The sequence below is a fragment of the Lepidochelys kempii genome, chromosome 2, assembly GCF_965140285.1.
Source record: "Lepidochelys kempii isolate rLepKem1 chromosome 2, rLepKem1.hap1, whole genome shotgun sequence".
Taxonomy (NCBI): domain Eukaryota; kingdom Metazoa; phylum Chordata; order Testudines; family Cheloniidae; genus Lepidochelys; species Lepidochelys kempii.
The window spans coordinates 234540116-234673402 of record NC_136381.1 but is presented as its reverse complement, the minus strand read 5'-3'; the positions used below and the strand labels follow the sequence as shown (position 1 = coordinate 234673402).

The following is a 133287-nucleotide window of genomic DNA, read 5'->3' as shown; positions in this document are numbered from 1 at the left end:
CTTCTGGGGAGGCGTGGAGCCAGGTAGGGAACCTGCCCCCCCAGTGCCAACGGGGGTCCTGGGCCGGGTGCTGCCCCCCCCCCAGCACCAGAAGGGGTCCCAAGCTGCCCCTCCCCAGCACCTGTGGTGCCCCTGGGCTGTCCCCCTGCCAAGATTTAGTCAGGGGTATAATACAAGTCATAGACAGGTCACAGGCTGTGAATTTTTGTTTACTGCCCATGACCTGTCCATGACTTTTACTAAAAATACCTGTGACTAAAATATGAGGCATCCCATTTCTGTAAGTCCTCCATGTGGGGAGTTCGCTTGCAGAATTGGGCCTGTCATATGTAACTGCAATTTTGGTTTGTCCCAGGTGCCTGAGGAAAGGGGCACAAATATACACACTTTGCTGGATGTATCTGACTCTGGCATGGAGCTCCACTGCTCTCTCAGAAATCCATGGTATCCATATGCAAGACCTCCTTAGGACCTCCATGTCATCTTCAGCTAGAAACCTTCCCTTGCCACCCATAGAACTCAGCTCTATTTGGATTCCAGACCCTGGAACAGTGTCAAGATAACGCGATCACCTGATAATTGGCTGTATGATGACAGGTAACAATGGTCTGGTATAAAAATGATACATGGCCACATTGACTCATTGAATGCCACTGCTGGAAGTGGCTTCAGCCGGCTGTTGAAATCATTTTTATGCATCTTTGTCCTGGGTTTTAGCTGGGATGAGAAGTAAAAGTGCTGAAACATCATGACAAAGGGCCTGGCAGAAATCCCAACAAAGCCTATTCTCACCAGATTACCAATTCTAGCTCTGTAGCATCAGGAGCTTTAGGCAGTTCAGAAACAAACAGAAACTGACCCACCAAATGTTTTGAGGTTAACTTGTGCAATAGGTCGGTTTGGCTTAGCCAAAGACATCCATTCAAGTGAAGGAGGTACTCTGTTTTGTTTTGGTTTTGCTCTGTCTTTATTTAAGAAAAAGATTAGTGAAAAAAATAGATGACTAGTGGCTTAATAGCCCTTTTTGCTAATCATAAACAGCACAAACCAATCTCAGCCTAACCACCATTTTAAAAAAAGACATTGGGCCAGATTGTCAGATCTGTGCATTAACGTGAGTAGTGCTGCCCTGCACCAGGATCTGAGGCCAGAGTTTGTCCCATTGTGATAAAACACTACCACACACATTACTCAATGTAGGTCAGATAAACAACGCTGACGATAGGTAATGAGTTTCCAAAATGTCTGTGCAACTCCTTTCGTACACTGTATAAGTCTGTTCCTTGTACGCTATTGTAGTGAGCCGTTTTGAAAGGCCTCCTACCACCAAAACACAACCCCTGAACAACGTGTTTGAATGAACAATCCCTCAGCAGCAGTGGTGGAAGCCATAGCTTCCTGTAAGTTATTTTAATGGCTTTATCACCCTGAACTGAGCCATGGCCATCTGTTCCAGTCTCTAATTACAAATGCAGAAAGAGCTAATTCACAATTGCACCATAAACAAGTAAAATATAAATGATTTAGGAGCTGGTATATGTCATGTTTCACACACCAGTCAGAGGAAAATTGTTCTCCCATTGATAGACTGATTTCCATGATTATAGAACCTCTCTTTTCTGGCTGGCAGGAATTCCTCAGAAGCAGGGCTCCACATAGCGGGCTCTACTGCTTAGGGGTGCACAGAGGTTTGAGGGGCCTGGGGCAAAATCTGAACCTGAGGCCTCCGGCTCTTACAAAAAAATTACCACTGAGGGGAGGCCGCTGAGTGAGCCTACCCCACACTCACTCCAGAGGGGCAGCTCTTGTCCCATGCTAGTGGGCCTGGTTCCCTGCTCTGGACATTGGGTTCTGGCGCATGGGATCACTGTGCCTCTCAGGTTTGGTCCAGATGCACCTGCAGGCCAAATCTGAGTGACACTGCAGACCCGTACGCCAGGTAGCAATGCCACTCAATTTGGGGGCTTTCACAAATAGGAGGCCTGGGGCCAACTGCCCCTTTTGTGCCGCCCCGGGCAGTCCTACCACTGCTGCTCTTTGTTTCTATATGTATAACTAGTTAATTGCTAATCACATATACTGCCATATGACTGATGTAATATTCCCTTTCTCTGTACAATGGGTCCAAGAGATGGAGGATGGCATTTTTGTGGAGCATTTCCAGGCAGGCAGGACAAAAATCCTGCTGTTCTCAAACCCTCCAAACCTCTGGGCCTCCTCCCACAATAAAAAAAAAAAAAGCCCCATCCCACTAAAACAGGCACATGCATCTTGCTGCTGATTTATTATCCGTGTTCAAAGCTATCCATTAATGTTACTCTGGTATTTGGTTTGCACTGGTATGTTCTGATTTGGGAGGTGGGTAGAAAGTTGAGAGGGGCATTTATTGCTCAAGCCCACAGTGACATTTGAAAGGGTAATTTTAAATCACTTGGTACTGGCAATACTTGATCAAACAGCAGTTATAATGTTTTAGTAATGATTTCCGCTTCTGATTTGCATTTGATATTTTAATAGCTGTGAGTGCATTAAGATTTATATGAATATTTAATCTAATTGTTTGTCCTTACTATCCATGGGGGATTCCCTTATTAAAAAGCTGATACAGCTGAAGAGGTTAAGCTACAAGAGTAAAAAGTAACACTTAAGGGCTTGATTCAGCATTCCAAATTCCTTACAGCCTCAGTCCTCTCACCACCAGCACTGGAGACAAGAATCCTCCTCTGGGTCTGCAGTAGTGACAGATCTTCTGGGTCTGCCCCCTTAGACTGGGCCATGGGGGAGCCCCCATGTTGCTGGAGTCTGTACCCCAGCATCCTGCAGATTCCCCACACATACTCAAAAAATCCTTTTTTCCTCTCTTGCACAGCAGTCACACTATGAAGCTCTCGTGTGGACTTGGGCAGGATTTTGCATATTGAATTTAATGGGGGTTTTGCCTGAGTAAGAATTCAGGCGTTTTGAATAGGATACTTGGTAAGTTAGATAGTTGGATAGTAACTATTAAAGCTGGGGAAATAATGAATGATTCCTAATGAATCATTTATTTATTTAATTTCTCTTTTTCTGTTTACAAATTGTCCACAGGCAAATCTGGTTTTTGTTGGTTCCTGGAGTAGTGGTTTCAGCTTTCACTATAATTCTTGGTGCTTAGGTCACTCACAAGCAATTTCTTGAGAGTATCAGCATTCTATATTCAAAATGTCAGCTGTTTTAACTGGGCAGCAAGGTCGCGTGGTTTCTGTTCCATGACTGGATGAATGTTACCGTTAGACTCAGGTTTTGGGTGCAAATTCTTATGATTACAAATTTGAAATTTGCCTTCCACAAATATTCTCTAATATCCATGATGAGTCTGTGAACATTCCTGCCTGTAAAGTTCATACAAACAAATAGAAAAGTAAATGCAACCAAAGAGAATTCATGTTAAGGTTCTAATAAATATTTGTAGATTTTTTTTGTTACATTTCCTCAGATCTAGTTACCATTATGAAAACCAGATGGACTATAAACACCTCAGAATGTTTGGTTCCCTGATGCCATAAAGGACAGGGCACTTCCCCACTCAAATACCATACATTGATAGTGTGTGGTACTTTAAGGGCTTGATTTTTCAAAGCTCACCCTTGCTCATCATGAGCTGTGATTGCAGTCTATGCTGCTGTACAGGGGAATAAGGGGAGATGAAGTCCCCTTCTGGGGTCACACAGGACTGACTTGGAGCTTGAGGCTGGGCACAGTGTAGGGAAAAGTAGGGGTTGCATGCCTGATACCCCACAATCAAGTAGGCAGGGTGGAGTCCAGGAGAAGTGAGGCAAAGACAGAGCCATGGCTCTGAGCACTCCATCACCCTACCCCAGACAAAAGAACTGGCTAATATGATGGGGGGAGTATGCTGCATCTAATACAGCAGACTCCTCACCCTCATCCCAGGTAATCTGGAGCTCCAGAAGTGTGTTTCTGAGTTACAGTTCCTTTCCAGACACAGTCCTGGGGAAGTGCAGGGCTGTGCGTAAACTTTCAATCCAGCTCCATGCAAGCACTCCCTCTAAACACTGTGGGGTTAGTTATACATGTAGGGACTCCTCATATGAAGGGTTGCAGGGTCAAGTCATATGTGTAGGTTTCACTTTTGAAGCCTTTTCAAAGAAGAGTTTGCATATCAGCATTGGTTTCATAAATGTTTGCTGTATAAAGGAAGGGCAGAAAGTGTTTGCAGGATCAGGGCTTAAAACAGTGGCATGCCATTAGCACAGAACTTATTCTTCAAAGCCATACAGTTATTAATAGAACAGCTGCTGGAGAGAAAAATAACAACATATATTGCTACGTTGTTCATTATGGCACATCAGAAAAAGAGTTGTTACGTCTGGACTGCAAAAAAAGACCCACAGCAACGAGTCTCAGAGCCTAGGTCACCTGACTTAAGCTTGTACTATGGAGCTAAAAATAACAATATAGACATTTGGGCTCCGGTGGGAGCCCAGCTCTGAGCCCACCCACGTCACCAGTTTCAGAGCCCAGGCTCCAGCCCAAGTCCAAACATCTACACTGCTATTTTTAGCCCCATAGCACAAGCCCCATGAGCCTGAGTCAAGTGACCTGGGCTCTGAGGCTTGCTGCCATAGTTGGTTTTTTGTTTCTTTTTTGCAGTATAGATGTATCAATAGTGTAAAACAAAGGCATGGTCCAGCCTACCCAGTGTTAAGTTACTAACTGTGGCATGTAACCTATCACTTAAATCAGCCTCTGTACCAGATGACTGGTGGATAGCTAATGTGATGCGGATTTTGTAAAAAGACTCCAGAGGCGATCCTGGGAATTACAGGCTGGTAAGTCTAACTTCAGTACCAGGTAAAATAGTTGAAACTATACTAAAGAACAAAATTATCACACACATATATGAACAAGATTTGTTGGGGAAGAGTGAACACGGCTTTTGTAAAGGGAAATCATACCTCACCAATCTATTAGAATGCTTTAAGGGGAGGTCAACAAACATGCGGACAAGGGTGATTCAGTGGATATAGTGTACTTGGACTTTCAGAAAGCCTTTGACAAGGTTCCTTAACAGAGGCTCTCAAGAAAAGTAGGCAGTCATGCGCTAAGAGGGACAGCCCTCTCATGGATCAGTAAGTGGGTAAAAGATAGGAAACAAAGGTTAGGAATAAATTATCAGTTTTCATAATAGAGAGAGGTAAATAGCAAGATCCCCAAGGATATGTATGGGGACCTGTGCTGTTCAACATATTAATAAATGATCTGGAATAAGGGGTAAACAGTGAGGTGGGAAAGTTTGCAGATGATACAAAACTACTCAAGATAGTTAAGTACAAAGCAGACTGCAAAGAATTACAAAAGTACCTCACAAAATTGGGTGACTAAGCAACAAAACAGCAGACACAATTCAATGTTGATAAAAGCAAAGTAATGCACATTGGAAAACATAATTCCAATTATACATAAAAAATTATGGGGTGTAAATTAGTTGTTACCACTCAAGAAAGAGATCTTGGAATCATTGTGGATAGTTCTTGGAAAACACCTGCTCAATGTGCACCAGCAGTCAAGAAAAAAAAAAGCTAAAAGAATATTAGGAACCGTTAGGAAAGAGATAGATAATAAAACAGAAAATATCATAATGCCACTATTTAAATCCATGGTATGCCCACACCTTGAATACTGTGTGCAGTTCTGGTTGCCCCTTTCAAAAACAATATATTAGAATTGGAAAAAGTACAGAGAAGAGCAACAAAAATGATGAGGGGTATGGAAGAGTTTCCATAAGAGGAGGGATTAAAAAGACTGGGACTGTTCGGTTTGGAAAAGAGACGACTGAGAGGAGATATGATAGAGGTCTATAAAATCATGAATGGTTAATAAGGAAGTGTTATTTATCCCTTTACATAACACATGAACTAGGGGTCACCCAATGAAATTAGTAGGCAGCAGGTTTAAAACAAACATAAGGAAGTACTTATTCACACAGCGTACAGTCAACTTGTGGAATTCATTGCCAGGGGATGTTGTGAAGGCCAAAAATATAACTGGGTTCAAAAATGAATTAGATAAGTTCATGAAGGATAGGTCTATCAATGGCTATTGGCCAAGGTGGTCAGTGACGCATCCCCATGCTCTGAGTGTCCCTAAGCCTCTGACTGCCAGAAGCTGGGACTGGATGACAGGGGATGAATCACTCGATAATTGCCCTGTTCTGTTCATTTCCTCTGAAGTATCTGGTATCAGCCACTGTTGGAAGACAGGCTACTAGACTAGATGGACCATTGGTTTGACCTAGTATGGCCATTCTTATGTTCTTCGGTAAGTTCTTCGGTAAGTTCAATAACATTGTCGTACCAGACATCAGAATAGACACAGACAGAGTCTGCTCACAACTTGGGAACAGTAAAAGTTCTAAACTGATAATAAACTGCCCCAGATTTGTGATGTTTAATGTATGTAACAAAAGCAGCAAGCTTCGAGCATTCTCTGAGCAAATCACTGCAATTTTATGACTTTGAAATTTGGCTCTGAAGGGATCAGCTTCACCAACAAAGCAGCTATTACTGGAAATTTCTCCTCACAATATTTCAGCTTTGACTAGGCTGCATTTAGTGTTATTTGTACTTTAGCTGCGCACAGGGCTGAGAATTGCTACCTCATATTCAATTTGTGGTCAGGTTTGAAGTAGCCACACAACTATTGCCATGCTAATGTATCAAGTTTAGCAGACAGATAATACTTGAAACAAAATCGGGGACAGATCAGCCTCTGGAAAAGGCAACAAAGGCACTAAGGGCCAGATTTTTACAGATATTTAGGTCCTTAAAGAGGCACATAGATGCTTAGTGGCTCTGTTAGCTGTGAGGAGGCATCAGGACGTAGGCAGCTTTGCACATGCCTACTGGTGGTAACTTAGAGTATGTGTTCACTGCAACAAAAAACCCCTGACAGTGAGTCTCAGATCCCGGGTCAACTGACTAGGGCTCATGGTAGTGGGCTAAAATAGCAGTGTAGGCATTTCCACTCAGCCCAGAGCCTGGGCTCTAAGACTCACCGTCCTTGCCAGGTTTCAGGTGACAGCCCAAACAGGAACGTCTACACTGCTAATTTTAGTCCCATAGCACAAGCCCCACAAGCCCACAGCTCTGAGATTCGCTGCTGGATTTCCGCCCCCCGCAGTGTAGATGTACCCTCAGGGTATGTTTACTTTACACTAAAACACCCAGAGCTGGCCCATGTCACCTGACTCAGCCTTGCAGGGCTTGGGCTGTGGGGCTGTAAAACTGCAGTATAGGCATTCGGGCTCATGCTGGAACTCAAGCTCTGGGACCCTCCCATCCCTTGTGGTCCAAGGCTTTGGGCTCCAGGCCGAACCTGACTGTCTACACTGCAATTTTATATCTCCTCAGCTCAAGCCCTGTGAACCCAAGTCAGCTGACAATGGCCAGCCATGGTGTTTGATTGCAGTGTGAACATACGGCAGAATCCAGGGCAGTCTATGGTGAATGAGATGTTACCATTATGTGTTGAAACCTAATCTCTGGCAATGTAACAGTGCAAGTAGGATGCAAGTAGGATGTCTGAGAAGATCCAGAAATCCACAGCTGTTCTTTGAACACTTATAAAAACACCACTACCATCCCAGCTAACTGATTTAAAAGCAAATAACTGATGAAATGCTTCTAAGCCAATTTATTTGGGCTCTCAGCAACTAGCACTAACAATGGACCAATATGTTCCCCACTCCAAATTCTGCACTTACGGAAGGGTTTATTTTTCAGTATTCTTATATTTTGGAGATGTGCATACCTGACCCACTTAGCTGATTGCAGGCTCCAGCACTGAGTAGTGTGGTTTTAATGTTACCAACAAAACCCATGGGACATCTGCTCACAGAAGAAAAAAAGTCCATAACCAAGGGGAAGCTTTACAGATTTGCAAATATAGCAATAATAAAGTAAAAGTAAACATCGTCATTAAAGCCTAAAACTTATATTTGGGGTTATGCTCAGCTACAGTTATTAAAGTTGACTTGTCATATTTTAAAAAAAATCCTCTGCTGCTTATGTTTAATAAAGGTGAAGGTGAAATAAAGAAGCCCAGCATATTTGGGCAATGAAGAAAGTATAGCAAAGAGGGGGTAGAGTGCAGAAGGGCAACGGTAGAGAGGGAGCACATTGTTTTAATTAACACACGTCTAAACACAACAGCATCTAGTGTAGATAAAGACATTTAAAAACAAGTTAACTGGTCATGGCAAAATATGTTTGCTGATTGTGGTTAATCCTAAAGTCCTTAGGGCAAACCATGGCTAGCTGATGTGTTTAAATGTTTGTGTCTACACTGCACTACATGTCTTTGTCCACATTATGTGCTAATTGACACTTCAAATGTGTTAGTTAGAAATCTGTGACTTAAACCCATTGTAGAAGCCTTCACCTTTTCCCAGAGTGGAGAAACCCCTTGAGACACAGCCTCAAAAAGCTTACAGTATTATTTGGCCTTGTCTATGCTTTTTACTGGCAAAGACATACTGGTGAGTACTGCCTTGTGTCCACACACGTATTGTTTTATTTTGATATATTTCTTCTCTTCAATCAATGTGTGTGTGGACACAAGGCAGTACACTTTAGGATTAACTACAGCTCAGACACAGTTAAATCAGTTTACTGCCAGTGTGGACATGTTCCCCTTCCAGTTGAACTAAACCAGTTCAGCTGGTCCTCCCACTCCTATCCCACACTGCATCTGTCACTTCAGACGTGACTGGCCTTTTAATTTTCTGCACTTTACTGTTCGAGGGTCATCTGGACCAGAAGCATCCCGCTCTCTTCTAATCTCAACCATACAGTCATCCTAGTAATCTCAGTTATAGACAAGATTGCAGCAGTCTCCTGGAATTCCTCCATGCTGACAGTGCTGGCAGAAGGCAGTTTTCAAATGGCATGGGCAAAAGGACATAAAATGAATTCAGGCATTCTGTGGGGTGAGGACATGGAAGTTTGATCCTTATTCCCACAATTCCTCCAGGCTCTAGGTGGTATCCAATAATCAGCCATGAAAACTGCCCAGAATGCCATGAGCCTAGAAGCAGCACTAGGCACTCTGGGATACGTAGCCACAGTGCAGCTTGCTTCAGTTGATACAGCACTGGGCTGTGTGGACACAACATGGCTTCAACTGGGAAGCAGTTTAAACCGATGCAACCATAGGAGTGTGAACACACAACGCTGGTACAGTGCTCTCAGTTTAATAACTATATTAGTGCAACTTTTGCAAGTAACCAAGATGTGGGATTGCTATGTATTTATCTATGGATACTGATGTATAATTATTTTATGAATATTGTATGTGACCAGGTCAGTGAGGTAAATCTGATCTAAATTAATGGGGGGTTGTGGGAAAAACAAACAGAAAAGCAACACAATAGATCTAGATAAGGACACTCCAGCACACAGTTGAAAGGCAATGGGACAAACTGTTAGCTTCAAGGATCCTGTCTCCAAGAAACATACAAGCTTGGGTTTGCTAAAGGTAAGAGCCTGGAGATCAAAAGTACACTAAAGAGTTAAAAAGAGCTTCTCAGAGCGAGCGTGGGGCTCACCTGTGAGAAGCTCTCTAGGGAGACAGACTGACAGAGAGAGTGAGAGACTCTGCCAGGGGAGACTAAATAAATTGGGCCTTCACAGATCCAGGGAATGGTAAACGTTAGGGAAAAGCTACATACCTGTACAGTCTGTTTTATTGTTTTTAAAATACGTTCTCTCTGTAATGTTTTTGTTCTAAATAAATAATACATTGCTTTAAGGAGGCTATTGGGTCACTTATTACCAGGGTCTTTGCCTAGAATTGCAGGGGCTGCACCTAAGTCAGACCTGCTTAAGTAACCACAGGTGATCACAGGGGACTGCAGCCCAGGGCTTGGTCTGAGAGTGGGAGAATCACATGGTTCCACCCAGAAAGAGAAAGGACAGCCTGAGACCTGAGGCCTAGAAAAGGGTGCACATCAAAAGACCAGGAGGGGTTAAAAGTGCAGGTCACCTGGTAACAGTTTCGCCATCTGTACAATGGGGATGATGATCCTGACCTCCTTCGTAAAGTACTTCGAGATCTAAAGATGAAAAGCATTATATAAAAGTATGTCGTTATTAATATTATTATTAATAATAATAATTAGTGGTAGTAGTAGTACCCGAGGCCCTGGAGACAACATGCAACAAAAGAACAAAATAAACAATAGGAGGGAAAGTGAGCGAGTGGACAAGTGAGGCAGTAAGATTATCTAGTGACATAGTCCAGCTATGTGCAAAACTTAATGGTTATCACTTTTATTTTTTAAATCCTTCCTTGAAAACTGTTGTCTTGGAACGGTGGTTTTCAGCACCCTGTCCCTTTTCCATTCCCTCTGACGTTTTGGTTTGCTCAGGTTTGTCATATTGCTTGTGTCAGTGACACTTACTTCATGCTGCATTAGGTGAAATGCATGGGGGAGCTGCGTGGCATTTCATGCCAAGATATCTCAGCACCTGGCAGTGAGGGATTAACAATGATTTTTTTAAAAAATGAAAAATATTGAATCTTTTTACTAGTTCAATCGAGTTGTCAAAAAACATTACATCAGGTCTCACTGCCCACATTTTCAGGGGCAATTCTAACGGGTACATACACTATGTCTGAGACTGCCTTTTTGCCACTACCCATGGCTAGAAACCAGTGACATTTCACCTTCAGCAGCGGCTGTCACTTTGGTCTGGTTCCCTACTCTTTTGTGACAGCTGTTACTGAATGTGAAATGCCTGTTACCTGTTTCTAATCCATTGCTTGCAGGGCCTTATGTCATCTCCAGTGCTGCAGCTGTGGAATTTGCCACAGAATCCCCCTTCTTGCAGCACAACTGTGCTCCAGTATCAAATCTTTCAATAAAGAAACTGTTTCCAGTCCTCGTGATTATGAAGATACCCTTGAAATCATAAGCCAATTAAAAGGAGTGCAGTGTTTTTTCACAAACTGCAGACAGCCTGAAAAATAGCTCTGAAGCTGTGAACTGACCCCCCACCTCCCAGGGGTGTAGAATTTGCGGGGAGGGATAGCTCAGTGGTTTGAGCATTAGCCTGCTAAACCCAGGGTTGTGAGCTCAATCCTTGAGGGGGCCATTTAGGGATCTGGGGCAAAAATTGGGGATTGGTCCTGCTATGAGCAGAGGGTTGGACTAGATGAGGTCCTGTCCAACCCTGATATTCTATGATCGAGCTGCCCATTAACCTCCATGGGCTGTTAAGGATGAAAGGTGACCATTTTAAATGTCAGCTCTGTTTCCTATTACCAGCTCTGTTTCTCTGCTGAACATTTTATCAGAAACATTCAGCCAATGTTTTACCCCCACTATCCCCAAACTGCCTCCCACAGGTGTCAAAATCCCCAACTGTCCCCTACCCAGCTGCCAGACTTCATGACCCTGCTAGAAACTTCTACAATGCAGATAGCATGGTCAATAAAGAAAAATCAGTGGCATATTGAAAAATAAAAATATGTCTCAACGTAAGATAACTTGTACTGATAGCAAAAGAAATAACACAGGGCCTACTGTATTGACTGTGAATATTCACATTTAAATAAAATCCTTCCTTCTTTACATTTAAATGAGGTTGCCACCAAATTTCCACTCCACTGCAGCAAAATGCTGCAGAATGTAGGAACTTGTCATAGATTCAAGAACCTGCTTGCAACAGACTTCATTATGGGACCTAGCCCTTAGTTGGTGAGAAAAGACATTTAGGGTCTGCACACGGGGAGAACACACACACCCCTTGTCTACTTGAGGGAATTATAAAAAAGAGACCATCGGAACAGCCTTTACATTCTGCCTTCTTTCTCAGAGGGCTTGGCTCCATTAGAAACTATTATCATGTCTGAACACAGTTGTGAAGAGTCAAGTTAGCAGATATAATGCTGAATGTGATTTGTCCTGGTCTATGCTGTCCAGTCAGGATGGTGTCAGCCAACTCAATTCATTGCAATGGTGTCAAACACAATAACATGTTCTATAGAGCAGCTCTTCTCAAACTGGGTCGCAACCCCATTTTAATGGGATCTCCAAGGCTGGCTTAGACTCGCTGGGGCCCAGGGCTGAAGCCCAAGCCCAAGCTCTACTGCATGTGGCCAAAACTGAAGCCCTGGATGGCAGGGCTCAGGTTACAGGCCCCCTGCCTGGAGCTGAAGCCCTTTGCCTCTCCCCCCCAAGCAGCGGGACTTGGGCGGGCTCAGGCTTCTGTTCCCCCTCCTAGGAATAATTTTAATAGAATAATTTTTGCTGTCAGAAGGGGGTCGCGGTGCAATGAAGTTTGAGAACCCCTGTTCTAGAGAGACAAACCCTTATTCAGAAATGTACTAACAGTGAGTATGAATGAACAGGGACTTCGAGAGATCAAAGATCCTCTATGGGGACCATTTATTCCCCCTAATTTTTTTCTTTTATTTGTCAAGGTAAAGATTTATCTACCCATCCTAGAAAGTTCATACCCAGCGCTACTAGAAGTACCCATCTAAGGCATGGGTATGCTGAGATGGGCAAGTTAAGTAACACTGAGGTTATACCAGTAGGTCAAATCAGGATCTAAGGGGCAATCCTAGGAAAATTAATGGTCCAATAACACATGGTACGACTTGAAAGACCTTCAAGTCTGAGAGAGTTCACGTCACCATTCAAACACCACACACTCCTTACTCAGGCAGGGCATAATCTTCCTGCAGAAAAATCTGTGATAGGAGGGATCAAAGTATGCTGGGAAATCCATTTGGTTCATCTCCCTAAGTTGCCTCCTTATTCACCCCACAAGACGAGGGAGTTCTGGGCACACAGCTTGTAGATGCCACAGAGCCCAAAGGGAGAAACTACTTCAATTTTTCTTGGTTATAGGCAATTGTGCATAAAACAGACCCTTTGCAGTGCTTCCTGATCACCTCCCCCCGCAACTAGGAGCACAGCTACTGTGTGAGACATGCATCCCTTGGCTCTCTTCCCTTGCAGCTGCTCCCTAACCTCCATCCAAGGGGTGTAGAAAGTGGAACAGAGGGAGCTGATAATGCCTGGAGTATTTGTATTGTAACCCTTCTGCCCATCCGAGCTAGCAGCAACAAGGGCCAGGTTCAGTATCTAGGGGTTCCATTCCAATAATACAATGCAAAACTGGCTCAAGCCCCCACCCAGTGACCTGGGACAACTATATACCACCCTGCTGGGCGCCTCTAAGAGGCAATACTTCCCCTCTCGCAAGCAGGGAGTCTGAGTGTAGCAAAAGCCTTTTAATAACAGAGAGAAACAATGTGGCATTATGTTGGGGAAACACCACCAAAAGGATTCATACCACAACCCATGAGCAAAACCCATCCCAAGCAAATTGGGCCATGTCCTTTCCCTTTGGTTCTTGAGTCCAGCAACCCAAAAGTCACACAAAGTTCCAAAAATCCAACAACCCAAAGTCTCTGTCCCTGGTCAGTGCAGCCCCAGAGTTCGAAAATTTATCTGCAGTGTTTTACCTCCCAACTTGGGTGGAAATGGGAGGGTTAAGGGGCACCTTATGTGGTCCAAAGCCGATTGCTCCAGCTCTCAATGGGGCTCCGCTCCACTCTACCAGCCGTCCCACAAATTGCTCTGCTCTACCAGCCCCCACGCATGAGCTGCTCCAGCCATCCCACAAACTGCACTGCAATATATCTTCAGGCTCCCCCACTACCTAACACAGCACTCAGTGATTTCCAGCTCTTTTGTGAGTTCAGCTTGTAATAGGGGAGCCTCAGTGCTGGTGCACCATTGGCCTAAAGTGAATTCAGCTCAGCAGCCTGTAAATAAACTCCTAATGGAATCAAAATTAGCTCTGACATTCTACAGTGGAGGAAGAAGGAGGTGCAATTAGCATATAAGGCCCTCACCAAAGGTCCATACCACCACCACCACATAGTAATACCTATCCCCAACCACTCTCAATTCACTGTGTTTTAGAACCCATGTCCCTTGCCTAGCGAGTGCTACTTAGTTGATGGCAAGTCCCTCCATCATAACAAAAGGCCAAGTACAGTTCCATGGTCCTTGATTCACATAATCAGGATAAAAACAATTAATTCTTCCTGCCACAATAACAGAGAAACTGGGGATCCCACAGCAGCCAAAGTAACCATTTGGGCAGCTATGGGCTCATGCTAGGCGGGGTGGGTGTGCCTATGCCAATGAGATCAGCCCCTGAAGTTCTTTTCCACAACTTGCCACAACTCACCACCGGATGTCAGGGTGGAGCTCATCCTGACTCAGCTTACATCATCAATAAAAACAGCAAGAAGAGATGAAATCCTGGAAGTGTCAAGAGCTAGAGTCACAAATCAGAAAAATAAAAACGGTGCAAGTGTGTTTGTATGGTACATGGAATGCCTGCTGTACTGACTGAGTGGAGAACTGTGATTAGATGAATTCACTCATGTTGAAACATATGCTACTGTCTGAGAGAGACTCAGAAAGATCTCTTCGGGGTAGAGGGAACAGGGACTAGAGCAATAAAAGGAAAAGAACATAAAATTAACTGGAATATCTTAAGCCTGAGACTTCTTTAGGTGTATCAATAACCAGCAATATAAAGAGATGCAAGTGAATACACAACTTGGGAGAGTGCCATATTGTCACACTTCAGTCATTGCCATAGTATGTTATTACTCCTATGATTAGAGCAGAGGTGGGCAAACTATGGCCTGCGGGCCAGATCTGGCCCCTCAGGGCTTTGGATCTGGCCCGCGGGATTGCCCCCCGTGGTGCCACAGGCCCCGCACCGCTCTCAGAAGCAGCTGGCACCATGTCCCTGGGGCCCCGGGAGGAGGGTGGGCAGAGGGCTCTGTGCATTGCCCTTGCCTCCAGGCACCGCCTCCGCCCCCAGCTCCCATTGGCCGGGAACGGGGAACCGTGGCCAATGGGAGCTCTGGGGGAGGTACCTGGAGGTGTGGCAAGGGCAGCGCGTAGAGCCCTGTGCCCCCCCGCCCCCAGGGGCAGCGCAGGGACGTGGTGCCAGCTGCTTCCCAGAGCAGCGTAGAGTGGGGCCAGGGCAGGCAGGCAGGCAGGAAGCCTGCCCTGGCCCCATGCATGCCGCTGCCACCCTGGAGCCCGAACCCCTCCTGCACCCCGCCCGCCAACTCCCTGCCTGAACCCTTGCACCTCTCCTGCACCCCAACTCCCTGCCCTGAGCCCCCTGCTGCACTCTGCACCTCTCCTGCACCCCAACCCCCTTCCCTGAGCCCCCTCATAAACCCCGCACCCCTCCTCTGCCCCAATCCCTTGCCCTGAGCCCGTTCCTGCACACCACACCCTGCACTCCCTCCCTCCCGCACCCCAACTCCCTGCCCCAGCCCTGCATACAATTTTCCTACCCAGATGTGGCCCTCAGCCCAAAAAGTTTGCCCACCCCTGAATTAGAGACTACTTGAAAAGTGTTAACTCTATCATTTGTATAGCAGCTGTTCCCTGGTCACACAAAGATAAAACACACATCAGTTATCCTGAATGTTTCTCCAGATCTGGGTGAAAGATATCAGTGGGCCCATGTGGGCCTGTTTGCACTGCTGCTGGGAGTAAATTGTACATTCTCTGCACCTGCTCTAGGGAAAAACCAGAGGATTCAATTGCCATATTACCTTTCAAAAGACATCACATTCATCACCAAAAGCCAGCCTATCCAAAGTGCAAATGTTCCGCATCCAGTGATGAGGAGCTACCAAGACTGCATTTCCCATGCCAATGCATTATTACAATGTTAACTAATCCAGAGCTGGCTCTGAGCCACAATCCCACAGCTGAAAAACCTTGAACTACCCACAGAGAACACCATTGACTTTAATGGGCCTTTCCACTAGCATAAGAACTTGTAAGCATGGAGCAACATTTCACAATTTACAGTCAAACAGCACCACTGCAACCCATACGAACATGTGCAGCCATGGACTTCAGTGTACTACTTTGACTACTCGAATCAGTTAGAGTTGTGGAATCACATCCCAGCTCCTATCAGTACAGTCTAATTTCTCACCATATGTGGCTGTATTCCATATTGAACATATATTTTCCACATCTAAATCTAAAACAAAATTCCTTACAGTAAAAATGAATAGAAGATTTGTGTGTGTGTGACTTTGTGTTGTGTCCCAGAATGACACTTCTTTCTCATGGTCCCAATCCCGATTTATTTCCACTTTGCTACAAACAAAGTAAAATGTTTATTCGGATGAAAATCAGGGCTGGAGACAGATTTTTGTTAATTACTTGAGTTGTTAAAATCATCCTTCTCAACAGAAATTTTTCAAGAGGCCAAAACGGGCCCTTTAATTTAGGAAAGGAGGTTAATATCTCCTATTAAATTTACTGACATTTTGATTGGCCAGGATATTTGTTGACTTGCAAATGTTTGACTGGTGTCACAGAGGGACATGGCTTTAGCAAAAGCTTTGTCTTCTATTTCAATAGTGGCCCAGCCATTAGCCATGGCTAAGGATAAGATTTTGTCATGGATATTTTTAGTAAAAGTTAGGGACAGGTCACAAGCAATAAAGAAAAATTAATGGAAGCTTGTGACCTGTCACTGAATTTTACTAAAGATATCCGTGACAAAATGGGGAGCCCAGCTGTGGGGTCCCCCCACACTGCCTGCAGAGGTTGGGCAGCTGTAGGGGCCACTCCGAGCTCTGGGGACCCCACCACCAGTGGGGGCTTGGACCTCCAGGGTACCCCAGCTTGGAGCTCCCGGGTCCCCTGCCCCCTGCAGTGGATGGGAGCTGTGGGGGCCCCAGCCACCTATGGTGGCTTCGTGTCCACTGGGAGCTGTGGGGGGCCCCTGGTGCCCGTGGTGGCCAGGAGCTGCAGTCCCACTGCCCGTGGTGGCGGGGAACTCCAGGGGTTCCCCAGCAAGCACAGCCATGGGGAGCTGTGGGGTCCCCCTTCTGCAGCAGGGGGACCCTGCAGCTCCCAACCAACAGGGCTGAATGCACGGAGGTCGTTGGAAGTCATGTATTCCATGACTTCCGTGAAAAAATCATAGCGTTAGCCATGGCCTCTTCTTCACTCTGCACAAGCTGAAGGAGGAGTTCTATAGCTTGTGTGTCTCTGACACCCCCAAGATACTAAGTACCGTGGACTACTCTCCACCTTCTGAATTTTGGATTATTTTTTCCATTCATATCTCATTTCTATTCCACATACTATCTATGGACTCTATATATGAAGGCTACATCACTGAACCTGCATTTGTGAATTGTACGGATTCCAGCAGCCAAGGCAGTCGATGACTGACTGGCTTGACGACCTAGGTGGAAGAATGCCTACATAGTCAAGAGAAAGCAATGATTTATTTTTTCAAATATCCAGAGAGTTATATTTAATTAAACACTGTAAAGGAAAAGCTCAATGTAAAATTCACCTTGAATGCTTCTATGGAACTTCATGTACCCTGTTGATGTTGAGTCAACTTTGAACTTGCACGTGATTTGTTGTCAATTTTTGCTAGCCAAGGGCATTTCTTCCTGGTGATTTATAGTTTTCAAGCAACAGAATTCAGTTCATATAAAACTAAACGCACGACAGAAAATCTGCCTCCAAAACAACTGCACACAAATGACATTTTTGATAGAAATCTTGTCAAAGTCTGCAGTGTACAAAATTGTTTGTTTTGCTGAGGGTTTACTTGTCAAATAGTGTCTACTTGTCAAATGTGTTTGCTACGTGTCTAGAAAAGTATTTTTCATTTTTTACTTCAAATGACTTGCATTTTGTTTCTGTTTACAACCAAAGAAGAGAAAACGTTACCAAACAGCCCACCAGGAAATCACACCACATGTCTGTAGAGTTGGGGCAGAGGGTGCGGGAGGAATGGTAGTGTCTCGTTTCATCAGTAGTCATGAATGCAAATACAACCTCTCATCATATCTCTCCAAATCATGCATTCAGCATGCTGATGACCCTGGTTATTGATGGAAGCACTTTGTTGACAATCAGCCAAGCCTCCCACAGACACGCTCCCGCCGACATAGCTTTTGTCAGTGAAACTTATGTCAGCAAATTTTTGCCGACAAAACTGCTGGTGTAGACAAAGACTAAGACAATTCCTAGTACTCTGCTTATTTTAACAAAAAATATATTATAAATTGGTTTAACCATGTCTAATTATTTCATTGGCTTTGTATTCTCCTCACCTCGTATACTCCCATTAACATCAATGGAAGATGAGAGAGCCAAAGAAAAAGTTCTTAAATACTTTAAACACATTTACTGGGAGAAATGATAATGCACAGTCAAGTATTATGCTCACCAATATTGACAGTCCGGATTTCTACTTTTTATTCTATAATAAAGCTTCAAATAAAATAAATAAAATGTCTAAGATGTCAAATTCGGATACCTAAAATGAGATGCTTAAATTCACATTCTGGATCACAAACAAGGATTTAGAGTAGACACCTAAAATGGATATTTAGAAACCGAATTGCCTCTTTAGACAACTTAATGTGGGAATAGGTGCTTTAATTTCAGCATCAAAGTTTGAAAGTTTGGCCCACAAATCTTTATGTTTCATACAAATTTATTAATGAAATCTCTTTAAAAATATTTTCTTTTTGAAAGAGATCTGACATTAGAATTAAATATGTTGGTAATGGTCTGCCTCTGCACTTCCTTGCTTCATTAAGCAGCCTGGCTGGTACATTAGATCTAAAATATACACTTGAGGAGGAAGCAGAAGCCCAGTTATTCCTTGAGGAGAATCGTCAACTAATTTAACTTCATTCCAAGCTCTGCCGTATTCTCCACGAACTAAACTACAGCCAATGCCAATTCTGTCTGCTATAACCTATGAAAGAAAACAAAAAGGAGTTAATGAAAGTCATTACTAGTTTCTGAAAGGTATCACAATACATTTAGTTTGTGAAATGCACCACTGGGCCACGGAAATGCTTAAACAAGAGAACAGCTGAAAGGTGTAGAGCCTTCCTAAAGGAGATTTGGTAATGGAGATTTTTCTGGATTCCCTGCAGGGTTCTGCAAACAGTAAGTTTTCACTGTAGGTCCTGGAGGGAAACTGCGTTTTTAAAATGTGATTTCCACCATATTCTAGTGGAGGAGCAGTGATATACAGTTATTATAAGTCTTTTCAAGAACTAACTCATTTTGTGTTATATAAGTCACTCCTCCAGGCATCAAACTGAACAGGGCACATGTGGTCCCAAGACAGAGTCTTTTCAACAAATTTAGAAAATATTGGAGGAGTTGTTTTTGAATTACAGCAGCCTAAGATAATTTACCAATACAAATAAAGATATATATGTTTGCTCTGCATATGTATACAACATGGAACATATGATGATGTTTGATACAAAGGTTTAACCAGCATGGGTTTGTGATTGCAACATCATTCATAAGCTTATCTCTCAACATTCAGACTGGCCAGTGTATGATACAAACCATTGCAATGTGTGACAGATGACTGAAATGTGGAACACCTGAGTTTTGTTGCACGTTACACTATAATGACATATTGTAATTAGGCTTGGAGGATTAAATTTTCATTGGTAATTGTCGGCAAACATCAATATCACCACACACACACACAAACGAATGAAAAAGTATTTCCACTGATAATAATCTAAATATGTGGATAGGAAAAGAAAGAAAAATGCTGCTTGAGAACTTATCAGAGTCGCACCTTAATGGGTATAAAACACATTGTTATGCCAGCATAAGTGGAGCAGGAGTAGGGCTGCCATTTAGGTAGGCCATTGGGAGCAGTCCCCCTCCTCCCCCGTGCTTCATACCACAAGTTAATGTTAAGAATGTCTACTTTAAGTAATTATTATCGGACAACCCCCCATCCAAAATTCATACAGCTCTGAATATTTAAACTGATAAAAATTGAAAAAAAATATTCAAAATTAACATTCATATTATTTGTCGAAATTATAAATAAAAATTGAATTCTGCCAAGCCTAATTATAATTTTTTTAAGTATAAAAATTCTTCCAAAGGATGTTTCCTCGTTGTGTGAATGAAATAAATCAGTTTTGTAATTTGTTCCAGATGGCAGTGGGATTCTCATGACCTGCGCGTCTTGAACCTGGGTCGGCAGTCAAGCTGCTCTGGGCCCCTGCTCCTCTCTGACCCTTTCCTCCAACGAGCACAGAGAGGGAGCCTGGCTACCCCAGAGCCTTAGTTTTTGCAGGAGAGGAAGAGGGAGGCTGCGCCACATCATTTTCCATATGGAGCAGGGAGGAAGACGGATTAGAGCCTACCAGCCTGTGAAGAGACCAGCAACTCATTGTCTGCTTCACTTCCTCCTCCCTCAATCCTGTGAAAAACACAGCAGCTCAGCCTGCTTTAGTTTATTCTACCTCATTCCTCCATTTTCCTCCTCAAAAATATTGCTTCTGGGTTCCCTTCCTGGGACACTTGCTCTGCAACTTGGAGGGAAGTGGAGAAAGAGAGAAAGGACCAGGGAGCCCAGTGCTACCGGAGGAGACTCTCTTTCTCCTTTCTGAACCCTCGCTAGCCAGCTGTTGCTCTGATCTTGTGGCCTGCCACATATGTATGTGGTGCAGCAGAAGGGAGGCAGAAGCTGCTCTACTGTGGGACGCACATATAATGTAGTATACCCGGCAGGTTGCTCATGAATTATCCCATCAAACAAGTGCTAGTACAGTCTTTACAACATGCCATTATTTAGTTCGTTTAGGCTACATATTTTTAAAAGAGCCAAAATATAAACAAAAGTACTCATTTAGAGGTGTTCTCAACCCGGGGGACATTTTATCCTTCCCATATTGTTGAATGAGAGAGGTCCTGGTTATATGGGAGAGGGAGTCCCGTGTGGAAGAGGTTGAGAACTAGTTTCAAAGTATTTAAAAAATTGTACTGGGACTATTTTTCATATCCCTCATTAAGTAAAGCCAGGCTCTCTTGGGACCATAAATGCACATACAGACTGCACAGGGAAAAGAAAAATATAAAAAATAAAATGTAGAACCCTTTAAAATCACATTATTATGTATGAAAAACCTACTTTGGGTAATTTTTGAAGTCCAAAATATCAAGTATTTCAGGTCCCAAAGCACACATTATAGGATCCACTGAAAAGCCGGGAAATTCCTTTTTGCAATAGGATAAAGTTCCCATTTCTAACTATGCAGGAAGGAGTAAAATTTGGGGGGCACACACAGGTGGTGTATATCCTGAATGCCACAGAGCCCAATTCTGTGGATATATCTACACTGCAGCTAGGAGTGTGCTCCTAGCTTCGGTAAACAGATGCACACTAGCTGTGCTTGAGCTAGCATGCTAAAAAATAGCAGTGTGGACGTTGTAGAATAGGTCGCAGCACAGGTTAGCCACCCGAGTTCGGACCCAGGGGGTCAGGTGGGCTTGTACTTGGGTGGCTAGTCCGTGCCACTACCTCTTCCGCAATGTCTACAGTGCTATTTTCAGCACACTAGCTCGCTTCAAGCTAGTGCATATCTGTCTCCTGGACTGGGAGGCACGCTCCCAGTTGCAGTGTAGACATACCCATTATGTGGCTAGGCGGTGGAGGTTTCTTAGGGGGGCTGTTTGATTCCACGAGCCATTCCCTCAGTGGGAGGGTGGTAGTAATAACAGAAGGAGCCAATGGCAGGGGATGTTGAGGCTACTCCAGCCCATTGTTCCCCCAAGGAACTGTGCAACTCACAAGCTATTCACTGCTATCAGAATTTGAGCCTAAACTTTTCTACACTGTAAGATACAACATCAATTATTAAATATAAATGATACTGCTATTTAATGACAGAGTACTTTCCACAGGACAATTTATCTGCTCAATTAGATATTTTATTACAGTTAATGTAGGAAATATTTATGTGCACACTCACTTAGCTCATAATGGAAAAATGAGTATTTGCCCAACAGCACATGACATTGTAAAGTGTTCTGTGACTGTATAAGGTGGGCTGGGCAAACTTTTCAGCCCGAGGACCATGTCGGGGATGCGAAACGGTATGGCGGGCCGGGTAGCAAAGGCTGTGCCTCCACAAACAGCCTGGCCCCCGCCCCCTATGCACCCCCTCCCACTTCCCACCCCCTGACTGCCTCCCTCAAAACCCCAAACCCATCCACCCCCCCCACTCCTTGTCACCTGACTGCCCCCTCCTGGGACCTCCGTCCTTAACTGCCCCCCCAGGATTCCAACCCCATCCAACCCCCCCTGCTCCCTGTCTCCTGACTGCCCCCCCAAATCTCTGCCCCATCCAACCGTTCCCTGTCCCCTGACTGCCCCCTGAGACCTCTTGCCCCTTATCCAACCCCGCCTCCTTCATGCTGGCGGCAGGACAGGCTTATTGGAAAGCCTGGGAGGTGGGCGGGTGCAAGCCACACTGCCTGCGCGGCGGCGTAGCTGCAAGGGAGGGGGAACAGCGGGGGAGGGGCCGGGGGCTAGCCTCCCCGGCCCAGAGCTCAGGGGTCAGGCAGGACGGTCTTGCGGGCCGGATGTGGCCCGCGGGCCATAGTTTGCCCACCTCTGGTGTAAGGAAAGACCCTATGTCCTATCATAATGTATTACACATGAGCACCATTTAGAAGCTATTGTTGCAACAATTTTACATTTGCAGCATGAAAAATAATGAGCACTGCATAATTTAGTGCTTTACAGTTTACAGAAAAGGGAACGTATTTTGACTCACAATCAAACATTTTGGCTTTTTGCCTTATATCAAGGATTCTGCTGACATCACTTAAGACAAGTTCAACGATGCTTATAATGACAAGGATGTTTACAGAAAGAAGCTATAATGGCTTTCATTCAAAAGGAAATCAAATATTTGCCAAATGAAAAATGACTTAAATATATACACAAATAAACATCAATATAACTCAACAAGGTTCTAATATACTGTAGTTTGTGCTATCCCTTTAACAAAAATAAAGAATTATAATTCCATCAGTTTTTTTAGATCAGTTAAGTGGTAAAGTAAATGCTAATATACCTTGAAAAGCAAAGCCCTGTGGTAGAAAGTCCCTTTCTTGATTTTCCCAATAGGTACAACATTGCATTTCAGTTCAAATTCAATTTCACTTATATGAAGTTCCCAGCTGAATTCATGTAATTTGTCTCTTTCAATTGGGCCACCCATCTTATCTGCAACAAACCTGTTTTAAGGTACACCAAAATCAATTAAATCTGTCATTTCTATCATACTTATCATGCTGAATGGTATAATGACAAAGCTGCGTAAATACAAACAATACCTGTATGACATATAAAAGTGTATTACTTTTGTTATCTATGCTTTAGTTTTATTGTTCAGTTTCTGGTACTAGAAGTCACCATTAAATAAATTAAAATGATATGCAGATCATTGGAGGTGAGCAACATAATGCCAATTATCAAGAGAGAACCAGCAAAAATGACATAAAATTAATGATAAAGTAATTCAGAAGCTAGGATTCATCTTTGAAGTTAGTAGAATCATTTGCGCTATTTACTATAATTCTCAGCCCTACCATTTGTTTTAAGTAACCAATATCAAAGGCATTAGAATATCAAATGAGAAAAATAAGGTCACAGCTAAAGACCATTGATTTATGAAAGCAATCCAATTAAATTTAAAGTTATGCATGTGTTTATTTGCTTTCTTGAACCAAGGCAAACATTTGTAATTGTATTGATTTGTATTTTATAATTTATGTATAAAAATGAATGGCCAAACCAAGGAAACCCAAGGTCAAAAATGCCTATGCAATTACTGTGATAGTGCACTACTATCAGACAACTGCACATACCAAAGCATTAAGCCCTGATTCAGCAAGTCCACCCCTGTTCATCAAAGCACTTAGGTACACGTTTTACTTTAGGCATGTCCTTAAGTCCTATTAACTTCAATGGTACATTGAAGACACAGCAGAGGTGAGTTTTAAGGAAGAATTTAAAGGTAGCGGATAGGATAAGATAGTGGCTTTATAATTTTTTATGGAATACTTCTTCCATGCACAGAGGGTACATAGGAGAAATCTGCTAAAAAAATCTGCAATTTCATTGGTTGCTCATTCAAATGTGATATAAACAAAAATACAATAAGCTGTGGACTAAAACATTTTACACATAGAAACAGAGAAATTTTCAAATGGAGAAAATTGAATCTTTTTTTGAGTTTCCAAGCACAAAATTAAAACAATAAGTTATATTAACAACAGAAAAACACTTCCCTTCTCTTACCTTTGCCTCCTTCATATCCAGTTATTTCAAAAATAACTGAACAGATTTTAATAAAATTTTCCACAACCATTCATTTCTGGTATGAAACCAATCATGAGAAATTTCAGGCAGAAGGTATTTTTCTAAACTTACAGGCACCCGAGAATAAAAGTTCAGAATGGAATTCTCTCTATCATAGCCACAGAAAGATTACTCTGATATCATAATGATGCATCTTGCTTTAAAGTGACTCCATGCAACCAAAGTTTTGCTAAGTGCCAGACAGTGGCTGGAGGGTGTTTATGAGCAGGTACCTTCTGTGAACACAAGATCTGGAAATTTCTTGCACCAGCTTTTCAAAGGGAAAAAGTGAGGACAAGGATGAGAAAACCAGTTACTCATCTTCGCATAACTGATGTTCTTTGAGATGTGTTGTATATGTCCATTGCACGGTAGATGTGAGTGCATCTGGTGCACTAGTGCCAGAAAGTCTTCCCTAGCAGTACACATACGGGAGGGGGGCACCCCTCGGTGAGCTCCTCATGCTCCAAAGAGAGGGTATAAGGAGTGGAGCTGCCCCACTGGAAGCTGATGGGAGACTCTGATGTGTTGGGAAAGGAGGGTGGGTCACATAATGGCCATGTGCAACACATCTCAAAGAAATTCATTTACAAGAAAGTGAGTAACTATTTTTTCTTCTTGTTCTGTGTCCATTACACTGTAGGTGACTTCCAAGCTGTCATCCCAGGCGATGGGGCTCAGAGCCTCATTGGTAGGACTGCTTTGTCTCCATTTGCATCTTTCTTTGATATAGCAGACAGTCCATAACGTCTGGTGAATGTATGAATGGAAGACCACGCTGCTGTCCTGCAGGTGTCCATAATGGGGCCATGTGCCACAAATACTGCTGAGATTGAACATGCTCTAGTCAAGTGTGCTGTGAGTTTGTCAGGAGGCATTATCCCTTTGGCAGCAGATCACCAGCTGCATAACAATGTGTTATCTTTCAAGAGTCTCTGAGTTGTGATTGGTTGTCCTCTCATATGCTCTGCATAAGAAACAAAGAGCTGTGAAGAAATTTGAAAGGGCTTTGAAAATACTCAGTGAAAACTGAAGGTGGGGAGCCCTCTCTCATCCTTGTGAATAGGTGGCTTTGGGAAGAAAACTGGCAGGAAGATAGACTGATTCAAGCGAAAATCAGATACCATCTTTAAGAGACACTTAGGGTGTGGTCTAAGCTGAACCTTGTCCTTGTAGAAAACTGTATGGCAGATCAGTGACCAATGCATTCTGTCCTCTCCTCCTCCTTCCGAAGGTGATGGTCACTAAGAAGGCTACTTTCGCTGATTGGTGTAGAAGCAAGCACAATGCTAAAAGCTCAAAAGGAGGGTCAAAAGTGAACACACCAGATTCAAATCCCAAGAAAGTTTTGGGACTCTGATAGGTGGAAACAATTTATCTCGACCTTCCAAGAATCTGGTCGTCACAGGATGAGTGAAAACAGTCTTACCCTTTATGCAAGGGTGAAATGCTGAGATTGCAGATGCACTCTAATGGAGCTATGGGATGGACTCCTTAAGGTGCAAAAAGTAGTCCAGAATTGTTTGAATTTTAGTTTGAGCTGGGAACACATTGTGGGGGGCTGTTCAGATGGCGAAATGCTTCCAACTGGTCTGGTAAGTAGCTTTTGTGGGAAGGTTTTCTACTATTAAAGAGAACATTCTGGATCCCTTTTGCATTTAACCATTGAACCGTGCTGTGAGGTGCAGCACTAGATGAGGTCTTCTGTTATCAGTAACAGCAAAAGTTTTTGAGGCGGCAATTTGTGGAGGTCTGATTACCAAATCTGTCTCGATTGCACAGGTTGGAGCTATAAGGATCATTCTGCCATGATCTTGCTTGAGCTTGATAAAGACCCTGGGAATCAAGGGTACTGGTGGTATGCATAGAGCAGGTCCATGTCCCTTGGAAAATGCCTGATATTGATCTGGAACTGTGACCTGCCCTGGAACTGAATCAGGGACACTTCCTGTACTGCCAAGTTGTGAACAGATACACTAATGGGAAGCCTCCTATGCAGAACATCCGAGCTAAAATGTTTGTGTTGAGATACCATTTGTGGTTGAAGCATCTGCTCAGATGAGATGCCCGGAGAGTGACCAAGCTCCGAATGAACCAATTTCACAATGTGACAGCCTACTGACAAAGGATGCCTGACCTGGCGCCCCCTACTTGTTCACATAAAACATCACTGTCCTGTTGTCGCTGAGTATCTGGATAGTCTTGCCCTGAATGTGAGGCAAGAACCATTAACACAAAGAGAATATTATGCACATATCGAGTATGTTTATGTGTAAGCTGGCCTCGTGGGCAGTCCAGAGCCTGTAGGTCACCCAGATGTGCTTCCCACCCCATGGCTGAGGCAAGTAAGGATACATGTGGATGTCTCTTTCATGGAGGCAGGCCACCACTACTGCCATGGACTTGTTAAAACCCTCTGTGACAATGAGGGTTTGAATGGCAGGATGGTGAATTGATAATTTCCTACCATGAACCTCAGAAATTTCCTGTGGCCAGGATGGATCACCACATGGAATTAGGCATCCTGTAAGTTAAGGACAGCATTGCTGTTAGCTCAGCACAGCCCCACCTTGTCCCAAAACAATGGAACAAGAGCATAAAAGGAGATACTTTTACAATAACGTTAGCCATGTAAGTCAACTCTTTGGAACCTCAGTCTCCCTCCTCCATCCATTAAGAGAGTCTTATATCCATTTACTGGAAAACTGGATCTAAGGGGGTGATAATCATAGCTAGGGACACCATCCAGAATATTATCTTCTTGATGTATTTGGTCAGCTTCCAAAAGTCTAGGATGGGTCTGAGATCCCCTTTGGCTTTGGGTATTAGAATATAATAAGAATAATCCCCACTGCCCTGATGCAGATGGCTCTGTGAGACAGAGGCTCCTCCTCTATGGCTCTCAAAGACCATAGGGTTTGCACTTGTTGTCTTAGTACAGACTTGGGAGAGGGTTCCCAGAAGAGGGACCAGGTACGGGCATGGGAGGAAAGGACAGAAAGGCAATGCAGGGTATATCCCAATTTCACCATGCTTAGCACCCATTTGTCTGAGGTGATGGACTCCTAGGCATATGAGAAATGGGATAACCTTTCCCAGAAAGGAGAGAAAGAGCAAGTGAGAACCAGGTCGAGTAATATGCTGTCCTTGACATATGTGTCAAATTGGCTGCTCTGAGGCCTGGGGATGTGTAGATGAAGAGACCAAGGAAGGAGAAGCCATCAGCTTTCTCCTCTGCAACCTTTGCTCCTCTTGGATTTGTCAACCTGATGGAAGGGGTAATACTGCTGTCTAGGCTGGCATTGAGGACGATAGTTTGTCCTCTTCATCACTGGAGTACAGAGGCCCATGGGCTTCAGAACCACTCTTGCATCATTCAGAGTATACAAAGCCTCATGTGTTTTAGACTAAAACAAGCATGACCCTCAAAGGGGAGGTCTTCAATTGTCTGTTGCCCCTCCAGAGACATCCCTGAGCACTGCAATCAGGAAGAATCATACATAGGATATATCTACATTGAAATTAAACACCCAAGTCAGCTGACTCTGACTTGCGGGGCTTGGGCTATAGGGCTCTAAAATTGCAGTGTAGATGTTTGGGCTCAGGCTGGAGCCTGGTTTATACATAGCTGAATAAACAGAGATGAATACGTGTCTTGTCAAACTTTGCAAGCATCTGGAGAATCATTTCTCAGACCACTGTATATCACAACATTAAAAGGGAGGGGTCACTTGCAAGACTAAGGAGGGTCTGGTACCAAGATAGCTAGCCTCAGAAACCAGCCATGGACCTGGTAAAATACTAAAGGGTAAGCTGGGAAGAAGACAAAAGCAAGCAGACTGTTCAGAGGTGAGGATTCAACCTAGTGTGGCCGTGATTACAGCCTGGACTTGTTAATATCAGTCAAACACAACACTGCAATCAATATAACTATTGAGCCACACGTTGATATTGATATCCTGTAACATGCAATGCAATGTGATGTACTGGTATTAATAATAATAGTATCTTCAAACATCATCATGTTTATTATGGCAGTGCCCAAGGACCGATCAAGAATAGGGCCCCACTGTGCTAAGCTATGTACACACACAGAGTAGCAGACAGTCTCGTCCCCAAAAGGTTTACAATATAAATAAATAAGGACTTATCTTCATTTACAGCTCTACTATGCTGACGGGAAAGCTTCTTCCGTCAGTGTAATTAATTCACGTACCCAAGAGGCAATAGCTATGAAGCTCTCCCGTCACCATAGCACTGTCTACACCGGGGATTAGGTTGTATAGCTACGTCACTCAGGAGTGTGGATTTTTCACACCCTTAAGCGATGTAGTTATACTGATATAGGTCTGTAGAGTAGACCTGGCCTAAGACACACACAGGTTGAGGGAAGGGGTCTAACACACAAGCAGAGTGGATTATGTGATGGTGGCAAATGTCAGTGTAGATGAGCGGCTACCTCACAGCACCCTCTGGGGGTCTCAGGGCAGCCCTGCATGCAACCCTTCATCTCAATTTCCTTTTATGGATCACCCAAAAAACTCTACACAGGGTTTTTCCAGTCCATTCACAACAGCCATCTTTAGGGTCAGATTTCTTAACTTAAAGTTCAAAACTAAACACAAAAGTCTTCTCTCCAGCCTTCAGCTGGGTACAGCCCAAATTCCCCATGTCTGGTCAGAGTCCTTACTGCCTGAGGGTATATCTACACTTAATCGGCTACAGAATCACAGCCGCAGTGCTGCAGCTGTGCTGCTATAGCGTTTCTGTGTAATCCAACTCCCCAAGAGGCAGCAGCTGAGATGATGGAAGAATTCTTCTATTGACCTAGTGCTGTCTACACAATGGGGTTGGGATGGTTTAACTACATTGCTCATGGGTGTGGATTTTTCATATCCCTGAGAGACATAGTTGGGTCAACCTAACCTTTTAGTGTGGACCAGGCCTAAGTGTAGACATACCCAGGCCACATGGTGGGGGAGGGCAAGCACCACCTGGGTTCCAGTTTCCCCAGACTGTGGGGGCGGGGGGGCTCCCCTGCACCATTTTGGGTTGTGGGGGCTCTACAGAGGGGTAAGGTCCTGGCGGGACCTCATTTTGACATTTTCAAAATGAAAAATTCCATTTCTTTGGCTTGATACAACATTATATCCATAAATTTAAGCTAATTATAGTAAAAAAAGTTTTAAATAAAAAAGAGCAAAATCTAAAAGAAACACCTTGACATCGCGGACCCTAAACATTTCGATTGACCCCAACTGAATTTTTTTTTCACATCGCAGGTTCACAAAAAAAGTATTTGACATTTTGACTTTTTGTCCCAGTTTGGGACGGGAAAACTTTTCAAATGCTCAAACATTTTCCTGGAGTGGAAAAAGTGTTTCCCACTCAACTCTACTTATTTGTATTTTGTTTCAGACACAGTACACTACTCACTGTGCAAGTGCCACAACCTGTTCCTTGGTAGTAGTTAATGGTAGGATTGTTTTGGAAGCATCCATAATGTAATCCAGTAAAATGCAGTCAAATGGTGGCAGCCATGGTACCTTTTCAAGAATTACTTCCTGCTGGATTTTAGACATTGTTTGCAACTCTTCTTCATCTTTTGGTTTTTCTTCTTCTTTTTTTCCTTTCCCTTTTCTTAAATAGAAAATAATGGATGTTTATTTAGAATGATGTAATCTCTCAGAGCCAAATTCCAGCTGCATGGCTCTGTGTAGGGACACAGCAGGAAACCCAATTTTGGGGGAGGAGCCTGGAAAGTTTTCTCTTCTGATTCTGAACGCCTCCAAATCCACAAAGAGGCTATTTCACAGGACCTGTGAACACTAGTTGTGGAAGATGTTCTGAGGAGGGGCTTAGGTACCAAGTAACATTGTCTGCATGTCTGTGCTCACATAACCCTTGACCAGACAGCTACAATGACACCAAGCATACCTCTCCCTATAAGGACTGTTTGTACTACTGGATCTGCAGTGGTAAGCACTACCAATCTGAATATAGGCACATAATAATAAGAGGTTTCTATAACCAGGGCCAGCCTTACATAGAGGCGAACTGGGCGAAAGCTCAGGGCTCCGTTATAAATGGTGCGCCTCCAGAAGCAGGAGTGCCCCGCCCCCTACTGGTGTCTGCAGCCCCGCGGCTCTGCCCCCTGCCTTGGAGCTGCCCCTGGCCAACTGCTCCTGGGAGCTTCCTGTTTGGTGTACGGGGGCGGGGGATGCTGCCCCCCCTCGGCCCATGTATCCCATTTCCACAGAGCAAGGTGTGTGTGTGTGTGTGTGTGTGAGGACAGGGCTCACTGACAGAGGGACAGAGCTGCTTTCCTTCAGGCTGCTGAGTGTCACTTTCTTAAAGGGGCAGTGCGCAGTCACTCACACACTCCCCCAGCTCACATACGCTCTCTCTTTCACACTCACCCCCCCAGTACATACTTTTGTTGTTGTTATTACTTGCTGGTACTTCCTGCAATGCATATATGTTCTCTGTAATTTTATTATTTCAAAGTGCTATTATTTTAGTTTTTTGACTGGTCTGTGCATTTCATAATTTTATTTCTCTCTTATGCTTACATTTAATTCTTTAAGTAGTGAGTTCTAAAATGCCTAACCTGTCCTGGCTGGAATAATTATCATTATTACTTGTATTATCATATTGTGCTTTGTCATTCATTATTTAAAGTGGTACGATCAAACAATAGTATCCTTCTAGAACAGGAGTGGGCAAACTTTTTGGCCCAAAGGCCACATCGGGGTACGAAACTGTATAGAGGGCCGAGTAGGGAAGGCTGTGCCCCCAAACAGTCTGCACCCCTACCCCCTATCCGCCCCCTCCCACTTCCCGCCCCGTTGACTGCCTCCCTCAGAACCCCTGACCCATCCAACCCTACCTTCTCCTTGACGCCTGACCATCCCCTCCCAGGACCCCCCCAAACCACCCCCGCCATCCCACCCCCTATCCAACCTTCCCTGCTGCCTGTCCCCTGACTGCCCCCCATCCCCTATCCACCCCCCACCCCCTGACAGGCCCCCTGGGACTCCCATGCCATATCCAACCCCCCCATTCCCCTGACCGCTCCCTGGGACTCCCTACCCAACCCCCCACCACCACAACGCATGCCGCTGCTGCCCCCTTACCATGCTGCTCAGAGCAGCAGGAGCTTGCAGCCCCTCTGCCCATGCGACGGCGTGGCTGCAGGAGAGGGGGAACAGTGGGGGAGGGGCCAGGGGTCAGCCTCCCTGGCCAGGAGCTCAGGAGCTGGCAGGATGGTCCTGTGGGCCGGATATGACCCGCGGGCGGTAGTTTGCCCACCTCTGTTCTAGAATGTAACTTTAGCTTGTATTAACCTTAGCAGTGCCAGTTTAAAAAACATTAGCTAAATACATAACTTTAGACACTGGGCAGATGAAGGCTGCTTATTTTCAGACTGTATTTTTAGTTATAGATGTAAAATAACTTAAAATTTGCATGAAAATAAATGCAGTTCCAACTATGATACCAATAGGAATGATTGAGTCAAATATTAGTGAGTCACATACAAGATTATGATTGGTAAACATAAATGCCAAAATAATTAGAAAAATAAATTCCCTTTCTTAATAAAAGAGGGAAAAAACCCTTAATCACATATGTTAAAATTATGTTTTTAGTGAAAAACAATTGACTAAAATAGAGTAGATAATGGCAGTAACACAGATTTTAAGCAGATTTTATTTATCTTTATGTTTCGCTAATAAAGATAGTGTACAAAGTATCAAATGTGTTTCTGATATCTGTGTTAAAGCTCTAGAACTGATACCTCAAGGTTTGGGATTGGGAATATCTTGCTGTATTATCTCCTGATTGTTCTAAATTTACATATAAACTTTAAAAGTGGCTTTAATTGGAGTTTGTATATATTTTTTCTTTCTTTATATAACAATTAGATACAGTGCTCCTGTCAGCTAATTCCTAAGTTATTATCTGCAAAAACCTTAGAGTTTTCAGGTGCCTAAGTAGTCCCTGGAATCATGGTTAAATTTTCCTTCCCCGGCCCCCCTTAAATCTGAAATGGCACCCTGGGTGAGCCAGGAGGGCCATGGGCTCTGGCAAGATGCAGCCCCCATGTGACAGCATGAAGCCTGCCTTGAGCCACATGTTGAGCATCAGGCACCACGAGCCACAACAGCAGCGCAGAAAGGTGGCAATACACCATATACCATGCCACCTTTACTTCTGCGCTGATTTAGGTGGTGGCATTGCCTTCAGAGCTGGGTGCCCAGCCAGCACCCGCCAGTATCAGGCTGACCTGCCAGTGCTTAATTAGTGCCAGGGCTGAGCTCAAGCCTCTGGCATCTCTTTCAATACAAATTAAACACTGGCGGAGGCAGCAGGATACAGAGGTGATGGGGGGGGGGAGCCCATGGGGGCCAGGAGTGATGGGGCAGGGGACACCAAAATACAAGTTCGCCCAGGGTGCCATTTTTCCTAAGGCCGGTCCTGTCTTTAACATACATGTAAACCCATTTTTGAAGCATTTTTGTAATTAAACAGAATTTGGTTCCATACAATGTTGGTAGTTTACAAACAAAACAACTCCTATGAGTCCTGTAAAGTTTTTCACTGTGACTTCAAACAAACAAACAGGGACTCAACAAAATGGTTGAGCAGGTAATACAAAACAAGCTGCTACAAACCTCAACTACTAGATGACATGTCCTATTAAGATTTCATAAGAAGTCTATGTATTTATTGATTATTCATTGCACATTCTGCATTCTTCCCTGGAGCTTATGATTTGAGAAATGCATATGATCATGAATGGCAATCACAAGAGTCTAGCAAAAATGTAAACTAAACATTAGGTTAGACCAGATAAACTTGTGAAATTTATATACTTTTTTATGTGGTAACTATAAAAATCTATATATTACTGGATATGTCATCCAAACATATTTCCAAAAGTGTCACAAACATAAATTTAATACCTTTACAGGCAGTTTGAGCACTTTTAGACAAAACGGTACATCAGAAGCCTGCTAAATCATCAAGAGGACAATAAAATAACCTGACGTGTCAGCTGTACAAAATTCCAGATTACAAAATTCCAAACTTTACACATATAGTTTTAAAAGGCACTACTAGATATTGTAGAAGAGACAGTTACTCACCTTGCAGTAACTGAGGTTCTTCGAGATGTGTGTCCTTGTGGGTCTCCACTCCAGGTGACAGTGCGTCCCAGCAGTGCCTGGTCGGGACGCATGTGCTCAGCTGCTGTCTTGCAGTCTCATTAGAGTTTGCTTGAGCACGTGTGTCCCACACCCCCCTCAGTTCCTTCTCTACAGTGGAGATGTCAGAATAGTACTCCAAAGTAGAGGGGAGGAGGGCGGGGAGTGGAGCACCCACAGGGACACACATCTCGAAGAACCTCAGTTACTGCAAGGTGAGTAACCTTCTCTTCTTCTTCGAGTGCTGTCCCTGTGGGTGCTCCGCTCCAGGTGAATGTGAAGCAGTACCCACTATGGCTGCTGAGACTTCGGAGTTGCGTCAGTGACGACAGTAAACAGTACAGCGTGGCCTACTATGGTGTCTGCCGTGGTATCCTGTGTGATAGCATAATGTTTGTAAATGTGTGGTCGGATGTCCATGTGGCCACCTTGCAGATATCAGTAATAGGTACGTTATGGAGGAAGGCAACGGATGTTGACATCGCCCTAGTAGAATGAGTTCTGACGCCCTCGGGTGGTTGGGCATTCTGAGTTCGGTAACAGGATTTAATGCAGTCAGAGATCCACTTGGAAAGTCGTTGCTTAGAGATAGCCACACCCTTCGATCTCTCTGTAGTGTAGACAAATAGCCGAGGGGATTTACGAAATGGTTTAGTTCTGTCTAGATAAAAAGTGATTGCCCGGTCTGATGTCAAGGGTATGTAGAGCTGCTTCGTGCGGAGTCTTATGAGGTTTGGGATAGAATGCAGGTAAGTTAAGGTGGAAGGTGGACATCACCTTAGAGAGAAATTTAGGGTGGAGTCGCAAGGTAACGCCCACGCAGAGGTTCTCTGGTCTTGTCCACAATTGTAGGGAGGCTAATATGTTCGCTGGAGGACTTAGCATCATGCAGAAGCTGTGTCTGCTGGGTTTGTAGTTGGAGTTGAGCCAATCCTGAAGACATCTCATGTGCAGCCTGGTGTACTTGACCACCAAGGTGGTGGCTGCCGTGTGGCCAAGGACCTGTGGGCAAATTCTTGCCTGTAACCTGGGACGAAAGGATAGCATGCGTATGAGAAGTGTAATAGCGAGGAATCTGTTGTGTGGGAGTGAGGCTCTGATTTGAATTGAGTCCAGGTGAGCTCTGATGAACTCAATTCACTGTGTGGGTGTCAGGGTGGATTTTTGAAAGTTTATTTACAGACCTAAGCTGTGGAAGAGGGAGATGGCGAAACGGGTAGCTCATAATGTCTCGTTAGGGTCTTGGAGAATATTCTCGGTGCTGTGGAAAGTCCGAAATGGAGTACCCTATATTGAAAATGGTCGTGTCTGAGTGTGAATCGCAGGAAATGTCTGTGTGCTGGATGAATGGATATGTGAAAATAGGCATCCTGTAGGTTGAGGACTGTGAACCAGTCCTCTTGATCCACCGCAGGTATTATTGTGCCCAGTGTGACCATCTTAAATTTCTGTACACGTATAAATTTGTTCAGTTAGCGTAGATCTAGCATAGGTCTCCATCCCCCGCTCTTCTTTTGGGTCAGAAAGTAGTGGAAATAGAACCCTTTTCCTTGATGTTATCTTGGCACAGATTCCTGTGAGATGTAGAAGATGAGCCACTTCTACGCGAAGTAGGTGCTCGTGAGAGGGGTCCCTGAAGAGGGACAGGGAAGGGTAGGAGGGTAGGATATAAAAGGGATGGAGTAACCTGACTGAATTATTTCCAGGACTCAACGATCCTGTGTGATCTGCTGCCAGGCATGGTGGAAAACCTGCAGGCGGTGGCCAAACAGGCATTGGAGTCAAAGGGTGGTCGCGCAGACCCTCAACCAACACTTCAAAATTGTTTTTTGTTTCCCGATGGGTGGGAGGTAGCTGGTTGTGCCTGGTTTTGTCTGCGTCTAGGAGGTCTAGTGCGATTCCTGGTTATATTGTATGGTCTGGGCTGGGGCTGGTGATATTGTTGTGTGTGTGGCCTCTGATAAGGTTGATACCATTGTCTCCTGGGAAGGGACACGTAGATGCCCAGGGTGTGCAGGGTTGCTCTAGAGTCTTTCATAGTGTGAAGAACTTCATCATTTTTTTTTAAAAAAAGTTTATCTTTATCAAAGGTGAGGTCCTCCACTTTGGTTTGCAGGTCTTTGGGGATACCGTATGCAGACATCCAGGAAGATCTGCATATAAACACTGCAGTTGCGGTAGTGTGGGCTGCTGTGTCTGCCATGTCCAGAGATGCTTTGTAGGGCCATCCTGGAGACCAATTAGCCCTCAACAAGGACTGACTTAAAGTCTGCTCTCCTGTCCTCCAGGATATGGGAGGTAAAAACAAAGAGCTTATTGTAATTGTCAAAGTCGTAGCTTGCAAGTAGGGCAGAATAGTTTGCAATTCTGAATTGCAAAGTGGAAGAGGTATAAATCTTGCGGCCCAAGAGGTCAAGGTGTTTGAGGTCCTTGTCTTGTGGGGTGGGCTGGTATTGCGGCTGTTTCGTCCCGTGTGTCACCGCATCCACTACAAGAGAATTTGGTTGTGGATGGGAAAATAAGAAGTCTATGTCCTTAACAGGAACATAATATTTACGTTCAGCCTTTTTGCAAGTTGGTGGGATAGAGGCTGGGGTGTGCCAAAGGGTGTCAGCTAGTTCTAGGAGTGCTTCATTTACGGGGAGCACAATCTTTGAGGGCACAGAGGGTTAGAGGATTTTGAGGAGTCTGTGTTGTGTCTCCTGGACCTCCTCTAAAGGGATGTCCAGGTTGAGTGCCACCTTCTTGAAAAGTTCCTGGAATTGCTTAAAGTCATCCATATTCTGTGGAGGTGGAGGCATGAGGGCTCTGTCTGGAGCTGATGGAGAGTTAGGAGTCGGTGAATCTGGGTATGGTTCATAGTCCACCTCTTCAGGGAGGGGGTTCAGGCGCTCTAGAAGAAGGTGGAGCTGGAGATAGGGGGCAGAACATGCTTGTGGACTGGTGGAAGAATCATGAGGATGAGTGGCAGCAGGAACCGGCCAAGGGTACCACTGAGGCCAAGGCATGGGATAAGAGAAGTGAAGTCCTGCCCACGGGGGAGCAAAGTAGGGAAACTGAGGCTGGTGCTTGTGAGCCGTGACCTGAAGTGTAAATGGTTCCGGTAGAGGAGGAGAGGCAGGTGGGGAGAACTCTGCCTGCTGCTGCACATCGGGCTCACTGTCAGTGAAGGTAGCCAGGTCAGGTGGGGTGAGCGGCTGGTCAAAGAGTGAGCACTGTGTGTCAGGGAGTGGGGAATCAGGCTTGGGGCCACTGAGATGTCGTCCTGATTTAAGAATTGCTGCTGCTCCCTGGGCTGTGACCCTGCTAAGCGTGATATGTGCTCAGAAGCCTGTATTGACTTCTGTTTTGCTTTCGCCGGTGCCACAGGCTGTTTTTAGGCACCCTGTGGGAGGTCCGCTCCTGCTGCTGGAGTGGTAGGCAGGCTTGGTGCCGACATTCTTGTCGGCACAGGAGCAGAACGCGCTGTCGGCACCAGGTCTATTTTCAGTGCTGTGGGGACCGATGCCATGGAGACCTTCCCGCTATGGGAAGTCGGGTCCCTGCCTCTGTGTTCTGTGGGAGCCATAGCTGAGGTGCTGGGATGGTTGGAGGCACCTGCCTTCGGCGCTATCAGCACTGAGGGTAAGGATCTTGCAGGAGATCCTTTACCGTTTTGAGAGTCTCTGGACAGAGACAGTTGGGCTTCCTTCCTCTTCGCTTGAGAGGGTGAAGCCGTGCTCCCAATCGGTTCCGACCTGGCAGGGGAGCATGAGGGAAAGGGTTTGCTATTGCCCGTCTCCATAGGTGGCTGTAGGGATTTCTCCATCAGGAGCATTTTCAGTTGCAGATCCCTGTCACAAAGAGCCCTGGTTTTCAGGCTGGTACAATGAACACACTTGGCAGGGATGTGTCTCTCGCCGAGGCACTTCACACAGCGAAGTTCCTTGACAGGAGGCACATTTCTTAAATCCTGAAGACCCTGACATTATTCCACTAGGAATGCCAGGGGAGAGTGTCTCAACGGGAGAGGAACTGGAGGAAAAAGAAGGTTTTTTTTTTTTAAACTAGGTAACTATTCTAAAGGAAGGGAAATAACTGGGATGTTTCTAACTAACTGTTTCTATGTCTTTGTACTTGTTTCCTTCAGTGACAGGAAGTGAAGAGAAGAGGTTCAGCACTGCCCTGAGTCCTGTCTTCAGCTGAGGACAGTTGAGAAGGAACTGAGGGGGGTGTGGGACACGCATGCTCAGGAAGACTCTAATGAGATCGCGAGACAGCAGCTGAGCACGTGCGTCCCGACCAGGCATTGCTACTGAAGATCTCCGATCAACGGTGCTGGGACGCATCGTCATCTGGAGTGGAGCACCCACAGGGACAGCACTTGAAGAACAACACTTTCTTTACTTACAAAAATACAAAAGACCCCACATCTTGTAACCATCAAGCCTTTCTTCAAAGAGTTTGAGACCTGAGAGATGCATAACTTGAATTTCCATCTCAAAGGCAAGTTTCTCATAATTCAACTTAATGAGAAGCAAACAACTCTGAAATCCAGCCAAACATATTAATTTTCCCTATCTCTAATAACTCCAGCGAGTGAGCAATTCTGGCTTACTTTTTAAATTCCCAATATCCCAGGGACTTTTGTAGAAAAAACAGAAACAATGAAAAAACCACCAGACAATATGGACTCAGGACAGACCCTAATTATTTTATACTTTTAGAATTATTAATGAAGTTGTGAAAATTAACACATTTCTGCATTCTTGGGATAGAATGCACTGTACAGTATAATCAGCCATGTACCAGTAGCCTTATTCAAGGACTCCTCTCTCCAGAAAGGTTTGAATACTTTTCTTTTGCCTTATTAAGGATTATGGTATTACCTGGTAGCCCTCCTCATAAATATTAAGGCCAGAAGGGACCATTCTGATAACTTAGTCTGACCTTTTGTACAGCACAGACCATACATTTTCACTCAGTAGTTCCTGCATCAAGCCCATAACTTCTGGGTGAGCTAGAACACATCTTTTAGAAACACAATCATTCAAGTGCTGGAAAATTCACCACCTCTCTAATTAAGCTGTCTCAATGGTTAATTACCCCCACTGTTAAAAATGTCTGCCTTATTTTTAGTCTGGTTTTGTCTAGCTTCAGCTCCCGGCCCTTGGATCTTGTTATATCTTTGTCTACTAGATAAAGAGCTATATACTAATAGACTTTTTTTCTTCATGGAGGTACAGTCACCTTTGAGCCCTACTTTGGGTTCTGCACCAAGCAGAGCTCAGCCAGACCTGAGAATCAAGTCCTTAGCTTTCAACAGTTAATACTTACTATCTATCAATAGCTTGCATTTTAACTCTAAATTAAAATAAAAATACTCCATCCAAATTATAATACCTTGAGCCTTTCTCTCTAGTGCTGCTTTTGCTGAGAGAAGAAGGAGATCGTCCAGAAGATTCTTGTTTTTCCTCCACAGGAGATACCACTGCACTACTGAAATTACAAAGTAGTTTCCCAAATCCTTTTTACTTCCTTACAGTAAATTTCAATTTACACACACACAAAGCAGCACATAGGCAACATTAAGAATCACCATTTCTAGCAATAAAATTCTTACATGGAGTGTAGGGGTGCCATGATTTGTGGATGATCCCCAAGAAAAAACTGGAAATATTCCTCCACAACCTCTACTCCTTTCCAATGTCTTCTCATTCCATGTATCCCCCACCAAAATCTATTTCTCTCTGTTCCCACAATCCATGCAGTGCTGCAGGAAGTCATCTGTACAAAGGTGCCTCAGCTATTCTGAACCCCTGCACATAAATAGAAAAGGCACCTCCCACATATCCATAAGGCACCTCAACTTTAGCAGGCAAGCAGGATGCAGGTGCATCTTCCTAGTCTCTGGGAAGTAGGGAACTTCAGCTGACAAATTGAAGCTCCTAATCCCTGAGTTGGGACTATGGTTCCTCTCTCTCCTTCCTCACAGCAAAGAGGAACCAGAAGGGATATCTCTGTTCCTAGTCGGTGTTGTAGAAACCTCTACCTTTCCTAGAAACCAGGGAGGGGAGGCAGCAAAGTTATTTTTCTCTCCCACTCCATTCAAAGTCAGAGTGGGGAGTCAGAGTGGGGAAGTCAGTAGGCAGTTGCTACTCCTGGCTGACACAGAGTCTGTGCTACACTTTTAGAATCCCTCCCCACACCAGCCTTGCAACTCCACGGGGAATTGACTGGGCCCCAACCCCAGCAGGGATGGGATTTATGTAAAAGATAAAGAAAAGGAGACAGAGAATTTCCTTCTCTGCCACAGATGTCTTGTGTGTCCTTTGGCAAGTCACTTAGACTTCTAAGACACTTGAGTGTTTTTTAAAAATTGTGTCCCAATTTTTAAAGTCCCATTTTCAAAAGTAATTCAGGAACAACTGAAAGTCAGTGGGTCTTGAATCCTAAGTACTGAAGTCACTTTTGAAAATTTTACTCTTAGTCTCTCTGTACCTCAATCCCCTATCTGGCATAATAGCACTTCCCTACTTACCAGGGTATTGTGAGGATAAATACATTAAAGATTATAAGATGTTTGGATACAATGGTATTGGGGGACAGATAAGTATGATAGATTAGATAGACAGATATGCAGTGTTGTAGCCAGGTTGATCCCAGGATATTAGCTAGACAAGGTGAGTGAGATGATATCTTTTATTGGACCACCTTCTGTTGGTGAGAGAGACAAGCTTTCAAGATTACACCAAGCTCTTTTTCAGGTATATGCAAGACCTGAAGAAGAGCTCTGATTAATCTGAAAGTGCCTCTCTCACAAACAGAAGTTGGCCCAATAAAAGACATTATCTCACTTACCTTGTCTCTCAGCTAGACAGACAGATAGGTAGATATTTCTGTAATTATGAGGTGAAAAAGAAATTGGAAACAAAAACTTAAAATTACATTTAATCATTTTTATTCTCTTAGGAAACTGTCCCTCACCCATTTCAATTGAAATTATATTTTTTAATAGACAAAGTGTCTTAAAACATTCCTATATATTTAGAGATTGTTTCCATTCCATTAAAAATAGTTTTGTTTAAAAGTCAGTCAGTATGTAAGCCTTGTCTGAATTTAGATGCTTGTGTGATGGATATTGCAACCACATGCTGTATCTTTGGGGAAGCAGATTGTATTAGGTTTATGAATGGTTTGTGTGTCAGTGTGGGCCAGGGATTGTATGCAACTCTGTGGGGTGGGGAGGGTTGCCTCCAGGAACAAAGAACAGTGTGTGGGGGGTGAGGTAATTCAGGTGAATCACTCAGGTTGTAAACACCTCCAGAGAGGTACCATCCCCTGGAGAGGCTTGCATCTACTGGTTCAAACTGGGATTTCCAGAGATCAACAGACAAAGGGCTTTTGATATAAAAAAGCTGGGTTTAAACTGATTCAGAGTCTTCTTTCTGATCCAGCAAATGGACAGCAGGCCCCAACCCTTGCAGAACCATTGAAAAGACTTTGGCTTACTAGGGCCCTATAAGACTGATGGGTGATTCCTTGCACATTTAGAGGGTTTTAATCTGTTTATTGTTTTCATTACATTTTCTCTGTAAGGCTTTTACCTTAAGAATAAATGTGCTTTCCTAGAAAGAGTTTTGTGGTAACTTGTAACTGCTAAAAATACACAGTTCACAGCCCTCAGAGAAAAATCAAAGCACAAGTGCTGCTGGCCATTCGGTGGACTGGCTTGCTGGGGATATCACAGTGTAAGGCAGAGTGCAGTGCAAACTTAAAACACCCAGTCAGAGGCGAGTGGGATAGGCGATGGGTGAAAACCTGAGACCTGACTGGGCACTGTCACGGATGGAGGGATACAGGTGCAGTTACCCTGAAACTGTGACTGTTTGCTCAATCACAGTGCAATGACTGTTAATTAAACCAAAGGTCATACCTTGCTCTTTCTTTACTACTTTTTCTAATAGAAGAAGAAGAAGATGTGGTTCTTCCATCATATCGATCTTGTGATTTGTCCTCTGCACTGAAGGAACTGAAATGATACAAGATATTTTTATTCTGTTAGAACAGGCCAAGAGAGTTGTGCCACCTTCAAAGCACAGCAAGTATATTTTATGAGAAATAAAATATTACAGGTTGAACCTCTCTAGTCCAGCGACATCTGTGGTCCAGCATGATTTTATTTTATGCTTTTTATGCTTTATCTACTTATTTCCTTATGTCAATACAGTAAAATTGTGTAACAACACTAACAACATAACACTTTGTTATGAAGCAAGCCAGAAAGCCTTGGCTAGGCGGTGTTAAAATCGCTGTTCTGTTTATTTGCCTTGGCGAGATAAAAATAAGAAGAGACCCACTTGCTACAATATTGACCTCCTGTGGTTCGGCAAATTCTCTGGTTCGGCACCGGTCAGGTCCCGAGGGTGCCAGACTAGAGAGGTTCAACCTGTAATTAGTGATCTTGATTAATTACTAAATAGTGAAAAATCCTGTGACCCACATAAAGAAAACTGGACAGTATATTGCCTTCAGGATGCTACCAGGGCACGGGGTTGTGACAAGAATGGCAAATAAAGAATATTTGAAAGAATTAGGGACCTGCAAAGAGCACTGAGGTTTAGGTTGTAACAGGTGATCTCAGAGATCTTTATATCATGTACAAGTTAAAAAGGGAAACATGATAACAGAGATCAACTTGATGACAGCAGAAAGGAGGGTTTGGGATTTACAAAATATTTACAGCGCCTTCTCTAATCTGGGAGACTGTATAGATTAAATGATTTCCAGAGTACCAATTTCCTGCGTTCAAAGGTAACAGGGTTTGTTAGGTGGTCTTAAATTTAAGTAGGAAAGAGGTAGACATCAGTTCTTGATAGTACTGCACCACAAATGTAGAAAGCCACTAAAGAGTATGAAGCTTGGCTGTTTCTTGTTTTTGGGAATATACTGCTTTAAATCTCATGAATTTGGTTGGGGAAGAAGTTCAGCAAATTCATGGGACTCATTGCAATTCTGAGACAGGTACTAAGCTTTGAGAGCCCGGTAATCAATGCAGATGGCATGCTCTCCTAAATCCTTGGGAGCCCCTCCATCGAGAGTTGGAGCTAAATTGAAAATTTTTCCTGGCTCACTTTTCTAAATGTAACCAACTCAACTGAACAGTTCTGTGCCGTTTAAAGAAAAATATATCAAAACTCGGAGTTTATAAAATGTAAAACCTTTGGCTCCTGAAAAAGGAATCACAATGTTAAGGTTAACCTAGAAAGATCTCACTCACAATAGAAGGTCAAAGTTGCAGTACTATTGGGCTATGAGAATGCAGAGGGGGAAAAGGCAAGTTATTTTAATGAAATGTAATCTTTCCAAAGCAAATCTGACTCACGCATCTGGTAGTTTAGCATTAACTAAAATTATAGCACGATGATCATTAAGTTCTTGTAAATTCAGTTCCTCCAAAGACAAAAGTTTCACTCCAGGCTTTACCTACAGGAAAATTAGAATAACAGAAAAGAAATTTTATTCTATTAAAGGTGAATAAAAAAGCTTATTTTGAAAAAGTAAGGTTAAAAAGAATCATTTAAGATTCCGAATCTTTAACAGAATGTAGCTGAGAACTTAAAATTACAAACACTTTTAAAAATAAAATACATAAAAATCAATTGCTTCTTCACTTACCTGCCATTGAAAAGCTGCTTTACAAATAATTTCATTTGAAATTGTTGTTACTACTAGTATATAATCCAAAACGAGTTCAGAATAAAGACAGGTTCATACAATCCAGGGTGGGATTTTTAAAAGCACCCAAGTGATTTAGGAGCACAAACCCCACTGACTTTCAATAGGACTTGTGCTCGTAACATACTTGGATATTTTTGAGGATTCCACCCACAATTAAGAGAGCAACAGATGACAAAGTATGGAGTGGCCATTCTAGAAAGGCCATTTTATGGGAAAGAGGGCTGTAACGAAGCACATTTTGGTCTCTGTTATATTCACATCATGTTTGTTCCTCTTGTGAAAAAACAACATAGTTATTTAGATGGCAGATTAATATATTATACTAGTAGCTAAAAGCCTGTGTTTGGATATGGCAGTTGGGTCAAGTAATACACTATTTGTGCAGTTTCCCCCACAATCAGTGAATTGTTCCATGCAAATTAACTGTAGAGTAAGGGAGGTGACTGGTTGAGTTACCTCTGATATCTCAATGGTCGAGGACTCTTGGCATGGCATAGATACATGCCTTACTGTGGCTGAATATTTCACAGGTATAATTAGTAAAGTAAAAATGGCTGTGAACGTCAAAACTGTATAGTAGCAGACCATGAATCACAGGGATGACAGAACCTGGTGATATTTTGAACAAGAAGAGCTCTTAACCGTGCTTGTTGCTGTTTCCATTGCTTCACACTGACTCAGCAGACACTAGGCTTCAGAGAGAAGGACATTTTATTATACAGATTGTAGAGATAAAGAGCAGGAGAGGAGCCAAGTATCTCAGGAGGAATCTGAAAAAGGAGACCGTGGTTGCAAAACACTTATGGTCAGTGGGAAGATTCCAGATATGGGGACAGCAGGAGAAAAGATGTGGATTCATTTGCCAGGGAAGCTGATCAAAAGAGTGACAAAGTGCACCAAGCTGGCACAGCATAGGACAGGAGAAGGGAGCAAGGTGATTCAAGGGACCAGATCCTGGTCCCTGCTATGACTCTTTTGTATTGTGGTGGCATAATGGGGCCATAAACCCAATACTTTGTCTGAAGGAGTGAAAAGTCAGGCCCTGCATAGACTTTTAAATAATACTTAAAGTAATTTACCTGACCATAATCATAGAACCCATCAGTAATTATGTTACTGGATGATAAGTACCCCATCTGGCTGTATTTTTGGGAAAGGTTGTTATCAAGTAGCTTGTCCAGAGCTCCTTCACTGAAGTTATTTTTGCGCCCTGTTGACAAGTTAATTTCTTCCAGGATGTCTAAAGCACTGTTCAACAAAATAGAAAAAATTATTCAATTAATGTGACTAATCCATCATTAAGTACTAATTAATTAATTACTACAAAGTGCAGAGATAGTACTCTGCACTGCTATTCCGGAGACACGTTTATTTTCAATCCTAGCCTCCCGTCCCTTGGGCCAGCAGGAGGCTGTGAATGGGGTGCAGCATTCTGTCTCTGTAGGAAAAAAGATCCTTCATATTACTCAGAAGCAAAAGCCATTCCTCTAGCCAGTTAAGTATGAGCATTAAGATGAAGGGGTGTTCTAGTTAGTTCTCAGTCAGAAAGATGTTGACTGTGTCAGAGATCTTGAAGATAAGGGGAGTGTAAAAGTAGAGAAAACAGAAGAATAATCTGACCTCATATAAGAACCTGGTGAGTTAACTATGTATTATGTATATTTTATAGTACAAAATAACCAAATGTACAATTCCACAGAAGAGTTACGGTTCTTCCATAAGCCTCGCAGGCTAACACAGCTAACTCAGGTGCTGATGTATAGAGATTGTAGAGTCCATGTAGAGGAAGAAAAGAGTAATTATCTTGCACGGCATTAATTTTTGTGATGTTTCAGCACAACTATGTTGACTTAGTCCTTGTCTACACTAAGAAATTAGGTCGAATTTATAGAAGTTGGTTTTGTAGAAAGCATTTTTATACAGTCGATTGTGCGTGTCCCCACACAAATGCTCCGAGTGCATGTAGTCGGCGGAGTGTGTCCACAGTACTGAGGCAACCGTCGACTTCCGGAGTGTTGCACTGTGGGTCGCTACCCCACAGTTCCCGCAGTCTCCGCCGCCCATTTGAATTCTGGGTAGAAATCCCAGTGCCTGATGGGGCTAAAACATTGTCGCGGGTGGTTCTGGGTACATTTCGTCAGGCCCCCCTTCCCTCCCTGCCTCGTGAAAGCAAGGGCAGACAATCGTTTTGCGCCTTTTTTCTTGAGTTACCTGTGCAGACTCCATACCACGGCAAGCATGGAGCCTGCACAGCTAACCGTCACCATATATCTCCTGGGCACCATATATCTCCTGGGTGCTGGCAGACGCGGTACTGCATTGCTACACAGCAGCAGTTTATTGCCTTTTGGCAGCAGACAGTGCAGTATGACTGGTAGCCATTGTCGACGTAGTCCAGGGTGCTCTTTTAACCGACCTCGATGAGGTCGGGGCGCCTGGGCGAACATGGGAGTGACTCACCCAGGTCACTTCCCTTTTAAGTTTCATCTCATGGCGATTCAGTCCTACCAGCAGTGCACTTTTAATCTGCTGCCAGCAGAAGACAATGGCCAGCAGTAATACTGCACCGTCTTCTGCCGAGCACCCAGGAGATGACGATAGCTAGTGATCATACTGCACAGTCTGCTGCCAGCAAGATGTATAAAGATAGACAAAGTGGATCAAAACAAGAAATAGAACAGATTTGTTTTGTGTTCATTTTGTCCTCCCTCCCTCTGTGAAATCAACAGCCTGCTAAATCCAGTTTTGAGTTCTATCCTTGAGGTTTTGAGTTCTATCCTTGAGGGGGCCATTCTGTTTCTCACACAGCCATCCCCTTTGTTGATTTTAATTCCCTGTAAGCCAACCCTGTAAGCCATGTTGTCAGTCGCCCCTCCCTCCGCCAGAGCAACGGCAAACAATCGTTTCGCGCCCTTTTCTCATGATTGCCCGAGCAGGAGTAGATGCCAGAGCACAGCAAGCATGGAGCCCGTTCAGCTCACCGCAGGAGTCATGACCATTGTAAACACCTCGCGCATTATCATGCAGTGTATGCAGAACCAGCACCTGAAAAACCAGGCAAGGAGGCAACGGCAGCGCAGTGATGAGGACTTGAACACACTTTTCTCTAAAACCGCATTCCCCCGCAATTTGGAGATCATGGTGTTAATGGGGCAGGCTCATGCTGTGGAACGCCAATTCTGGGCCCGGGAAACAAGCACAGAGTGGTGGGACCACATAGTGTTGCAAGTCTGGGATGATTCCCAGTGGCTCCGAAGCTTTCACATGCCTAAGGTCACTTTCATGGAACTTTGTGACTTGCTTTCCCCTGCCCTGAAGCGCAAGAATACCAAGATGAGAGCCGCCCTTACAGCTCACAAGCGAGTGGCAATAGCCCTGTGGAAGCTTGCAACGCCAGACAGCTACCAGTCAGTCGGTAATCAGTTTGGAGTGGGCAAATCTACTCTGGGGGTTGCTGTGATGCAAGTAGCCAACACAATCATTGAGCTGCTGCTATCAAAGGTAGTGACTCTGGGAAATATACAGGTCATACATGGCTTTGCTGCAATGGGATTCCCTAACTGTGGTGGGGCTATAGACGGAACCCATATCCCTATCTTGGCACCGGAGCACCAAGGCAGCCAGTACATAAACCGCAAGGGGTAATTTTCAATGGTGCTGCAAGCACTGGTGGATCATAAGGGACTTTTCACCAATATCAACGTGGGATGGCCGGGAAAGGTTCATGACGCTCGCGTCTTCAGGAACTCTGGTCTGTTTAAATGGCTGCAGGAAGGGATTTACTTCCCTGACCAGAAAATAACTGTTGGGGATGTTGAAATGCCTATAGTTATCCTTGGGGACCCAGCCTACCCCTTAATGCCCTGGCTCATGAAGCCGTACACAGGCAGCCTGGACAGTAGTCAGGAGCTGTTCAACTATAGGCTGAGCAAGTGCAGAATGGTGGAAGCGTGTGCATTTGGACGTTTAAAGGGTCACTGGCGCAGTTTACTGAATCGCTCAGCGAAACCAATATTCCCATTGTTATTGCTGCTTGTTGTGTGCTCCACAATCTCTGTGAGAGTAAGGGGGGACGTTTATGGTGGGGTGGGAGGTTGATGTAAATCGCCTGGCTGCTGAATACACGCAGCCAGACACCAGGGCAGTTAGAAGAGCACAGCAGGAAGCGGTGCACATCAGAGAAGCTTTGAATACCAGTTTCATGACTGGCCAGGGTACTGTGTGACACTTCTGTTTGTTTCTCCTTGATGAAAACCCACCCCCTTGGTTGACTCTAATTCCCTGTAAGCCACCCACCCTCCCGCCTTCGATCACAGTTTGCTTGCAAAGGAAGTAAAGTCACTATCATTTAAAAAACATGTATTCTTTATTAATTGATTATAAAAATAGGGAGATAACTCACAAGGTAGCCCAGGTGAGGTGTGGGAGGAGGGTAGGAGGGAAGGAAAAGGCCACTTTAAAACTTGTTGAATGCCAGCTTTCTGTTGCTTGGGCTGTCCACTGGGGTGGAGTGGTTGGGTGCCTGGAGCCTCCCACCCCTGCGTTCTTGGGCATCTGGGTGAGGAGGCTATGGAACTTGGGGAGGACGGAGGGTGGTTAAGCAGGGGCTGCAGCAGCAGTCTGTGATCCTGCTTCTGTTCATGAACCTCCACCAGACGCTGAAGCATGTCCGTTTGATCCCGCAGTAGCCCCAGCATTTCCTCATGCCTCCTCTGATCTTCCTGCCGCCACCTCTCCTCACGTTCATCGGTCACCGTCCTGTACTCTGCTATTGTGTCCCTCCACACAGCTCTGTCAGTGCCGGACGATGGCATGTGCTCAGAGAACATTTCATTGCGCGTGCGTTTTTTTGGCTGCCTTATCTGAGATAGCCTTTGGGACAGAGGAGGGAGGCTTGAAACATTTGCAGCTGCTGGAGAAAAAAAAGGGAGTGAAGTATTTAAAAAGATACATTTTACAGAACAATGGCTATACTCTTTCACGGTGAACAACACTATTCACGTTACAAAGCACATGTGATTTTGGTACAAGGTTGCATTTTGCATCTTATACTGAGTGCCTGCGGCTCTGGTGCTAGAGATCACACACACAGGACTGGGCAACAGAATTCGGCTTGCAGGCGGCCATGGTAAGCCATAGTCTTTCGGCTTCTATAACCTTCATAACAGCAGCCCCCTCCTTTCCCATACAAGGAAAGCCCGTTGAGTTCACCATGTAGTGCTGCAGTTTTCCTGTTAACGTGCAGCAGCAGAAACCAAACTAACCCCCCACCCCCATCCAATTCTCTGGGATGATCGCTTTTCCTCTCCCCCCACCGCCTGGCTGGTATCAGGGAAGATCCCTGCTAGCCAAACGCGAACAGCTCAGCGCCAATGGCCCACCCACCGCATGGCTAACTGCAGGGAGGATTTCTTTTCAGCCACAGGCAAACAGCCCAGTAGGAACGGGCACCTCTGAATGTCCCCTTAATCAAATTCCCCTATTTCAACCAGGTTACCATGAACGATATCACTCTCCTGAGGATAACACATAGAGATAAAGAAAGGATGTTGCTTGAATGCCAGAAAACACCGAGACCAGACGCTGCCAGGCTTTGTCATGCAGTGATACCAGATTACTTGCTACTAGCATGGCGTGGTAAAGTGTCCTACCATGGAGGACGGAATAAGGCTGCTCTCCCCAGAAACCTTCTGCAAAGGCTTTTAGAGTACCTCCAGGAGAGCTTCACGGAGATGTCCCTGGAGGATTTCCGCTCCATCCCCAGACACGTTAACAGACTTTTCCAGTAGCAGTACTGGCCACGAATGCATCCCAAGATCTCAGGGCTACTTAATCATTAAAAAACGCTTGCTTTTATAACATGTATTATATTTAAAAAGGTACACTCACCAGAGGTCCCTTCTCTGGCTTTGTTGGGTTGGGAGGGTATTTCAGTCAGGGTGATAAAAAGATCCTGGCTGTCGGGGAGAACGGTGTGCTGTGTGCTCTGCCCAAGCTCGTCTTCCTCCTCCTCATCTGCAAAATCCTCACCCATGGCGGAGAGTACCCCATCATCAGAGTCCACGGACAGGGGTGGGGTAGTGGTGGCGCCCCCCCCTAGCATTGTATGCAGCTCAGCATAGAAGCGGTATGTCTGGGGCTCTGTCCCGGAACATCCTTTTGATTCTTTGGTTTTCTGGTATGCTTGTCTGAGCTCCTTAAGTTTCACACGGCACTGTGTTGCATCTCTGATGTAGCCTCTGTCCCTCATGGCCTCTGAGATTTTTTGAAATGTTTTGGCATTTCATCTTTTGGAACATAGTTCTGATAGCACGGATTCCTCTCCCCATACAGCGATCAGATCCAGTACCTCCCGTTCGGTCCATGCTGGAGCTCTTTTTTGATTCTGGGACTGCATGGTCACCTGTGCTGATGAGCTCGCATGGCCAAACAGGAAATGAGATTCAAAAGTTCCCGGGGCTTTTCCTATACACCTGGCCAGTGCATCCAAGTTCAGAGTGCTGTCCAGAGCGGTCACAATGGTACACTGTGGGAGAGCTCTCGGAAGCCAATACCTTTGAATTGCATCCACACTAACCCTAATTCGAAACGGCGATGTCAATTTCAGCGCTAATCCCCAGCGCTACAGAAATCGGTTTTAAGAGCCCTTTATGACGAAAAATGGCTTCGTTGTGTCGACGGGTGCAGGGTTAATTCAGATTTAACGCTGCTAAATCCAACATAAACTCGTAGTGTAGACCAGGCCTCAGTACCTGGAAGCAAAATTCAGCCTTTGTGTGTAACCCTTCTGCCAGGCCAAGTTGATAGCAGCAAGGGCCGGGTTCAATACACAGGGGTTCCCTCTCATTAAAGCAAATGCAAAACTGGCTCGAGCCCCCACCCAGTGACCTGGGAAAATCTTACACACCCCCTGGGCGCCTCAAGGAGGCAATACTTCCCCTCTCGCAAGCACAGAGTCTTGGTGTAGTAGAGAATCTTTAATAACATGAGGCAAACAACATCAGCATTAAATTGGGGAAACACCACAACTAGTGTTCATTAACCAAACCATGAACACTGACCCACCCCAGAAAATTTGGGCCACATCCTTTCCCTCAGGCTCTTGAGTCCCAGAACCCAAACGTCTCTTGAGTCCAGCAATCCACAAACCGCCCAAAGTCCAAAAAAAGTCCAGCCCCGGAGTTCAAAAGTTCACCTGCAGAGTGTTACTCCCCAATCTGGCTAAAATGTGCCTGGGTGTGGGGGAAAGAGGTAAGGGGCACCTTACGTGTCCTGAAGCTGACTGCCCCACAGGGCTCTGCTCCGCTCCACCACGACCGGCTCCGCTCTGCACAGCTCACCGTCTCACGACCGGCTCCGCTCAGCTCGCCGTCTCACGAACACACCGCTGTCTCACGACCGGCTCCAGACAGCTCGCCGTCTCACGAACACACCGCTGTCTCACGACCGGCTCCGCTCAGCTCGCCGTCTCACGAACACACCGCTGTCTCACGACCGGCTCCGCTCAGCTCGCCGTCTCACGAACACACTGCTGTCTCACGACCGGCTCCGCTCAGCTCGCCGTCTCACGAACACACTGCTGTCTCACGACCGGCTCCACTGCACACTAGAACTTCCGGCTCCCCCCCTACTTGACACAGTGCTCAGTGATTTCAGCTCTCAGTGATTTCAGCTCATAGTAGTGGGAGCCTTAGTGCTGGTGCACTATAAGGCTGAAGTGAATTCAGCACAATACCTGTAACAAAACTCTTAATAGACCCAAAATTAGCTCTGACATTCCACAGTGGAGAGAGACAGAGGTGCAATTGGTGCTTCAGGCCCTCACAAAAGGGGCCTACACCACCAGGCACTAATACCTGTCTCAAGTCTCTCTCAATTCACAGAGTTTTGGAACCCATGTCCCTTGCCTAGTGAGTGCTACTCAGTTGATGGTGAGTCCTCCATCATAACAAAAAGGCCAAGTACAGTTCCAAGCACAGTTCCCATAATCAGGGTACTAACAATTTATTCTTCCCGCCCCAATAACAGAGACACTGGGGATCCCACAGCAGCCAAAGTGACGATTTGGGCAGTTATGGCCTCATTCTAGGCGGGGTGGTTGTGCCTATGCAAATGAGATCAGCCCCTGAAGTTCTTTTCCACAACTTGCCACACCTCACCACCAGATGTCAGGGTGGAGCCCACCCTGTCTCTGCTTACATCTGTAATCTGTGCAAATCCATTCTTTACAGATGACTTGTGACCACTAAAATGAGATGGAAAATGGTCAGCGTGCTGATGGGGAAAGCCTTGTGCTGAATCTCACCAATTGTGCAATAAAGGATTTTTGAAATTTTATGGTGTGTGAAAGAGGAGTTTCTCTGTTTCTACCACAGAGTCTGCTATGTTTTATCAGCAGATTTGACCTAAGCAGCATACTACCTGACCAATCCAGGCTGGTTTTGCACAGTGTCTGGTACAAGTGACAACCACTGAAGAAATTGCAAGTGTCTTTGCAGAGAAAAATCAAACATATTCAGACTGAACTGCCTGCTTTCTGGGTGCAGGATGATATCTAGTAGGTACAAACGTCTCAGGTTAAATTTAGGCCTGTGATGCTCACTGAGGTACTAGAAGTACTGGGAATTCTTCAAGCCACAACCTGTGCTTCAGACCTATGTCCTTCCTGCCTGCTGAACACCAGGGAAGAACTGGATACATTGTTGATTGAGATGATCAATGCCTCCCTTAGGAAAGGCAGGTTGCTGGCTTTTATATGGAAAGCTGTTGTCAACCATTACTTGTTAATGGCACTTGAGCTGACAAGCTGTCCAACTACTGTCCAGTAATCTTCCATTTTTTGTAAAAATTATCATGAAGGTCACAGAAAGACAGCTCTCTGAGTAATTAGACACTTCATATTGCCCTGGCCTTTACCAATCTGTGCACAGACTTTCAATATTGTTGACCATGAGTTGTTGTTCCCTCGCCTGTTGTTCACTCACCTAGCAGGAGTAAACACAGCTGCTCTTCAGTAGCTTCATTCCCACGTATCAGGGAGGTTCAAGGTGTTAACTGTGGGAAATTGTTTTTCTGCCCCATTGATTTTCTGATGGGGAATTCTTGCCCCACTTTCCTCTTCAATGTGGATATATTAGGAGATTTAAGGAGGTTTGCCTACAGTATTGTATACTGATGACACTCAGTTTAATGTGCCTGATCCAAAGCCTATTTGGTCAATGGAAGTATTTTCATTGACTTCAATGGGCTTTGGATAAGGCCTTATATGTCTATTTCATCTGACCCAGTCAGTACTATCAACTTCCTTACCACGCATTTGGCTGAGAATGGGACAAAGATGAGGGCTAACTGGCTGATGCTCAGTCCAAGTAAGACAGAAGCAATTCTGCTGGTAATACGGGACATGTAGTAGGAAGATATAACAAAAACAATATCTGCCCTTCATTCATTGCCAGAATTTGAAGTCTGGGATTACTGCAGCTGCTATTAGAAGAATATATACCTGAAGTGATCAGAACAGTATTTTTCATCTATGTCCATCAGGCAATTGAAGCCATTTAAATGCAACCTTATTGCTGTGATCTGTACCATTGTCCCTTTGAGATTAAATTTACCCTGGTACACTCTATGTGGGGTTACACCTTAAATCAACCTGGAACTGCAGCTCACGCAGAATGTTGTATCTCATTGGTTAGGTGGAGTTTCTCATCAGAAGCACATTACAGTAGTGTTCCATGTGAGAGGCAATGGCTGCCTGTTGGTTTCTGGGTGGAGTTTTAGGGTTTGGTTTTCATCATTTGGTTTGTAGTTGGGGTGGGTATTTTTCCCTTCCTAGGTCTGGGGAGACTGTTACATTTATTTTGTTGGTATTTGCTTGATTGTATTTTATGTATGACAAAGGCACTCAGAACCCTGGATAGGCACTTTTTTTGTACACATCTCAATATATAAAAATCCTGTTGACCCCAATGGGATTGCACTTCCTCACATCTAGGCTAAATTTGGCCCATAGTGTTAATCTCAATTGTATATGGCCTTTACATGGTGGCCCCTAAATTTTGTTGCTATAAGTTCACCTTTAACGTTAAACATAGTTTTGTTAAGTTCCATCATAGTAACAATACTGAGAATGCTTCCGTAAATTCAGGCAGGCAGGCCCCATTTCAAGCTATTTTCTTCTAGTATAGTTGACATGTAGAATCTATAACTTTCCTTCTGAAATAAATGTCACATCGTGAAACTAATTTAATTTTAAGAAATGCACAATTAACTTTGGTATAAAATCAAAAATATACAAACAACAGCTTTGTTAGCATCTTCATCCAAACCATGCCCGCTAAGCCCTGATACTACTTCTACTCACCCTAGCTTGCAAAGTTCAACTGCTGTTAGTTCATCGCTTGCACAAACCATAACAGCCCAACAGGCATTTCTTCTGACTTCATCATTCTTAGAATGTAGCAGTTTAACGAGTGGTTCAAGTCCACCTGCATTTCTTAACTAAAAACAAATATAAAAACATTACTCATGTAGAGTTACATTCAACCCACTGAGGAAGGTCTGTGCAAACCCCTCTGAAACTCTCAAGTCCTGAAGAGAAGCTATGCAGGTGGATGGAACGGACTGGCAGAATGTCCACATACAAGCTTTCTGCATCTATTGCACACTCCAAATAGAAAAAGAAGCTTAAGGGTGGGCTGGAAAAATACACATACCCATTCTATTGGCGGTGTCTTTGTCAACTATTAGATTACATTCTAAAAATTGTACAGAATGTACATCCCAAGGTTGCCATGGAGAGTTGTAAAACATTCTCAGAGTTCTGATGCATCCTGGCAACTAATTTACATCACAATATATATGAATTTGTGTTGCCTTGTACGTATGCCATAGTCTCATTAACACCCTTTCTCCTGGGGTGCTCCAGTACTTTTTCCAAATACTCATGGAAATATCTGTCATTCCAATTTTCAGGGGTAAATATGTTCTCAGTATGTAGATACGGATAAATGGATAAGCCCATGCCCCATATTTCCTGACCTGACCAGCTGTCTTGACCCTTGAGAAGGTTTTCTATTTATGGGGTGTGTATGTGCAAGAAGAGTCAAAACACAGCCATTGATAAATAAGTAGACACAGGTTCACTTACTGGGTTCCATTGACCAAAGGATTAATGATCTTCTCCATGAATTATGTTTACAAGAGTCATGTCCAACTCTCCTAATAGAGGGTTAATCACTGTGCCACAAGGGCCTGAAGGCGGATAGTAAAAGAACAATAAGGGAAGCTTCTGAGCTTCAAAAAGGTCCTTTTGCGGGGATAAATTAATTTTAAATGTTTCTGAAGTTTCATAGGGCGTGAAAGCTCACTGAAATAATTGGAGCTTCACCAGAGATGAACTTGGCCCATTCCGTTTATATATATCTACAGCAATGAAATGAAGATTACAGAGGGTCCTCTATATTTCAGTTTTTCCGAGTGCTCATGCCAAACTGAACTAAGTTTATCTAACTATTATTTAACTAAGTGGATGTATTGTTTCTTGACTTTAGCAAAGCTTTTGACACGGTCTCCCACAGTATTGTTGTCAGCAAGTTAAAGAAGTACGGGCTGGATGAATGCACTATAAGGTGGGTAGAAAGTTGGCTAGATTGTTGGGCTCAACGGGTAGTGATCAATGGCTCCATGTCTAGTTGGCAGCCGGTGTCAAGTGGAGTGCCCCAGGGGTCGGTCCTGGGGCCGGTTTTGTTCAATATCTTCATAAATGATCTGGAGGATGGTGTGGATTGCACTCTCAGCAAATTTGCGGATGATACTAAACTAGGAGGAGTGGTAGATACGCTGGAGGGCAGGGATAGGATACAGAGGGACCTAGACAAATTGGAGGATTGGGCCAAAAGAAATCTGATGAGGTTCAATAAGGATAAGTGCAGGGTCCTGCACTTAGGACGGAAGAACCCAATGCACAGCTACAGACTAGGGACCGAATGGCTAGGCAGCAGTTCTGTGGAAAAGGACCTACGGGTTACAGTGGACGAGAAGCTGGATATGAGTCAGCAGTGTGCCCTTGTTGCCAAGAAGGCCAATGGCATTTTGGGATGTATAAGTAGGGGCATAGCGAGCAGATCGAGGGACGTGATCGTCCCCCTCTATTCAACATTGGTGAGGCCTCATCTGGAGTACTGTGTCCAGTTTTGGGCCCCACACTACAAGAAGGATGTGGATAAATTGGAAAGAGTCCAGCGAAGGGCAACAAAAATGATTAGGGGTCTGGAACACATGACTTATGAGGAGAGGCTGAGGGAACTGGGATTGTTTAGTCTGCAGAAGAGAAGAATGAGGGGGGATTTGATAGCTGCTTTCAACTACCTGAGAGGTGGTTCCAGAGAGGATGGTTCTAGACTATTCTCAGTGGTAGAAGAGGACAGGACAAGGAGTAATGGTCTCAAGTTGCAGTGGGGGAGGTTTAGGTTGGATATTAGGAAAAACTTTTTCACTAGGAGGGTGGTGAAACAGTGGAATGCGTTGCCTAGGGAGGTGGTGGAATCTCCTGCCTTAGAAGTTTTTAAGGTCAGGCTTGACAAAGCCCTGACTGGGATGATTTAATTGGGGATTGGTCCTGCTTTTGAGCAGGGGGTTGGACTAGATGACCTCCTGGGGTCCCTTCCAACCCTGATATTCTATGATTCTATGATTGTATCTGAATGAGAATTTATCTATTAAGGAGACACAAGTTGATTTACTCTATATAAAATAAAGGATTTTTTTCAGACACACATATTAAATTGTATTGGTCCCAGAGTCAGCAAAACACAAACATCAGTTTTATTTTAAAAAAGTAAATATAATAAATATCCACAGAGCAGATACAAGGTAACGTAAGACTTACCTCAGTTCTTGCATCAGCGTCACAACCAAGGGCAGCCACAGTGAGTGCTGCTTTGCTTTGTACCAGGCTGTTGGTAGACTGTAGTGGTTCTACAATTGCATTCATAACACCACGACTCTGGATGCTGAAACGTAATGGCTCTTGCGTGGCCATATTTGTTAGTACTGTAGCTGCATTAGCAACAGTCCCATCTCTCTTAGCACTCAGGACGTTTATTAATGGCTCGATTCCTTCAGCTTCAGCAACAGCACTAGTTAAATTGGGGTGGGGGAAAATCTCTATTACTTTAAAGCCAAATATATATTTTTTAAACTTAAGGTATTTACAAACCAAATCAATATTTTAGCTCAAAAAGTACGTGAATAAAATGTTAGAAAACACAACAGTGATTGTTTGTACAACTCTGAATTACAGTATATAAATGCACCTAACCTGAAAAATACTCTGATACCAGTAATACATTTCATTCATTGGGTGGAGTTGAGGAAGGCACAGCATGAACAGATGACAAAGAGCCAGACACTCCTGAGTTCTCATGACAGCTCAGACATGGATTCCTTCTGAGGCCTAGAGCAAAAGACTTATGGCCTGATTTTTAAAGATGCTGAACATCTGCAACTCCATTTCCAGTCAAGAAGATCTGCAGATGCTCAGCACCTCTGAAAAATCAAGTCCTTAACACTCTAGCTCTGTAAAATGTGGACTATAGTGCATAAAGCGATAACTGATATATTTTTTCTGGTAGACTTCCCTGGATGGCATTAAGCCAACACAGCAGCCCTCTTCCATCCCCTCTCAGTGCTCATTGTATGTTGGGGGCAGGTGGGAAACATGGTCAAAACAGGCTGAGCTCCAGAAATCTCTGGCAGGTGAAGGGACCCTTGGGAGGCCATTGCAGCGGAGACATACTTTAAAATGTAGCAGCTCAAAACTACATTGTGAGCCAACTCAATCATCATCTGCCCCAGGGGTGGGGGAACTGAGAGGGAATGGAAGAGGGCTGCTGTGCTGGCTTTATGCCACCCAGGGAATCCCTGATACTGAGACATCTTAGGGTGTAGCACACAGAAAAAGTGATAACCACTGAACCATGGAACAGGTGAACATGGTTGATCCATGTGCAGATTGAGAGCACCTGATTGTGCTCTCTCTTACACCAATTTTACACTAATGTAACCCTGTGGATGTCAATGGCATTGCTCCTGATTGATACTAGCATAAATGAGATCAGAATCAGGCACTAAGAGGGTAAAAGCAGCAGAAGAATCATCCAGACTTGAAAAATTTGTTGTTAATCATAAGTCTGCAATGGAAAGAAGGTTGGAAATACTAGAAAAACAGGTGAACACTCAGAATATTGACTTGTAGGATTCCTAAATAACTTTGAGCCTGAAGCCCAAGTTGTAAAAGAACTATCTAATCTTCTAGGAAGCCATGTCTAACAAAAGGACCTATGCGCTAACCATAAAATAAGGACAATATAGGGAATGCCATCATTATCATTTCCCTGTCTAACATCTGGGAGAAAAAAAATCCTGAAAGCAGCAGCTGACTTTACCTATAAAGGTTCTAAAATCCTGATTTTTCCTGATCCAAGCCCTCAAAAGAGAAGTTGGATTGGATGGGACGGAAATGCTGTGATTCCCAGCAAAGCTCTGAGTTGCTCATGTTGAAAATGTGTACATTTTCTGGGCTGCCAACTCACCATAGCGCCTTTTGGGAAAAATGTGTCTACTTCCCTAAGTGTCCTAGACAAAAAAAAAGAGGATTGATAGGACTATATCTTACTTCCTTCAAATACGTTTGGATGGTTATTCTTTCTATAGCTTCAGGTTTATTCCCCTTGTTCCCTGGGATCCCCACCCCCAGCTAAACTGTGGATGGATTTCTAATTTCTCCTGTCCTAATGTGCATTCTCCTTTTTTCTTATTGTTAATATCAATGTTACTGGTTCTTGCAGTAGTACACAGTAGTAGAAATCACTGTAAGACTTGAATTCTTTTTCTTATAAGTTTGTATATGCTGTTTGATCAAATGACTTCAGGCATATGCCCAATTTACTATTTTTTCTTAGTAATTTTACATTGGGATGATCTGTTTGTTAAACAAAAGTTGGCAATGCTGTTAACACAGGAAATATGCAGATGGCAATCTGAATTTTCCTTGTGCTTTCTTATTTTTAGATCTTTACTGCAGTACATATTCTTTCAAAACTGTCAACTCCCTATTACAGGATCTTATCTACATTGCTACTGCAACAGAAAAGTTTACAGGTTTCAGAGTAGCAGCCGTGTTAGTCTGTATTCGCAAAAAGAAAAGGAGTACTTGTGGCACCTTAGAGACTAACAAATTTATTTGAGCATAAGTTTTCGTGCATCCAATGAAGTGAGCTGTAGCTCACGAAGCTTATGCTCAGATAAATTTGTTAGTCTCTAAAGTGCCACAAGTACTCCTTTATTTTTTGAGAAAAGTTTACAGTTTTTTATTAGCTTCGGTAACTTGCTGTCAACATATTAATAACAGAAATCTGGATGTGCTACTCTCCTTTTAACCATAACAAGAATCCGGTGAATGGATCTTGTCAAAAATCCATACCAATCTCTCAGGTAGCTCTCCTAAATGTAAAAAAAAATAAAAAGACAGATTTACTTGAAAATTCTCAGCAATTCCTTCTGTACTCAAAGAGTAAGTGCTATAAATTTGGACAAGATACCGCTGTATTCTGCATACATAATGAAAAGGTTTGCTATTAGTTCAAAACTTAAACCAAACTTAACAATAAAACCATAGGCTACACTTCCATAATGAGAACAGGTTTTCCAAGATGCATGGAGGGAAGAAACACAATGCTTTGTGTGGATCAGATGAAAATCTGATTCGTACTATTGGCATCCTGATGGTGCAAAAGAAAGGATATGTCTACACAGTATTTTGGAGTACGTGAGAGCAAGCCTCCTATCCCGGCTTGACAGACTCAGGCTAGCAAGGCTCACACTTGTGCTCTAAAAATAGTTCTGTAGATAGAGCTTTGAAGTTGTGGCTTGGGCTGGAGCTCAGGCTCCAAAGCCTATAGAGTTGGGTGGGGCGGATCAAGTGATGATCACTTGTACCTAAATTACCATTAATTTTTATTTGATTAAAATGAAACCAAATCTGTAATCAGTTCTTTATCTGTTAGGACAAGGGTGTTATCTAACAAATTAGTTCATTATTTAATTATTTGTATTACCACAGGACCTGGGAGCCCTACTCATGGACCAGGACCCCATTATGCTGGGTGCTGTAGAAATACAGAACAAAAAGACAGTCCACGACCCAAACAGCTTACAATCTAGACTCAAGGACTTTTTGCCTGGATTTCTCAATAGCCTGTTTCTTCTGTTATCTCTTCGGATATGTCTGAACAGCATTTTGGAGTGAGCGGGAGCAAGCCTCACACCTGGGTCAACAAATTTGGGCTAGCAGGGCTCGCACTAGTGCTCTAAAAATAGCTATATAGACAGTACTTTGAAGTTGCGATTCGACCTGGAGCTGTGAGGAAGAATCATTTAAGAACACCTTTCTAAGCCCTGGTCTACACTATGGGGTTAGGTCGAATTTAGCCACATTACGTCGATTTTAAAATGAATGCGTCTACACAACCAACCCCGTTCCGTCGACCTAAAGGGCTCTTCAAATCGACTTCTGTACTCCTCCCCGGCAAGGGGAGTAGTGCTAAAAATCGACCTTGCTGGGACAAATTTGGGGTAGTGCAGACGCAATTCGACGCAATTCGGTATTGGCTTCCGGGAGCTATCCCAGAGTGCTCCAACGTGACCGCTCTGGACAGCACTTTGAACACCAATGCACTACCCAGGTACACAGTAAAAGCCTTCTATGATCAGCCGCATGGCATACTAGGCGGGGACCCTACCACTACCCCACCACTGTCTGCAGACACCTGCAAGGGGGGAATCTCACACAACAGGGAGGAGGATTTTGCAGATGAGGAAGAGGAGGAGGAGAAGAATGCGCAGCAGGCAAGTGGTGAATCTGTTCTCCCCGGCAGCCAGGACCTTTTCACCACCCTGGAGCCAATACCCTCCCAAGGTGGGATCCCCGACCCTGAAGCCGGAGGATCTCTGGTGAATGCACATTTGTAATGACAGAACAGGGTTTAAAAGCAATAGTGTTTAATGTTTGATTTTCCCTGAAGAATTGGGATGCATTCATGGCCAGGTACAGCTACTGGAAAAGTCTGTTAATGTGTCTGGGGATGAAGCAGGAATCCTCCAGGGACATCTCCATGAAGCTCTCCTGGAGGTACTCTGAAAGCCTTTGCAGAAGGTTTCTGGGGAGGGTTGTCTTATTTCGTCCTCCATGCTAGGACACTTTACCATGCCAAGCCAGTAGCAAGTAGTCTGGAATTATTGCAGCACAAAGCATGGCAGCGAATGGTCCTGGGTTTTGGTCACATTCAAGCAACATTCGGTCTTTATCTTTCTGTGTCAGGAGAGTGATATCATTCATGGTCACCTGGTTGAAATAGGGGAATTTTTGTAAGGGAACAGTAAAAGGACCCCGTTCATGCTGGGTTGTTTGCACTTGGCTAAAAGGGATCATCCCAGACAATAGCCACGTGGCGGGGGGAGAGGTGAAGGGATCATCCCAGAGAATAGCCATGCGGTGGGGTAGGGGGAGGTGTGTGCTGCACATCCACCCGAAAACCGCAGCCCCTGTGGTGAAACCCAACTGGCATTGCTTGCTATGGGAAAGAATGGCGCTGCAGTTTGAAACCATTCCCACATGTTATGAAGGCGGAAGAAGCCAACCCCGCGTACCAAAAGGCTTACCATGGCTGCCTGGAAACTGAATTCTGTTGCCCAGCAGTGTGTGATGTGTCACCACCCTGGCAGGCGCTCGATATAAAAGGCAAAATGCGACCTTGTACCTAAAGCACATGTGCTGTGTGCTGTGAATTGCATGATTCACTGTGAAAGAGTCTGTTCTCAGAAATGTATCCTCTTAAATTTTACTCTCCCTTTTTATCTCCCCCCAGGTGCAGATGTTTCTATGCTCCCCCTATCATCTCCATCCCTGAGGTTATTGCAGATTAGAAGGCGAAAAAAACGCACTTGCCATGACATGTTTTCTGAGCTCACGCAGTACTCCCGCACTGATAGGGCACAGCTTAATGCATGGAGGCATTCAGTGGCAGAGGCCAGGAAAGCATTAAGTGAGTGCAAAGAGAAGAGGCAGGAGGCGATGCTGAGGCTAATGGGGGAGCAAACGGACATGATGAAGCATCTGTTGGAGCTGCAGGAAAGCCAACAAGAGCACAGACCCCTACTGCATCTGTTGTATAACTGCCTGCCCTCCTCCCCACGTTCCATATCCTCCTCACCCAGATGCCCAAGAACACAGGGGGAGGCTCCGGGCACCCAGAAACTCCACTCCACAGGATGGCCCAAGCAACAAAAGGATGTCATTCAAATGGTTTTGATTTGTAGAATGGCTACAATAAGCAATGTGGCCTTGTCTTTCCCTTCTCCTGCACCCCACCCCAACTGATAACTTGTCAGTTATCTCACTTCTTTTTTTAATTAATAAAGAAAAAATGCATGGTTTCAAAACAATAGTTACTTTATTTCCTTTGCCAGCTGTGATCGAAGGTGGGAGGGTGGCTGGCTTACAGGGAATTAAAATCAACAAAGAGGGCGGGTTTGCAGCAAGGAGAAACACACACAGCTGTCACACCATAGCCTGGCCAGTCATGAAACTGGTTTTCAAAGCCTCTCTGATGCGCAGCACACCTAGCTGTGCTCTTCTAATGTTTGGCTGCTCAAAATCGGCCGCTAGGAGATTTACCTAAACCTCCCACCCCTCCATAAACATCTCCCCCTTACTCTCAGAGATATTATGGAGCACACAGCAAGCAGCAATAACAATGGGATTGTTGGTTGTGCTGAGGTCTAATCTAGTCAGCAAACAGCACCAGCGAGCTTTTAAACATCCAAAGGCACATTCTACCACCATTCTGCACTTGCTCAGCCTATAGTTGAACAGCTCCTGACTACTGTCCAGGGTTCCTATCTGTGTACGGCTTCATGAGCCATGGGAGCAAGGAGTAGGCTGGGTCCCCAAGGATAACTATTGGCATTTCAACTTCCCCAACAGTAATTTTCTGGTCTGGGAAGTAAGTTCCTTCCTGCAGCTGTTCAAACAGACCAGAGTTTCTGAAGATGCACGGGTCATGCACCGTTCCCGGCCATCCCACGCTGATGTTGGTGAAACGTCCCTTGTGATCCACCAGTGCTTGCATCACCATTGAGACGTACCCCATGCGGTTTACGTACTGGTTGGCAAAGTGGTCCGGTGCCAAGATAGGGATATGTGTTCCGTCTATCGCCCCACCACAGTTAGGGAACCCCATTGCAGCAAAGCCATCCAGTATGATCTGCACATTTCCCAGAGTCACTACCCTTGATAGCAGAATGTCACATGCATCTGACTAAGTGGGTATTAACCCACGAAAGCTCATGCTCCAATATGTCTGTTAGTCTATAAGGTGCCACAGGACTCTCTGCTGCTTTTACAGATCCAGACTAACAAGGCTACCCCTCTGATACTTGATGAGTAATTGCATTGGCTACTTGGATCACAGCAGTCCCCACAGTAGACTTGCCCATTCCAAATTGATTCCTGAGTGACCGGTAGCAGTCAGGCGTTGCAAGCTTCCACAGGGCTATCACCACTCACTTCTCAACTGCCAGGGCAGCTCTCATCTTGGTATTCCTGTGCTTCATGGAGGGGGAAAGCAACTCACAAAGTTCAAGGAAAGTGGCCTTACGCATGCGAAAGTTTTGCAGCCATTGTGAATCATCCCTACCTGCAACACTATGCAGTCCCACCAGCCTGTGCTTGTTTGCCGGGCCCAGAATCGGCATTCCACTGTATCAACCAGCCCCACTACTGCCATGATGTCCCAATTGCCACAGTCCATGCTTTCAGGAATGTCTGTGTCCATGTCCTCATCACAATCGTCCTCGTGCTGGCATCTCTTCACCCGGTTCTGTACATACTCCAGGATAATGTGTGAGGTGTTTACAATGCTCACCACAGCAGCGGTGAGCTGAGCCGGCTCCATGCTTGCCGTGGTATGGTGTCTGCATGGGTAACCCAGGAAAAAAGGCGTGAAACGATTGTCTTCCGTTGCTTTCACGGAGGGAGGAAGGGAGTGAGAGGCGAATAACGCCATGTACCCAAAACCACCCTTGACAATGTTTTTGCCCCATCAGGTATTGGGAGCTTAACCCAGACTTCCAATGGGCAGCAGAGACTGCAGGAACTGTGGGATAGCTACCCAGAGTGCACTGCTCTGTAAGTCGATGCTAGCCACAGTATTGAGGCCACAAACTAGAACAATATAAAATTAACATGGCAAGCACGAAATGAAAAACTGGCTAAATGACAGATTAAAAACTGGCTAAATTACAGGTCTCATAATGTAATTGTAAATGGGGAACTGTCATCAAGTGGGTGTGTTTTCAGTGGGATCCTGCAGGGACTGGTTCTTGGCCTTATGCTATTTAACATTTTTATCAATGACCTGGAAGAAAACATAAAATCATCACTGATAACATTTTCACATGACATAAAAATCGGGGGAGTGGTAAATAATGAAGAGGACAAGTCACTGATTTAGAGCGATCAGGATCGCTTGGTAAAAAGGACACAAGCAAACAATATGTATTTTAATACAGTTAAATGTAAATGTATAAATCTAGAAACAAAGAACGTAGGCCACACTTACAGAATGGGGGACTCTATCCTGGGAAGCAGTGACTCCGAAGAAGATGTAGGGGTTGTGGTGGATAGTCAGCTGAACATGAGCTCCCAATGCTATACTGTGGCTAAAGAACTAATGAAATTCTGGGATGCATAAACAGGGACTCTTGAGTAGGAGTAGAATGGTTATTTTACCTCTGCATTTGGCATTGGTGCGATTGCTGCTGGAATATTGTGTCCAGTTCTGGTGCCCACAATCAAGAAGGATGTTGATAAATTGGAGAGGGTTCAGAGAAAAGCCACAAGAATGGTTAAAGGATTAGAAAACATGCCCTATAGTGACAGGCTCAATGAGCTCAATCTATTTAGCTTAACAAAGAGAAGTTAAGGGGTGACTTGAATAGTCTACAAGTATCTACCTGGGGAACAAATATTTAATAATGGGCTTTTCAATCTTGCAGAGAAAAGTATAGCACGGTCCAATGGCTGGAGGCTGAAGCTAAAGAAATTTAACCTGGAAATAAGTTGTAAATTTTTGACCGTGAGAATCAGCAAGGGTTGTGGTGGATTCTTCATCAATGACAATTTTTAAATCAAAATTGGATGTTTTCCTAAAAGATATGCTCTAGGAATTATATCAGGGAAGTTCTATGGTCTGTGTTATTCATGAGGTCAGACTAGATTATCATAATGGTCCCTTCTGGTCTTAGAATCTATGAATCACCACGGGCTAGGAAAGGCACGAAATACAGAGCTATGAATCCTTTACACTTATTTTGAGAATAAGTGAATTAAGTGAATGCACAGGAGTTCTCCAAGCTTGAGGCTGGACAGTTCCTGGTGAGTATGTGTGAAAGGAAGGGTCCAAGGAGATGTTCTCCTTTCCTTGCCCTGAAGGGAAGGGTCAGGGACAATTGCAGCCCCAAGCATGACTGAGCAACTGCAATGCAACACATATCTCCCCAAACAGGACAGCAAGGAGGTGGCCTCATAGCCCTGCCTCCTGTGTCCAGGCCACCTTGCAGAGAAGGCCCAGAACAATGGGGCAAGTAGGTAGCACTGTTCAAAAGTATGGGTGGAGACTGTGCTTGCCCCTTGTGCACTGTAAGCTTGGAGACAAATTGTGTCTCACAAAATCTGTCCCTGAACTACATCTAGGGGGCGAAGCTCCACATCACTGGTTACACAGGGCACTCATGAGATAAATTATAAAATAATTTTATTTTGTGCCACTTCCACCACTACCCTACATCTATTCTATTCTTTTCATAGGTTCTTATGCTGCACTCCATCAAGAGTGGCATTTCACTCAATTACAGCTCAGAAAAATCAAATACTATCTTCTCACACAGGGACACTGAACTCCTTATGGACTTCATTTTCAAAATGTTTGCAATTTGTGTGCAAAATTACCGTGATTGTGTGTGAGATGCTTAGCTGGCCATTTATGCATGCATATACCTAATTTTCGTGCATAATTGCCTAATTTTATGCATAATTTATGTGCATCTTATTACACAAACACATTTTTTAAAATTAGGCCTATATATGTCAAATCATATAACTTCATTTCCACACTAGGCATTTCAGATCCAGCTCAATTACATAATTTCTGACTCTAAAACAACTTTAAAGCCCAAGAAAACAGCAGCAATGCAGAACTCTGAAACCCTCACAAAGGATATTCTTTTTTCCTCCTTTTTAATGTTGTGCTTTGTTGAATCTTTATTTGTCTTGTCATATAATCAGAATAATGAATCACAGGAATATACATGCAATACATGTCTCTTATGGTTATCAAAATCTTCACCTTTGCTTTGACCTATAATAATTTCCAAAAGCAACTTATTGCTTAATATTAATTAGTTTACCATGTACAGTATCACTTAAATAGCTCTCATTGTTTTCAGTTATGTACAAGAGAGATTAATGCTGATTTATTTATTATGCGTGTACCGTGCTCCCTGATTGGGGCCACTATATGCTACCACAATGGAAATAATAAATAATAAGTTTACAATTTTGATATCAGTAAACAAGAAATATTCATTCACTGGTTCAGGCCCAAAAACTCTGTTCCTGTTTTTGTTAGTGACAGGTACCTGGTTAAAAAGACAATAAACCTAGCAGTCCTGAGGCAACCAGGTCTTAAGCTCCCTTGGTTGGCAGGGACTGGAACAGCTGACCCATTTAGAAGCCCATTGATGCATTCTAATATCTGTCATTAAATTTACCTGAAATAGTTACAAAGAGCTCAATTATAACACCATAGTATACTGAAATTCAAATCCATATTACATGAGGAAATGGTAGTGAATCCCCTATTTAGACTGCCTCACTCTTTACATAATAAAAGATTTTGCAATCTTTTTTTGGAGGAGCTCTAACACCTCCATTATTTGCAGAAGGGCTTTGAATGCAGCAGAGAGAAAGCCCTTTGGTTAGAAAACGGCCTTTTTCTTTGTCCCTTGAAATTCCATTTATGTTTAGCTTGCCTGTGTTGCTCAGGAAAATTATAGTAGCATGAACATTCGAAGCAAAAGCAACAAACTCTGAAATCGGAATGTCTGGGAGCTGCCAGAGCAGCTGCAGCATTGCAGGTCAGGAGAAAAGAGGACAAAGCCACAACCGGCTCCCCACAACCAGTTCCTGGACCCAGCATCTGGGTGGCCCATCTCCTCCTTTGGGGGCACCAAATAAGATAGGAGCTTCCCCAGATCCGTGGCAAGGAAACAGAGTTATGCCAGGCCAGTCTTCCGGACATCCAGCACCTGGCCTTAGCAGCCCATCCTCCCTTCTGGGATCACAGCCTTATCCTTCCAACAGTTAATGTAACTCAAATGGTAGTAGTCTGTGTTGCTACACAGAAGGTTCAAAACCTGCTGTTGTCATGTGACGGAGGGACTGTTACAGAATTTGTTTTTCCCTTTAAAATAACTAAGAAATTACATATAAAATACTATGGTTAAAGAACATTATTAAATTGGCAGTCAAGCACTCAGTAATTAGGAAATGCCAGAATTAAGGCTGCCTGTGCAACCTTAGTTCTAAGCCCTTGAGCACATGCATTATGATGAAACCTTTAATTACATGATCACATACTCTTTTTTCCTGCAGGACCCCTGCAACACTCAGTGCACATGATGGATTCACAAGAGGGCTGAATTAAGATTGCATGGACAACTGTAAATCTGCCATATCCTAATTGTCACTGTTTGGCTCTGCAACCTAAATAAAGTTCTTTTAATACATTTTTTTCAATGTATAAATACCTATGTAAGAAATATACAAGAGCATCAAAAAATCTGCCTCATCAGATTATTTACTAACATTTAAACGTAATATTCAGAAAGCCCTGGCATCTTTAATTCATTAAAAAAATTCACCACAATGAGAAATTGTATCTCAATGTATATTACTGAATACCCTATCAATGGCATGCAGTAAGAAGAGGGTAGATATACCCTGCACTGCTATATGAAAAACAAATTTGACTCCCAACTCTAATAGTCTCCAACCTAGAAAGAGACAGCTTCTTGTCATTCAGTGGGAACTCAATGTGGTCAGTTAAGGATTGCTGTCTATCAGCTCTGAAGGTAGTCCCAGTCCTCTGCAGCTAACAAGGACAGTGATCACATTGCAAGGGCTTGAGGGAAAGAGGGTGTTATGGTCCAACAGATACTGCCACCTTCCATTAGATAGGGTCTGTACGTAATCATTATCCTTCCAATTTAAAGTCACTCTCTTTCCTGTTTGGAATCATTTTTGACATGTATAACTACTACACAAATGCCTCCTCCAGATTAGGTACTCAGGGGGTCTTTATCTCAAGGTGGTATGGCATCAAAAATGATAGAACATTTAGAAAACCTGACCTATGATGAAAGGTTAAAAAACTAGGTATGTTCATTCTTGAGAAAAGAAGACTGAGGGGAGACCTATTAACAGTCTTCAAATGTGTTAAAAGTTGTTATAAAGAGGATGGTGATCAATCATTCTCCATGTCCACTGAAAGTAGGACAAGAAGTAATGTGCCTGCAGCAATGGAGATTTAGGTTATATTTTAGGAAAAACTTTCTAACTATAAGGGTAGTTAAGCACTGGAATAGACTTCCAAGAGATGTTGTGGAATCCCCATCATTGGAGGGTTTAAGAACAGGTTGGACAAACACCTGTCAGGGATGGTCTAAATTTATTTGGTCATGCCTCTGCACAGGCGGCTGGACTTGAGGACTTCTTGAGGTCCATTCCAGCCCTACATTTCTATGATTCTATGGTTTCTGTGGGATGGAGGGAGATGAACAAATTTTCTGTGGCATAGAAGAGTTCTCTGTCACCAATGTGTCCCTAAATTGTTTCAGAGCTGAATTGTCATCAAAAGATTAGCAACACCAAGTCAAAAACAGAAAAGTCACCAACAAAGGGTAACTCCTCTGTACCATCAAAGAATGTTGCAGCAAGCAGTGCTGGTTAGCAAAGCACCTACAGTAACCCTATCTAAGAGGAAGGATTCCTCCATATAGCCAGGCATTTGTGTGTCAAGTGAAAAAAAAAAACAAAAAACAGCATTTGGCTGAGGTAATACCTCTTATATTGCACAAGGGAAGGCAATTTGAACTTATAGCTATGGGGTCTTTGTGTCTGTCACTGGGCATTATCTTAAGGCTGCAGATGATTACCCATTTCTGAAAGCTATTATGGCATTAGATTTCAATTGAGTATTTTTTAGAGTGATGCATTTTCCAGTTTTGAATGGAAGTTACTGCTTCAGTTCTACTTTATTAGTGCAATTTTACAGATTTTATTGGTCAAAACCAAATCAATTTTAGTCACATTCCGTCACAATGTGGTTATACACAGACTGAACTGCTTTGAGTAGAGACTATTCTTTCTTTCCTCTCTGCAAAGCACCTAAGAGAACAATAAACCCAAACTAAAACAATAAGATGTTCAGGGCAAGGACTAACTGTGTGTGTTTTGTACAGTGCCTAGCAGAATAGAGTCTTTGGGTGAAAGTGTAAAAATAATAATAATATTTAACAGCTAAACCAAACAAAAATCTGTCTCCTTTTAAAGCTAATAGTACCACAAGAAATAATTCACTCTGATTTTCACTAGGGGTCAGTATTAAGACATATTACCTTCATACAATACAGCTAGTAAAATTCTGCTGTAGATTCCTCTTTCAGGAGTACAAACTTCAGTTATAAGAGAGACATTTAAACTAGAAAAAATGATAAAATCTGTAATATTATAAATTATCACACACCACTGTTTTAAAATTTAGCACTCAGAAGAGATCTTGCAATTTGTATGCATACTCAATAATAGATCAAGTATTTTTGTACATTGATACTTCTATGTTAATTCTAAAAGATTATTTTGTATGGTAATAATTCTTTCATGTTAATCTAACTTGTGTGAGTCAGACCCAATCTATGACTTGAGAGAGACAAGGGCTTTGTTTAAACTTTCCCTTCTCTCATAGCTTCCATCATCAGGCACTCCCTAGCACACTTTTAACAGAACACCAAATAAAATGCAACATATTAAAAATTAAAATATCTGTACAATATAGTTTTATGCTTTTACCATTTAATGGGGATGCGGGGCAGGGCGCTAGCTGGGCTACTGATGAAGACATACATTCCAAATGTAAACAAACAGGTTACTTAACGTTTCTTCCCTTGACAGCTACGCATTTTTAAGCACTCGTCTGTATCTTCACTGGATATTGAAAGCACTTCTCTAAAAACAGTGGTTGGGTTCTCAGCACAGGAAAGGTCCATTTTGTTATTATTTATAAAGCATTGTCCAGATACAATGGACCAGTAGTTGAGCTGGGTCAGCAGACAAATGAATTTCAACAGAGGCTTGATCCAATGCCCACTGAAATTAATGGTGGAACTCCCCTTGACTTCAGAGGACACTGGATCACACTCTAGATGAGCCTTTTCGACAAGCAGCAAGTTCCTGACCTGGACCTTACAGCCTAAGGTCCAGATCCTGCAAACACTTATACATGTAAGTAAAAAGGTGCTTAGATACTACAGTTATAGAGACCATACAGTTACCTAGATGGATAGAATTTTACCAAAATGAGTAGCCCTCCTGAGTTCAATTAAAAATTAAAATGCAAATGAAAAAATTTAAACCCTCTAGTCTGTAACCTTGCTCTTCTTGGGATGATGTTCTGTGATCCCCAGAATCCTGATGTATTATTTAGAAGATCCCTGGCAAGTCAGTAGTGGTCACCTGGATTTGTGTTCTATCACACAAGAAATCATGTATGTACTACAACTCTCTTCAGCCCTTGATGCACCCTCAATAACCTGTTTTTCTCCCTCCTCCCTCAAATAAATCTTTAGCTGAAAACCCTGTATTTTGCACTTACAACAATCAAAAATATATATTTTAGATGATAATAATATCCTCATTTTTATGGATAGTGTGAATGATTTAACACAGCTGTTAAATCTTAAATCTATTTAAGAGCTTATTTCTTCCTTGATAACTCTAGTAGATGCCTAAAATTCAAATGTAACCAGCATTACTAAGACAACTATAAAATGATATACATACTGAAACAACACTCAAGATAGGAGAGAGAGTCAGATCAGTTTATGCCTTACCAGCTTGCATATTTAACATGTTTAAGCCCACATTACCTCAGAGTGTATCTAACTAGTTTCATTTTACTTTTAATAATTGTCTACAGTATGACTAGGTTATCCTATAAAAATGAAAGGCAATAAGATAGAGATCTATTTTAAAAGGTTAATATAGGAATAGAGCCATATAAAATGCAGGTTCTAAAATGAGTTGTCCAGCATGGAATAATTTCTTTTTGTGTCCAATAGATGGCAGTGATGTTATAAATTAATAGTAAAACTTTGCTGAAATATAAGGCCTAAAAAAACCCTGTGAACTAAGAGCTAGTTCTACTAGCACTAGTATATTTTGAGATTTTTGCATAATTTATATTATTGAGGTGTTATGGATTTCATGGAGCTGGCACACTATAGACAAATTTCATAGGCTCTTTTGTGCAATTTGTTTGACAATGGCATTTTGGTGTTCAAGTGACTGTATGGAACTTCAGAGTTATGCAAACCAGTATTGCATATTGTAACAGGGTGCTTGGAGGGCCAGGGGGCCTACTGGTTGGAGCACCTGACTTCTGGCCCCTTGCTTCCCTAGCAGAGGTGCCTCAGTCCTTAAGAAGGTGTGGTAGGGGGACCCAGGCCCTCCCTCTCCACTGGGTCCCAGTCCAGGACCCTGTGTGACTAAATGCCAGCAGGACTCTCCCAACACAAAGTCTAATCTACTGCTCTGGGCTACTTCCTACCTCTGTCCCTTCAGTTCAAGAGTGGCCCCATAGTCTGAACAGTCTATAGTGGCTCAACTCTTGTGGACCTCTTCCGGCTTCCTGCCATAGTCTCAGGTCCATTGCCCAGCCTGGACGTAAGATTAAAGGGGCCTAATCCCAAAATGTCTTTATAGTTCAATCACACAGTTCTCTCATGGCTTGGAGTTCCTTCAGGGGTGCCACTCAGGGAGGGCTCCCCCTAAAGGAGCACCTGCCCTCCCCGGAGTTTCATACCACATTACAATTTAACAAACGGGCGATGCTGGGGGTGGATCTTGCAGGCAGGGCCGGCTCCAGACACCAGCAAACCAAGCAAGTGCCTGGGAAAGCAAATGTAAAGGGGCAGCAGGACGTCGGGCTCTGCAGCGGCAATCTGCCCTGGCGGCGGCAGGAATTCGGCGGCTGCTCCGTCTCAGCATGTTTAGCGCTCTGCGGCGATTCGGCGGCAGAGACGCGACTCTTCTTCAGTCGCTGGCGGCAATTCGGCGGTTGCACCATCACTATGCCTCCATGTTTGGTGGGTAAGATTCCGCCTCCCCATTCAGTGGCAAGTTGTTGGGTTTTTCTTTGCTGCTTGGGGCGGCAAAAACGCTGGAGCTGGCCCTGTTTGCAGGGGCTATAGCCACCCCAAAATTTGCTTTAGCTCTCCCATAGCCACCCATCCCAGAGCTGGGTGCCCAGCCAGCTGCTCTCCAGCAGCCCTGCTCCAGCCACCACTGCAGTATCCTCTTTTTTGGGAAGCTGATCCATGGCTGGAGGGTGCTTGAGGAGCTCACCTGATGTTAGAGGTGGCCATGCCCGAGTGGGTCTCTGCTGAGCTGGGGTGGGGTGACAGGGAGCTTGTCTGGGCTGGTGCTTCTGGCTCAGGAGTGGGAGCTGCAGAGTGTTCAGGCTCCTGAATGCTCAGCTTAAAGAGACAGCGCGCTGACACACTCAGGCACACACACAGTCTCCCAAACACACCCCTACCCCACATGCTCTCTCTCACACACTCCCCCAACACACACTCTTGCGCACACACAGACACACACACTGCCCCCAACACTCACCCTCTCACACAGTCTCCCTCAATACACACACACACTCTCTCTCAGACTCCCCAACAGACACACATTTACACACAGTCTCCCTTACACACTCCCCCCCCCCCCCACACAATCTCTCTCTCTCTCTCACACAGTTGTATTATTATTGTTGTTGTTACTTCTTGGTACTTCCTGTCAAAATGTGCAATGCACATATATATATTCTCTAATTTTATTCTTTCAAAGTTCATTAATTATTACAGTACTGTTATTTTTAGTTTTTTGACTGCTCTGTGCCTTTCATAATTTTATTTCTCTTTTATGCTTAAATTTAATTCTTTGAGTAGTGAGGTCTAAAATGCCTAGCCAGTCCTGGCTGGAGTAATTATCATTATTACTTTTATTACCAGATTATGCTTTGTCATTTATTATTTAAAGTGATACAATCAAATAATAGTATCCTTCTAGAATGTAAATTTAGCTTGTACTCACCTTAGCAGTGGAAATTTAAAAAAAATTAGCTAACATATAACTTTAGACACCAGGCAGATGAAGATCACTTATTTTCAAACTGTATTTTAATTATAGCTGTAAAATAACTTAAAATTCGTATGAAAATAAATGTGGTTACAAGTCTGATACTAATGGTAATAATGGTGTCAAACATTAGTGAGTCACGTACACAGAATCATACAATCATAGGACTGGAAGCGACCTCATCTAGTCCAGTTCCCTGCACTCATGGCAGGATTAAGTATTATCACATGATTGTAACTGGTAAACATAAATTCCAAAATAATTAGAAGAATGAATTCCCATTCTTAATAAAAGAGAAAAAAACTTAATCACGTATGTTAGAATTAAGTAATACATTTTTAGTGGAGTGAAAAACAATTGACTAAAATAGAGTAGATAATGGCAGTAACAGAGAAAGCAAGCAGATTTTAAGCCGATTTTATTTATTTTTAAATAAGTTATTGTACAAAGATAGTGTACAAAGTATCAAACCTATGTTTCAGATATCTATGTTAAGGTTCCAAAACTGATACCTCAAAGCTTGGGATTGGGAATATCTTGCTGTAATATCACTTGATTGTTCTAAATTTACATATAAACTTAAAATATGGCTTTAATTGGTGTTTCTATATATTTTTCCTTTCTTTATTTAGGAATTAGATACAGTGCTCCCGTGTCAGCTAATTTCTAAGTTATCTGCAAAAAAACCTAGTGTTTTCAGTGCCTAAGTAGCCTCTGGAATCATGATTAATGTTGCACCCTACCATCAATATCTGACATGGCGCCTCTGTGTTTCTTGGTCTCCTTAGCAGTCTCCTTTAGTCAGAGTTGCTGTGCGTCTTCCCCCATGGCTGCCCCAGCTGCCAGGCTTCTAGTAATGCTCCCCTGTAGGGAGGCAGCTAGCTTCTGCCTCTTTGCCAGTCAGCCCTGAACCGAGCCAGGTTCTTGCCTTTTCTTCCTCCAAGCCTAGCACTGGCTGCAGTTATAACAGGACAGGGCTAGCTAGTCTCTTAGGTTTTCTTTAACCCTTTTCGTTCTGGTGTCATGTTTCTTGGCTTTACCAAGTATATCTCCCCTTATTAGGTACTTCCGGTACTTCCAAGAACAGCGTGGACCTGCCCAATGTTCCTTCTAATTTTTGACAGGTCGTGTGCGCAAAAAAATTTCTTCTGTGCAAATTTTTGAAGCAGAGTTCAAATTTGTGAGCCGTGAGGCAAATGCGCCTAAGCGAGTAAAATGCTTATACATTTAAAAAGTTTTAATTTGCAATTTGAGATAAAAATAGTTTTACACCGTGTTATTTTATAAATGTCATTTTTAAATACTTAGAAAAAAGGAAATTTAACTATTCTTCATGAAGCAAAAGTTAGTTTTAAGCATTATGCTTTATGATCTTTTTTATAGACAATCACGAGCATATATCAAGCATATTAATCATGATCTTTATCAGTCCAGAATTTCTGCCCGTTGTGTCCACTTTCACCTATCATTCTATACACATGTCCGAAAAGATTTTGATAAACATATAATAAAGACAATTTAATAAGTATGCCATTATGTCATTTTATATGGGTTTTCAGATAGAGACGTCATAAGTAAAAAAAGAAAAACAAGCGTTTGTGTTTTAAATTCAAAATGTTCCTAAAAATATCAATAAATGATTATCAACCAAGAATAAGGTCTGTAATTACAAATGTATTTTAATTTCCTTATTGGTCGAAATGTCAAAGACTGCTGAACTAACCTTACTGGTTTTCCCTGTGATCTTTTTCATTTGCCCATTCAATACAAACTCTATCCAGATCTATCAGTCCTCCATCCAGTTGATAACTCTTAATACACACCAGCATGTCAAAATTATCTACTTTACTTGTAAACAATCCCATAGTTTGCTTTTTAGAGTGTTCATTAAGCTAAAGCCATGCTCACAGTCTGCACTTGATGCTAGGAATGTTCCTCCAATATCCATCAACTTTGCAAGATTCTGAAATTGTTTGTTCTGGTGAGCAAATGTCACCATATCCGGGAAACTTAAAACCAATTGGCTTTTGAGTCTTTCGGCTACTGCAAACTTGAAGTCATTGTACTGACTGACTATAACAATCTCTTCAGCAAGAAAGTCTTTGTATTTTGAACATAGGGATTTGACAGATGACGCTTTAAGAAATCCAACTTCCAAACATAGTTCCACATTCTTCCTGTTGAAAATTCTCCCGAAGCTCTGGCATCTTGACAATATACACAAACCACTCCATTGTCCTCATCATACTTGAATATTTCACAAAGTTTAACAAGCTTTACACTATCTGACTTCAGTGTAACCGTCTCTATAGCCTCATCCTACCATCCAGATTTAAATGAAGTCGCTGTTCTTTTACGCTTTAGACCTCTAGACAGTGACATTTTGGGATTGATTTTTTACCACATTGGTTTATTTAAAATTAATACTTTTATTATATGGCTACTATTTCAATGCGCTTAACAGCATGACTCGACAAAAGGGCAAACAGGAGATCATTCAGATCAGGATACTGGAAGTTTGTGCATAGCTCTGATCACATCCAGGCATCTGCGGCAAAAAAACACGGGAAAATGGAGATGTGTGGGTCCCGACAGTCCAGATGTGATCAACTTTCCACGTTTGAAATGCTGGTGGGGAGGGGTACGATTCATTGCCCTCCTTTCCCTTTCCCCCCTTGCCAGCTAGTAGAATCTGGCTGTGTTGATAGATGGCAGGTGAACAATGTCAAAAGTCGCCCATAAATGATATTTCGGCCTGGCTCCAATGTAGTATTTCATTTTTTGTGCACGCAGTGTTTCGCCGTGTCCACAGGGTTTAGGATCTGTGTGCATGCGCACACGCGCACAGCTTAGAGAGAACACACCTGCCCCTGCTGGTGTGACCCCCACCTCCGCCAGTGTGACCTTGGATGTATGGTGCGGGAGAAGTCATGCTGGATGGGGGAAGAGGACACCCTTTTTAAGGAGATCTGTAAGAGGGACTGCAGTCCATTAGGGACTTTGTATGCTCACCCATTGTTTGAGCCACTTGAATGTGGGGATAAGATTTTACATCACCATGCACACATTATAACAGAATGGTGCCTTGGGTCAACTCTGGGTTTGGGACCACCGAGCTCCGCAGCAGGGTCTGAGCACACCCTGAGTCCACAAGCCCCACCACATCTACCAATATCTTATGGGTCTGGTCAACATTGCAGGGTTTCCTTGTCAAGCTCAGGCCCCTTGGGTCCAAAACTTCTCAAAGCTGCACTCCATGTAGAGGCAATCTTGAAACCAGTGCCCTGGAAGACCACAAGCAAAACACCTGTCTTGGTGTTTGCTGTTATGTTTGGGCCTTCCTCTGAGTATCTGGGACGTCCCTCTGCATGGGATCCCCCTAGTTCAGGGACCAGTGATATTCCCTTCTTAAACTCTGGTGGGTTATCAGTTTCTCAGTCTGAGGTGTGGGTCAAAGGCTCTGCACATTTGGTCCAGGGTATCCATGGGCCTCTTGATCATGAGGCCACTTCTGAGTCCAGGTGAGGGGGGAGTAGGTTGAAGCCCCTCAAGATGTTGGCTTCCATGGCCTGCTCTATCATTTGGCAGTGTGGGACCTTTGGTCCCAGCAGGTCCCTGGTGGACTGTTAGTATCGAGTCTTGGCCACCAGACAATTTTCCACTAGATGAGCAATGTCAGTCAGGGTTTTGGAATGATGTCACATCACTCATTGTTTTCCTCCAGTGGGTGAACTATTCGAATAGGACAAGCTTGGCAACCAGAGCACCCATCCTCATCTCATTGCTTCTGGGTAACCAAGTGGGGCCTTGGTCCCAGAGGGCACCGCTCATTGTGGAAGTGTTGCCAGCACGTCTCTTCCACAATGTCCCAGGCATCAAGAATGGCTGCCTTGACCTGACCATACTCTCGTGCCACAACAAGATCTCTAAAGCATGATACAGTTGTGCCACCCCAGTTAGGCATGGAGCCAGCAAAACAGCTCTTTGGTTTAGGGGCCATCTGGCCACCGTAGCCACTTGCTCAAAGATTTCAAGGAAGGCTTCAGGATTGTCATCAGGCGGCATCTTGGTAAGCCTGACAGGCAGTGGCCATGGCTAGCTTGAGGCTCACTGGCACTGCTGTACTAACTGTAGTAACACAACCACCTGCTGTACCAGCTGCTGCTGCTGTTGGGCTGCTAAATTGTGGACCAACAGCTGCTGCTGGTTGGCCATTTGTTGCTGATCACTTGTTGCTGATGATGATGATGCGCATTCTGATTGGCCATTTATTTTAGCAGCTGATCCATCTCCATTAAGCTATGGGAGGAGGCGTTTTCTTGAGGGTGTTTCCGCCTGTGCCCAGACTTCCTTATGCAGGGACTAGGGCATCTGCCTTCATTCTCTACCAGTTTTGTAATAGGATGCATGCAGGGCCAGTGGCCTAGTGATTGGAACACCTGACTTCTGGCCTCTTGCTCCCCTAGCAGAGGCACTTCAGTCCTTAAGAAGGGACCCTACGGAAGCAACGCTTCCCAGCAAAGAGTCTAAGTCCACTGCCCTGGGCTACTTCCCACCCCTGTCCCTTCAATTTGGGGTGTGGCCCCTGTAGTCCAAACAGTCTGGAGAGGCTCAACTCTGTTGTACCATGGGTACTGTGCTATATAATTAATTATGTTTTGGCTATATCCATGTTTTATAGTAAAAATTAAGGTATTAAAATAAATGAACAGTGAATACTGAATACAGAATAGTGAATACTAGTATTAGCCATTTTCTTTTTATGTCTTGTAAGTAACAGATAGGGTTTTATCTGTGTCTATGTTAATTGAATTAGAGAAATTTCGGAAGGCCAGGCCACAATGTGGGGAAAAAATAGTTACAAAATTTAGTAAGGTCTAATTTACAATGCCTTTCTTGTTCAACATAAAACACTGCTATTTGTTACCTTTTGAAGGTCTCTGCAAAAAACTGTTTGTGTGAATGAGGAATGTATGCATCAGGGAAAAATAAGGTGTGAAAGCCATTTTTGAAGCCAGATGGCCAAGGAAAAAAAAATGAAGAGACTGAAAAAACATCAGAGAACCATCAATGAGCATCCATGGTTGAGAAGGGTCAAATTAATGGCCCTGATGTAAAGGCTGGCATCCTTAAAACATAAAATAATTAATTAAATAAAAAACAGACAGAATGACCCTGCCGGAGGTGTTTTGGGCCATAAAAAAATAACATCCACTGAAAATTAACTGGTCATAAACTGACACAGCAAAATCCATAGACTTCAACAGAGAAAAAGGACTATAAGAACAGAGTGCTTTACCTTGGGGCTTTGGGTTTGTCTTGCCAACAACTCCAGAAGCATCGGATCGCGACCAACAGAGCCCGGCTCCCCTCTGTGACCAATTTGGCTGGCCACTACATTAATCCAGACTCTGAACTGGTAACTATAAACATCGACCAGCGGGACTGTGTGCATGTGATGTGTGTGACTAAAAAGCATAAGCTAAATGCTGTATTCTCAATAAATACAGCTTGTTGTCTTTTCCCCTATAAAAAAATCTCATGTGCTTTGTATAAGCATAACATTTTTGGTGGAGAATGCAAAAGGGGAAGAATATGTGCTGTAATAGTTGTAAATACTGCTAAGAAGGTATATCACACACTTAAAAGTGATCAATCATTCAGGTGTGCGCACCCCCAATCATAGAGATACCGGGCAGTAAAGAGGGAACCATTTGTGGTTAATATTGTCTTCACTGTTGGTACCCTATGAATTGAGAATTTTGATGGTTAAAAGGTATACACACACTCAGTCATAGCAGGGCTAAGAAACAGAAGAAAGGTTTAGCAGTCCTCTCTCCACCCCGGGTTGCTGGGGGGAAAATAATTGGAGGTGGGTATACCCCTAATCGTAGTAAGGTCGGGCAGTAGGAGGAGGACTTAGAGATCCTCGCTCCAAACTGAAAAATCCTAGGTGCATACACCCTCAGCTGTAGCAAAACTGAGCACAAGAGGAGAACTTAGTGTTTCTTGCTCTGATCCTGGGAGGGATTTTTATGTTTGGTGTATGAACCCTTGGTGGTAGTAGTCCAAGTGATACAGAGGGAGGCTTAGCATTTCTCCCTCTGGCCCGGAACAGGTTACATTTGTAAGCCCCGGCACTGGCACGGTCAACAGGGGTGAAAAAAGGAATTTGTAAGCCTCGGCACTGGTGTGGGCAACACAAAATCTTAAAAGTAATTAAAAATACCAACCAAAGACCTTAAATACAAAATATTCAAATGAAAGGCTATCAAAATAAAAAACTCAATAATAATGGGGGATTTCAATTATCCCCATATTGACTGGGTACATGTCACCTCAGGACAAAATGCAGGGCCAAAATTTCTCGATACTTTAAATGACTGCTTCTTGGAGCAGCTGGTACAGGAACCCACAAGGGGAGAGGCAACTCTCGATCTAGTCCTGAGGGGAGCGCAGGATCTGGTCCAAGAGGTAACAGGACCACTTGGAAATAGTGACCATAATATCATAACATTTAACATTCCTGTGGTGGGAAGAACACCTCAACAGCCCAACACTGTGGCATTTAATTTCAGAAAGGGGAACTATGCAAAAATGAGGAGATTAGTTAAACAGAAATTTAAAGGTACAGTGACTAGAGTGAAATCCCTGCAAACTGCATGGACACTTTTCAAAGACACCATAACAGAGGCTCAACTTAAATGTATACCACAAATTAAAAAACACAGTAAAAGAACTAAAAAAGACCCTCCGTGGCTTAACAACGATGTAAAAGAAGCAGTGAGAGATAAAAAGGCATCTTTTAAAAAGTGGAAGTCAAATCCTAGTGAGGTAAATAAAAAGGAGCATAAACACAGCCAAATTAAATGTAAAAATGTAGTAAGAAAAGCCAAAAAGGAGTGTGAAGAACAGCTAGCCAAAAACTCAAAACGTAATAACAAAACGTTTTTTAAGTACATCAGAAGCAGGATGCCTGCTAAACAACCAGTGGGGCCCCTGGACGATCGAGATACAAAAGGAGCACTTAAAGACGATAAAGTCATCGCAGAGAAACTAAATGAATTCTTTGCTTCAATCTTGACAGCTGAGGATGTTACGGAGAGTCCCAAACCTGAGCCGTCTTTTGTAGACAAATCTAAGGAATTGTCACAGACTGAAGGAGGTTTTGGAATTAATTAAGAAACTTAACAGTAATAAGTCACTGGGACAAGATGGCATTCACCCAAGAGTTCTGAAAGAACTCAAATGTGAAATTGTGGAACTATTAACTATGGTTTGTAACCTGTCCTTTAAATCAGCTACTGTACCCAATGACTGGAAGATAGCTAATGTAACGCCAATATTTAAAAAGGACTCTAGAGTTGATCCTGGCAATTACAGACTGGTAAGTCCAATGTCAGTACCAGCCAAATTAGTTGAAATGATAGTAAAGAATAAAATTGTCAGACACATAGAAGAACATAAATTGTTGCGCAAAAGTCAACATGGTTTCTGTAAAGGGAGGTCATGTCTTACTAATCTATTAGAGTTCTTTGAGGTGGTTAACAAACATGTGAACAAGGGGGATCCAGTGGACATAGTATACTTAGATTTCCAGAAAGCCTTTGACAAGGTCCCTCACCAAAGGCTCTTATGTAAATTAAGTTGTCATGGGATAAGAGGGAAGATCCTTTCATGGACTGAGAACTGGTTAAAAGACAGGGAACAAAGGGTAGGAATAAATGGTAAATTTTCAGAATGGAGAGGGGTAACTAGTGGTGTTCCCCAAGGGTCAGTCCTAGGACCAATTCTATTCAACTTATTCATAAATGATCTGGAGAAAGGAGTTAACAGTGAAGTGGCAAAGTTTGCAGATGATACTAAACTGCTCAAGATAGTGAAGACCAAAGCAGACTGTGAAGAACTTCAAAAAGATCTCTCAAAACTAAGTGATTGGGCAACAAAATGGCAAATGAAATTTAATGTGGATAAATGTAAAGTAATGCACATTGGAAAAAATAACCCTAACTATACATATAATATGATGGGGGCTAATTTAGCTACAACTAATCAGGAGAAAGATCTTGGAGACATTGTGGACAGTTCTCTGAAGACGTCCACGCAGTGTGCAGCGGCAGTCGAAAAAGCAAATGGGATGTTAGGAATCATTAAAAAAGGGATAGAGAATAAGACGGAGAATTATTGCCCTTATATAAATCCATGGTACACCCGCATCTTGAATACTGTGTACAGATGTGGTCCCCTCATTTCAAAAAAGATATACTGGCATTAGAAAAGGTTCAGAAAAGGGCAACTAAAATTATTAGGGGTTTGGAACAGGTCCCATACAAGGAGAGATTAAAGAGGCTAGGACTTTCCAGCTTGGAAAAGAGGAGACTAAGGGGGGGCATGATAGAGGTATACAAAATCATGAGTGGTGTGGAGAAAGTGAATAAGAAAAAGTTATTTACTTGTTCCCATAATATAAGAACTAGAGTCCATCAAATGAAATTAATGGGTAGTAGGTTTAAAACAAATAAAAGGAAGTTCTTCTTCACTCAGCGCACAGTCAACCTGTGGAACTCCTTGCTTGAGGAGGTTATGAAGGCTCGGATTATAACAGGGTTTAAAAGAGAACTGGATAAATTCATGGAGGTTAAGTCCATTAATGGCTATTAGCCAGAATGGGTAAGGAATGGTGTCCCTAGCCTCTGTTTATCAGAGGGTGGAGATGGATGGCAGCAGAGAGATCACTTGATCATTACCTGTTAGGTTCACTCCCTCTGGGGCACCTGGCATTGGCCACTGTCAGTAGACTGGACACTGGACTGGATGGACCTTTGGCCAGTATGGACCAGTATGGCCATTCTTATGAAAGGAGTCCCCTAAGGAAAATGCTCAGGTAGAGCCAAAAAAGCTGCCGTGTGTGCAAAAGATTACCCCTTTTAAACAAATCTCAAATTTATAAACCTTTCAACCCTAATAAAAAGGGATTCGGCTGCACTCTGGCTATTGTGGAAAGCCTGTAATGAGGTGTTCCTCCGGCTGGTCAATTGCCAAGCAAAAAACACTACACTGCATGAAAAGCTCAGTGCGAGTAAGCAAAACACCAATAAATGGAAAGTATTGACTACAGGGGTTCACGGCCAATTGGACATGCTTAAGGACGCTGTACAAAAACTAAAAGCAAGGGAAAAAGAATTACTAAAACAAATAAAAGAATAAAATAAAATAAAAAAAAATCCCAAGTCCTACAGGGCATAGTAAAGAAACTAATATTAAAGCAAGGCAGAGCTCCTGCAAGTCATAATCGCTGCAAATTGATTATCAAGCAGCTTAACTAGAAGCTAGGCTTCGCAACCCACCAAGTTGCAGCAGTCACAGCAAAAGAATGGGATCAAACACTGTCCAGGGTAAACCCTGACTGGGAGGAAGAAATATGGGACCCCAGGGAAACCTGGGAGGAAAATATATGAAATAGTCCGCAAAAATGTACACACAATGGGTGCACTCCCATGGCCCCAGTAGCGCTCTAACAACTCCCGTAGTGAGTGGAGGTAGCACAACCGTTACCACAGTTCCAGTATCGGCCACCAGCTTAAAGACAATAGCTGACATTTGGGGACCCTGAACCGAGACATCTTTTCTAGATGGTGTACCAATGCAGTTTTACTTGCAAAAAGGGAAGGGCTAACTACCCTGGAAGTCTATCAACTCATGTGGGTATGTGCAGCCTCGGAAATTAAAGCCACTTTGAATAGGTTGGTAGTCACCGACAACGTTGGTTTCCTGGGTCTAATGGCAACATTTGGGGAACAGATAGGTAGATGTAATATACAAATATATATAATATAGAATATATATATATATATACAAAAAAGGTCTCTTATGTGGTGGCAATAAAACCAGCAGTTATCTATACAAACAAAAGTGGTACAAAAGGGATCAATGGGAATATGCTAGAGGTCATTCCCAAGGACGAGGGAATAGGGGTCAGCAGGGGGATCGGGTATACCCACATCTCTGGCAATATCAAGCCAACACCTCTAGGCATTAAAAAAGCATTAATAAAATAGTAAGTCATACCAAAAAAATTCACCAGACAAGCTGCCTCTAATTCTAGCAGCTATTCGCAGCAGCAACAGGCTAAAAACCAAAATCCAGCCTTTTCAAATTACGTTTGGAGAATCAATGCGCCTTATAATTAACATTAGCCATCTAACACAAAATAAAAAAAAAATCCCTCATGTAACACAGCGTAAATATTTACAGTGGCTTAAGCAGCTGCAAAAAAACAAAACCACTCTCCAATATAGGGTTAATCAAGCTATCAAACAAATAAATAAAAAAATCCATGCACAAAAGCATACTAAAACAGCCCTATAAAAAACAAAAAAATCAAACCATATATCTCAAATTAAAAAAGGGGGGCCACGCACTAAAATCAAAACAAACAAAACCCTATTCCATAGTGGACCGCCTCAGCCCACTAGTTTACTGTATAAAAAAAAATTAAAATGGGTACATGTCTCACAAATTAAATTTTTTGCATAAATAATAATGTCAAACTTTTTACAAAAAAACCCTCCTAAAATTCAAAACATAAAGCGCTGGCTCAACCACTACTACCCTCCAAATCCATAAAACCCCAGTATAAGGTTTAGCAGTCCCTGTATGTTCTTGGGGGCCTGTATGTCCCAGATATTTAAAAATATCTTGGGAAAGCCCACCACAATCTCTTCCCTGGTCAAAAATAATTCCCTCCTAACTAATCAAACATAAATCCCCATCAAAAAACCAAAAATCCTCTTAAAATAATACAATAAAAATACAAATCAAATCCTAAGGCCACTAAAAAATACCAATATTTATGCCTGGAACGGGGAAGTGGAACTTAAAGTTCACCTTATAAACATAGAAAAAACAGCTAAAATTAAAAAATAAAACTGCCTTAGCCATAAAATGCACTAAAATGCAAATTCTCCATTTAGCATCACTTGAACATAAAATGTTCTGGGTAATATCAAAAAACATTAAAGTACTAAAACACCTTTTAAAACAACCACAACAAAAATCTTTATTTAATGCCTATAAGCATAAATAAATAGAATATGCCTTCAGCATAATTAAGTCTAAACTGCTACTAAAAAAAATTATTATCAAAATTGCCCATCAACAATCTGTAAAGGCAAAGCTATGAAAAGCCAGGCCACTATCAAAATTGACCATGGGATCTTTCTAGTTACCTCGCATTATGGATCAATGGGCCAACCCCCCACCCAAAAACCTACTAAATACATAACAGTGTACAAAGTGGGACCCTCATAAATGGGTATGCCTCTCTCTGCCTGCCACCATAAAACCATGCAATAAAACTACATTGTTAAGAACATACATTTAAAATAAACTTAAAAATGTAACACGTGTTTTATATAAGGAACAATGTATATGTGTTATATCCTAAAAAACAATATTTTAAAAAACTAAAAGTATTAGCCAGCCACCAGTAAATAAGTGTAAATGCAATGCTAGCTCTTTATACACCAATAACCACACTTATTACCTCTGCAAGCTAAAAAAAGCCCAAAGTACCGTAATCACCCCCTTGATTAACTTCTCCGTCTCCCTTGGTTTAAATTGGCAAAAATTAGCTAATCATCTGCTTCTAAAAGCAAAAATAACTCAGTTTTTGGGGAAAAAAAACAAATAAAAAAACCCCCAAAAATATAAAAAAAACAAATTCTCCAAATAACACATGCAAATAAAAACATAATTAAAATCGCTAATTCTAAAAAAACCTCACTGCATATCATTGGTATAATGTTTTTACAAGCTGGTCTCCCACTTCCAAAGGTATATTGTCAATCATGCTTCATCCATTGTTAATTGTATTGGTACTATCCTGTGTCTGCCCAATTAAAATGTTCTGTATGTGTTGCTAAATAAAAAAAATGTTTATCAACTTGCAACCACAAGCTCAAATTACCTCCCAATACATTGCTATAAAACAATTATATAAAATATGACCCACTCAAAAATTGTTCTCAAAGGGTCAAAAGGGAAATTATGTTGTACCATGGGTACCGTGCTATATAATTAATTATGTTTTGGCTGTATACATTGTATGTTTTATAATAAAAATTAAAATATTAAAATAAATAAATAAAATAGTAAATACTAATATTAACCATTTTCTTTTTATGCCTTGTAAGCAACAAACAAAGTTGTGTCTGTGTCTATGTTAATTAAATTTTAAAAATTTCAAAAGCCCAAGCCCCAGTATGAAAAAAAATAATTACAAAATTTGGTAAGGTCTAATTTACAATGCCTTTCTTATTCAACATAAAACACTGCTATTTGTTACCTTTTAAAGGTCTCTGCAAAAAACTATTTGCATAAATAAAAAAATGTATGCATCTATCATATATATATATATATATAAAGGCCATTTTTAAAGCCAAATGGCCAAACAACCCCACCAAAACGCCAAAAAAAATCAATGCGCACCCATGGTTAAAAAGGGGCAAATTAACAACCCTAAAGTAAAGGCTAGCAGTCTTAAAACACAAACTAATTAATTAAATCAAAACCAAACAAAATAACCCTCCCAAAGGTGTTTTAAGCCATCAAAAAATAACACCCACTAAAAAAATAATCAATTATAAAGTAACACAGCAAAATCTATAAACTTCAACAACAACAAAAAACTATAAAAACAAAATGCATTGCCACAGAGCTTTGGGTTCGTCTAGCCAACAGCTCCAAAAGCATCAAATCGCAACCAACAAAGCCCAGCTCCCCTCTGGAACCAATCTGGCTGGCCACTAAATCAATCCAAACTCTAAACTAACAACTATAAACATCGACTGGCAAAACTGTGTGCATGGTGTATGTGTGTAACTAAAAAGCATATGCTAACTGCTGTATTCTCAATAAATGCAGCGTGTTGCCTTTTCCCCTATAAAAAAATTGTGTGTGCTTTCTATAAGCATAACAGCTCAAGTAGCATCCCATTGTGGACCTTTTGCAGCATCTTGCCACAACCTTAGGTCCCTCTGGGCCTAGGCGCCAACTTTTCCAGGTGCCAGTGGGTGCTCTCCCCCGCCCCTGCCCCACCCCCATCACAACCCCTTCCCCAAAGTCCCCACCCCAACTCTGCCCACTCCCTGCCCCTATTGGACCCCTTCCCCAAATCCCCGCCCCAGCTCTGCCTCTTCCCAGAGTGCACCTCGTTCCCCCTCCTCCCCCCAGCGCTTCGCGACGCGAAACAGCTCTTTCGTGCAGCAAGCGGTGGGAGCTAGGGGGAGAAGTGGAGCGGCAGTGCACTCAGGGGAGGAGGCGGAGTGGAGATGAGCTGGGGCCGGGGAGGGCTGGGAGCTGCCAGTGAGTGCAGAGCATCCACCAATTTTTCCCCGTGAGTGCTCCAGCCCCGGAGCACCCATGGAGTCGGCGCCTATGCCTCTGGGCAAGGCAGACATAAAATTGGAGGGGCCTAACTTCAAAATGTCTCTATAGTTCAGTCACACCATTCGCTCACTGCTCCTTGGTCTCCTCAGCAGTCTCCCTCAGTCAGGGACGCAGTGCTTCTTCCCCAGTGGCTACCCCTCTTTAAGTTAGCCACTATGCTGTTCTTATCACATCAAAATGTATATGTTGCTGTTGGCTTTATGATTTAACATTCTGGGGGCTTATAAGAAGGAACTAATACATAACTAATAAAATGATTCTATTCTCATTAGTCCCATTTGTGACTAGAATATCCTCAACATCATTACACAGCAAATTCACATAATTTAAAGATATATCTGCATTCCCATTAAATGTATTTACTTTCAGTGGTTTACAAGTGAGACAAAAAACAAAACCAAAAACAAAAACAAACAATAAACAAACCCAGTTCTAGGATGAATATGGATTATAGTATCTCAGGCTGGATTTTTTTTCCCAAATTAAAAAAAGGGTTAGTATTTTTTTTAGTTATATGAATATAAAACAAATAGGGGCCAGATTCTCAGCTGGTGAGCTGGAGCTATGCTGATTTGTATCAGCAAAGGGTTTGGCCTTATCATTCATGAGTCCAAAGTTACTCTTTGGCTCATCTATGACTCAGAAAAGAGTTTCATTTACAAGTGAAGTTAGCAAGTAATTATAGTCACACAGCATTCATCCTGCATACCCATTTAATGTAAGTTATTGCTTTCTGATCTACATAGCAGACCTAAGATCAGATTCACCAGTCCATCTAAGGTTGGTGCAGGACTGTGTGATAACAGAAAAGTAAATTTAAGCCAGCTTTACATTCCCCTGATCCTTGATCTGTGCATAGATCAGCTCAGCCAAAGGCTGCTGTAATTTACATCGGCTGCCCAGAGCCTCAATGAACAGTTTGCAGCTGGACACTACCATAGTGTAGGGATGTCCTGACCACATCCCTTACATTGAGGACTAACGGGGGTGGCATAGAACTGCCACACCAGCTCATCATCATCAAGAGATTTCCCCTGGCAGCTGCAGCAGGTTAAAGTCTGGCCTCTTGGCTACTATGCTGTGCTCTCTTTTATGTATGTGTAACTCCCACTGACATTGACTAGAGATCTAGGACATTGACTGGAGAATTTTTTAAAAATCAAAGTATGTCCAGATTAGTATTTTACATAGTTATTTACAAATTGCACACTTACCTTGCATTGCTAGGACTGGCTGTTGTCAGATTAGCCAGAGCTATGGCAGCACCTTCTTTTACTTCTTCATTCTCACTGCTTAGCAACTGAACTAGCTGGGGAATCCCTTTAAAAAAATAATTGTACATATGCTGCTTTAAATAACCCATGGGAAACTGTAAAATGATAATATGGTCCTTACAAAATGGAGCTTAATGGAGCTAATTCCATCTCCTCCCCAATTTACTCACCTTGGATTCCAAAAGCATCTTTGCTTGCTAAACTCTCACACATAGCAGAAATAGCTTGAGAAGCAGCAGCTTTAGCACCATCATTGTCAGTTCCCAAAAGGGTTACAAGGCACTTTTCAATCTCTTCTTCGTGCAAAATTCTTCTATTTTCAGCTTTACACAAAACAAACAAAAAATAGCATTAATCTTCATAGAAATAGGATTGCAAATGAGAACGACATCTATTTGATCTCACACATTTGTTCCTTGCTTTTGATACAAAGGAGAGACTAAAGCCCAGTGTGTGGCATCACAGTTCAAGGCAATTGCACCTATATTCCTCCCTCCTGGTCCACCAAGGGCACTCACTCTAGCTCCCGGTTCCTCAGCTGTCACCTCTCCTGGGCAGAGACCCGCATTAAAAGGCAAGGGAGATAAAAAGGATGCATTTTAATAACCAGCTTTAAACACAAATAACCAAATTCAGTCGAGAGTTTGTTTCCTGGTTGTGCAGACTCAGTGATTCAGCTTTCACATTTTCTGTTTACTACAGTCATACTCTTTAAGGGATATATTCTTCCCTCAGTTCATGCTAATAGGAGTCATGTACATGAAATTTAAAGGCAAATATACAAGTAAAAGAACAATTAAGCTGTGTACTTGATGGTTCCCATATCAGTCACAGTATTATATGGACCAAACAAAAGGCAAGGGCAGATAAAAAACGTGCAACTCATAGTTCTTCATTAAAATGCAGTTTAAAGAAAATGTTAAAAGACTTGGGGCTCAATCTTGCCCTATGCTGCACTGATGTGCCAGGGCAAGGAAGAGTGCACAGGAAGTCTCCTCCTACTATACAAGCAGGAGCACAAGATCTTTCCACAGCACTCAAAGGAGGGCTGGCCAATAAGCTTGGAGAACTCACCTACCTCAAAATAGGTGTGGTCTGAAGTTTAGAGGGCATGTCCAGCTCCCTCCCTTCACCCAGCAAGGCTACATGTTGCTGTCAGCAATCCTGTTCAGGGTAACAATAAAGTGCACACCAGAGTGCATCCTCCCTGACTGGCAGGAGTCTGTAGCAAAGGAAGCACTGGATAGCATATCTGCTGCTCTTCATCACTGTAATCACTAGGGCCGAGAGCCAACAAAACACTCAAGCATGTGCATAACCCATGCTTGTGAGTAGTCCCATTGACAGCAATAGGGCTACTTATGTGCTTAAAGTTATGCATATGGGGTAAAATTTTCAAAAGTTCATCAGTGATTCAAGAGCTCAAATTCCATTGACTTTCAATGAGACAGATATATAAATCACTTAGCCACTTTTGACATTTTTGCCACAACTATTTAAATCCTTTGCTGAATCAGAGCCTAGGGCAAGATGCAGCCCGCAATCTGTGGTCTAACTGAAAAAAAGAAGATAATTTTAATATTATCTAAAACATTTACATTCATTTTATAAATTTATTATTTTATGTTATTTAAAATCGTTCTTCTCAAATGAAAACGGAACTTCTGTGATAGTTTTGGTTTGGCTTAAAAAAATTCTCAGTTTGACCATAAAGCTAATGAAAACTAGATTTTCAATCAAGCCCTATTACTGCAGAAATGGCTCAATGCATACATATCACAAGGCTATCGTTTTCTCTTTTCCAGACAGTTTCTACATATTTTATACTCATCAAAGCTACATAATCTACATCACAAAGTATAATACACAAAAACTCAAGTGTTGGGAGAATTTTAAGCAACAGCAGAAAGAAACTTGGCACAGCATTGATGTGTAACAGCCAACTCTCTCAAGAGGGCATTAAATGGGATTACAGACTGATTTGACAAGTAATAGACTTTGCTTCCGACCTGTTGCTTGCCAAACTAGTCTGTAATCCCTAATAACGCTCTCTAGGGGAGTCTTCTTGCTTCAGTAATTTGTTTTGATATGGCAAATTCATCATTGCTATATGAAATTTTTGTATTTTTTTAAAATGCTATTCTTATTTTTCCAAATGCCATGTGTGATTAAGGATGAACATTTTTTTCAAATATAGGTAAAAAATATATTTACTGCCTACATGAAGGCAAATTAAGAACATTAATACTCTGCAGTAGTTCCTTTAAACTAGTAAATATAGCCATTTCAAATGTATTAGAAATAATCTAGAACAGCAGATTTTGATTCGACTTTATTGTATACTATTACAGTGTACATATAAAGAAAATTATTAACATTTTAAGTTTCATTTTCCAATTGTATTCTAAGGACAAATATTTCTGGCTGACCCCATCTCTATTTGCATGAGCTTGTCCATTTGGGTTTTATTATGGGCCTTTTATGTACAATAAAGCAGCATCATTTTGCACCAAAGCACTTCTCATGTTCAGATGATAACACCATATTTGTAGTGATAAATCTCTTGACCCTGGAATTATTTGAATATATTGATCTAATAGTACACAGAGCAATCAGACACAGGCAGCCAGCAGAGTCTGGAGGACCAACACCTCATCCTGTTTTTGAGCACTGAGCCCATCATGAACTAACTCTTGTTTAGGTTGTTTTTTTTTTACTACTACTCATTTTTACCCCAAAACTAGGAACAAAGAGCCCAATACACTATTGCCCTGCACCTTCTGTAATAATTTATACCAAAGCAAAGTTAGGACAAAGTGGATGAAAAATACTACTAAATTACAATTACAGAATTTTAAATACATTTTGTTCTCACTTTGCACTCATGTAAATGACTGCATTATTTGTGAGACAACAGTGAATCAGGGTCAAAGCTTGCAATCCATAACTCTGGATGTACAAAATAAAAGCCCTGCAAAGGAACTGTATTAAATACATAATTTTGTGGCACAACAAAGCACAGTGATTAAACTGCCAGTTTGGCCTTATATAAACAGAACACTGAACTAAAGATGGTGTCCAAAATTTAATAAAATATTTATCCCACCTAAGTTGCTTTGTTCATACAGTGTAACCCTTTTGTGACATCTTTCCCAACAAAGAAAAGCTAAGGCAAATACTTTTTTGAAGGATGACATGCAAAAAAATGTGTTTACTAGCATCACATCCATCAGGAAAAAAGCAACTTCAGCTACAGCTGCCAACACTATTTATTTCAGAAACTGGCACTGGTTTATAGCTAACTGTTGCCGTCAGAAAATAGATACATGTACCATCATAACAGAGGTACAATTTTCCATTTTAATGCAAGACCATAATTCTTTTTCTCTACCCTGCTGGAAATGTTCTCAAAATCCAGCTGTGTTCACCAAACCTGCAAAGGGCAGATTACTGTATAGTTATAACAGATTTTAATGATGAAATCACATGCTGACTCAGAACTATAATGCACTATATTGGATTTCTGCCCAAGAAGTCATGCACTTACATTTTAATCAGAGTAATAATCGAGTACTATACCACACACTAGGCATACTACTAATGCAATGAATTTACAAATGTTGCATGTTTAGTACATTTACAGTACAAAAAATTCCCAAAACACAATTGCATACTGTTGATTCTGATTTGCCCCTACACTGTTCCTGGTCATTGCTACTGTTCCACCTTTTCTTCAGCTGAGAAGTTAACTTTAGATCATGAACCTGGCTAGCAGCAACGTATTTAACATCTCCCTCTCTCCCTGGTGCCATGTCTAGGAGCTAATATATTGGACAAAAAGAAAAGGAGGACTTGTGGCACCTTAGAGACTAACCAATTTATTTGAGCATAAGCTTTCGTGAGCTACAGCTCACTTCATTGGGTGCATGCAGTGGAAAATACAATGGGGAGATTTATATACACAGAGAACATGAAACAATGGGAGTTACCATACACACTGTAAGGAGAGTGATCAGGTAAGGTGAGCTATTACCAGCAGGACAGCAGGGTAATAGCTGGTAATAGCTCACCTTACCTGATAATAGCTCACCTTACCTGATCACACTCGTTACAGTGTGTACGTAGAGGATCTCCCAGTCGATTGCGATCTCCAGCAGTGCAGCGGAGTTGCCGCTAAGACAGGCTCCCTGCCTGCCTGGGCCCCATGCCACTCCCGGAAGCGGCCAGTCCGGCCCCGGAGCCCCGGGGCAGAGGGGCAGGGGTCTCCCTCCACACACTGCTCCTGCCTGTAAGCACCATCCCTGCAGCTCCCATTGGCTGGGAACGGGGAGCTGTGGCCAATGGGAGCTGTGGGGGTGGTGCTTGCAGAGAGGGCCAGTGCGTGGAGCTACATGCCACCTCCCCACCCCCAGGGCTGCAGGGGCGTGTTGGCCCTTTCCATGAGCAGTGTGGGGCCAGGGTATGCAGGGAGCCTGCCTTAGCGGCAGCCATGTACACCACTGACCGGGAGCCACCGGAGGTAAGTGCTGCCCGGCGGAAGGCCGCACCCCAAGCCCCAGCCCTAAACCCCCCTCCCAGAGCCAGCACCCTAAACCAGCCCTGAGTCCTCTCCCAGAGCCAGCACCCCATACCGCCTCCTGCCCCCCAAACTCCCTCCTGCATCCCAAGCTCAAGCCCCAAGCCCCCTCGCAGAGCCAGCCCCGAGCCCTCTCCTAGAGCCAGCACCTCATATCCCCTCCTGCACTCTTACAGTCTGCCCCAGTCCAGAGCCCCCTCCTGCACCCAAACTCCCTCCCAAGGCTTGCACCCCTTACCCCCTCCTGCACCTCAACCCCCTGTCCCAGGCTCAGCCCAGAGCCCCCTCCTACACTGCAAACTCCTCGGCCCCAGCCCAGAGCCTGCAGCCGCTCCCGAACCCCAGCCCCCTACGCCAGTCTGGTGAAAATGAGTGAGGGTGGGGGAGAGCAAATGACGGAGAGAGGTGGGGATGGAGTGAGTAGGGAGGAGCTTTGGGGAAGGGGAGGGGCAGATCCTGGGTTGCCCTTAAATTCAAAAAATGATTTTGGGCATAAAAAGGTTGGAGACCACTGATCTACGCCATATATCGTAGTCTGAAGAAGAGACCAAGCCTTTATACTGAGACCATTGATTGCGTTTGTAAAGAAAGGTAACAAGAAGATGCATCATCACTGGCAGTTATATCCAAGGACATAAGATTGTATGATACAGTAATAATTATGAGTAGTGCTTGTCAGCATGTGCTTTAGGAATGTCGTACTGTAGATGTTAAAACAGTAGGACACCAAAATGCAAAAAAAGGTGAGCAAAGGGGGAAGAGAGGTATGTGTTTATATGCAAGAAGTAAATCTGAAAGAAGAAATAAAAATATATTGTAGTAGTAGGAACATAAGTAATCTACCTGGAATGCAGTACATGGAAATCTGTCATAGGACTATGAAAAATGGTGTTTACATTCTTATTGTTCATTTTTTCCCAGAATGTCAAAATAAAATAGCAACACTGGAAAAATACATCATGAAAGTCTTGACACAATCTCCTCCTCTCCAATCTACGGTGTCAATCATCAATGTACAGAACTCTCACTGACATTACACCTGTGGAACTTCCATTGACAAGTGGAGAAAATGAATAGAGATCCATAGTGTGGACTGGAGGGGCAGAGTTGCTCTTTTCATATAGCATTTGCAATAAAAATAATTGTAAATATTCAACTGGTCAATCTAGGGAGGTTATGAGAAGAATTAGATGAGGACACAAGAAAGGAGACCTGAGAGGCAGGGGAGGGGAAGGAGAGTTTTTTCTAACTGTATATTAAATTAGATAATATGTTTACAAAATGTACATAAATTAAATGTATAATGCTGCCCTGTGATCTGAAGAAATTGGAGAGGGTAAACAATGCTGCATTCAGACAATCTGAGGCAGGTTGGGGTATCCCCTACAGACAAGGAGCCAGAAGAGCTTCCTTTTTCTCCAACAGGACATGCACGGGATCATGGAGATGGTGCCACAAAGGGTAGAGCAGAGGATGCGGCAATGAGAAAAGATCCTAGAGATGTAACCGTAGCTGGGAAATTGGGGGAGGAGGGGTGGGAAGCCTCCTCTGAGAAGCCCTGGGATGGATGTGGAAATATGATGTCCCATCTGTGGCCAGCTGGGTCATTTTGCCTGGGATTTCCCAATCCAACCATTGAGGCCCAGTGCAGTGCTGGGAAGGCCAGCTTCACCGCAACTTCAGAATACACTGTGCGACCAAACCTTTGGAGGTGGAGCCAGTTCATCAATGGCATGTAATTTTCATGCTGAACCATTCACACACAAAGCTACTGCCCACATGTCATGCTACACTCTCTGGGGTGCACATTCATCTGATCACCAGTGGGAGCAGGCGATAGTTAACGGGGAAACAATAATTGTATGGAGAGATACTGGGATTGCTAGAACTCCACATAGTTAAACTCCATGTAGTGAAACCCCATCAAATGCTCCCAGGGTGTGAAACCTGGGTTAAAGTTCCCAGTGTAAAAGCCTTCACTCTATCTACAGCACAGACTTCCATATAGACCCAGGAAGGTCAGGAGTATTGGTTGTAGATGTGCTAGCAGACATTCCATTTTCTTTGCTGTTGGGGAAGGATATTATGGCTTTTAAGGCAGAATGGGTTAACTGGACCCCTCAGTTAGCTCCCAGCTGCAAGGGACCATGTCAGCCAAAATGCAAAATGGAGCAGGTGACAGAGATAAGTAGGGTTGGGTATCCCTTGCAGGTAACAAAGAAACTGATACTTGAGATAGCAACAAAGAAGGGGGAGCTTCCCTGCCCCCTCCAGTCTGTGACTGCCTGGTGGTCTATGAAAATATAAAGGACCCTGAGCAAAGGGGAGAGGAACTGCTGCTCATCTCAACTCAACTGCGGGGAACAAAAGCAATAATCTTCCTCCTCCCCTCAACAAAGCTGAGTTTAGGCCATCTGGGTTCCGAGGCCTGACCTCCAAAGAGGTGGGATAGACAAAGAAATTTGGCTAGGGGGAGAGAATGTTTATTATGTGCATTATTGAAGTCTCAAGTTATAAAAGGTATTGGCAGACATGCCAGCCAGGGAACAAACTTGTGGGTTCCCCTAGGATGCTAGACAAGCACCCTAATTATACCCACTTCTTTATGGAGGAGATTTGACAGATATTGCAAGCCCATGCAGTATCTTTGGGGACCTTTGTATTACATTTATGAATGGTTTACATAGGATTGTGTTATCCTATAGGAACTGAAACTGTAGGGGGCGATTACTTCTGAGATTGTGAACAACTCCAGAGAAGTTCCACCCCGAGGTGGTTTGTGTATACTAGTTCAAGCTGGGTTTTCCAGAAACTACGAGACAAAGAAAGGGCTTTTGGTATAAAAGTATGAACTTGAACTGACTCAAGGCCTTCATTTTGTTTCAGCAGACAGATAGGACCCTTCTTCATAGGTTGAAACCGCTGCTGGACAGAAGGTCCTGTCTGTTTACTGGGTCAGAAAGAAAGCCCTGTTATTTTAAACTCAGCCTTTTATACTGAAAATCTTTTCTTTGTCTCTTGGTCTCTGGAGACTCAGTTTGAATTAGCATATGCCAGCCTCCCTAGTGGGGGTGGTACCACTCTGGAGGTGATTACAACATGAGGGATTGACCTTACTCACCCCACACTATTTTTCATTCCTAGAGGAGCTGCAGTAACTCTCCACTCTTCTCACCAGAGGTATTTTCATGTATAGACTTATTTAAACAGCATCCTCATGGGCAAAAGTGATGAGTTTGTTCTGCATAATTCTCAACTCAATGGTGAATTAAAAAAACCTGGCTGCAAAAATAGGAACCATGCTATGAATAATTATTAAAAGAGCAGAAAAAAAGCTATCTAATTCCACAGGGATTTATTAATCTGCAGGCCATTTAAAGTCTATTATGTCCCTGCAACAGGAATTTATACCCTAACTTGCCTGACATTTAGATGAGCAGTTGTAGGTTTAAGAGAGGGGACTAGCCCAATTATTGCTATTCAGGTTTATCCACTGCCAATGAGGAATATTTTCTGGCAAACAACGCTTGAGATATCAGGTATCTAAAATCATTAAATAAAAGATAAAGGCCCAAATTTTCAGTGGCCAAGATTCCCTTTTTGGAAGCATTTTATACCCACATATTAGCAGTTTCTATATCTAATTTAGTACCTGTTTGCTATTTTGACCACTAAGATTTGCAACTGCAATTCATTTATGGAATTATTTCTTCCCGGCATGATTAGTAGTCTTATGCTGGGAAGTGACCCTCAGGCTGGCTGAAAATTCACCCCCACAGGATTTCCATAAGAAATTAACATAGAACTTTAAAAAGTAACATACGATCATAAGCTGCTTTAGTAATTGCCTTTGCTGCATTCTTCTGAATATCAGGAATGGTAGACATTTCTGCAAATGAAAGTAGCTTTTTAAGGCCCCCTGTCTGCTGAATTAGTTGCATAGTATCCACATCCTCAAGACAATTTGCCACTACTGCAAGAGCTTCCACATGAAGATCATTAAATTCCTAGTAAGAAAAAATAAAAAGTCTTCTAATGAAGATTAAAATATCTTTAACTTTTCTAGCTTCTAAGATAATTACCATAATTAATTATTGCACATTCTGGTACACAATGAAATCCATTATGCATCTTTTAAAACTATGCTGACAGACTCCACAACCTGTGTTAACATGGAGTCAAGCTTGGTTATAATTATGAAAAAAATGGAAAGACTCCCATTGAGTTCAATGGGCTTTGGATCAGGTCCTTAGAGAGAACCTGATATCTTAAGACTTCAAAGAGCTTTACTATATATTAAGCCTCATGATACTCCCACAAGGGAAATAAGTATCATTATACTCATTTTACAGATGGTTAAAACTGAGGCAGGAGGTGCTCACGTGACTTGTTCCAGATCTCAGAGCCAGAGCCGCTTCTAGGCATAAGCAGACTAAGCAATTACTTAGGATCCCAAGCAGCTCAAGGGGGCCCGCATTCGCTTTTTTATTATGTGATGGGGGTGGGGGGACAATCATTCCTGCTTAGTGCCCCCAGTGGGACAGCATCACCTCTGCCTGGAGCAGTGGAGTATCCAAGTCAGGAATGGAACCTGGAATCACTGGTGTTTAGACTAAATTAAGGGAACAAGATTGGCTCTGAAACTGCACTAGCACTGGACAAAATATAGAAAATGGAAAAGTCACATAAAATTAAGCCATGTGAATTCTTCCACTATTTAAAATCCTTTGAAAAATGTTACAGTAATGTCATTATAAAAAGAGTGTTAACAGAACCAAAATGATAAAACAATAAACACAGCATGAAAACTAGTGATTCTCCCACTCACTCACCAGGTATAGCTGTAAAAAAAAAGAAAAAAAGAAAAAAGATTTTCCAACTACCATTTAGATGTGGTGAGATCTTATTTTTATCTGAATAAGCTGACAGGCTGAAAAACAAAACCAAATGTGCTTCCCAGATGATGGTTAATATGAGAGAAACCCTTCCTTTACTTTATCATCTCTTCGCATATTACTGATCAGTACCACAGCAATGACAAAAACTACCTAGGCTGCTGCTCTTCGGCCCCATTCTGCCATTGGATATGGATAGAGCCCTTTTTAATGTTTTTAATAAAGTAAATACTAATGGAAACTGTGTGATCATGGGAGACTTTAACTTCCCAGATATAGACTGGAGGACGAGTGCTGGTAATAATAATAGGGCTCAGATTTTCCTAGATGCGATAGCTGATGGATTCCTTCAGCAAGTAGTTGCTGAACCAACTAGAGGGGATGCCATTTTAGATTTGGTTTTGCTGAGTAATGAGGACCTCATAGAAGAAATGGTTGTAGGGGACAATCTTGGCTCAAGTGATCATGAGATCAAACTGAACGGAAGGATTAATAAAAATAAATCTGAAGCTAGGGTTTTTGATTTCAAAAGGGCTGACTTTCAAAAATTAAGGAAATTAGTTAGGGAAGTGGATTGGACTGAAGAATTTAAGGATCTAAAGGTAGAGGAGGCCTGGGATTATTTTAAATCAAAGCTGCAGATGCTATCGGAAGACTGCATCCCAAGTAAGGGGAAAAAAATCATAGGCAGGAGTTGTAGACCAAGCTGGATGAGCAAGCATCTCAGAGAGGTGATTAAGAAAAAGCAGAAAGCGTATAGGGAGTGGAAGAAGGGAGGGATCAGCAAGGAAAGCTACCTTATTGAGGTCAGAACATGTAGGGATAAAGTGAGACAGGCTAAAAGTAAAGTAGAGTTGGACTTGCAAAGGGAATTAAAACCAATAGTAAAAGGTTCTATAGTCATATAAATAAGAAGAAAACAAAGAAAGAAGAAGTGGGACCGCTAAACACTGAGGATGGAGTGGAGGTCAAGGATAATCTAGGCATGGCCCAATATCTAAACAAATACTTTGCCTCAGTCTTTAATGAGACTAAAGAGGATCTTAGGGATAATGGTAGCATGACAAATGGGAATGAGGATATGGATGTAGATATCACCATATTTGAGGTAGAAGCGAAACTCAAACAGCTTAATGGGACTAAATCGGGGGGCCCAGATAATCTTCATCTAAGAATATTAAAGGAATTGGCACAAGAAATTGCAAGCCCATTAGCAAGAATTTTTAATGAATCTGTAAACTCAGGGGTTGTACCGTATGATTGGAGAATTGCTAACATAGTTCCTATTTTTAAGAAAGGGAAAAAAAGTGATCCGGGTAATTATAGGCCTGTTAGTTTGACATCTGTAGTATGCAAGGTTTTGGAAAAAATTTTGAAGGAGAAGGTAGTTAAGGACATTGAAGTCAATGGTAAATGGGACAAAATACAACATGGTTTTACAAAAGGTAGATCGTGCCAAACCAACCTGATCTCCTTCTTTGAGATTTTTAGACAAAGGAAACGAAGTGGATCTAATTTACCTAGATTTTAGTAAGGCATTTGATACCGTGCCACATGGGGAATTATTAGTTAAATTGGATAAGACAGGGATCAATAGGAAAATTGAAAGGTGGATAAGGAATTGGTTAAAGGGGAGACTACAATGGGTCCTACTGAAAGGTGAACTATCAGGCTGGAGGGAGGTTACCAGTGGAGTTCCTCAAGGATCGTTTTTGGGACCAATCTTATTTAATCTTTTTATTACTGACCTTGGCACAAAAAGTGGGAATGTGCTAATAAAGTTTGCGGATGATACAAAGCTGGGAGGTATTGCCAATTTAGAGAAGGACAGGGATACCCTACAGGAGGATCTGGATGACCTTGTAAACTGGAGTAATAGTAATACGATGAAATTTAATAGTGAGAAGTGTAAGGTCATGCATTTAGGGATTAATAACAAGAATTTTCGTTATAAGCGAGGGATGCATCAATTAGAAGTAACAGAGGAGGAAAAGGACCTTGGAGTATTGGTTGATCATAGGATGACTATGAGCTGCCAATGTGATATGGCTGTGAAAAAAGCTAATGCGGTCTTGGGATGCATCAGGTGAGGTATTTCCAGTAGGGAAAGGAGGTTTTAGTACCGTTCTACAAGGCACTGGTGAGACCTCACCTGGAATACTGTGTGCAGTTCTGGTCTCCCATGTTTAAGAAGGATGAATTCAAACTGGAACAGGTACACAGAAGGGCTACTAGGATGATCCGAGGAATGGAAAACTTGTCTTATGAAAGGAGACTCAGGGAGCTCGGCTTGTTTAGCCTAACTAAAAGAAGGTTGAGGGGAGATATGATTGCTCTCTATAAATATATCAGAGGGATAAATACCAGAGAGGGAGAGGAATTATTTAAGCTCAGTACCAATGTGGACACAAGAACAAATGGATATAAACTGGCCACTAAGAAATTTAGACTAGAAATTAGATGAAGGTTTTTAACCATCAGAGGAGTGAAGTTTTGGAATAACCTTCCAAGGGAAGCAGTGGGGGCAAAAGATCTATCTGGCTTTAAGATTAAACTCGATAAGTTTATGGAGGAGATGGTATGATGGGATAACATGGTTTTGATAATTAAATATTCATAAATAGGCCCAATGGCCTGTGATGGGCTATTAGATGGGGTGAGATCTGAGTTACCCAGGAAAGAATTTTCTGTAGTATCTGGCTGATGAATCTTGCCCATATGCTCAGGGTTTAGCTGATCGCCATATTTGGGGTCGGGAAGAAATTTTCCTCTAGGGCAGATTGGAAGAGGCCCTGGAGGCTTTTCGCCTTCCTCTGTAGCATGGGGCACAGGTCACTTGCTGGAGGATTCTCTGCTCCTTGAAGTCTTTAAACTACTATTTGAGGACTTCAATAGCACAGATATAGGTGTGAGGTTTTTTTTGTAGAAGTGGTGGGTGAAATTCTGTGGCCTGCATTGTACAGGAAGTCAGACTAGATGATCATAATGGTCCCTTCTGACCTAAATATCTATGAATCTATGAATCCTTATGTTGAGTACCTCATTCATGAGTGACCCATTGATTACACATACTACATTCAGTCTTTTCAAGTAAAAAGCAAAGTTCCTTGGAATGAATTATTATTACTTTGGTTACACAAAAAAGGGGCAAAAAATTTATTTTGTTTATACTTTTCAAAGAAACAGCACAAATGAACATTTCTCTGGATTTGGTTTACTCTGTCAACTTGTCAGCTCATTGGTATAATCAAACAGCAATAAAACAACACACACATACTAACAGAATCTGACAAAAAGAATCTTACTCCCCACAACAACAAATTTAAAATAATGAAGTTCATTTCTTTAGTAGGATGCATGGATGAAGACTGGATACAGAATATCTGAAACACACTTTTTCAAGTTTACATTTATAGTTCATATTTCAAATAAACTGTACCTTAGTTTCCAGTATCTTAAAAAGATGATCTAATCCTTGGTTTTCTCTCAGTATTATCCTGGTTTCTCTGTCATTGCTAATTACACCAAAGGTTTTGAGAGCTAACAATTGAACAACTGGATATTCAGATTTCAGCAGTTCCAGTAAGGCAGGAATAGCATTTAGTTCACGAACTGCAGCACGGCTTTGAAAATCCTGCAGTGAAATACCAAACTGAGTAAGTGTAACTGATAGCACAATATAATAGCATGTTGACTCCTGGCTTTACATAAAGAACAAAGAAATTCTGATTTCAAACATATTAATAAGCTAATATTTTGCAACTTTTAATTCTGAAGGTTTCTTTACATTTGGACTGAAAATGGAAATTGAAATAAGTATTCCACAAAACAATATTCAAAACAGTTCAAAGAATTTTGCATTACTAAAGTATTAATTATAATGCCTAGTTATGGTTGAGGAGGCCGAAAATGTTGATGCTTATCTCAGTCCATATGTGGATTTTTTTGGAAAAGTTTGGTGAAATTTAGTTTGCTCATTTCAAGTTATCTCAGTGACAAAAAAGAGACTTTTTCACACTTTGAGGCACTTGCCTGGTTTCCTCTCTTAGGCTTCCATAACTAAAAAACTGGTTTTGGTTGCATCCAATGAAGTGAGCTGTAGCTCACGGAAGCTTATGCTCAAATAAATTGGTTAGTCTCTAAGGTGCCACAAGTCCTCCTTTTTTTTTTGCGAATACAGACTAACACGGCTGTTACTCTGAAACCTGGTTTTGTTTAATATTTCAACCTTTGCATATATATCTAATCTCTAGCTATATCACTCAATGAAGAATGTATACTATACCATATTAAAATAGTAAAGGAATAAAGTAGATATAATCTGTTTATAATAGCATATTGCACCTGTACAGTGTGTAATTTTCCTTATCAATTTAAGCAAGCACCTGGTGCAATTATCCAGATACACCCTGCAACAAAGTCAGCAAGATAGCAAGAGAGGAGATACAGCAAAATGTGATTCAGAATAAAGACTTGTTCTGATGCACCCAAAAAAGAGAACCACGAATTGAATTCATTACTGAACTGATTTGCCCAGCCTGTGAAAAGAACTGCTATACAACTGTACCATTCTTTTGCTAAGCAGCTTATGGGTGACATTAGTGCTGATTGTGAAAGTAGTCAATTACAATACCTTCCTCCCATATGGAAAAAAAACTGCCAACAGTTTTCACCTATATTTAGGAATAAGTTCAAAATTATTGTTGTGGACTTGTTTGCAAGAATAAGGCAAGATGCAATTTTAATCACTCTATTTGTGCAGTTTTGGATAAACAGACATTTCTGTAACCCTTACTATGGGGATAAAGACTTGTCAAATGAAAAAACAAGATTTTTATTTAAACAAACGTTTTTGGGTCTGATTTTGATCTTGCTCACACTGGGGTAAATCAAGAGTACCTGAGTTGAAGTTAAAAGAGCTATAGTAAGGTAAAACTATAGCTGAAACTGAGATGAGACTCATGCCCTTTGAGATTAAGAGATTTTTCAATAAATTGATAAATTCTAGATATTACAGGAATAGAAATAGATATTTTAAAGTGATTAATCTCTAGAAAAGAAATAAAAATACAATGCTGATCTGTTTCTGTAATTACCTGTACGAGGTGATAGATGCATTCAACAGAGTTCTTCTTAACGTCAGGGTCAGGGCTACTTAGCAATCTGATAAGTGGTTCTAGTCCACCTTGCTCAAATATTTGCACTTTACTGGTATATTCGACTGCCATATGTGCTAGGCAAAGACTGGCAAACTCATGGACAACTATATCTTCTACAGGGTGAAAATAAAATTAGGTTTTGTTCAATAGAATATATGCTCATTCATCCATTGAGTTAAAATATTATTTGAAAGTCAATAAACATTAGCTGTTAATCTTACCTTACTTTGCTATAAACATACTGTTCAATCTATATAACATATCATAATACTCAGTAAATTACTGAATTGTGGCTATAAAAGCACTAGGTCAATCACTTATCTAATGTGTTATGACAAATCATAACTTACAAGAAAGCTTTTTATTAAATTGCCTGATCAGATAGTGAAAGTAAATTACTTTTGACAGTATTTTTACACAAAGGAGCATTGCAGGTTACCTTCTGGTGCCAGCCGAGCTATGACTGAATTTGTGACATCTAGCTCTCTTAATAATTTTCTGACGTCATCTACAATGACAGAAAAATAAATATGAAGATTTTGTGTGGTTAGATGGAAATAATGCAGAGATACAGCTGATGCACAGAATGAAAAGCAAAGTGAAAACTCAATGAGGTTGCTTAATACTACTCCCTGATCCTGAGAAACTGACTTATGCCTGATCTACACTAAAAAATTAGATTGACCTAGCTATGTTGCTTAGGACTGTGAAAATTTTTGTGCCCTGAGCACCATAGTCAGGTCATGCTAACCCCTGGTATAGATGGAGCTAGGTCAACAGAAGACTTCTTCTGCTGACTTAACTACCATCTCTTAGCCCTGGTCTACACTACGAGTTTAGGTCGAATTTAGCAGCATTCGGTCGATTTAACCCTGCACCCGTCCACACGACCAAGCCTGTTTTGTTGACTTAAAGGGCTCCTAAAATAGATTTCTGTACTCCTCCCGGGGGTTTAGTGCTTAAATAGACCTCGGTGGGTCGAATTTGGGGTAGTGTGGACGCACTAATGATACCTTGATACTTTGATACTAATGATACTTGCTAATGATAGGTTTCAGAGTAGCAGCCGTGTTAATCTGTATCTGCGAAAAGAACAGGAGTACTTGTGGCACCTTAGAGACTAACAAATTTATTTGAGCATAAGCTTTCATGGGCTACTGCCCACTTTATCAGGTGCATAGAATGGAACATATAAGAAGAAGATATATATACATACAGAGAACATGAAAAGGTGGAAGCTGCCGTACCAACTCTAAGAGACTAATTAATTAAGATGAGCACCAGGTGAGTGACTGTAGGACCTGGCTGGATACAGACACCTTCTTGTTCAAGCGGTATTTGTTGGGTACATAAACTATCCTGAGCCACCCCCGGAGACATGAAAGATGCAACATGGTGTTTTTTGTCACAAAAACTCAAGTTGCCCTGCATCCCAGTAGTTGCAGACATATCTTTGCTGGAACTTGAGGGCTGAGCTGCACTTTTTGGATAAGGTCCTTCAAAGCAAAGAGCCTGTCAAGAGGGAGATAAGCCCTGCCTGTTACTGAATCCGGAAACATTCCAAAAACAATTGTTGTGTAGGGGGTCAATATTGATTTCTTAAGATTTATCTGCAGACCTAGACTTTGGAATAGTGAAGTTGTTGTTTGAGCTGCTGACCAAACCTCCTGATATGATTGACCCTTGAGGAGCCAGTTGTCGAGGTAGGAAAAAACAGTTATTCCTAAACAACATGGTATGACCACTATGATTTTTAAGAAAGCTCCCTGGGCAGATGACAAGCCAAAGGGTAGGACATTGTACTGGTAATGATTGTGATTGAATGTGAAATGAAGAAATCTTTTGTGGGATGAAATCCTATTAGAAAATAGGCATCTTTGAGATCAAGGCTTGCAAACCAGTTCCCTAATTCCAGGAAGGAAATTATAACTGCTAGGGATGCCATCCTGAATTTCAGATGTCAACATGCTTGTTCAATTGTCTGTCATCTAATAGCGGCCTCCAACCCCCATTATTTCTTGGGTATCAGAAAATATCTTGAATAGAACCCTTTTCCTCTGTATTGAGGTGGGACTGGTTCTATGGCTCCTAGAAGCAATGAGATCTTCTGTGTCAGCAATTGACAGTGAGAGGCAGTCCCTGAAGAGGGATGGGGGTTGGAAGGGCATGATGGAGGTAATTTGGATAGTATAGCCCAAAGTTATGGCCTCTAACACCCATTTGTCTGATGTTATAGTCCCTCATGCTTCCTGAAAAAGACAGAGGAGGTGTCCAAATTGAGGACTGGGGTTGTGTCACGCAGCTGGGAAAAACCTGGTCATTTGGTGGTTTGGACTCTCAACCAAACCATCTAAACTGGTGTTTGGACAATGTTGAAGATTGGCATGAAGCAGTCAAGATAGTTCTAGGCTTTTTCTTTCAAAACCTCAACCTCTTACCAGTGGTACTGGTGGCCTACAGAAAGCAAAAAGTTGAGCAGGGTGGGATGTTTGTGCTAACTGAGACCTGCTAAATGTCCTCTCATTTGCAAGCTGCTCTAGAGTTCTTTAGGATATGAAGCGAGTCATTCGCGAAGTCTGCAAAAAGCTTATGGCCATCGAAAGATAAATCTTCCATGCTCAATTGAACCTCTTGTGGAAACTAACAGAATCATAGACTATCAGGGTTGGAAGGGACCTCAGGAGGTCATCTAGTCCAACCCCCTGCTCAAAGCAGGACCAATCCCCAACTAAATCATCCCAGCCAGGACTTTGTCAAGCCTGACCTTGAAAACCTCTAAGGAAGGAGATTCCACCACCTCCCTAGGTAACCCATTCCAGTGCTTCACCAGCCTCCTAATGAAAAAGTTTTTCCTAACATGCAACCTAAACCTCCCCCACTGCAACTTGAGACCATTACTCCTTGTTCTGTCAGCTGGTACCACTGAGAACAGTCTAGATCCAGCCTCTTTGGAACCCCCTTTCAGGTAGTTGAAAGGAACTATCAAATCCCTATCAAATTTTTCCACATCCTTCTTGTAGTGTAGGGCCCAAAACTGGACACAGTACTCCAGATGAGGCCTCACCAATGTCAAATAGAGGGGAATGATCATGTCCCTCAATCTGCTGGCCATGCCCCTACCTATACAGCCCAAAATGCCGTTAGTCTTCTTGGCAACAAGGGCACACTGTTGACTCATATACAGCTTCTCGTCCACTGTAACCCCTAGGTCCTTTTCTGCAGAACTGCTGCCTAGCTGCTTGGTCCCTAGTCTGTAGCAGTGCATGGGATTCTTCCGTCCTAATGCAGGACTCTGCACTTCTCCTTGTTGAACCGCATCATATTTCTTTTGGCCCAATCCTCCAATTTGTCTAGGTCCCTTTGTATCCTATCCCTACCTTCCAGAGTATCTACCCCTCCTCCCAGTTTAGTGTCAACCTCAAACTTGCTGAGGGTGCAGTCCACGCCATCCTCCAGATCATTAATGAAGATATTGAACAAAACCAGCCCCAGGACCGACCCTTGAGGCACTCCGCTTGATACCGGCTGTCAACTAGATATGGAGACATTGATCATTACCCGTTGAGCCCAACAATCTAGCCAGCTTTCTATCCACCTTATAGTCCATTCATCCAGCCCATACTTCTTTAACTTGCTTGTAAGAATACTGTGGGAGACCGTACCAAAAGCTTTGCTAAAGTCAAGAAATAGCACATCCACTGCTTTCCCCTCATCCACAGAGCCAGTTAAGTCATCATAGAAGGCAATTAGGTTAGTCAGGCATGACTTGCCCTTGGTGAATCCATGCTGACTGTTCCTGATCACTTTCCTCTCCTCTAAGTGCTTCAGAATTGATTTCTTGAGGACCTGCTCCATAATTTTTCTAGGGACTGAGGTGAGGCTGACTGGCCTGTAGTTCCCTGGATCCTCCTCCTTCCCTTTTCTAAAGATGGGCACTACATTAGCCTTTTTCCAGTCTTCCGGGGCCTCCCCTGATCGCCATGAGTTTTCAAAGATAATGGACAATGGTTCTGCAATCACATACACCAACTCCTTTAGCACCCTTGGATGCACTGCACATCCTCTGTCACTACGTTGCCTCCCTCATTCAGTAAGGGGCCCACACTTTCCTTGACTTTCTTCTTGTTGCTAACATACCTGAAGAAATCCTTCTTGTTACTCTTAACATCTCTTGCTAGCTGCAATTCCAAGTGTGATTTGGCCTTCCTGATTTCACTCCTGCATGCCTGAGCAATATTTTTATACTCCTCCCTGGTCATTTGTCCAGTCTTCTAGTTCTTGTAAGCTTCTTTTCTGTGTTTAAGATCAGCAAGGATTTCACTGTTAAGCAAGCTGACATATTTACTATTCTTTCTACACATTGGGATGGTTTCTTCCTGCAACCTCAATAAGGATTCTTTAAAATACAGCCAGTTCTCCTGGACTCCTTCCCCCTCATGTTATTCTCCCAGGGGATCCTGCCCATCAGTTCCCTGAGGGAGTCAAAGTCTGCTTTTCTGACAACTCAGACAACTGAAGCCAGAAACTCACACCATTGCTGCTGAGGTGGAAATAGACCTGGCTGCAGTATACACTACATTGAGTGAAGACTTCAGTGAAGTTTTTGCTAAGCTGATCCTCCTTTATTATGGCTCTGAATTGTTCTTGATGTTCCTGGGGTAAATGGTGAATAGAAGCATTAAGCTTCTGTAGTTCAGGTAGACATATTTTGACATCAGTGCCTGGTGGTTAGCTATCCCATACTGAACATTTCTGGTCCTTATCATAAGAGGTAGCGTTTTGGGTATGTTGCCTTCCCCTTTCATTGACTGGATTCATGACTAAAGAATTTGGTGCTGGATAAGAAAATAAAAACTCACAATCTCTGGCCAAGACATAATATTTTTTTATCACCCCTCTTGCATGGGTGGGAGGTGTTGTTGTAATTTGCCAGATGAACCTGGCTAGCTCAAGGAGTGCTTCATTAATTGGCATACCATCCATGCTGAGATCATAGAATCACAGAATATTAGGGTTGGAAGAAACCTCAGGAGGGCATCTAGTCCAAGTCCCTGCTCAAAGCAGGACCAACACCAACTAAATCATCCCAGCCAGGGCTTTGTCAAGCCGGGCCTTAAAAACCTCTAAGGATGGAGATTCCACCACCTCCCTAGGTAACCCATTCCAGTGCTTCACCACCCTCCTAGTGAAATAGTGTTTCCTAATATCCAATCTAGACCTCCCCCACTGCAACTTGAGACCCTTGCTGCTTGTTCTGTCATCTGCCACCACTGAGAACAGCCTAGGTCCATCCTCTTTGGAACCCCCCCTTCAGGTAATTGAAGGCTGCTATCAAATCCCTCTTCATTCTTCTCTTCTGCAGACTACACAATCCCAGTTCCCACAGCTTCTCCTCATAAGTCATGGTCTACAACTACTGCCTATGAATTTTTTCCCCTTTCTTGGGATGCAGGCTTCCGATAGCTTCTGCAGCTTTGATTTAAAGTAATCCCAGGCCTCCTCTGCCTTTAGATCCATAAGTGCTTCAGTCCAATCCACTTCCCTAACTAATTTCCTTAATTTTTGAAAGTCAGCCCTTTTGAAATCAAAAACCCTAGTTGCAAATTTATTTTTGTTAATCCTTCCGTTCAGTTTGAACTGAATTAGCTCATGATCACTTGAACCAAGATTGTCCCCTACAAACATTTCTTCTATGAGGTCCTCACTACTCAGCAAAACCAAATCTAAAATGGCAACCCCTCTAGTTGGTTCAGCAACTACTTGCTGAAGGAATCCATCAGCTATTGCATCTAGGAAAATCTGAGCCCTATTATTATTACTAGCACTCGTCCTCCAGTCTATATCTGGGAAGTTAAAGTCTCCCATGATCACGCAGTTTCCATTAGTATTTACGTCATTAAAAACATTAAAGAGGGCCCTATCCATATCCAAATTAGATCCTGGCGGTCTATAGCACACCCCAAGCACTATCCCAGGGGAGGCTCTAATAGTTTTCTTCCCCAATGTAATTTTTGCCCAGACGGACTCTGTCTTATCCATTCCATCACTTCTTATTTCTTTACATTCTACCTCATCATTGATATACAATTCTACTCCACCATCTTTCCCTTTATTTCTGTCTTTCCTAAACAGCACATACCCTTCAATACCTGTAGTCCAGTCTATTTCCTTCCCTACTTAGATGAAGTCCATTCTGAGAGAACTGTCCTCTGTCCATGAATGCCTCCCAGTGGCCATACATCCCAAAGCCCTCCTTATAGCACCACTGCCTAAGCCATCTGTTGATAGTCATAATCTTGTCACACCTTTGTTGCCCTTCAGTTTTGGGACCAATCTTTTTATTACTGACCTCGGCACAAAAAGTGGGAGTGTGCTAATAAAGTTTGCGGATGATACAAAGCTGGGAGGTATTGCCAATTTAGAGAAGGACCAGGAAATCATACAGGAAGATTTGGATGACCTTGTAAACTGGAGTAACAGTAATACGATGAAATTTAATAGTGAGAAGTGTAAGGTCATGCATTTAGGGATTAATAACAAGAATTTTAGTTATAAGCTGGGGATGCATTAATTAGAAGTAATGGAGGAGGAAAAGGACCTTGGAGTATTGGTTGATCATAGGATAACTATGAGCCGACAATGTGATATGGCTGTGAAAAAAGCTAATGCGGTCTTGGGATGCATCAGGCGAGGTATTTCCAGTAGAGATAAGGAGGTGTTAGTACCTTTATACAAGGCACTGGTGAGACCTCACCTGGAATACTGTGTGCAGTTCTGGTCTCCCATGTTTAAGAAGGATGAATTCAAACTGGAACAGATACACAGAAGGGCTACTAGGATGAGCCGAGGAATGGAAAACCTGTCTTATGAAAGGAGACTCAAGGAGCTTGGCTTGTTTAGCCTAACTAAAAGAAGGTTGAGGGGAGATATGATTGCTCTCTATAAATATATCAGAGGGATAAATACCAGAGAGGGAGAGGAATTATTTAAGCTCAGTACCAATGTGGACACAAGAACAAATGGATATAAACTGGTCATTGGGAAGTTTAGACTTCAAATTAGATGAAGGTTTCTAATTGTCAGAGGAGTGAAGTTTTGGAATAGCCTTCCAAGGGAAGCAGTGGGGGCAAAAGACCTATCTGGCTTCAAGATTAAGCTCGATAAGTTTATGGAGGAGATAGTATGATGGGATAACATGATTTGGGTAATTAATTGATCTTTAAATATTCATGGTAAATAGGCCCAATGGCCTGTGATGGAATGTTAGATGGGGCGAGATCTGAGTTACTACAGAAAATTCTTTCCTGGGTATCTGGCTGGTGAATCTTGCCCATATGCTCAGGGTTTAGCTGATTGCCATATTTGGGGTCGGGAAGGAATCTTCCTCCACGGCAGATTGGAAGAGGCCCTGGAAGTTTTTCGCCTTCCTCTGTAGCATGGGGCACGGGTCGCTTGCTGGAGGATTCTCTGCTCCTTGAACTCTTTAAACCACGATTTGAGGACTTCAATAGCTCAGACATAGGTGAGAGGTTTTTCGCGGGAGTGGGTGGGTGAGATTCTGTGGCCTGCGTTGTGCAGGAGGTCGGACTAGATGATCATAATGGTCCCTTCTGACCTTAGTATCTATGAATCTATGTGCTCCAGCCCCCTAATCATTGTCATTGCTCTCCGCTGGACTCTCTCCAATTTGTCCACATCACTTCTGTAGTGAGGGGACTAAAACTGGATGCAATACTCCAGGTGTGGCCTCACCAGTGCCCAATAGAGGGGAATGATCACTTCCCTCGATCTGCCGACAATGCTCCTGCTAATACATCCCAATATGCCATTGGCTTTCTTGGCAACAAGGGCACACTGCTGACTCATATCCAGCTTCTCGTCCATTGTAATCCCCAGGTCCTTTTCTGCAAAGCTGCTGCTTAGCCAGTCAGTCCCCAGCCTGTAGCGGTGCATGGGATTCTTCCTTCCTAAGTGCAGAACTCTGCACTTGTCCTTGTTGAACCTCATCAGATTTCTTTTGGCCCAATCCTCCAATTTGTCTAGGTCACTCTGGACCCTATCCCTACCCTGCATCGTATCTACCTCTCCCCGCAGCTTAGTGTCATCTGCGAACTTGCTGAGGGTGCAATTAATCCCATCATTCAGATAATTAATAAAGATGTTGAACAAAACTGGCCCCAGGACTGACCCCTGGGGCACTCCGCTTGATACCGACTGCCAACTAGACATCGAACGGTTGATCACTACCCGTTGAGCCCGACAATCTAGCCAGCTTTCTATCCACCTTAGAGTCCATTCATCCAGTCCATACATAGATAGAAGTGTGTGATATGTTCAGAAGCTTGTGATGGGAATCCAGGACTTCTTCCAGGGGAATTTGCAAGGTGTCAGCAACCCACTTCATCAGATCCTGGAATTGTCTCATCAGCTAATAATGGTGGTGGTGGTGGCATTACTGCCTCATATGGTGATGATAGGGGGTAACCTCCTTGTCTGCCCTTGCCTCTTGCTCCTCAAAGTTATTCCTGGGCTCAGAGAAGGGAGGAGGAATGGATGGTACCAGCGAAAAAGTCTTCTGTGTTCCCTGTGAAACTGAGTTTAGATCCCTCAAAATTGCAAGGGGATCCCAGTAAGGCCAATAAGGGAGACCATAAGGCATGGGGGGAGGCATCCAACATTGGTCATCCCAAATGTTGTAAGGCAGGGGTCTGGTGTCCTGCCTCTGTTACATCTGTAACAGAGAATAATGTCTCCTGGAATAAATTGGAGAGCCTTGAACAGAAAGTTCAAAATGTGAGTCAGAATGCCCCTCCACATATCGTATCTGTGGTGACATCCTCTCCTCATGGGTAGTGGAAGATGAAAAAGAGGTAGATCTCATGGAAACACGAGCAGGCCGTGACCCAATCAACCTTGCTACTGAGAGATGTCCAGAGGTTGCAAGGAGTGGAGATTCGGGTTCATTCGGTACCAAAAGATCTTTCAGGTACTGGAATTCCTGCACTACTGGCAGCACAACAGAACTCAATACCAACACCAATGATGCTGCAGAAGCTGTTGTGCGAGGCACTGACATCTGTACCAAGGCGGTTGAGGATTCCATTGAAGCCAGTCTCTTGGTAGTAACAATCTTTGGTACTGAGCCCTTTAGACCTGAGGAATGGAACTTAGTTGAATTCTTAGAATCCTTCACAGTACCTGAAGTACTTGGAGCCTCACTAGCACTCCTCTGGGGGTCTGAGGTTTCCAGTGACTGGATCTTCTTTGATGCAGAACTCTGTTCTCCTCCTCTTCTCTCTTCCTTATACTTTGAGTGGGAAGCTCTCAGTGTCACAGTTATAGACACCTCTCTCATAAAGAGTGTTGGATGCCTTCTTCCCCTTGGAAGCTCTCGATGACCACGATCTTGATGACGGGAACTGACAGAAGTGGAGGATCCCTATACTGGAGGGTTCTCTGCCCCTTGGTCAGCAGCCGGTCTCCAGGCTTGCTCCATCATTAACAGTTTCCCTATACTTTATTTCCCTGTTCTTCTGAGATCTTCCTTTAAAAGAAGAGCAGACCTTACACTTGTTGGGAATATCAGAGTCTTCCAAACAACGAATGAATTGGGAGTGCCTGTCGCTAAAAGGAATTGCTTCTTGACAAGAGAGGCACCTTTCAAAAGTCTGAGGAGCCTGATATCCCTGAAAGGAGAAAATTTGTTCAAGCCCCTCCATAAGGTAAAAAGAAAAAACACATTTTTTTTAAGAAAAGAACAAGGGAGAACAAGTGTTCCTACAACTATAAGGTACTAAACTTGCTACTACAATGACTAATTATAGAAGCCAAAACACTAATACAAGATGGAAGAGGTGCACAGTAAATTGACACATGCTAGACTCCATCTCTGGCCAAAGGTAGTTGAGAAGGAACTAAGGGCAGTTAATCCGTGCAGCCCTATACTATGCGCACATGCAGAATTCATGCCTCCCGCAGGCTTCCTTGCAGAAAAATGACTTTCTGATGGGGAAGCAAAGGGAAGCCGCAACAGCGGTCACACACTCCTCCCCGGCAGTGTGGGCATGTCATTTTGGGCACCCAGAGCAGCCAGTAGAGAGAGAAATCACTGCGGGGGAGGAAGGAGAGTGGGCTGGGGATGCTCCAGCCGGTGGCTCCTACCCTGCACCAGACTCAGTTCCTCTTCCCCTTTAAGAAATGTCCAGGGCCAGGTCGGACCCACCTCCAGAAACCTTCCCCAGCTGCAGGAAGCTCTGCATAGCCCCCTGCTTACTGTCCCCATCACTCGTCCGTCACAGGGGGCGAGGTAACTGTATGAGGAGCTGCTCCCCATCCACCCAACCCCCATGCATCTGGACCTCCCATACCCAAGCCCCAGTGCTGAGCCTCACCCCTCCACACCTATATTCCCCACCCTGCTGAGCCTCCCCCTGCATCCAGACCCCCGCTGAACCCCTCCCCTGTGCAGCAAGACCCCTCCCCCCATTAAGCTGCCTGCACCCAGAGTGTCCCATACAGAATCCTCTTACCCCACACCTGGATCCCCCCACACTAAGCCCCTCCATTCTTGGATCCTGCTGAGCTGAGCCTGCTTGCCCCACACCTGGATCAGGGCTAAGGCTGGGTGTGCATGAGAGATTCTGTCCCTCTCACTTGCTATCTTGGTGCACCTGGTTGGAGGGGCATGACACTGGGGCATTTCTGGGGCAGGCCTGGCCCTTGTGCTATGTCAGGGTCGGGTGCAGCCTCACCACCAATTCCATATCCCGAGGAGCGCTGCAGGGTGATCTTCCATCTCCAGGCAGCCAGTGGCCTGTGTTCCCCACTGCCATGCTGGAGCCTCCACATTTATTAGTGACAAATAAAATATTCAGAATTTTAAAATATTGTGGGCAGATTTTTTTTTTTAAGCAGAATTCCCTTAGGAGTATTATACAGCCTCAGTACAGGGCAAGAGGATATGTAGGGTGCATGAGCGGGCCAATCAGGCACTGCTATCAAAAATCTCCAATCAAAGGTGCAGGGATACATGCATACTTAATGTGGAGCATCCACAGGCACACTAATCAAAGAATACTTGCTTCTGACAAGTTATTTAACTTACTAGTTATTATAAAGATTTAGGCAGCAAACACCCAAACCTAACCTTGGGAATAAACAACAATTTGTTGTTTGGCAAGGATGAAGGGTTTTTTTTATTGCCCTAAAATAATCTTTGAAGAATTTGTTTTTCAAAGTAATCATTTTCTAATTTCCTGATGACACAGCACACATAGCAAATTTCATATCTGATTATCAAAAAATGTAATTTTTATGGATTTTGTAAAAACTATGACAAAGACATTTTGAGAGAGACTTTTAAAAGATAGTATTATTGTTGACCATTTGCTTAGCATAAACACAGACAACAGGAGACACAGGTTCAGGAGCTGACTTGAGACACCTACTTTTGAAACAGTTGATATCATAATATTATGATGCTGTGTTGCAGCCTATCAACATGTCACACAATGTTCATGTTTGTACTGGAGGAGAAACAGTTAGAGGTGAACATACATAAAAGGAAAGGACCTAGATGTTTATGGGGAAGATCCTTCAGACCTGACCTTGAGGCCACTGTTAGTTGGGAGTGTGTTCCAAAAATAAGGGGCAGTATGGAAGAAGGCATGATGATGAAAATGGGAAAACTTACAATGGAGTCAGTGAGAAAGAGGCTTGGTGCGGAGCAAAAGGGGCAAGAGGAAGAGTAGGAAGAAAACAGGTGGGGAACTGTGCAGTGCCTTGAAGGTCAGAACCAGAAGCTAGAACTTGGTATGGAAGGCAGAGGGCACAGTGAAAAGATTTAAATAGGGCATGACAGGAAAAAAAATTGGTCAGGTTACTTACAAAAAAGTGACATCGTCTGTGATACTAGCAGGGTGGAAACTTATAAGTGACTGTAAAAATACTATTTACTTATATCTTCTTATTTTCTTAGATAACTTATTTAACCATAGCTTTTGGTGGGGATGGTAAGCAGTAGCAAATTCTTTTTCCTCTATTTTCTATAAAAGGGGAGTGATCAAGCCTTTCTAGACATACTAGAATTCCAGTAGCTAGCCATTGGAATTTAGACCTAATTATCACATCAATATTAAATTGTTTGTGGTGAAGTGTATTTCTGGGGTGGTATATCACAGAAAATTGAGTTACACCAGAGATAAAGTTGGCCCTTTATTGTTGTTTTTTAAATTAGATATTTTTCATATTAGCAAAGAAACAAACATTAGTAGGATGTTTTAATTTGTATCAAAGTTTCATTTCACATGCCACCTATATCTGCATTAACTGTATTCCTACAAAATACAATTTAATGAAAAAAATTAAAAACGGAAGACTTACTATTAGAAGCCATGATCCCAAATACCATGGTGGCATTTCTGCGCACAAGTGGGTCTTCATGTGAGACTAGTTTAAATAAAGGTTCCACAGCTCCAAGACCAAGGAGTGTCACTTTGTTTTCATCACCTAAACAGTAATTAGGTTTAAATTCTGATATGAATTATTGAAAATACCTTACACCAGAATGCAACAAAAAACACTAATACTAATGCAATATACATACATATTAATATAAGGTATTATTGATATCAATCTCTTTATTGGATTACAGAATATATTTCAAATAGTACCAAAATGATCTAAAATAAAGCAGTCTAACATAACACAGTCATTAAAATTCTTTGATGGAATTATAGCCTTAAACACTGCAGTATTAAACACAATACACCACATGTAAATAAAAAAATGTGTGGTTCACAAGGATGCGATGTCACATCCAAAGCTGGATTAAAGCATAGGCACTAAAGGCCCAGGTCTAAGACCCCAGCTCTTGGAGTCATATGATCACCTCAGACTCCTCATGAAAATATAAAGTAAGTTTCTAGCCCATATGATCGTGAAGAAAGGTTTGAAAATGTGAACCAAGTGTAACTGCTTGTCTTCAGAGAGGCTGAAACAACAGCTCTGAAAGTTGTGCACTGCCCTATGCATCTCAATTGGGTGTTGATCGAAGGCCCACTAGGCTGGAGGGATACCACCAACACCAACCTAACAAAGGAGCAAGGAAAAAGCAAGATCCATGCCATTAACCCAAGGGTTCCCAAAGTTTTGCTGGTATGACCCCTACGGGAACCCCAGACAGCATGAAGGACACCATTTTGAAGAGCAAACTGACGTTCTCTGCACGGTCTGACCTCACACACTCCATACATACGAAGTCACACTGTGCAGAGGACACCATTTTGTACAGCAAAATGGTGTCCTCCATGCATCATGACCTTGCACGCACCGTACATAGAAATGGGTAGGGAGGGAGTGGAGGGAATGGAGTGGAGAGTGCTCTGTCCCTACTATGTGCTGGCCAAAGTAGCTGACCAGGCACACAATGAGGAGACAGCTGCTCCATTAAAAGGGGTGAAATAACTTACTCTACTGCATGCAAGTGGGAGCAGAGAAGAAATTGTTCTTGTGGCAGCGCAGCTACACACCAGGGGTGTATTCACTCAAGAAGTAACTCATGTTATCAGCACTCAAGTTACCCATCTCAAGTTAGCCTAGCTTAAGTGAGAGCAGCTACACTGTAAAGTAACACTCAAGCTGCTGTATTTGCACTGGTGCTGTACTCTCTCATGTGTGGTGCTAAGACTACTGGGGGCACAGCCTGTGGTTCTTAGCACTGCAGTAAGCGGAGTTGCTCCATCAATTATTTCCCAGTGAATTGTGGAAGAACTTGTCTGTCCCTTCAGGGCACATGGGGTGGGGGTGGGGGGACGACTATGGGAAGGCACTGGAGGACTAGCAGCACTTCAGTGGAGCTAGCCTGTGTCCACACTGCAGAGTTGTCATGTTAGCAGCTGATGAGTTGCGCTCACTCAGGTTTTAGCCTATACTCCCTCTTGGGCTAGCCAATTCAAATTAACTGCACCAGTGAACCTTTTTTTGTATGTGGATGGGACTCAGGTTATTACCTGAGTTAACTTTGCAGTGAAGACAAGCCCAACTACCTAGAATATGTCGCCACTGCAATCGGGGGCATGACTGCAGCTCAGGTAAGCATACATGCACTAGCTTTAATCTAGCTAGTGCAGCTAAAAATAGTGCAGATGCAATGGCATGGACCATGATGTGGGCTAGAAAAGTGAGCATGTACCTAGGTTTCTGGGTGGGCTTGTATAACCTGTGCTGAATCTTCACTGCTATTTTTAGCTGTGCTGGCTAGATTAAAGCTCGCACAAATATGCCTACCTGAACTGCAATGACATCTCCAACTGCAGTGCAGACACACCCCTATTCAGGGCTGATTGCAAAAGTACACTCTAGCCTGCTTGTTAGGATATAGATATTCAGGTCTGTCTGCAAAGGCTTATACTTTAAGAATTTAGGTGTATTCTTATCACTTAGCTAGTTATAGAGGTATAAAAGAAAGAATCAAAATCACTGTCTGCCAGTGTAAGGGCCTTAAGGCAGTAATTTTGATTCTTTCTTTAAATCTCTATAACTAGCTAAGTGATAAGAATACACCTAAATTCTTAAAGTATAGGCCTTTGCAGACAGACCTGAATATCTATATCCTAACACCACTGTGGGGTCAGAAGAACATTCACATCAATAATCTGTTAAATAGTTAATTTAGCAGAAACAACAAACTAATATATTTGTTATTTTTGGACATGATGGCAGATACAGTATTGTTGCAGTGAGCAAAGGGATAGCTGTCAAGAGCTGTTGGGGTGGGGAACAAGGAATTCAACCCCCTCTCCTCAAATTTACAGTAATCTCTGCCCTGCACAAAATATTGCTGCATCTCCTCCTCAGAACCTAAAGCCTCAACTGCATATTGTTTACCAAGCCCAGCCTGCATACCTTCCAGCATTCCAGAAACCCCAAATGCTCCCTAGCCAGCAGTCAAAAGCTTCAGCTTTTCTCTAACAACTTTAACAATGTCATCAATGTCTGTCAATACAAAAATCTGCAGCCCACAGAAACCTTACAATTTAGGGCAACATAAAATAGATGGAATATCATATAAAAATAAATTAAACTAAAGATGCCACTACAGTACACTAATTAGACTAGACTGGGTGGAGTGGAGTGAGTGGGAGAGAATTTGGGAAAGGCAGGGTCACATAATTGTGGGTTCCTTTATTCATTATTATTATTATTATTATTATTACCATAAGACCTAGGAGCCCCAGTCAAAAACCAGGACCTCATTTTGTTAGGCCATTTTTTCGGTTCTGTAAAAACCCAGAACAAAAACATGGCCCTGCCCCGATTTATGTTTGATGTGCCACACACATAGTGCCTTTATTACATATATAATTTAAACAAAAACATTTAGGGGATTTGAAATATTAGACACTTGTTTGATTCCCAAACATGTAGCAATGATTGAGGCTGGTTGTTCTCATGAGGATCTTCTACTATGGAAGTACTGTTCTTGAAAAAAAGAAAAGTAAAGAAAAAAAAAGATTAAATGCAAAATAAAAAAACAAGGAAACAAACAAATTCCCAGAGACACACACACAAAAAGCTTGAAATAACTATTTCTCCAATTTAAATTATGTACCGCTATAGCAAATTGTCATATGCAAAGAAAGAATTTCTTGTTTTCCAAGATGCCACAATCTCATGCTCAAGATAAAACAGATTTAGACTATCCTACATTCAGGGTAAGTTTTATTATTAAAAGATACAAAAAAATTGACTTCATGCAGAACACAGGACTTCCTTATAACTGTAAATAATACATGAGAAATATTTTACAAAATTCCAATAGGAGCATTTACTGCCAAGCAGGATAGTTAAAGTATGGAAACTAAAAAAATGCCGGACAACTAGTCTAGGAAACGTAGGAAATGTGGAGAGAGACTGATCATGAAAAGACAAACCTTTTGATGCAAATTTATATATAGCATCACACGCTTTAGCCAAAACTTCCTCTTCTGGAGAATTAAGCATCAGCACCACTGTTGCTGCTTTTTTGCTTTCAATCGATAAAGGGTCAAACTACAAATACAAAAGAGAAGAGAATTTTCTCAGTCATACTAAGCCTTACTGTTCAATGCAGCAGCCCACTATATATATATATATATTTAAATCAGACTTGATCCAGTCTGAGATTTATAGGCCAGCTAAATATGTTTAAATGGGTTTTCCATATACTCAATAGGATTCAGGGATATTTTTTCATCTTTCCTAATAACAGCTTGAGCTTCTGCTGAAAGATAAGAGGGCAAAAACTCACCTTTAAAATTGCTAATTTAACACAAAATTATAAATTCAGTGAAACTAATTATACAGATGACACACACAAAGTTTTATTAAATTACTTACCAACAAGAGTACTTACTCACTCACTCTGCTGATCTCTGAAGGAGGTCAGTGGTTTTTGATTTGACACCTATATTCCCACACCACCTGCACCTATATCCCACCCAGCCAGATCTCAGATCTCTGGGCAGCAAGCCATTCTGCCCAAAAGCCAGCAGCACCTGTGCTTTGCTTTCTCTCCAAAGACTATGAACAGTATATTGCCAGCAGTTTCAAGTTACCACAAAGCTCCTTCTAAGCAAGCACACGTATTCTAAAAGTAAAAGGATTATAGCAAAAACATAATAAAAACAATAATCAGATTTAAACACACTAAACATACCAGGAGTCACCCATCAGATTTATCGGGCTCGAGTAGGCCACAGTCTTTCCAATCCTCCCCTAAGGACTGGGGCCCCCATTGGACAAAAGGTTCTGTCCATTTGCTGGATCAGAAAGAAGGCCCTAAGTCAGTTCAAACCCAGCCTTTTTATATCAAAAGCCCTTTGTCTGTTGGTCTCTGGAAAACCGTGTTTGAACCAGTCCGTGCAAGCCTCCTTGGGGAGAGGGTACCTCCCTGGAGAGGTTTACAACCTGAGTGATTCATCTTAGTCATGCCCCACTGTTTTTGACTCCTAGAGGAGCTGTGATAACTCTCCCCTCTGGAATTGTACACAATCCCTGACCCACAGTGATACATAACCTTAGTACAATATGTTCCCCAAAGAGATTATAGGTGGTTGCAATAACAGTCACAGTGTGTTTGGCAAATACCCATCTGATAAAATGTGTGAAATCCTGGCTCCACTGAAGTCATTGACTTAAATGAGACCAAGACTACATCATATGTGAAAACTCTGGGAAAATCTTCACACTTCCTTGTATAATCAGAAAGTCCTGAAGACAGCAGTAACTATGTGATTTCATCATGCAGAAGAGGTGAAAATTTTGACAGCGATTTCTGCAACTCTGATGCTGCAATAGCAGCCACTAAGCAGCATGTGGGGAGAATTCTCTGAAGAGCACACCCGTGTAAGGAACCCATGTACTCACATGTTGCATGGGGAATAGGTTTTGCCCTGGTGCACATGCTCCTGCACTCCTACATTGTGGTAGTTTTTTAAAAATAAAATGATCCTTCCTGTGCTATCTTTTCCCAAGATCCCTTGTTAAACACCTGCTCTTCATGATCTTATGCTAGTTGGAGCATTACCCTGACGCGGTCTCTATTCAGATAGCTGGAAGTGGTACAAGTGTTCATTTCCATTTCTGACCTCTCTTATATAGAAAGAAACCTTCTATCAAATCCAGCTGCTCTGACTCTCTTAACAGACTCTTTGAAACTGACATAGTTTGAGAAAGGGCAATTTTTTAAAAAGCCTTTTGTTCTTTATTTAGACTGAAGCATTTTTGAAGACTTTAAAATTCAACCACGAACAAAAAATAAGCTTTTTTTTTTGGCTTTAACATACAATTTTTGTGACTTTGGGAAAACAGTCTTCTGTCCCGGCCATATCACATTCAATGACTGTGTCAGAGTATCTGTGTTAAAGGGGCTAATATATAGCAGACTGCTAAAGTCAGGAAGATTTCCTAATCCACAAATGTATTTTTATTTAAAATTTAGTAAATTAAAGCATTTAAAATACAAATCATGGCATATCTAATATACAAGTTATATATTGTATTAGTACTAGCATTCTATTAAATATATCTATACCATATAATTACACACTTTAAACCATTTATTATTTGTGTTGCTATACTACTCTTTAGTGCCTTTTCATATTACTAATACATCAGAGGTCCATGTTGCTAAATAATCCTGAACATTGAGGTCACCGAAATGTATATACATAGCTCATCAGTCAAGGATATCACTTAGGACCAGGTAGATCACTCAGATCTTGCCCTGAACTGCAGGATGTGCTAGAAGAGGGCAGATGAGGGTACAGGAAGCTTTTTGTCCCCTATCCTCAGTGTACATGTGCAGAAGTAAGACAAAATATGCTCCTAGGACCCAATCCTACAAACTCCTCCTCGCAAAACTAGTCCTTACCATGTCATTAATTCCATTGACTTCAATGGGGCAACTCACATGAGTAAAAGTCTGCAGGACTGGCCCCCTAGAACTCCCTTGAATGCTATGAGGGGATTGCTTGGCTAAGGCACCTGTCTGTGCTTATGCCCATCAAGCGATGTTGTCAGCTGGCTTGACAATATGGCCCAGCAACCCCCACATAGTTCATGCTGTGATCGGCATCGGGCATGGGAAGTAGTGCAATTAGTTAATCCTCACAGCAGCTCTATGAGGTATGAGCATAGTGAGCCAAATTCTGATCCCAATGTGCAGCCCAAAGGACAGCTCTATATGCTGGGGATCTATACGGGAATCTTTTCCCTAGGCTGTAGAGAGGCAATACAGCCATTCCATGGCCTCTACAACAGCCTCACAGCTGCAACAGCCTATGTGGTTGGTTCACTCTCCCTGCATGGCAAATGGCCACAGGGCAGTTGAGGATCTCTTGCCACACCTTCACTCTTCTCCTGTCCCAACCAAAAAATCTCTCTGTGTGCTGGGACATAGGAAACCCCTATAGAGAAGAGCTATGTGGTAAACACAGGATATAACCATTCTGAGAGTCAGACAATCCTGTCCCGTCCCACCCCTTTCCAATTGCTGGATCAGGGCCCTTTGATGCAGTGGAGATTTAAGAGATTAATGTCATATCCCTCATTTCTACTTCTACTAAGGTGACTACATAGCAAGTGTGAAAAATCGGGATGGGGTGGGGGGTAATAGGTGCCTATATAAGAAAGAGCCCTAAATATTGCATCTGTCCCTATAAAATCGGGACATCTGGTCACCCGAACTTCTACATTTATATTTCAGCTTGTAAAGGTTTGGGAGCCTTTAGGGTGAAGGGCTCTATATATTGTAAATGTAAACTATTGATAGATTCTAAGGCCAGAAGGGACCATTGTGATGATCTAGTCTGATCTCCTGGCCATAGAATACCACAAAATAATTCCTACAGCATATCTTTTAGGAAAACATCCAATCTTGATTTAAACATTGTAAGTAATGGAGAATCCACCCCAACTCTTGGTAACTTGTTCCCAACTGTTAAAAATGTATGCATTACTATTATTATACTACATCTATACTAAGCAGATATGACAAATTGAGCTGATAACCAATAACAGATATATATACACCACCCTCCAAAATATTCTGCTATCTGAAGTCTAGCTGGGACTTTTAGCAAACAGCCCGTAGGAAGGAGCAGTGCGGAGCTTGGAGGGAGGTAGGAAATCATCTGTGACACTTCTTCATGGGACACAGCCATCATAATTCCTCAGGTGCACAGCTAGCTCTGCTGGCCAACACATGAGAGGGTGGGAGGCAAAACCATAGCTCTGAACCGATTTTTCTTGGATTTTAGTTTTGTAATTTTAAATAAGTGGGCAGGTGCTAAAAGTCTGTCTGAGCACTTTTTATTTTAACTTGAAAGGAAATAAATAAAAACCTAAAAGAATACTCCTTGTCCCTTTCCACCCAGCTGTGCCTGGAGGATGCATCTGTGGCACAGCCTCTGCGCTCCCTCAGGAGCTGTGGCTGTGATTTGGGCTTCCCTGATCCAGGCTACATAAAGGAGGAATTTTTGCTCCCTTCCCTCACCCCTGTGCAACTGCATTAGACATAGCCTTGAGCGATTTCTCTATAGCTTTAGGTTGTGTGCTTCTATAAACATTTGGCTAGAAGGTAAAGATATAAACAATACTGGAATAAATCATAACCTCACTTTTTTCTGAAACTTCAGAACTTCAGAAACTTAGGCTTCTTGAAATTGTCATAGGCAATTGCAGACCTTGCAATGATATTAGGCTTTGAACGGAAGGGTGATTTACAGTTAACATTCTAATGAGCCACCTATTGAAGAGGGAGGGTCACTTTCAGCCCTGGTGAAAGCTAGAGAAACTCCACTGACTTCCAGAGTTGGGCCTGTCTATAAAAGGGATGAATCTGGTCCAAATATTTAGCTGTGGTGATGAAGTGGTAGATATAGAATTATAGATTCTGAGGCCAGAAGGGAGAATTGTGCTCATCAAGTCTGACCCATAAATAAATATTTATTTTAAAAAATTCAGTCCTGATTTTAAAATGGCCAGTGATGGAGAATTTACCAAAACCCTTGGCAAATTGTTCCACCAGTTAATTACCCTCACTATTTCAAAAATGTACACTTTATTTCCAGTCTGAATGTCTCTAGCTTGAACTTCTAGCCATTGGATCATGTTATACCTTTGTCTGCTAGACTGAAGAAACCATTATCAAATATTTGTTTCCCATTTAGAGTCTTATAACCTGTGATCAAGTCGCCTCATAACCTTCTCTTTGTTATGCTAAATAAACTCAGCTCCTTGAATCTATCAGTATAAGGCATGTTTTCTAATCCTTTAATCATTCTCATGGTTCTTCTCAAAACCCTCTCCAACTTATCAATATTTTTCTTGAATTTTGGATGAATCTTGAATGAAGAAAACTGAGCTGTTTCTCATGGGGGGAGTTGATAACACAGAATCCACAGTGCTAGAGCTTGAAACATCTGTAAATCATTGAGGTGTGTCCAGTAACAGAGCCATCCACGCTGCTACACAACTAACCCCATTGAGATGAGAATGTGCCAGCTCGACAGTTTGAACGCCATGGAGTTTTTGGTTCTTTCCCCCTTCCTCTGATGTTTACAGTGGGAGGAGAGCATATAGACTTTAGAGAAAAATGAAGCTTGGATTGTTTCATACATTACTGTTTATAAACCCCGCCAAAGATAACATTCTTCATAAAAACAACACATGCCTGTTCACTGTTTTGCATACTGTCCAAAGAAAGCATAAATGGGATCATCTTTATGAGACATTTTTAGAATGCATGCGGAAGTTAGTGGGAGTAAGGGACTATGCAAGAAGGGTATGATTGGAGCCTATAATTGTGTAATATGTTCATTTCACAGCACATAGCATTTTATAAACTTACCACATCCTTGGGAGGAGGCTCCACTTCCTTCTTTACTTTTTTACCCATTCTAAAAACAAACAAAAAAACAAAAGCAGTTAATAAACAAACAAGTGATGTTGTGTGTCTTAGGACCTAGTTCACCAGGGATGTTGTACAGAAGCTTTTAAGACAGGCTCTCCCACCTGTTTGACCTACCTAGCCAGTCTAGACAAATCTTAGAGGACTCTTTTGCACGGAGCAATAGTAATTTCTTTGGCTGAAAGTCATCCCTCAAAGGCAGCAATATTATATTTGTGCCACAGAACAAACTTCTTAACACTTGATCACACCTGGAGAAGCTTAAATGCCAACTCAATATACCTCTGAAAAGTGATGAAGAAAGAGATACGAGATTGGAAGGCAATGTGATACTACAAGGTCAGGTTGTAGTGGTAGTTGTTGTTTCCATATAGGAAATATATTAAGGATTAACTTTTCTGTAGGTTTAGGTTCACAAGCATGCACAAAACTGTGCACCCATTTATTACAACTGTACATGAAAATGGGCGTTTAGTTGCATAAATGTATTTTTCCATGGATGGTTGCAGTAATTACCCATACAAATATAGACAGACAACTCTATGAAGACACTCTGGCATTTACAAGCAGTGGAATAACAACACTCTTTGACTGTTGATAAGGGCAGATTAGCCCCTGGAAGCAGAAAGGGAAAAGACGACAGAACAAATTATTTAATAAAACTCCAGAGCCTGTTTCTCCGCTGCCTTCTACCTTGTGTAGTCATATGCATCTGTGAAAAGTGAGTGTAACATACTTCAATTCTGACTTGACAGTGTTTTCATTCACTTTATACAGAGATCGATAATTACACAAGGTTCAAGGCAGTGAAGAATCAAGTACTTATAATTTTATCATGGGATTTTACTCAGAATGCAGATGAATATGCAAGTAATGCTGCACTTCCCTACACTATTCAGAGAGTTTTTGGGTCCTTGATAATGTTAAAAAGCAGTATGATCCATATGAATGAGCTTTAGTATGAAGGAATCGTATATTCAGTGGGCTAACAGCCTTTGGCCTCACTTCAGGAGCTTAATTACCCTACACAGACAGTTACTTCACCACTACAGTGACTATCCTGGGTTTCAGTACATTCTGTCATCAAATAGTATCATCAGTTTAGTTACCAAAAAGCTCCCTTTGTTTAGTGGCCACTTTCTGCTAATTAAAAAAATGTGAATTTTATATTGAATTGTCTCAGTCAATTGGGGTGAATAGAGGTGGAAAAGATATCGACCCACAATTTTTAGAGCTGGTCAGGAATTTTCAGACAAGACAGCTTTTCATCTAAAAGTGCCAATTTGTCAAAACTTCAAACTCTTCCAGTTAAAGGGGGAGTAATGACAAAATCCTTTTTCAGGAAGGTTTCTCAGATCCAGGATGGAATTCCTGCTAACAGTGAGCCCATCACCAAGAGCCTGGCGGTTATGGCACTCACCTGGGATACAAAAAATTGGGAGAACTAAGTTTAAGTCCTTACTCTGCCTGATTTAGAGCAGAGACTTGAACCCAAGCCTCCCAAGCCACAGGTGTATTCCCTAACTATAGGGCCACAGAGTCTATTGCTTTTATTCTGGCCCAATGAATATTTAATAATTTATAAAAAGGGGAGCAGCTCCAGCACCTGAGAGACCCACGCTATAATAGCTTGTTGGGTAGAGCATTCAATCAGGCAAAGCAGGGAGCTGAGCCTAAATCCCCCATGTCTCTTGCATGCCCTTTGGGTACCATAACCACCAGGCTATTCTGGGGGCGGGAATGTTACTCTCCACAATAAATTTCAAGAGGTCTCAGGCTCATCCTGCTGCAGAACAAAGGAAGTTTTTCAACAGCATGTTTTCCTGCCCCATGACAATTTTCAATTTCCCAGCCAGTTCTAATGGCTATTCCTCAGTAATGCAGATCCCTGTTGCTTGCTGACTGGATGGTCAATCTGCATATTGACCATATGGCTATTTCTCAATAATAACATAGCATGCATATTCTTGGGCTCTGACTTCCTAATGCCCTCAGCCATATATGTCCACAACACAACTGTCTGCTTCTGATCCTCATTCTTCCTGACCCCTTTCAACTTTCCCTCCTGTACCTTCTTGCTCCTGATAAAGGCTAAGAATTCCACACACATAGATAGATTCCTATCATATGAGATTACAGTCTAACACTTTACCTTATTTTGAATGTTTTTTAAATTGTTTCTGATGATATTTGCAGACAGATTCTCTGGTAGGGTATATCAACCTAAACCAGGCAGATTTGGTTTCAGAAGGACTCCCCATACTGTGGAGAGTCCTCCGGTGGTGTAGCGTTGTTGGAATGAAGGAAGCATGGATGGAGGAAAGGTCGCAAGGCTGGGATATCTTATGTCCTGGTGATCCCCTGCCTTCCAGAACAAGTCCTGGGGACTGCAGGCAGCTGGCATAAAGTAGAGCAGTCTTAAGGCACAGGATTTTCCACACAAAATGCTGTAGTGTGAATTTATTTCAGAGGTTGTTTTCCATTCCTGTTGCTATAACTGTCAGCTATTTTCCCCTTTGCTTTTCTTTGCATTCTGACTAACCCTTGCACCCACTCAACCAACCTTTGTTTCATTCTCTCATCACCATACCTGTGATATCACGGCTTCATAAAGACAAATGAGGGATTTTACATTTTAGTCAACTGTTAGCTAAGGGAAGTAGCTACACCAAAAAACAAGTAATAGTGAGAAGTGCAGTTTCTGCCAATTTCCACTGCTCAGCCCCTGGACTAAAAAAACTGTATTCCAGTTTTAAGTATATGCAAAATTCAACAAACTTTCCCCAGCTGAAAATACAGTGCCTTGTTCTCATGTGCTTACTCAGTAGCTTTTTATAGTCTGTAAAGTAGTTTGCCTAACTGGTTTATGTAGTAAGGTCCTTTTAAGGTTAGAATGAAAGGAAAATGCAACACATCTAACTGAAAGAGAATACACTCCTGTTCTTTAACAGTCTTACTATTTTTTATTCTCCATTGTTTCTAATGTTATTTTAAAAGCTTGAAAATGAATGTATTTTAATTATTTTATTAATTAATTTAATTATTCAATTAAATATTTAGAATACAGACACCCTTCCCGTGAGATTATAACTTTAATTGTGGCCAAATTTTGGGTCTAAACTACTTGTCAATATGTCCCTTTTAAAGATGGAACTCTATATTAATAAAAAAGCAGTATCACCAATTTGAATTTGAGAACCTAGTAAAGGATCTTTTAACCACAGTGATGCAGAAAATTGCTCTCTCATTCTAAAAGCTGTTACCATCACAAGTCCTACACTTTTCCTAAATTACTTGAGATCAAAGAATTAAGGGCATAAAAAGGGCTTTTAATAACTTAGTCAAGTATAAAATTAATATTCTATGACAACTGGCTTTTTTATACTGAGGAGTAACACATAGTACAAGTGAATTTTCAATGCATCATTCCCCAATAAATTTGAGGATTAAATGAGTGTGAAGAAATAGTTTTCCTTTCCACTAATTCATAGCAGAGTGATGGATGACAAGTGAACTGTAAGGAAAATAGTCTGTAAAACTTGCTCTGAAAAATGTGAAAAGATCCATTGAAATTTGCAGTGTTCAAACACACTCTCAAATCCTAACTGTTCCTATACAGTACCAGATGTCTACTTCTACTCCCAAACCCAAACACGTCAGTTTGTATCCACAAACAAAAACTTACACCATGGTGGGATCAGATATTTGCACTTACAAAGCTACTAACTGGCTCCAGTGCTTCCCTTCACCCATTATCTAAAACTCAAATGACAGAAGGAACAGCCTAAGACCCTGCAAGCCCTGAGCAGCAGTGAGCTGTGAGACAAAGCAAAGGAATAAGAAAAAAGCACTGCCAGATGTGGAACTTACCTCTTTGTCAAGAAATCAGAGGTCAGTTCTGGGGGCAATTACTTCCTGTGGAGATGGGGTAGAGAGAGAAGAATGTAAGGATAACTTCTGAGCAGTTATTTATCACTTGATCCACTTCTGGAGCTGACAGTGCCCTTCTCTAGGAGAGCTTGTGGCTGTGTTACTGCAACCTTTGCCACCAGCTTCAAGTTTTTCCTAAGAAGGACCCAGAAATGTATTATTTTTCTTCAAAATGTTAATTAGTTTGACTTAATTAAAATGAAAACTAATTAGACTAGATAAAGTCTAGGTATTTCTTCTCCATTATAGAAATCCAACCCTTTCTTTCTGTCCCAACAGCTAAAATGCTTGTCATCTCCTGCCTTGATTACTACAGCCTAGCCTACCAAAACAAGTTTAAACTTCTCATCTTTACCACCAAGGCACTGTATAACTGTGCCCAGCCTACATCTCAGGTCTCATTTCATACTGCTCCAACAGTAATGCCCACCCTGCAACTCCCTTTCTTTCCTTCTCCAACTCCCATCATTGAACTTTCTTACATCCTGTCCCCTATGTATGAACAAACCTCCCAAACCCAGTACACCAGGCCCTCACTCTCTCTTCATTCAAACTGGCTTCCTCCCTTCAGACAGCAACTCCTTCACTCTGCTCCAATTGAAAGCATGTTGCTGTAGGTTCTGGGGATGGGGGCCCTCTTGAGACAGTACTGCTCCTTCCCTTCCTTAATCTCTGTGTGGGATCATCTGTAAATCCTACCACACAGTTCTTTTTATTTGCCTTCTGATTTTTGAACCTTTAGTGTCCACTTGAATAATATTTTCAAGCTTTTCATCACAACCATAAGGGCTAGAAACTTACTTATTTTTTCATGGAAGCTGAGATTCTCACATGACTCCAGGATCTGGGGTCTTAAAAATACACAAATATCATAAGACTTGTGATAAAAATCACAGGAGTTGGCAATACTAACAGTGATTGGTAGGGTTACCTTTTTCCATGTTGCTCCCCAAACATACTTTAGACCTCTTCTGAAGAGAGCCCCTCAAAGCACTTGGTGAGAGGGTATTTCAGTCTTCATCCTCACTGAACCCTTGGATTTTGAAACCATCAATTGGGTACCAATTGCAAGGATTTTCTATTGTGACATTTTTTCACTAAGAATGAATCTTGTCTACCAATTCGTTTCAGATAAATCAACAAAACAGCCAATGACACCAATCTGGGCCTTGGCCTCAGAAACCACACATTGGGCTCAAATCTGAGCAGGCATCCTAGATGCACAAGGATCTGTATGCCCTTTAGCAACCTTCTATGCCACTCATCCTGTGACAAAAATAGTATATTAAAAAAGTACTGAACTATTACATTTTATTTTCAGAAAAACTCAAAATAAAATGTTTATCACGAGGACACAGAGACTAGTAGGTGAGTCACTCAAACCCTGTCCATGTGCAGCTGAAAACATTCAAGTCATGTCCTATTAAGACTGTAGGCTATTTGAGGCAAAAATGGTGTCTTTCTCTGTTTTGTATAGTATAAAGCATAATATGTGATTAATAAATGAAGAAATTGAATTAATGGGTAGAAATGAGAGAAAAAGAAAACAGCAACAGGGTTTGTTAGGCACAGAAAAATTTCCATACTGGATCACAACAGGTCCATGGAGTCTAGTATCCTGCCTCTCACAGTGGCATGTACCAAATACTTCAGATGAAGTTGCATGAAACCTGCCCTCAGATCAGTCTTCCGAACTTGCAACTGTTAGTGGTTTGCTAATTCCTTGAAGCATGAGGGTTTCTATCTCTAACAGTTTTTTTAATCTAACACAATTGTGGATGTTCTTATTAGCTATAGAAATGTTTATTCCCTTTTTTCATTCTATTCTATTCTGAGCCTCCATGATATGTTGTGGCAACGAGTTCCACAAGTCAAGTATGTATTATGTAAACATGATTTCATTAGTTTTAAATTTGTTGCTTTTCAATTTCATAGACCATTCCCTTTTTCTTGTATTTTAAGGCTGAGTAAATATATGTACTTGATTTATCTTTTCTATACACTATTCATTTTATTTATATCCTTCTTTATTGTTCTCTCTGAACTGTCACCTCTCAAAACAGGCCTTCCCCACCCCACCCCAAATCTCTTCATTTAGCAGTCTTTCCAAGCCTCTAATCATATTTGTTGGCTGTCTTTCACCTCCTTCAATGTCTGTTATATCTTTTTCAGATATGATGACCAGAAATGAATACAGCATTCCAGTTTCCTTTGTACTAATGGCTTCTAACATGGCATCATAAAATTTTAGGTTCTACCAAGTTCCTTGAGCGGAAGTTTTCATCGAGCTGTCCACAACGTTAATAAGTCGTTTCCCCGAGTGGTTACAGATAATTTAGAACACATTAATGTGACTGCAAAGTTCAAACTATTTCTTCCAGTGTGCATTACCTTGCATTTATCAACAATGACTTCCACCTGCCATAGAGCAGCCCTTCACCTAGCTTTGTTATGTCACTCAGGAGTTCCTCACAATCTTCTTAAATCTTGATAAAACTAAATAATTTTGTCTCATCTCCAAATTTTGCCATCTCACTGTTCTCTCCCTTTTCCAAATAATTAACTAACATATTACATAACACCAGACCTAGTATATATCCTTGGAGAATCCAAGCTGTGACAATTTGAATGAGGGAGATTTTTAAAAATTACGTGTGAGATTTTAAATGTCACGTTGAGACACACAGCAAAATCCCTCATCCCAAGAGAGAGAGACTTGAAGAAGACCTGCTTTAATATGAATCTAAAATAAATGAGACGTGGCAGTTATGCAATCACTTTCTGTACATTAGCAGCAGGATATTTTTAATACTCAAGTCAAGGAGTGTCTGCCACTACCTCACAAGCAAGCCATTTTAAAGGGTCATATAAATCAGAGGTTCCTAACTTTTCAGGCAGCTGTGCCAGTTTACTAAACTATGATCCTGATGGTAACAAACAGTGCCTCTTGGTTCCCATTTCAGTTGTGTACGTTCTCACAGTTTTTCACAAAGTTGCCAACTCTTAAGATTTTATCACAAGTATTGCAACATTTGGTGTTTTTCTTAAAGCCCTTTCTACTGGAGTCATGTGAGTATCTGAGAATCTCAGCTTTTATTTTATTTTTAAAGTAATTTCTATCCCTCGTGGTTGTGGAGAAAAGCTTGAAAATGGGAACTCTAAAAGTTCAAAAGCCAGAAGGAAAATAAAAATAATGTAAAATTAATATTTTAAAGACTCATTTTTAGGCGACTTTGACCCTTGATTTTTGAATGCCTGGAGTTCACACATGACCACAAGCCACCCAAGAGAACAGAGTAGCCACAAATGAATGGGAAGCAGGCAGAGACTCCAGGTTACTAAAAAAAAAGAAAAGGAGTACTTGTGGCACCTTAGAGACTCCCAATTTATTTGAGCATAAGCTTTCATTAGCTACAGCTCACTTCATCGAATGCTGTAGCTCACGAAAGCTTATGCTCTAATAAATTGGTTAGTCTCTAAGGTGCCACAAGTCCTCCTTTTCTTTTTGCGGATACAGACTAACAGCTGCGACTCTGAAACAGGTTACTAGAGTTCACCATTAAGGGTCTGATCTAGCTCCCCTTAAAGACAAGAGAACAGAAAGAACTCCTATTGACTTCAGCAGGATTTGGACTGGATCCAGAAAGAGGCAATTTAGAGTACCAGTCCCAGAAGCCTGAAGTGCCAGCTGCTAACATGATAGACCACTTGTTGAGAACTACTAATGAAGACTGGAAAATTATTCGCTTAAGGGACAGCAATGCAGGCAGAGACACGGCAAGGGCAGGACTGAGGCGGGCAGACAGACAGACATTACACCTCCCCCACACATGACACACACGAGCGGTGTCGGCCACTCTCCCCCACCCCGACAGACAGACAGACAGACAGACAGACACCCCCCTCTCCCCACCACGCCGGCTCGCCCAGCCCCGCGGGGAACGTGCCACTCACCCGCGGCGAGGGGTGCCCACTGCCCAGGGGTGCCGCCGGGGCCTATCGCCAGCGCTCTCCCCCGCCTCGCTGTTGTTTGCCGGTTGCTAGGGAACGCCGAACGTGCCCGCGGCGCACGCTCCCGGGGCTCCCTCTGGCGACAGAGGGAGGGAGGAGGCAGCGCCGAGGCTTGTGGCGCATGCGCACGCGACCGTGTCGCGGGGTCGTATCTCGCGTCGCGGGTCGGGTTGCCTGGGGCTGGCAGCTGATGCTGCGGTTAGCGGCGCACGAGGACGGGTCTGAGTCCGGTGCATTAAGTGGCGGGGGGGAGCGATCGCTCCCCCCATATGCAGCCCCTTTGGGAGGAGGCCCGGCTCCCTGCCCCAGCCGCTGGGAGGTTTCAAAGCGCGGGCCCTGGGGCCGCCCAGCGACGCTGCTCCCGAAGCTGGGGCTGCGCAGGGAAGGGGAGGGAGCGGGGCTGAGCGGTAAAACCAGGGCTGGGGGTAGGAGCCGGGGCTGAGACGAGGGCAGAGGGGAAATCCCCTGCCAGGGAGGTGGGGGGCGAGCGGGTGAAAGTGACCCAGATGCGGTGAGCCAGCCGCTTCCCCCTCCACAGGACGGCGCAGCTGCGCGCCCACGGCCCAGGGCTGTGCTGCAAGGCGCGCCGCCTGCCCGGCAGCTCGTCCCTCCCTCTCTGATAGGATGTATTGAGCTGCTAAGGGAAGCTTCGCAGAAAGAAAAGGAGTACTTGTGGCACCTTAGAGACTAACCAATTTATTAGAGCATAAGCTTTCGTGAGCTACAGCTCACTTCATCAGATGCATGCCCGTGGAAACTGCAGCAGACTTTATATATACACAGAGAATATGAAAAAATACCTCCTCCCACCCCATTGTGCAGCTGGTAATAGCTTATCTAAAGTATAGATGGGCCATTTCCAGCACAAATCCAGGTTTTCTCACCCTCCACCCCCCCCCCCCCACACAAATTCACTCTCCTGCTGGTGATAGCCCATCCAAAGTGACAACTCTTTACACAATGTGCATGATAATAAAGTTGGGCCATTTCCTGCACAAATCCAGGTTCTCTCACCCCCTCACCCCCCTCCCAAAAACCACACACACAAACTCACTATCCTGCTGGTAATAGCTCATCCAAAGTGACCATTCTCCCTACAATGTGCATAATTAAGGTGGGCCATTTCCAGCACAAATCCAGGTTTTCTCACATCCCCCCCACCCCCATACGCACACAAACTCACTCTCCTGCTGGTAATAGCTCATCCAAACTGACCACTCTCCAAGTTTAAATCCAAGTTAAACCAGAACATGTGGGGGGGGGGGGTAGGAAAAAACAAGAGGAAATAGGCTACCTTGCATAATGACTTAGCCACTCCCAGTCTCTATTTAAGCCTAAATTAATAGTATCCAATTTGCAAATGAATTCCAATTCAGCAGTTTCTCGCTGGAGTCTGGATTTGAAGTTTTTTTGTTTTAAGATAGCGACCTTCATGTCTGTGATTGCGTGACCAGAGAGATTGAAGTGTTCTCCGACTGGTTTATGAATGTTATAATTCTTGACATCTGATTTGTGTCCATTTATTCTTTTACGTAGAGACTGTCCAGTTTGACCAATGTACATGGCAGAGGGGCATTGCTGGCACATGATGGCATATATCACATTGGTGGATGTGCAGGTATACGAGCCTCTGATAGTGTGGCTGATGTTATTAGGCCCTGTGATGGTGTTAGGAACACTATCCCCGATAATGTCACGGCTAACCTGGTGGCTGA

At 42.7% G+C, this 133287-nt stretch overlaps 1 protein-coding gene across 5 annotated transcripts; it reads right to left on the bottom strand.

Moving 5' to 3' along the window:
- Positions 1-18453: 18453 nt before the first annotated feature.
- ARMC3 (armadillo repeat containing 3) lies at positions 18454-131606 on the bottom strand. 5 transcript variants are annotated; one of them, XM_073334229.1, is made up of 21 exons: positions 131516-131606; positions 128363-128412; positions 127502-127546; positions 123572-123620; positions 118113-118230; positions 114562-114687; positions 102620-102688; positions 102118-102293; positions 100461-100655; positions 95950-96133; positions 87721-87873; positions 87491-87596; positions 56130-56379; positions 53604-53740; positions 44320-44488; positions 42885-42985; positions 41436-41531; positions 38903-38998; positions 29751-29954; positions 23026-23188; positions 18454-18872 (listed from the first exon to the last, which is right to left on the bottom strand). In XM_073334229.1, the coding sequence occupies exons 4-21, from the start codon at positions 123617-123619 to the stop codon at positions 18663-18665; spliced, it is 2601 nt and encodes an 866-aa protein (XP_073190330.1). In that variant the 5' UTR covers position 123620; positions 127502-127546; positions 128363-128412; positions 131516-131606; the 3' UTR covers positions 18454-18662. The 5 variants fall into 5 exon arrangements, with proteins under 5 accessions (XP_073190330.1, XP_073190331.1, XP_073190329.1 ...); XM_073334230.1 differs by lacking the exon at positions 128363-128412 and having other exon boundaries at positions 127502-127696; positions 131516-131600; XM_073334228.1 differs by lacking the exon at positions 128363-128412 and having other exon boundaries at positions 131516-131600.
- Between the last annotated feature and the right edge of the window lie 1681 nt (positions 131607-133287).

Excerpts from the sequence above, each read along its gene's own strand:
- ARMC3 (XM_073334229.1), bottom strand. The coding sequence starts at position 123,619 with ATGGGTAAAAAAGTAAAGAAGGAAGTGGAGCCTCCTCCCAAGGATGTG. Across the intron at positions 44,489-53,603 it reads GTTGAACTTTGCAAGCTAGG|TGCTTTAGACATCCTGGAAG; the intron begins GTGAGTAGAAGT and ends TTTGTTGAACAG. Across the intron at positions 18,873-23,025 it reads ACAGGGCTTTGCTTTTCAAG|GTTATAGCAGACAGAATTGG; the intron begins GTATATTAGCAT and ends TTTCTTTCATAG.